The following is a 144,179-nucleotide window of genomic DNA, read 5'->3' on the forward strand; positions in this document are numbered from 1 at the left end:
TTATGGCTTTTAACGTAATTGGCTGGTGCTGGGAGTCATATAAGCTTCATTTCTGCTCTCCTCTGCATTGATGGTCATTAAGCAGGGAGTGGGTTTGTAACCTAAGGGTTCAGGTTTGTTGGGGAAAATTACCTGGAGATGCTGGTCTTGTTGAGGGTGTAACCTGGAGACGCTGGTCTCGTCGAGGATGAGCCTAGAGACTGGAGCTAGGCTCAGGTTTTGTTGGGGGCACAACTTGGAAACTAATGCTAGGTACAATGCTGTTGGTTTACCTGAGTTCAAACTTAGGTCAGGATCTCTAAAATGAAGTCTGAACTTAAAAGATTCGGCTCTCAATGGTTTACCTACCTTTTAAATTTGTCTCTCAGGAGGGAAATCCCAGAAGCCCCGGATTCTCAATGCTGAATAATTCTGGAGTTAGCAATGTCCCTTTCATCTGACTTTTGTATTTCAGCACTCCCATCCTCCTGTCTACATGCACACAAAGCACATAGAAACGCTGCACCAAGCTAGGAGAACCATTTATGAGTACATAAGTTTGGATAAATGAAGAACTTCTAGATAGTATTGCTTTGAGGGTCTAAATTTTTTTTAGAGTAGAAAATGTTGATTCTAATTCAAGTATCTTAGAAGTGAAGTTCCTGTTCAGAATGGATGGGAGTCTCAGAGAGGTGGCAGGAAGGTAAATTCTAAAGTTGTTTGAGTGGTCTAGGGCTGTGTAAAAAGAACAAAGAATGAAGGAAAGAAAACATTTGCTTGTCATGTTTTGCTAATAACTCCTCATAGACTGCACTCATAAAGCTAGTTGTTAATACAGTAGTTAAAATTCAAGATCCCAGTAGCCTGCTCTGCTTTTTTTAAAGCAGTTAAACCACCGACGTGCTATTAGATTTTAATTCATTTCAGTGGTGGTTAAATTTGTATCGCATGTTAGGTTTTATTCAATGTCTTACTTACTTTCCTATCGTTGTGGTAAGATACTGTGACCATGGAAACTTACCGAAAAATTCATTTGGAACTTACAGTTTCAGGGAGTTAGAGTCCATGAGTGTCATGGTGGGAGCATGACAGTAGGGCATGGGCTGGAACAGTATCTGAGAGCTTGGTTACGTCTTCATCCACAAGCACGAGGCAGGGAGAGCTAATTGAGAATGGTGTGGGGTTTTAAAACCTAACCCTGACCCTCCAAAGAAACCAAACCTCTGAAACCTATCAAAGTGTTTTACCAACTGGGGATCAAGCATTCGAATATAGGAACCTATCGTGGCCATTTTCATTCAAACCTCCACATTTAGGAACTAGGTAAACTAGACTGACTATAAAACAAATTTCCCCATCTTTTAGAAATATTTAGCTCAATCTGATCATCTGTGTATAAGATTTCAAAGGACAAACGAACTATCCTTAGTATTCTCAGCTGGCATTCTAAAACAGGTCTACAAATGCTTGCTTGGTGTACGGCTGGTTTTTGCCACTTTGTTCTCTGAACAATTTCCTTTTCTTGTACTTTAATGAAGAATCAAATTTGTGACTTTTCCAAATTTAATGTTCAACCTCAAAAAACAGAGCCGAGCTTTTATAGTTACGTATTTACTTCACCTTTCTTTTACATGAAAAAACAAAGAATTTAAATTAACGATCCTTTGAATAAATCTGATCCTGCTCAATAATGAATATCTCTTGACAACCGGTGGGATAATTTGTGCATCAAGGATACCTCTTTATTTCTACAAGCGTTTTTGTGTTTTTTTTTTTTGTATTTTTTTACAGCTAATTTCCTTTAATGACAAGATCAAATAACTTTAAACTAAACGATTACATGAATAGATTAAATGAACTCCAGAATTCCTTTTTCACCCAAATATCCATTATTCCTACTTTAAAATTTTAAAGATGATGCATTTCTAAGTAACTTGATTGAAACTCGAATCAGAAGACTGAAAAGTGGTCTTATTTGAAACTACGGTCTCAAGCGAATTCTGCAGAACTCTAGAACTCTAGTCATTTACAAAATCATGAAGGAGTTACATTTGTAATACTCTGAAGTCAAATACCATCCAGATTCAAAGTCAAACAACCTGAGGCTCATTTTCCAGAGAGGACTCTCACATTTGTGAGTGTCTCCCCCCCCCCCCCCCCCAGTAATTTGTCTCACTCTCCAGAGACATTGTTTATGAATTGCATTTGCAATGCGAGAAATCGGATTAACTTAAATACTAGGATTACTGATCAGTGATGAAAGGAATTTTCTTTCTTAGTGTAAGGTAAGCACAGTTTATCCTCAGTGAAACCTCAGGAGGTTAACTACTAATTTTAGGATGCACAGACAACAGGACTTCTTGAATTTAAAATGACACAAAGTGTTGGAGATCTCATTAAATGTCAACTGAGATTTTTGAGATCTAGGATGGATCTATAATTTTGTGTTTTTAACAATTTGATTTTACTTCAGAGAGCTCATGGAATCACACTGCACTCCACTCTAATACTTAGGACTGGGTATGGATAATATCCTTGATTGAAATCATGAGAGATCACTTTCTCTATGGACCTTTTGTTTGTTTTGTTTTTTTTGAGATGGTTTCTCAGTGTAGCCTTGGCTGTTCTAAAATTCACTTTTTGTAGACCAGGTAGGCTTTGAACTCACAGAGATCTGCCTGCTTCTGCCTTCAAGTGCTGGGATTTGGCTCCCGAAAGATCTTTTATAGATTAAAACACTGACGGCAAAGCTAGTGTGTGCTCAGCTTGTGTGTATCTATGCAACTGACTCATCATGTGCTTTAAAATCTTTTTATTAGTTCTTTGAGCAATTTGTACAAATTGGTTTTTTCTCCTTCCTCCAACTCTTTCTATATCTACCCCACCTTCTTTTCCCTCCCAATTTTATGTGCCCACCTCCACCCCTGCCAAGGCAGTCTTTGCTGCTCGAGTATTCATAGATGTGTGGTCTTCCAGTGGAGCATAGCTGATGTATTAGCAGTTACACTGTGGAGAAAACTGGCCCTTTTCCCAGCAGCTAACAATTGCTGATAGTCCCTCAGGTAAGTGTGGGGCTTCACGCCCAGCTCCTCTCTTTGTGCTGCAGATTTTTCCAGCTTGGCCTTGACAGGTGTTGTTCATGCTGCCACTGCTGTGAGTTTGTGTGCACTGCCCTTCTGTGACTGAATGCATTGTTGCCACCTACCTGCCTCTGGGTCGTACTGATTTTCTGCGTTCTTTTCTACAGTGATCCCTGCCCTTTAAGGAAAGGGGATGTGGTATACATGCTCCAGTTAGGCCTGTCTGCAGATTCTGAGTCTCAGCCTCTTGGCCAGTTGTGAGTCTCTATGTTGATCATCATTTGGTGTAAATGGAGGCTTCTCTAATGAGATTCAAGAGATGTCTTTATCTATGAGTATCTTGGTGTTATTAGGAGTTGGTTTACTATTATGTCCATTTGGCAAAGTAGTAGCAGTGTGTTCTCATTTAGGGGCTCTGACCTGCCCAGCCCTCTTGAATGATAATAGTTCCAAGTATGCATTAAATCCAATCAGAAAGTGGTTGATTACTCCCACGATGTTCACGTTACTCTTGTACCAATGGTATGTCTTTCTATCCAGTAATTACTGTTATTCTCGGACCTCACAGCTGTGCATGGATAATGCTTTCTACTCTCTTCCAATAGCAGACAAAGCACCTTCTAGCACTCATAAAGCTAAGCAGTAAGGATGAAGTATCCAGGTCAATACCAGCTTGATTTGTCCATATTCTACAACTCAACTCTATAGTCAACTATATACCAAGTTCTGGAGGGATGCCAAGAGGGAATGTTGGCAATGGCTTTTAATGATTGGGGTTCTTTGGGACCTCACTGGCTAACAGCTTCAGACGATGTTACTAATTCCCGAGAGTGGCCTTTTTACTTGCTAGTCTGTGGTGTCTACGAGGGACACTGTTGTCTCCTTACAGTACTACATTTTGTATTCTTTATATGTGTACAGATATATTTTGGGAAGAGTAGAAAAGAAAAACTAAGAGGGCTAAGTAATACTAAATACTTTCCAAAAAGTCATAAGAACATCTACCACTGTAGAATGTTCTCGAAATATATTTTCAGGTGGTTATTATAGTTAATTCCTTCCATTACAAATGTTTCTTTCCTTTCTTTACCCCTACATAACTGGGAGAAATGACTTATCTTATACATATCTATTAATTGACTTATTAACAGTTCTGAGGTATTTGGAACATTAAATGTAATATAATATAAATAAAACTCTGAGGGAAGAAACTTCGCAGAGTGATGTAGATCTTTGGAATAGTGACCTGTCATTAGAAACAGAAGCATCAATCTAAACCCTACCTTGTGTCCCTGCCTTGAAACCCTTAATATCTACTCATATACTCATGGGTGTCATTTTTGGTGAATTTTGTGTCTATGTGGATACCTTACTCCCCATTTGTTTGGCCATTGCCATGGTCAGCCAGTCTTACTCACTGCTTCTCCATAAATTATGCCATCATTATTCTGTGAAAACTTCTAAAAATAGCATCCTATTTTTGTAGTCAACCTTTGTCTTCTTGTCTGTATAATTCAATTGTGAAATGTTCTTGGCTACTTAGAGAAGATCCAAGATTTGTATTTGTGTGTGTGTGTGTGTGTGTGTGTGTGTGTGTGTGTGTGTGTGTGTAGCAACTGCCACTGGACAGAACTCACTGTATATCCAATGAAATACTTCAAATTGAAGGTAAGACTAACTTCCCACGGTTGCGTTAAATTGTGTTAGACAACAATTTAAGATGGTGAAAAGACAAGCGGGAAGCTTAAATGTGAGCTCTTGGAGTAGATGAAGGAGAGGGAGATGAAGCAAATTCAAGACAAGATAAAAAAGATGAGAGATCAGAAAGAAGAGAAGAGCTTCTTAGAGGCAAAGCTTTGTTCAAGGGCGCAAGTCGTAGGGACTTGAAGCATTTTCTCCTTGGAACCAGTCTAACCCTGGAGGACCTTTTAGTATTGAGGAACACTACCACCATCTGTATAAATCCTTTACTAGAACTTCCTTCTTCTTCTGGATTTCAGTTTCTTCTTTCAGCTTCCTTGGCTATTCTTGCACGCCCTGCTGCTCTCTAGTATTGAACTGTGAGCTACCTCTCACCTCTCACCTCTCACCTTTCACCCACTTAGATTCTCCCTCCCCGGGTGTGCACATGTGTACTTTCTTCCGTGACTCTGGAGTCTTCCTTCAATTCCAGACCTTTCCTGTACATTCATGAACATCTTCTGCACCGTGATCTGATCGTATACTCACAGGCATCATTGTTGGTGGATTTGGTGTCTGTGTGGATACCTTACTCCCCATTTGTTTGGCCATTGCCATGGTCAGCCAGTCTTACTCACTGCTTCTCCATAAATTATGCCATCATTATTCTGCGAAAACTTCTATAAATGGCATCCTATTTTCATATTCAACCTTTGTCTTCTTGTCTGTGTAACTTGATTAAGATTGAAATGCTGTATTTTCTCTTCTTTCTGAACTTTCATCTGTTTTATATTGTCCTGAGTTTGCTTCATCTCCCTCTCCTTCATCTACTCTAAGAGCTCACATTTAAGGGTCCTGCCTGTCTTTCCACCATCTTTCTATCATGTCCTGATAGAACATTGAAGCCGATTTGAGCTTTCTGTATTTAAAGATACCATCTAACACAATTTAATGTAACCATGGGAAGCTACTGTTACCTTCAACTCCTGGACTTGAAATATTTCATTGGATACACAGTGAGTCCTTTCCAGTGGCAGTTGCTGCAGACCTTCGAGCTGGCCACATGGTGGCATTGACTTTATTTAGACATGAGAGAACACACACACACAAAATCTTTGGTCTTCTCAGAGTAGCAAAGAACATTCCACAAATAGGTTTTCTTAAGTCGCTATACATAAAAACAAGCATAAAGAAGTCAATTCATTAATTTTAAAACTACTCATTTGGTAAAGACATTTACTACACGAAACCTGATAATCTGTTCAGGGACCAGCATAATAGAAGGAGAGAACCAAGTCCCCAAAAATTGTCCTCTGACTGCTACACATGTGTTGTGGCACTGCGTTTCTTATGTAAATAAGTGAGTAAATAAATAAATCACGAAGTACAGAATTAAAAAAAATCTTCTCTCTTAGCATCTGTTTCTGTGGCTACCTTAGCTACTGAGGACATAATCTTGTGACACTTACCTTCTAATGGTTCAGGTGATTTTAAAGTATACAGTACTTTAAAGACACATCCATAAGGCCTAGTTTTAAAAATAAAAATTGTACCTAAATGCAGGGCTGTTTTATGTTGTTATGTTCAAAAAAATTGTGAGCATACCTACTACAGTTGCACATTCATAAAACTTTTGCCACTGTTATATAATAGCTCATATGTCAAAGGTTTCACTCCCACCCCCATCATAAATACCTAATGGGCACTAGCTTTAGAATAACTACGGAACACAACTATTACACTATGGACTAATATTGAACTTGGAACTGTGCCAAATAATAGGTTTCCAAGATATGCTAAAGTCAGAAGTAATGTTTGATCTCTTTCATGGATACATTGTGACTACATAACTGTTCTGTGGTGGGTGGGGGGATATGCACAACATCCCAAGGTTTAGAGAACTCTCCATATTACCAGCATGCAATTTAAACATGTTATCAATTCTGAAGGACAGAAAGACATGCGTCTTAAAAATCAGCTTGGTGAAAGAATGAGATTAACTTCTAGTTTATGCTTAAGTGTGTTTTCCCTGCAAGTATATTTAGTATCACACAAAGCAGTATCTGTGGAGACCAGAAGAGGGTGACAAAACCTTTAGAACTGGAACTTCATCCAGTTGCCACAGGCAACCTTTGTGCTGGGAACACAGTCGCTCTCTGTGAGAGCAGTAAGAACTCTGTACCATGGAGCCATCGCCTTAGTCCTCCCTTAAATTTTTAAATCAAACATGCACATGTGTACTGGTGAATACACATATGTGCATGAGGCATGTGTATAATTAGAGCACAGTTTATGGGAGCCGGTTTTCACTTTCCACCATCCAGGTACTGGAAATCAAACCTAGGTCATCAAGTTTGGCAGTAAGCACTTTAACCCTCTGGGACATCTCACAGGCCGGGGTTTGGATTTTCCTGTTTCACCTTATGCAAATGACCTAACTTTATTGACTTTCAGTCTATTACCTGTAAGTAGAGAATTATTACCATAAGGTGGTATATCCATGGTGGTTACAGATATTCAATAACTTAAGGAGTCTAACCATCATACACCTTGTAGACATTTCAGATGAGGATCTTTTTCTTTACTTAATTATATTTCAATATGTCAGTCTTTCTATAAGCAGGCTATTTTGTAGTCGTCAGTGGGGAAGTGGTATCCAGTGAATTCCTGGAAGCCAGATGCAGGATAATAAAGCATCTCATAGCTGAGAAGACTTGGAATTCTGGTGACTGTCAGGGCATCAGAGGCCACTGGGACTTCCACCAGAAGCCACCTCCTCCAGAATCAGAAAGGGCCTCTTTAGTTTTGTTAGCAGCAACAACTTCCATTTTCTACATCTTTTAAATGACACAAGGATAGCTTAACAGTAAGAACTTTGTTTTCCTTAGTGAGAGTCTAAAACCGAAGCCTGATATGTCTGCTTTTCATTGCACACACACAAAAAAGTGTTCGTCACAGCGTGAGACTCCAATGTGCTAAAAGAATCAGTGAATAAACGCGAACACCCAGATTCCAGGTTAAGGCAGAGCTAGTTTCTCCAAACATCCCTGGCTAGATAAAGTGCAACCTCCTGATACCAGGAGTCCAAGTACGGGAACGCACACTCAAGGGAGGGAAGGATAACAGCACCCAGACAGAAGGACGGCAGCAGAGGTGCATATTCCTAGGAGGTGCTCATTCCTAGGGGAAGTGCCTCAGGTCCTCCAAGTATGTGCACAGAGAGCTGTGTCACAGAGAGCTTTCCTCTTAGGACACCTGGAGCAGGAACCACTGTTGCGTTTGTCCCCTGGGGCGGTGGCGGGTTCTGCTAACTGGGCAGGTCTTGTGAAGCCTAGCTCAGCTCGCGGGGGCGGGACCGAGCGGCTCCCTCCGCCCCACACCTCGCAGCCACCGGCTCAGCCCAGCCGCATCTCAGAGAAGAGGCGGCAGCGAGCTCCCGCCGCGTCGCAGCTCGGTGCCGCAGAGAGGCCGGTGGCAGGCGGCACCGCGAGGGACCTGGCCCGGCGCCGCAAGCGTCTCTAGCGCGCAGCTGGTAAGTACCGGGCGGACTGAGAGCAGGTGTCACTAGAGAGAGGATGGAGGGAAAGGACTCGGGGAGTTGAGGAGACCAAGCGAGGGAAAATGTAAGCTCAACTTTATATTTTCTGCCTGGTCTGCACACGCCCGGGGGGAATTCAGAGTCGATCCCATCCTTGTACCCGGAGATTGGGGACTGTTGGATTGAAAGCAGGTGATCCCAGGAGGTCTGCTCGTTGGCTTTTCCTCGTTGGCCACTGAAAGTGGACTCCGGGAGACCTCTGGCTATAAGTTGCCGAGCCTTTCTCTGCTCGCGCCATCAACGCCACATCATTTTCTTCCGGCCTCGTTTTTCCTATGAGTAGAGGTCCGAGTTCCAACCCTCTTCAAGCATCCAGAACTGTGTCATTTACCAAGAGACCTCACCTTACCGGTTTTCCTCCATTCCTTGGTAAAGTATGCTGGATAGGAAACCAGTGACCTCACTGCCTGTGGCCTGCAGCTATACCTGACTCTTCCTGCTCCTAGGACCCTCACTGATAAAGGAAGAGGGACTGAAGTGGCAGTTGGTTCCAGAGACTGAGAAGCAGAAGGCATCCTAGCCCAGATTGGACTTGGCTACAGTGACTGCAGCCTTTTGGGGACTCCTGAAGGGTTGGGGGTTTTGTAAAGGGTGACCCGGTCTCATGGACCTCCCGGAACCCACAACTCAATTCCCTTCTTTAGTCAAGCTGAGATGATAGTGGCATTTCATCTTCTCAAAAATGGTATCAGAATGCATTCCTGATTCAGGAAAGCTCCCTGAAGAGCAAATGCTGAGCCCAAGGGAAGCCATTAAAGCAAACAATGGATTAGCAGCTGGACTCCACCGGGCCAGCAGGTGGATACTGGACACTGACAACCGCTTAGAGGCATGTTCAGCTGTTAGGAAAGATAAACCAGAATGAATCACTGTAACCAGTGATTGGATACGAAAAAAAGTAATGGGTTCGACTTGTTCTTGTGGCTTGCTTTTCTCTCTGTAAACGGTAGTAACCTTTAAACAGCCATCTATCCACTTCCCAAGATGTTTTTTTTTCCCTTATTGACTCGTTTTTTTTGTTTTTTTTTTTTTAACTTCCTTGAATTTAGTATTCAGAGGCTCAGAGTTTGGCTTACTAAAATGGAAATTAAAATGTGGTGACCGCAACTTTTCGATGCCAGAGATGGCACCTCTGAGATACTGTATCCTGTGACTGCCAGATGCTAGTCGGAGCCAGTCAACTGACACTGTCTCTAGGGAGCTTGTCCCCCCTCCCCCCTCCACAAAGTTCAACGGACTCAATTTTTAAAAATCCAAATGACGGGGCTGGGGATTTAGCTCAGTGGTAGAGCGCTTACCTAGGAAGCGCAAGGCCCTGGGTTCGGTCCCCAGCTCCGAAAAAAGAACCAAAAAAAAAAAAAAAAAAAAATCCAAATGACAAGGAAAGAAAGAAGAAAAGTAAGAGTTTTAGTAATTTGTTAGTATTGTGTTTATGAGTTTCTTCAGCAAAATATTGCAGGCAGGAGATTACTTGACTAGAATATTTTAATAAGTGCCAAATTCCTCTCTCGTTAAAGTTTTCCCTCCTCTCTAGTCAACTTAAGTGTATATTTAAGTTAATGATAGATCAGTTTATTTTTTCTGACAGTCTGACAATTATTTAAATCCCCATCCAGTTTGCATTATAGAGATTATTAAAAATAAACGTGCTGAGATATAGATTATAAATTTATACATCATAAAATTTACCTTCCTCAAAGGCAGATGATCTTTAGAAAGCCATCCCCTATCAAATGTTTTAGAACTTTCGCCAGGATGTGTAATAATTATTATGATCTCTTTTAATCTCCAGCAGTTTATAAGACCCAGCAGGCCTATTTGGAGCCTTCTAGTCCCATCCTAAGTCCAGGGAATTGTGTGTCTACTTTTCAGTTTCTATGGGTTTACTTTTTCTAAACATGGCAGACAAACATATACTATATGGATTCATTCATAGCATGCTTCTGTACACTGTGTATATAGTACATCTGCATTATAGTATGTATCTGTATTTTGTTCCTTTTTAGCTGCTGAATTATTTCTCTTTGTGTTGACATACCACAGTCTGTGCATTTTTCAGTAGATGTGCACATCTACTTGGACTCTTTATTTCGAATTATACAGCTGTATATTATTTGAGCACTTTATGAATGTATACACTGGTTTGATCAAGTCCAGCTCCTTGTTACATCACCTCTAATTTCTTCCCATCCACCCACTATTAACTTAAAATTTCAAGCGTTTTTCAAACTGAGCGTTTTTTCAAACTGATGCCTGTACACGCATAACTGTGAGACCGTGCACTGGAGCATGGGTAGCCTTCACAGCTCATATCGCATAAGAAAATGGAATCCCCTCTCCCGTCATCACTTGTCAGTGGTGGCGTATCTAGGAGGAAGACTTCATGAGTCCACCCCATTCATGCTGGGATTTCATCAGGTTTGATCTTGTAAAGATCTTGTGCATGCAGTCACAGCCACTATGAGTTTCTATACAGTTATCCTGTTTTTTTTCTCCAGAAAACACTGCTTCAACAGAGTCATCGCTGCTTCTAGCTCTTACAACCTTTCCAATCCTCTTAGTGATTATCTCTGAGCCTTGAGAGGAGAGGTTATGATATATATATTCCGTTAAGTGCTAGGATCTCAAAGTCTATTCTCTGCCTGTGGATGACTTGTGGGGGTTAATCACCTGTACTGCAAAACAAAGCTTCTCTGATGGGCGTTGAGGGATGCATGAGTCTCAGGGTGTAAGTCTTTAGGCATGGCTTTAATATTATGCCCTTTCAGCAGAGTAATAGTAGGGCCCAAGACCTACTCAGTTGTTTGGTTCTTGGCCCTAAGTGTGCCATAGCATGCATTTGGAGGGTAGAGAGCAATTTTGGGGAGTAAATACATTTCTTCTACCATTTGGGTCCAAGGACCAAACTCCCATCTTTAGGCTTGGTGACAAATGCTTCTTCCTCACTCTGTATTCCTGTCAATTTGTGCTATTGTGAACTCCAATGCTAAGGATATTCACATGTATGTCTTTGTGAGATCATATATTAATTTCTTTTCTGTAGATATTAAACCATGAAATATCTTGATTATATATTAAAATTGATTATATATTAAAATTATGGCTCCCTTTAAAAACACATAATAGAATCAGTTTTATATGTAAAAATGTAGAAAGTTGTAGAGAATTAAGAGTGTGTGTATGAATGAGATAGACTGATAGATAATAGGTGGACAGAGAGAGAGAAATGATAGAGTTACACAGAGGAAGCTTTCTACGGACAGCAAACTACTCTGAGAAACTGTTAAACATGTTTTCACTAATATTTCTTGCTTAATGGTTTGTTGTAGGCAAATGAAAGTGAACCAGGCTCAATCAAGACTAAATTCGCATTTAAAACGAGAGAGAAATACATTCGAAATTTGTGCTTTCAGATATTGCTAAAACTCAGTTTTGTGTGGCTTGAGAGTAAATTTGGTCATGTTCCATTCCTTTAGTGCAAAAATATTGGCTAAGAAAAAAAAAGATTCCTCTCTGAATATCAAAACAATTGATAGAGTCTATAATAAAAGAAGCCTCCTTAGTTAAAATACCACACAGATACTAATTAATCCTCTCAATGCAGGTGAGGAAATCTAAGACCCTTGGTTCAGTAATTACATCTACCAAAATCAAATATTAGGAATAAATTCAAGACGGAAGTCTTCCTTCTAGAACCTCTCCTATTGGCACATGCTTTTCTATAGCCTGTTGGTTTCACACGTTGTCACATACTTTGCATATAGCTTTTCTGTGTCATTGTGAGATAATGATATTTCACAAGGCAAGTTCTAGGTCACACTCCTGTGCATACCTGAGGAAACGAAAATGGTTATTTTTCTTGCTACGAGAATTAGAACTGATTTTGAGAAATGAAACAGAGTTTCTACTTTTCTCTCAAACGAAGCACCCCCTCCACCCCCAGCAGGCAATGGCTACTGGCAGTTCTGTGCATCTGTCTAGGTATGTGCCTGCTGTGGACTTCATAGAAAATGAGGATGTGTGTCCGTCAGTCACTCAGAGTCTCAATATCTAGGAGCTGAGTTTGTGTGTTTGTGTGTTCGTTTGTTTGCTTGATGGAGAAGGTTCTAAGATGTTGAGATAATAAGGAGGTGGACTCAGATTTGTGTCTGTTGCTGAAAGTGAGGTAGCAATCTAAAGGAGAATCCTGGATGAATTCGAAACAAGATTTTTCGGGCAGGAAAGAGGGCCCGGGGGACAGGGATTCTTCAAACAGTGTGGAGTCAGGACGTAGTTGACACTTAAATGCTGGAGCAACAGCTGAAGCCTTTGAGCACAGGATAGACAGACAGGAAGCTCTCCTAGGATCCTCTATCCACAGATCTCTCTTCCTTACAAGTACTGACATAGTTCTGCTGATAAGCGGAAGCATCGTCTGGGCCGGGTGTTCAGAATGGGCCACCACAGAAAGTGCTCACTTGGGAAATGAAATAAAAGGAGAAACCGAAGCTCCGTGTGACAACTTCAAAAGTAAAACCACCGAAAAGAAGTCCCGTGGCCTTCCTCCATATGCCTGTGTTTTAACCACCAGAAAAATTTTTATTTCAATTTAATTTCTATGCCCTGAGGTTACATGTTTCAAAGAAAATAATTTGGCTCTCTCAATCTCTCTAACTGGCTTCAAGAATTTTCTGTATTCCATGTTTTCATCTTTCTAAATCTCGTGTTTTGGGCTATCTATAATTTAACCTGCGGGAAAGGGAAAATTACGTTTCTCTATCTGTCTCTGTTTCCCTGCACACACATGTGTAAACAGGAATCGTTTATAGTTCAAGCAATTACATTGCTTTATTATGTTGATTTTTTTAAATGAAAATAACCATTGTTATTGCGGAAGCTCTGGAGCGAAGTATAATACCAAACTCAAAAGCAATGAAATAAGACCTCTTTGCCTGACTTTCCCAGAGAGGTCTTTCGAATCTAATAAAACAGCCATATTACAGACACGATGAATTTTTGTTACACTCTGAAGGTTTTTAAGACATCTATCAAACACAAAGAAGAAGTTACAAAAGGCAGCACTTCCTCAGAAACTGCTTTGCCTCCCAGTTCCTCTGTCCTTGACAACGCGGACATCTGTCACCGCTCTGTGTGTGTGGAGGGACAGAAGCAGGACTGCTCATGGGAGTGAAAAGTTAGAAAGAAAATAAAGACCAACTCACGTAAGCCTTTCACACATTCTAGGAAGTTACAGATGTTCCCCACTCCTACAGTTCTTAGGTGAGTAGGTGGATTGCGTGCAAGCGAATATTTCTAAGCCTTCATTAAGACATCCACATGAGGACGAGTAGGTAATATTCTAGTTCCAGCATTATTAGAGCCTGAAAGGGACTGGGCCTGATGACAGCTGAGTTGTGTAAGGACGGGCTGCCAAATGCATCTCGGGTGTGAGGTTGCGAGTTGGCACAATTTATGGGCGTGGCGATTTGAGAATGGGGGCGGACTTGATAGGTATTCTGAATTACGTATCCTCCATTTTTTGTCTTTCTCAGAACCTCAGAATGTGACCACATACGGAGATAAAAGCCCTACCTTATGTGTAAATGTTAAATCAGAGGTTCAACATTTAAGAGGCCACTTGTATAGAAGAAGCTCAAGAGATAATGTCAGTTTTGGGATATAGCAGGGAGTATGGTAAGACCCCTAACGGTAAGAATGCAGAAGCAGAAGAGTGCAGGTAGTGCCCCAGGAAGCCCAGGAAGAAGCTGGAAAGAGACTTTTAGAGCAACGAGTGCAGGCAGAACTTCCGAATGTGTATATAGCCGCGGACCATAGTGGTAAGAGTACTAGCAGGAGGATGGTTAATAGAGCTTTTGACTTGACAAGATGAAAGGCCAGGCTTTGTGATTGTGAGGAGGAGCAAACAGGTAAGGAGACGCGTCCCTGTTCCATACTCGAGCGAAGGTGACGGTGGAGAAGTTGGTGTCTTGGGACACTGAGTCTAATTGATTTTTGTTCAATGATTAAAGAAACACTCCCAATGGTGGGAGAGGCTGTGAGTGTAGAAAAGATAAGTTACCGGACTGTTTTCCAAAGGAAGGGGGTTATATTAAGTGCAAAAGTAGGAGTCACAAACATATTGTATGCTCTTTGACCTGTAATGGAGTTTAAGGGAGAACATTTCTTATACATTTTCTGTGGGAAGGTTAAGGAAATGGGAGTGATCTGTTGCCAGGCCGGCTCAGACTAGGTATGTTCCAATCCCCCGCCCCACTTCTCTCTCTCCCTTTCTCTCTTGATGTACGGAACTGGTATTATGGCTGCATTTTCTAGGTATTCATTTAGGATCTAAACTTAGGCCCTTGTGCTTGCTTGCTCTGCAAGCATTTTGCCCACTGAGGCATCTCCCTATGATTGAGGTTAGGACCGTTGCTGTGTATCATAATGCTAAATTCTGTACCCAAAGGTCTAGGCTTACAAGTGATTTCTCACCTTTACAAACTTCTGTTGTGTGAACCTTGTTCCTTAACTTAAAACTACTGGTTAAACAAAAATGACTACAGCCAATTACTGGATGGATTAGAAGTAGGTGGGGTTTGAGTGACCTGGTTGGGGGTTGCAGAAGGAGGAGGAGGAAGAGGAACCAGGGAGAGAGGAAGAAGCTGCTATGAGCTGAAACAGAGCATGAACACAGGGCCAGGAGAAACAGCAAGTATTTGGGGTACCCTGTTGAGGAAGCAGCCAGGGCAACAATTAGAAAAGTAGATTAGGGGTGATCCCCAGTGTTAGGTTTTCGAGTCTTGGCCCATGCCTGGACAGAAGATACCCAAACACTATGGTTCCTCGTGGAGAGGTTTAATGAGAGAAGAGTAGAAGAAGAGAGGAAAGGCAGCCGGCATGGGCACATGGAGAGGGTGATGGGGGCAAGAACAGAGACAAACAAAGAGCAAGAGGGATAAGAAAGGGTAAGAGAGGATAAGTGGAAGAGAAGGGGGCAAGCAGCCCCTTATATAGTCAGGCACAGCTGGCCGTTGCCAGGCAACTGTGGGGCGGAGCATACCTGGCTGTTCCCAGGTAGCTGTGAGGGTGGAGCTTAGAGAGAATACAACACCCAGTAATTGTCAAAGCCAAATAATTTAATGGTAGCCGGTAGTCTAGTCTCATTTATTTATAAACTAGACAGGGATAAGATGAAACTGGTTCTACTATACGCTAGCCCCTCTGTCCATTTAGTGAAACAGAAAGCGTCAGAGCCTATTTTGATTAGTACATAAATCTAAATCCTCGGCACACTGGATATTGACTGAATTGAAAAGGACAACTCACCTGCCATCTTGGACATATAATTATTATTATTATTATTGTTATTGTTGTTGTTATTATTATTATTATTCGTATTTTTATTGGATATTTTATGTATTTACATTTCAAATGTTATCCCCTTTCTTCGTTTCCTGTCCAGATCCCCCATCGCCCATCCCCCTTCCCCCTGCTTCCATGAAGTTGCTCTACCTCTCACCCACGCACCCACTCCCACCTCAATGCCCTGGCATTCCCCTACACTGGAGCATTGAGCCTTCCCAGGGCCCAGGGCTCCTTCTCCTATTGATGCCAGACAAGGCCAGCCTCTGCTACATATGTGCCCGGAGCCATGGGTTCCTCCATGTATATTCTTTGGTTGGTGGTTTAGTTCCTGGGAGCTCTAGGGTGCCTGGTTGGTCGATAGTGTTCTTCTGCTTCTGGGATTGCAGACCCCCTACAGCTTCTTCAGTCCTTTCTCTAACTCCTTCATTGGGGTCTGAGTGCTCAGTCCAATGGTTGGCTGTGAGTCTCTGACTCTGTATTTGTCATGCTCTGGCAGAGCCTCTCAGAAGACAGCTATAACAGGCTCCTGTCAGCAAGCGCTCCTTGGCATCCCCAATAGTGTCTGGGTTTCCTGGGTTTGCTGTTTGTAGATGGGATAAATTCCCATGTGTGGCAGTCTCTGGATGGTCTTTCCTTCAGAGTCTGCTCCACACTTGGTCCCTGTATTTCCTTTAGACAGAAGCACTTCAGGGTTAAGAATTTGGGGATGAGTGGGTGGTCTCATTCCCCAACCAGGGACCTTGCTTAATCTCTGGATATGGTCTCTACAGGTTCTCCCTCCCCTTTGTTGGGCATTTTAGCTAATCCTGGGAGCCTCTTGCTTTCCTGGCATCTGGGACTTGCTGGTGGCTACCCTAAGTTCCCCACCCCCCATTGCTACACACCTCTGTTCAAATTCCTGACCTTCTGTGTATGATCTCTATCTCCTCCCGTACCTGATCCTGTCCTCCTTTTCCTTCTTTCCTTCCTTTCTTCCTCCCAAGTCCCTCCTACCCTCTACTTCCTGTGAGTATTTTGTTTCCTCTTCTAAGAAGGACTGAAGCATCCTGGACATTTTAAAAAGTCTAGGTGTGGTACACACCAAGCTTTCGTTCTTAGTGTCAGATGTAAAGATGGCCGCAAAAAGGCAGTGTTGTAAAGTGGGTAGTGATTTACTGCAGCCTTTCCCGGCCACTGTTCTTTACCATTGATGGAACCAATCGTCTCAGAGTCCATATGGAATCAACAATAGAGAAATTAGATATATCCTTATGAATCTGAGGGCGAACCTTGACTTTCATTCATTTACATTGGGAATAATGGGAAAAGGTTTCAGAGGAAGTGAGGAAGAGTTTCCCCTCAGAGTGGACCCCGGCCAGTCTCTGAGAGAGGGTAAATATTAGCGAAAAGATGGTAAACTTCTACTAAATCCGAGAACTTATTTCACCTTTATAAACCTATGTTTGGGCTTCTAGTTTGATTTAAAAACTCCTGGTTTTGAGAGTAGAAATTAGAGAGATGGCTCAGTGGTTACTGACTGCTCTTCCAGAGGTCCTGAGTTCAAATCCCAGCACCACATGGTGGGTCACAACCATCTGTAATGAGATCTGATGCCCTCTTCTGGTGTGTCTGAGGACAGCTACAGTGTACTTATATATAATAAGATAAATCTTTGAAAGTAGAAATGTATTTTTTTTTTACCACTGCTTGCCTTCATTTTCCCTTTAAAGCTGTGCACTGACTCTTAAGACAATTCTCTTCCATCTCTTAACCTTTTCCATCTGTTATGAATGGAGTCGCTTAAGAAATTAACCATATTTTAAGGATTATCACAATTTTCCATAAGAGAAAATATATGTCAAGGGACAAGAGGTGTTTATGAGATTTGTGAAACTTGGTTTTTAGCCACAGCTTGATGCAGAACTAAAATTATTTTGAAAGAAACCAGCTTCTTTCTCTCTCTTGATTTTACTTCATTGTCAAGCTTTACTCTGAAAAAAAAAAAAAAGCTGCCAGCAGTTCTCTATCTAATTTCTAAAGTATACATTCAAAGAGAACAATGTATCTCCACCCAGGCTTTAGTAACAGTCCTACGTTCCAGTCTGTTTGTACCATAAACCCACATTGGAAGCTAAGGCTGTGGTCAGGGAAATGTAACAAGCTTTCTGGGCAGCTCTGAGTCATGCTGGGACTGAACAAACAGCTGTGATTAGGGGCATGTGAAATTTTGGTTAATCTGGCCTTGGTCTCAGTGTCATTCTTGGGAATAAGTGAATCTGGGAGAGCATGAAAAGAGAAGGAAGACTCCTTAACAGAGGTAAAGAGCAGGGAAAATATGTACTTCCACCCTGAAGATGGATGATTTAAAACGAAACCTTCAGAAGTGTAGCAAAACCAGGCTGAGGTCTGGTTCCAAAGTCTGTTTTATGTGTGGAAACCATGAATTTTATTGGCATGTAGGTTGTTGGTGACATTTTTATTTATTATTTTCTATTTTCATCACATATATCACCATTGTTATATATTTTAATATCTTGATTTTTGCCATATTCTTTGTATTTTCAAGTGAAAAGTAAGTAGACTTTGTAGAAATAAACCTTGTTCAGTATAATCCTCTTTAGTTATCATTAATGAACTTTATTATGTATATTCTGTATCCAAATAATAATTTGAAAAGAAATAAGTATGAAAGAAACTCTTTCTTTTATTTTTTTTAATTCCATTCATTACATCTCAAATGTTATCCTCTTTCTAGTTACCCCTCCACAACACCCCATCCCATCTGCTTTCTTCCCAACCCCTTTGTCTCTATGAGGGTGCTCCCCAACCAATCCAGACCCACTGCTCCAGCATCACCCTATTCTGGAGCATCAAGCCTCCACAGGACAAAGGGACCCCCTTCCTTTGATGTCAGACAAGGCAGTCCTTTGCTATGATGTATCTGGAGCCATGGATCCCTTACACTCCTTGGTTGGTGGTTTAATTCCTGGGAGCTCTGGGTGATCTGGCCTCTGAGGTTTCAATCTTTTTCCCATCCTTCAGACCTCCCACCAGCTTCCTCATAAGCATGTATCTGTGGCTAACACTTGACAAAATATGGACAAAGATTATGGAGATAACAACTCAAAAATCATCAAGTTACAAATTAAAAACCTTGTTACATGGCTACCTCCACTTTTAATTAGTCAATGTGCTAACAAACAAATATTTTTTTTGTAATTTCAGTTTTTTCTCAACATAATTATACTAATATGAAAAACTGAGTTCACTTTTCATCATCAAATCAGTATATAAAACTACCTATTATAAAAAGAGCCCGTAATTCCATGTTTTAATGTTGCATTTTCATGCTCATTTTTGAGAGTGATCATAAACACTTATGTACTGCTGGAGCAATGACTCCATGGTTAAGAGCACTTGCTGCTCCTCCAGAGGACCCAAGTTTTAATCCTGGTGTCCATATGTCAGCTTAGAACCATCTTGAACCCCAGTTTCATCTTCTGGCTCCTGTGGTCACTAGTCACGCACATGGGACACAACATACATGCTGGCAAAACATTTAGATATATAAAATAAAACTAAAGAACATTTAAAAATGTTTATTGAAAGTTTTAATGAACTTTGGAATTTCGTAAGCCTGTTTCTGAGGTGAAAGGCTAACTGCCTCTTGGATGCAGGCGTTTCTGGGTGTTTCTTGGTGATGTAGGTCAGCAGGAATGTGTGAAACTCATCTTTGTTAGGTGCTTAGAATCCTGTCTGCTCATAGCAGGTGATGGAAGATAATCAGCCTAACTGCCCATCTCTTAAAGAAACAAAGTGTTGAAGTACTTCAGAGAATTGTCCAGAAGAGGTAGAAACTGAGGTGGTCCTTTAAGCACTGAAGAAAAATTCTATGAATGGAAAAAAAAATCCTGGAATTAGAAGGTAGTAAAAACAAAAGCTCAAATGCAGAAAAGAATAAGACAGAGCTGTGAAGGCTATTCAGGATCCAGAGACTGAATGGGCAGAAGTAGAGATTGAAGCTGTTGTGAAGGGCTTTAAATATCTTACTGAAGACTTTGCATTTAAATCTGTGGCCAATGTTAATGACTACTGTATTTTGTGAGCCCTGATCCATTTTAACTGATTGTTTATATGTGAACAAATCTAGGAGTGAAGCATGTATATATGCTTCACACACATGTTATATACATGTTATATACATGTGTGTGTATTATCACTAGTAAAATGTAGTATTTATTAACATTAGCCACAAATTTAAACACAAAGTCTTTCCTCAGTCTAAATATATCTGAGATATATATACATATATATATATATATGTATGTGTGTGTCTGTTATGTGTTGTAGAAGGGGCATTTTATATATATATGTATATAATAAATACAATATATGAATATATAAAATACATAAGTATATGAATATATAATTTGTGTATAATATATATATGAACATATATTGAAATACATGGAAGAGAGATGGTCACTGACAGAACCTGTAAAATAATAGAGGTGTTGGTTTGTTATCGATCAGCTAGTGATTAGTAATATCAAGTGGCTGTCCAACAAAGGAAGTCAGTATACAAACTGTAAGATTTAGCTAGATCTGGATTCAGAACTTACCTCTATGACTTATTTGTCTTTTTATTTTCCAGAGTTTTCTCACTTTTGCTCTTTCACTGTCTTCACATCATCAAGATGACAGCATTTCTTTCTCTCCCCTTTACCTAGCACCTAACACATCTCCACTGTTTGTGCCTGGTATTTGAGTGTGAAAGCTGCACATAAGGGTTAGACTGGGTCAATGAGGTGCCTGTGCATTGAGACCTAATGGTGGAGAAAGAAAAATGTATTTATACACAAGACACACAGCCTTAGCAGGGCAGGTAGCAGGTCAACTCACTAGGTTAGGAATTCTTTCCATACGTGTAAACACAGGCAGGTTAGGAATTAAGATTTCCAGTCTTCAGAATTTGTGTTCAAGTTAGATACTCACACTACTCATGTAGTACTCATGTAAGCATGCTCAAGAGTTGCTCATGGACAGGTATGGACCTAAGATTCTTTGGTAATATACAAACCTGTGAGAAACAGGCTTATATGTATCTCTATCTCCAGGGAGTGGTAGAGAAGAAGGGCTGTGTGATATTGGGATGGATTGCCGGATTCATAAGCTTATGTGTATTATTTTTCCATGGTCCTATTTAACTTTTCAACTAGTACTTTGAAAGAGGCAGCTATTGAATGAATGCTGACTTGAGACTATTTTGGAAAATTTACAGTTAGGGTAACTTGGGTTCAGTCCAGAGTACTTCCACATAAGCCTGACATGGTGATATAAGGCAGTAATCAGAAACTTAAGGTCATTCTTTGGCCATATACCAAGTTTGAAGCCAGCTTGGGCTACATGAGAGCCCATTTCAAAAGAAAGATGAGGGGGCTGGGGATTTAGCTCAGTGGTAGAGCGCTTACCTAGGAAGCGCAAGGCCCTGGGTTCGGTCCCCAGCTACGAAAAAAAAGAACCAAAAAAAAAAAAAAAGAACAAAAGAAAGATGAGCAAAAACCAATTACCCATTAGTGTGGAAAATTATTTTTCTGAGATGGGATCCAGATAAGTATCACCAATTGGCTCCTGGATGTATATCTTGAGTGTTCTGTTATCGTGTGATTACAGTAAGAGAGACACAGAGTGGGGATTCAGGAGAATCAATGGAAGAATGCTTGTTTAATTTTCCAAAAGCAAAACAAAACAAAATAACCTGAATTAGTTTAAGAAAAAGAAAAAAATACAAACCACCAGATTATAAGGACTATGTCACTCAAGGGATATCTGAGAAGTTAGTGTAGGAGAATCCATTATAGTTTAAGAGGAGTCAGGAAATGGAGTTTTACTTTTTTGGCAAACTATATCATTTCCCATCCTATTCCCTTGAGGTATGTTGATGATCACTTGGGAGATAGAAAAAACAGCAGAAGACACCAAAATGTGCCCAGTATTTATGAATTTTGCAATTTTCCCCCAAAGCACTGTTCTCTAATCAACAATATATTAACCCATGGTCACCTCCTTAATCCTAAGGACTAGGCCAGGTTTCAACAATGTCAAGTTGGATGTAGTCTAGGTTCTCAAAGAGCACAGGACTAATGGGAAAGTAAACAACTTCAAAACAATGTGACTGAATGCACCATAGCAACTTCAATCAAGTGCGGACACGATCGACTGTCTTTATCAGTAATCTTGAAATTAGGTCAGCTACTCTGCAGAGGTTGACATAATTGCTAGATCTTAAAAGATAACCAGTCATTTCTCAGGTAAAGGGGAATGTGTTCTGGGAAAATACAAGAGACTTGAAGTGCAAGGTGTGTTTGAGGAACTGTGACTCATTCAACATAACGGAAGTATGCTGTATGGGACAACAGCAGACAAGGCTTGACATTGAGCAGGAAATAGATTCAGAAGTGTTTTTTGAGTCAGGATATACACGCTTAGCCTTTGTTGAAGGGTTTGAACTAGAATAATAATGGAATTCCATTTGGACTGTGGTGATATGACTAATGCCCATGTTCTTCTGTGTGAATTCTTCTTTTTCTCCTGAAGAGTTTGGGGACATTGGGAGAATGAGGACAGGGCAGAACTCATGGCTAGTTGGAAAAACTTTTCAGATTTATTTGCTACATGTTGCCTTCAAGGTGTGGATCAGACATAGAAAATATAACTGCCTTAGGTTTGTTGTTACTGCAACTTTCAGACAGAACATCTCAATGTGGGTTTAGAAATACATAAAAGACATAAAAAGTTTTGCCTGGAAATTGCTATGCCAAACTAGAGTTGTACAACTCAAATATTTTGTAGAGTTAATTTTTTCCTCCTCTTTCTCTCTTGCTCTTTTTCTCCCTTCCCTCCCCTTTGTCCTTAATGAGAGAGTCTCACTATATAGCCACAGATAGTCTCATACAATATGTCTTCCTCAGCCTCCCAAGTCCTGGAACCACAAGGGTGTTCAGCTCCAAATATGTGTGTTTTCCAGGAGCATTGTGGTTTAATTCTTGTGTTTCTCCACTTTTCTATGAACAGAAAGTAGGTAAACATTTAAGTTCTTTGAAACAGTGAAGACTTTGGAAGTCATACTTTAAATGTGACTTAATAAATATTGGCTCACTTATTGTTTATTTCAGTACTTAGACTTTTCTAGATTTTTGCCTCCCTGGCCTTAGCTTTCCTGGCAGATTCTGTAACTCTCCAAGGATAGAGTTCAAATCGAGGATGCATTCAAAGTATCCTTCATGCTGGAAAATAACTCTTACTGGAGTTTTATTTAGCAACAGTGGAGAGTTTCCTGAGAAGCATGTGTGTATATTATGTAACTAGTTATAGAATCAGGTACCTCTAGTGTCCTGTGAATCTGGCCCACTTGAGAACCACTGAGCTGGGCATGTTCTTGGGAACAGCTGGGGCGAATGAAGCACTATTACCTAGCAGTCCCTCTGGGGAAGTCATAAGGGATTGTTGCTAAGCAACCAGGGGCCTCTTGGTGCCACATCATCCTCCATGTCATGAGAGTCAAAGTGGTGGTGGGTCCACTCCCCTTGGGAGGAGCAGTACATCCTGGGAGTGTCCGAACTACCCTCAGAGGCATGGTGTTATCAGTAAGTGTCTGAACACATCATCAAATATGGTACCTTGTACACTGTGGCCATACATGTCTTTTATGGAATTGTAAATTGAATTAAACGTAAACTTGGGGAAAAACACATAGCAGTGGTGGCAGGAATTCTCACACAAATAATCTGCTTGTGGTTCTTTTGTCCTTCAGGCTTGATTGTAAGGTAGATTTCCTGGTCATTTTTCGTTGTGGTCCATGGAATATGTAATGTACCTTGTTAACATTATGTAGTCAAGCAAATATTTACATTTGAGAAAAACTAGCAAGCTAATTCTAATCTGGTAGAGAGACTCTGTTGAGTCAAGTACTTGAGTCAATAACAACTTAACTTACTGCTACATTGAGTTTTCCTTCTGTACAGAAAGGTCAGGAAATTGTCTTACTTATTTCTATTTCATTTTTAGTATTTACATAGTACATATGGTACACTTAAAAATTGATAAAAAATGTGGAAATGTGTTAGCTCTCCGAGGAGGGCTGACTTCTTGTGTTAGAAGTCAATGCTTCTCTGGCGAGCAAACACTTAGTAGGATTCAAGCAAATTCCCCAGAGACCAAGATTCAGCCCAGGATAGAGTGGGGAAATTCCAGCCTCTGTTTGAAATGGCATGTGCAGTCTCTGATCTGTTTTATTTTTTACAAATGCTAGAGCGAACTGTTCCTGACTCTATTGTCTGTTTTGGATTCCCTTTCCCTAGCTGGACTGCCTTGTCTGGCCTTAGTGGGAGAGGATGCCCTTAGTCCTGCTGTGACTTGATGTGCTAGGGTGGGTTGGTACCCGTAGGAAGTTTCCATTTCTCTGAGGAGAAGGGGAGGGGACAATGGAGGGAGGTATGTGCGGGTGGGCCTGGGAGGAGAGGAGGGAAGGGGCTGTAATCAGGATATAAAGTGAATAAAAAACGTAATGAAGAATTTAAAAATTCTTGCAAAGTCTTGCATTCAGAGATCTGTTAAACACACATTCTTTCACAGTGATGTGTGGAAGACGATAGAGTTAGCACATCACCGAGGTTCGTTACATAAGTAGCCACAGGAAAGTGGACGTCTCTGTAAGGTGCTTGATGCTGTAGAGAGCCTATGAGCATTCACAATGAGCAAGAACCATGATTTATCTCATATGAATGTTGATAATCTGAAACATATAGAATTCATTTTTGCTAGAAGTTGTTCTATGTGACTTAAAATAATAGAGTATTTAAACTTTAAAGTTATTTGTTTATTTTTAAATTAAATTTTAGGGTAGGACAGAAAAAGATTTTTATGGCATTTTCATATATATATATATATGCATATGTGCTCTGAAGCATATATATGTAAATACTTTGTTCTAATTCATTCCCTTCTCCTACTGCTCCCAACCTCCTACTTTCTCTTGCAGATTCTCTTCCTCTTCCCAAATATCCTTCTCTGCTTTCCTGTCACATGAATTCCATCACCCTCTCTTTTATCTCCTCCTACCTCCCTTAGATATGTTTCTTCAATGTACAGTGGTGGCCCATACCTTTATTCGCAGAACTTGAAAAGCAGAGGCAGGCAGATTTCTGACTAATGTGTGCGTGCACGCGAGCGCTCATGCGTGCGCACACACACACACACACACACACACACACACACACACACAAACACACCTAGTCAAATATATCTGTATATATTTGTGTGTGTGTATGTGTACGTATATATATTTGAATATCAGAGAAAACATGTTTGGATTTCTGATATAGCTTATTTCTGATCCATCCATTTTTCTTGCAAATGTCGTGATTTCAGTTTTCTTTGTGGCTAAACAAAATTCTATCTTGTATAAGCATGGCATTTTCTTTCTTTATACATTCATTTGTTGATAGGCAACTAGGCTAATTCTAAAAACTATATACACAACCCTTGACTCTTAAGGCTATTGTTTCATGGTGGCCTAGGCTGGTTCAGAGAACTTAGGAGCTTGGCCAAAGACAGTGTAGATAGAAGGTCAGAAAGATCAGTCTTTAAAACCCATGCTCTTAATTTTCTGCCATAGCACTATATCATTTTAGAAGGGCAACCACGTCAGTGTTTACAGTGAACTTGTCCTTTAAACTGTGCAAGCAACCAAAGTCATGATCACTTGAGTTACTAAACTGCTTGACTTATGACTTGACTCCCTTCTTAGTAAGACCCTTTTGATCTAGAGTCTTTGTATCTATCAAAGCCTCGGAACAGTAGAATATATTCATCTGGCATTAACAGTCTTGTTCTGTTTGTTGTTTACCTTGTTCTGTTTTGTAAAACAAGAAAGCGTATTTTCTTTAAGTGAATGAAGGAAAAGTGGTTAGAAAATAATTTGTAGAAATAAGTAACATTTGAAATAGGTTTGGAGTCAATCCACTAGAATGATTTTAGGGCTTTAAAAATCATAAGATAAAAAAAGCATTTGTTCTCAAGAGAAAAAGATGATCTAGGTGAGAAGACATATAAAGGCAGAATCAAAAGTCCAAGAATATCACAGGGTCTCATGTTGTCCAAATCTGGAGTTGGACAGAGCTAAGCTTAAGTCCTGGTTCTGGGATTTATTAGCGGTGTGACCTTGGGGAGGGACATATCATATTAAAATTTGAAAAGCATTCATTCTGGTATGGTTAAATGGAATGCAGTGTGGAGTGTTCTGCACGGTTCATGACACAAAATGTAGAAGCAACTCATGTTCACTATATAGATAATAGATACTATGTAGATTGTGGCATTATCCAGCCTTTTAAAAGGAAGGGAATTTTGATGTGTGCTATCACATGGGAAACCTGGAGAATGACGTGCTAGAAAAAAAAGAAAAGAAAACCTAGCCAGTCACAAAATAACAAGTTTGTAAGAAATACATAGTCTAAAGCAGAAAAGTGAATGGTGACGGCTAGGGGTTCCAGGAGGGAGGGATGCGGGTGATTGCTTAATGGGCATAGAGTTTTTGTTTTGGAAGATAACATTTCAGAGATAAATTACACAACTATATAAATATAGTTATATATAAACTATATAAATAGAATACTCAACTGTTTTCTTAAGGTGATGGAGATGGTAATTTTATGTATATTATTCTATAATAAAGAACAGTTAGAGGGGAGTAACAATCGAAATGTAAATAAGAAATACTCAAGTTAATAAAGATAAAAAAGAACAGTTAGTATTAAAGTAATGATTTTTATCCATTAGTCTGATAAAAATCAATTATGACATGAATATATTTGCCTATTCCATTTGGTTTATGATTCCCAGCAACCTTGTTTGAGGATAAATTGTATAAAGCAGTAGGGACATCAAAGCAAGATGACACTTATTTATTAATTCCAACCAGCATTTATTTCATTCGGTGTCAGCTATACTCCCATACAGATTTTACCTGGAACCCAGCAGGATGGATGGTTCATGCAAGGTCATATATCAAAGGGCAGAGAAAAGTGGGTTAGTGGTGGGATTGTGAGCTTTTCGTACAAACAGAAAATTTCTTTGAGCAGAAGCCATCATACTGACCACATAGAAGCTGAACTGATATCTTTTATTTGGAAGCACAGCAAATGTCTTGCTGTGCACACATCTTTAGTTAACCTGCTATTCAACGATCAAGATAAGGACTGTTTTTAAAATAATGCTTTTAGTGAGTGTGTGTGTGTGTATGTGTGTGTATGTGTGTATCTGTGTGTGTGTTTGTGTGTGTGTGTTTCTGTGTGTGTGTTTCTCTGTGTGTGTTTCTGTGTGTATGTGTGCGGTACCTGCTGAGGTCAGAAAAAGGCATCAGATCCCCAGGAGCCGAAGTCGCAGGCAGTTGTGATGAGGGTGCTAGGACTGAGCCCTTTATGAGAACAACAAATTTTCTTAATGGATGAGAAAGGTTTCCAGCTATTTCTTTATTAAAAGTATCTATTAAGTTCTGTTGTTATCAATGTATTAAAGAAAATGGTTGATACTTGTATTCTAAATGATATTTTTTTACTTTAGGTAAATGCCAAGTTCGTTAAATTGAGACTTCATGTTTTTTCCAGTCCTATTTCTTCTTATTTTATTTCTAATCAACATGAAACATGATGTGTTGATATATTTAATGTTATAAACTCAGGTAATCATCATAGGCATTTCCTTAAACATTTTCCTTTCTAAAAGTATTGGAAACATTTTATTAACTATGGTTATCCTACTGTACCACAGAATGTCTGTTTTTTTTTTTTTCCCTACTGGTGACTTTGTACTTCATCATCTGTCATTGCCATCCTCCTTGCCCATCTCCCATTCCCTTGTCCCCTGTCCTCTTGTAACCCCTATCCTTGTCTAATGCTAGAAGAAGTTGATTTTTCCTTTAGTGATTTCTTACTCTTCAGGGATGTTAGCAGCGGCACATTGGCTACTTCATTGCCTGGGACAATCCTTGAATCCCAGGGCAATCTAGAGAGACAGCCAGGATTGCCAATGCCCTGTCACTTACCTAAGACAAAAGATGAGCCTCCAAGTCAGGACCTGATAAATGGATGATTTAGAGCTAGAACTTGGATCAGTCCTCATGTTCCTGTAATCCCCTTGAGATGCTCTTAATGCCCACTCAGAAGCTCTAGAACCTGGGGAAGGAAATGGAGAAAGAATCAGCGAGTTGCTTGAAAACCAACATAAAAGAGTGGCCAGTGCAATGTTTACGTTGTAAGAAACAGATACCTTGTCTGAGAACCGTAGAAAAATCTCACCACTTTGTAAATCGCACATAACCAGTTAAAAGTTTGATTGCTTCATTTAACATGAAGGGTCTATGGAGGACGGGTTAGAAGAAAAGTCTCAGAGTAGAGAGATTGGCAAGGGCTGCCATAGCCTCTGCAGAGGATGGAGTGGCAAGGGAGTGATGTGAGAAGGGTGTAGCCAGACTGTGTGATGTGTAAAGAGTGAAGGCAGTTGGAGATGTGACCTACAGACCATGACATTAGGACTCGATACTTGATTAATGAAGCAGGGAAGAGAAGAGAGTAGATGGCACTAGTCTCCAAATACATAGCATTAAGCTGGATTCTCTCCTGCAATGATAACTCCACCAAAATCGGACAACACAGATGAATAGAAGAACATTGACAGTACTAGCCCTAGGATTAGGAAAACAGTGATTAGATAATCTCAATAAAATGTGAACAAAACAAAGTATTGTATTTGTTGTCTTATTTTGTTTTCTTTTTCCATCTTGGACAAGAAGTATTTATCTTACGTCTGTTCACATATGTAGATTAAATTAAGAGGACCTTATTTTCTCAGAGGTTGGTTGTAACCATGTCTATTACATATCTATGGAAATGAAAATAACAAGGTTTTTTTGTGTTATTAGCTTTAAAATGGTAACATTTTATGTAGAAAACCTAAAAGAATACAAACAGAAAAATTGTCCAAGTAGGTTAGCTGCTTGTTCACAGGAAACCTTCAGGGTAACTCTAGACATCGAGGCATTATGTGTAAGCTGGACTTTATTGGATTTTTTTCTCTAAGAGTTCCAATATTGTGGGATATGACTGAGGGAAAACAATGGTCTTGCTCCTTGGCATTAGGATTTAGAGACAACTGCTACAGGGATAAGTCACCTTTTCAGGCACAGGGTTGAGAAAGGCTGCCACTCCCATAGAGAATCCATTTGAAATGGAAATTGAAAAATGTGAAGAAAAACGGGTTTTCGTTTTAACTGTTTGGGCAGCTCTTCTTACACAGTTTGACAGAAAAAGAACCAAGAAAGGTTGCTCAAGAATCAGAAGATTATATATATATATATATATATATATATATACTCATATTTCTTGTTATTTACATATATATGAAAGCAGGCAGCTGTTTGCTTAAGAAATCTGACCACCTAATCTTAAAGAAACTGAAAAAGTATGAGATTATTTTATCCTTTTAGGTGACATGGTCTTGCTCAAGAAGGCACTTGTTTATTTTAGTGATGAACAAAGAACTAGAAGCACTTATCTTTATAATTTTTCCTCCTGTTTGTTTCCTTCAGGGGTCATGATATACTGGAAACCACACAAGATTAGTCTGGGGAGGCAGAAACCATAAAGCCCCTGAGACTAGGTTCGGAGAGGAAAGATAAAGGTAAGTAAAGTTTTGGTCCCGTCGATCCTTGGACTGAGAGTATCACTGAATATATCTTTATTACTATGAAGTCAGGGGACAGCAAAGAATAGCTAGGGAGCGATGACCTCAGTTTGGACAGTTACTCAATACTGTTCTGTCAACTATTTCTAGTGGTAAATAGCAATCACCACACGCATTTCCATCTGGTGACTCCTCAGGACCTGGCATGAGTAGAGAAAGAGCATATTTTAATATTTCTATTCTTCTTAGCTGTGTCTCTTTAAATTTCTCTCAGTGAAAGCCAATGGTTCATTAATTATTACTCTCCGTGGAAATGTTTTTCTGAGAGACCACAGTAAGCAATGTCTGTAAATTGTTTTGTTTCCGTGAGACAGTCAGGGTCTTGGTATATAGCCTGAACTGCTCTTGAACACGTAGTGCAGGCCTCTGCCTCAGCCTTGCAAATATTAAGATTGTATAACTGTTTACAAGGGAATACTCTTGGTGGTTTGACTGGTAGACATACAAGTCAAATTAATATATTTTGAGGAATGGGAAAACAATAAAAAAGTCTTTAAGCCTTGAGGCCACTCTAACCCTTAGCTCTGTGTTTTGCCGTCTGGAGTGAGGAATTCACTGCTGCACCATAGAGTGATGGAGGCAAACATTTCCTCTTGGGGGAACTGTTCCCTTGCTCCTGGTTCCCCAAGAGAAACAACATGAGGCAGCAGCAACAAGGAGATACTAGAGGGGCTCAGGCTCTTTCCCTGTGTTCTGGAGACTGGTGTGCATTTTCTTTGCAGCAACTAAAATTTAGACAGTGGTAATGAGTTCTATGTTGTATTGAAATGTTTTAATTTCAATGTCAACTTTCAAACGAAGCAGAGTGTCTTCATTTGACATTTACTTTCTATAAGCAAAGGATTTTAGTAAAATAATTTTGTGAAAAGCCTATTTCTACAGGAGACATTCTAATCTCTATATTCGTGAAAATGATAAGCAAACTTATAAATTCTTGCTTCATACTTGAAGACAATTTAAACTGATGTATAAAATAATTACAGGTTCACTATGGTAGCCCGAATGCTCAGGATTTCTAAACAGAAGCCTTTTAACTTAATCCTCATGGCAGCTCTGGCAGGAGGTGAAGAGGGCTGTTCCCTTCTGTCATGAAGGCTGACTGGCTGGCCAACTGCACATATTTAGCCAGTGGGTGGTGAAGTTGGATATGAGTCTAATTCTGTCTGCTGTCAAACCTATGTCCTTGACCAGTGTGTAGAGCAGAAGCTAAAATACTGACTCTAAAGAGCAAGACATCTCATGTTCGTCAGACATTTATCCTCCATTGCTGGAATATACACTCTTAAGGAACACATTATATGATGTATATGAAGAAATAATTGATCATACACATTCATTTTATAGTGAAACACTAAACTTCTACAACCCTCTCAAAAAGTAACAAAAGAAGAAGAACAACAACAACAAAAAAGAAAACTACAAAATATTAGCTAAAGAAATTACAAGTCAACAAAAGAGAAAAGCACAAGAGTGCATATGTAATCAGAATGTGATGGTGGTCAAAGTTGGAAATTGTAACTAAATAATTTTATAGTTATAGACCAAAAAAATCCCAGAAATCAGAAAAAGAAACGTCTCAGGGTTAACCGTATGACAAGTCTGATTCACCTGAACTTAACCTTACTTTATAAGTTCTGGTGGATATAATAGAAAAAAGATATAATAGAAATTATCTGTGTTAAAAATGGTTTTAAGTTTCTTACAATACACATTTTTTTTCAAATTTTAAGTTCTAGGAAGTACTAGTTGCTATCATTCCATTTTACAGACTTAGAAACTGAGAAGCAAAGAAGCTAAAGAACTTGGCTAAGTTCACAGACATTAAGTAGCAAAACTGAATTAGTAGTCAGGTGGTTTAATCTGAGTCTTTAGTCTTAAACACTGTACATACATTGTTGTCTTTTTAAAAGTTGATATTTCGAAAAGTTATCATTATTAGGAACAATATGACAAACTAAAGAGTATCAGAATAGAAGGGTACAGTTACTTAGGCATAGAAAAGAGATGGCTCAGCTGTTAAGAGCACTGACTGCTCTTCCAGAGGTCCTGCGTTCATTGCCCAGCAACCACACAACCACGTTCATAACCATCTATAAGGGGCTTCAATGCCCTCTTGTGGTGTATCTAAAGACAGATACTGTATACTCATACATTTAAAAAAAGATAACTGTGTAAATCAGTTTACTTGTCCACAATAAATAGACACTATTATAAAGCAATCTCATAACAGTCATGCATACCTATGGCTAGGAACTATATAAGAATTATGTGAAGAGGGTAAAAAGAGAATGAGAAACACAAAACAAAATCAGCAGTGAGCTATGTCTTCATTGCATTCCTATCTAAGAATAATAATGTTGTACAAAAGTTACCCACCACATATTCACTTATGAATTTAATATAATTAGATTCGCAACCTCAAAAAGAATTTGGGAGAAAGCTTGCCATTAAAATGGAAGAATGGTCTGGGGAAAACCTTTTGTTTTTTAAAGAGGATAATTTAAGAACTTGCTTTTTCTGAGTATCGAAACATGTTAAGACAGTGAGTTCAAACTTAAAGGATCAGTAGTGATTTGAAGAGGAATGTCCCCCATAGGCTCCTTTATTTGAACTCTTGGTCTCCAGATGGTGGCACTGTTTGGGGAGGTTATGGAATCTGTAGGAGGTGCACCCTTGCTGTAGGAAGTGTATCACTGGGGATTGGGCTTTGAGGATTTATAGCCACAGCCCCATTTTACTCTCTGCTTCCTGTGTGTGGTTGAGATGTGACCAGTCAGCTTCTTACTTCTGCTGCCAGACCTGCCTGTTACCCCTGCTCTTCCAGTCTCTATGGACTCTATCCTTGTCAAATAAACAATTGTTCCCTCAGTTTCTCTGTTCATGGTCTTGTATCACAGCAGCATAAAAGTAATTAATATAGGAGGAATTAAATTAGTTTGAAAACCCCACAAAGAGCATAGTGTGTAAAAGGAATGTAATGCACACATTTCATGTTGATAAATTCTTGACTGCTCAATGACCATAGTAGCAATAATTGGTTCACATTTGGAAAAATGTAAATACATAAGTATTGAATGTATTAAAGAAGACTCCATGGCTGAATTGAATGAAAGCTTCCTTATCTGTGAATGAACAAGAGACATAAGTAGCATAACCCTAAGAATGAATTTGTTTTATTTTGAGACTAAAATGAATGAATCTGACAAGTTCTGACTAACATTCCAAAAATATGACTATTTAAAGGTTTAGAAAAGCTGAGGCCTATGGGTATGTTAGTTTTCCAAAGGATGGATATTTTGTCATTACATAGCAAATATCTCATTCTGTCTGTCTGTCTATCTACTTGTGTATCCATCTATCCAGTTATATATCAGTATATATAGATATATAAATATATAGATACAGAGACATAGATCTATAGATACAGCAATCTATATATAGATAAATTATATAGATACAGATCATATGTATCTTGATGTCATAATGTTTATATATCAGTTAAGTTTAATGACAGCATTCCAAGCAACAACCTGGAAAAGTGGCAGTTTTCTATCAAAAGGCCAACTAAATTTTAGCTACGGTATTTACAGGGGAATTTTTAGCAGACATTTTTATAATTCTTTCACATCTGTGCATATTTTAGAAGTTATTTGCAACATCTTTGAATAATTAACATTTTGCACATGTGAAAATGTATCATCAGTAGTAAAAATGAAATAATTCTACTTTTGCAAATGCAGTAGATAATAGCAGTGGAGTGGTCCGATGATAAAATTTGAAGAAAAATGTGCCCTGTCTTATTATTGTCACGAATGATGCAAGAAAGATGGCTATTTCACCTCCATCTAGAGGAACTCTCATTTTAAAGGCTGGAGTCCCAAAGCTAATGTGAAACAGAAATCTACCATCATTACTGTACACTGATGAATTTAATATTGAAAATAATAAAAGTTTTAGAGCTTAGTGGGCAATAGCATTTGCCATAAAAGCTTGCCAACATGAGTTCAATCTCCTGAAACCACAGGGGAAAGAGAAAGGTGACTCCTGAACATAGTCTTCTGACCTCCATGCACATGTGTACATGTGTGCATATACAGAACAATATTTAAATTTAATAATAATGATAAAAGGATGAAGCTTTAACTTATGTGCTCAGTTTATGAACAACTGTAATTTATTTATAGTTCATCCTGTAGATTATGGATTATGCCCAGGGATCTAGATAGTCAACTCTGGTTTGTTACTTCAAAAGACATCTTGATTGGACTGAATGTGTTACAACCCTTTCAAAGGCAGGTTGCTAGTGCATGTTGAGTGACTTTGGGTTTGCCAGAATTAGGATGTTGTACTGCAATCAATTCCTGTTTACCCACCATACTGTGGTGATCAACATTTGAACAAGTTACATTAATCGTTGAGAAATGCAAAAGGACTCAGTGGTTGAGCTATTCCCAGATCATTGTAACAGAAGGCAAATAAAGCAGTTAGAAACAGTCTGTTGCCATGTAAACTCAATGAGCTGTTTGGTGTTAAAACATGCTTACCAGTTACAGTAAATGAGCCATTCCAGGCTTAATGCTCCCCTTTCCAGTTTGCCTTTGATGAGCTCACCTTGCTTTTGTGTATAACAATCTTTGTTGTTGTTATTTACCTTGTGTCTAACTCAAGATAGTTTGATTGCAAATTTTCAACTTTCTTATGTGAAGGTGATCCCCATTCAGTACCAGCTATATCCTGAATTTTGAATGTTAGTGTTTTCTGGAATGGCACTATATATTACAATACTCAGGCTATGTAAGCTGCAGCTTCCAGTCAACCATGCAACCGTGAAAGAAACAATAAAGGCTCTACAGTGGCATTTTAAGCCTACTGTTTCATAGGTTAAATTTTTGACCTACAAGATTTTCAAGTTAATTTTGTTGTTTTGTTCTTCCTTCCTTCCTTCCTTCCTTCCTTCCTTCCTTCCTTCCTTCCTTTCTTTCTTTCTTTCTCTCTTCCTTCTTTTCTTCCTTTCTTTCTCTCTTCCTTTCTTCCTTTCTTTTTTTTTTTTTCTTCGGAGCTGAGGACCGAACCCAGGGCCTTGCACTTGCTAGGCAAGAGCTCTACCACTGAGCTAAATCCCCAACCCGGTTAATTTTGTTGTAACATTAGCCTACTTTGCGAATTGTATCTTGCAATATTTATGCAATACTGAGAGTAAAAAATAAAATCACCCCAGAGCTCTCAGGGACTAAACCACCGACCAAATTGTACACATGGTCAGACCCATGGCTCCAGCTGCATATGTAGCAGAGGATGGCCTTGTCAGGCATCAATGGGAGGAGAGGCCCTTGGTTCTGTAAAGTCTCAATGCCCCACTATAGGGGAATGCCAGGGTGGAGAGGCAGAAGGGAGTGGGTGGGTGTGTGGGTGAGCACCCTCATAAAAGCAGGAGGAAGGGGGATTGGACAGGGGGTTTCCAGAGGAGAAACTGGGAAAGGGGATAACATTTGAAATGTAAATGCATAAAATATCCAATAAAAGAAAAGAAAAAAAGAAACAGCGAATAAAGAGATGTGTAAAGATGTTTTCATACTTTATTCTACGTAACTGTTTGATTATGAGATTTGGGCTGTGAGTTAGAGGGCCACCATTAACCTTTCTACATAACCTAAAGGAGAGCTCTAGACAAAAAAATTAAGAACAACCAGTTCCATTAAGATCAAACACTGCTGCAGACATGTTGGCTGATTAAATATCAGAGCCATTTGTAAGTAAATCAGTTTGGGGATTGAGAACCATTTTCGTTAGCTAGCTTTTGTTTAACAGAAAATGTTTGTAGTCCCTCCAGTGAGCCCCCGAACGATGAGTCAGGTCTTACATGAAACACAGTGCTCTGTCCTGGAACCGGAATATGAAAGCAAACCAGTGTGTTGATTGGCAACAGCTGGTTCGATTCACGTCGGTATCGTTTGCTGGTGTGTTTCTGCGTATGTAACAAATCAATTGACTAGGTGGAGGCCTGTGATAAGTTGACATTTGATTTACAATTAAGCAGTGACACGACAAGCATGTTGGTTTCATTTGGCCTGTGTAAAGGTTATGGATGCAGATAAACCTCAGGCCCAAGAACTTGTGTTTATTTTGAGAAAGTCGATTCACCTGTTGTGGTTTCACTTCCTTAACAGACAGTCTGACTCTCCGTATGACCTGTCTGGCCTCATCTTAATATATTCATGTGTTCCAGGTTCCTCCAACTTTAACTTTTATCATCTTCAGTATTCACCGTATAGAGACCCATAAATTTAGGGTGCTGTGGAGGCTAATAGTCACTGTCAAGTGGATTTAAAGTCACAGTAGAAACACACCTTCTGGTTCCTAATTCACTGGTCATGAGAGTCCAACGCCTACTTAGGGACTTCTAGGCAATGTTCTGACCCATGGTGTATTGATTTGGACATGACATTAATTAATTAATGGACATGACATGTCCATTTCTAGAAAGGTTTGGGGCATATCCACATTCTTCTGGAGACAAAACCAACTCTGTCAGCTTGAAAAACAGGAGTTTGTACCTGCACTCCAAGGCCTGCAGTTTTCTATAGTTGTGGCAACCTCAGCATTACTGGGCACTAAGTAAATCTTAATCTTATCTTGTTTAAACTTTGACACCAGTGTATCTCCTGAGATTAAAAGGAATGTAACTAACTTTTAAATTAAATTCACTTCAAATTTGTTCGTATTTTAAGGTGTTTTACATAGTTATAAAATAAATAAAATCAGTGTTCTTGACCAGCGTGTTGGCTACAGAATTTTGAAACACTAGTGTATTTGGCATAAGTTATATAGCATGTTACAAGTAATATCTGTCACGTGTAATAACATGCCACTGTAATAACTGCTGTCACGGATTAAGTGTCAGGTTTCATTTATATTCTCTTCAGATAAATTTGATAAAATTCTAACTTATAGATACTCAAGAACACAACATAAGTCAATAAACTGTCAGTTATCTTACCTTGCAAACATCATATATATTTGGTAATTACTAAAAACTCCACTGGTAGAAAACTGTATATGTAAATACACAGGTCAAGGCAGTAACTAAAATGATGACATCATTGTCCCAGAGTGACAGCATTATCCTAGAGTTGCCCATGAGGCGGTTGTTTTAATTTGTCTCAGATGGCATATTTTCTGACCTTTGGAAGGCATTGTAGATATTTTGGCTGCTAATTATTATCAACAGTTTCAGCACATAAAGATTCTCTGTATGGCTATGATTGCTGAAAGTGCGAAGGACAAGGTCGCATTCACATTGCAAGTACGTGAAGGATCTCTCTTGTTGAATTTGGTATGTTGGTCCTTTATTATTGGTATGGAACGGAGAACTCGGTTTAACTCTATGAGCTTATTCCAGGGGGGTCTCCCGCCTGAACCTCTCTAGAAGTGTGTGGAGTCTGTTGTTAGAACTTAATGCATATCCATAGCTTAAGCCTATCACATGAAGTTATGATTACAGCAGCAGTTTATAACCCACTGTTGTCTTTGCTTATTATCAATTAGTCTGCTGCATGGCATCTTATAGTATTTCTAACATATGGTGCACGTTTAAACTTCGTGAAGATTTTTGGGAAAGAGCCTGAGAACTGGAAATTAAATCTCTTTCCTAACATCCTTTGGCCCTCTCTGGCTACAGTAGTCTCTGGAATCACTCAGATATGAAGCACAGTTCAGTAAGCTAAGTCACGCCAGTCCTGAGTGTCCCTTGCTCCCTTTTGAGCTACATGGACTCAGGCAAGTCATTTAAACTTTATGGGCCCCAGGGGTATTATCTGTAAAATGGAACTGATAATAGTATTTCTCTCCTGAGGTCATTAAAGTGAAAGCCATTGTTGTGTGGCTAGTATATAGAATGTTTCCTTACATGAGTATTTAATTATTGTTATTTAATGTTATTTTGCTATGAGATTTATGAAGTTTTTCCAGTTTGAAGGTCATATCACTTTAAAGCTGCTTGTGTTTTTAATGCATCTTTGACTTATTAAACTTATGTTGATCAATACATAGCAATAGAGTCTAACACTGATCGATGATTGTACTTTTCATTTTTTTTTGTAACCCGAAGACTATTTGCTGAACCAAAGAATTGTTTTAAAAGCATGATAAAATATTTACATATTCATAGCTTAATGTGTGTTGACAAAAATTATAACTACTTTGAACATGGTTTCCTAATTGTGCCAACGTTTCGTTTCCATGCTAAGGGGCTAACGTCATGTATATATAATTTGGTCAGTAGGCTGTTTGTGATGCTAACTCCATGATTGATTTCTCACCCCTGTTTATCTGTGGGAACTTTCCACTTTTTATCAGATCTCCTTTAGCACAGGTTGGCACATGTCTTATCGTTTACTTGAAACTAGTAAACAACCATCTGTTTCCATTATGCTTGAAACCTGTTCAATTGGAGTGTTCTCTGATTTAGAAACAGGACGGAAAGAAGTACATTATCACTTAAGAGTTTGGTGGTAGAGGGCTATGTCTGTTCGTTTAAAGACTCTCCATCAGCCTCAGAGTACAAGAAGTGCCTGGAATTGTGATTTACTTTAACTGATGGGAGAGTATCAAAGTTAAGTCAGCGTGCTCCTTAAGAGGAAGGAGATGATCTGACAGTCAAGAGGTGGGAGACCATGAGGACCAGGAAGACTCAGCAGATGGTATCCCAGCATGTGGGTTGGCCATGAAGGCACAGAGTCTGGAGGAAGGTGATTTCTGGGCAGATAACCAAAGAAGTCTGGTCATAGGTGCTGAGGCCCCAGGGTTGAGCTTGGGAGGAGAGGATATTGAGCCATCCAGGGTGCTAAAGCAGAGGCTACATTCTGTGAAGTCATTGGCTCATAATAGCTGTGCTATTTCAGGTTTGCCAGTTATGAAGAGTGAGGGTTGTTGGAGCAAGAATACCAGTCCGTATTATAGATACTCACTTTGAAATTCGTCAACTAGAAATGATGTGACTCTTCTCCAAGACGTATAAGACACAAGTTTGTTAGTCAGTATGTGCCCTGCATTACTAACGAGGAGAGTAAGAAGCCAAATTGGGACCAACCTGGCCAGTTTCATCATGGATAGCTTTAGTTGTTTGCAAAACGGTCAGAATTCCTAACAGTTAGAACTGCTCACACACAGCCAAGGTCAAGTGACCTTGAAACATGGATGTGCTATTCCTGTGCTTTATGGCTTTATCCTTGGGGAGAGGTCATCTGTCAGAGACGAAGAATGGTGGCAGGTTTACTGTTGAAGCCTGCTTGTAGAGGAAGAGAAACCGTGGAAGCTGCTGAGTTCATTTACCTATATTGACATGAGTGTCATTAGCCCTTTTCCTGGCAGGGACTGTCACACCCAATTCTTTTACTCCAAGGAGCAGAAGGACACTGGACACTGAATCATTCCAGTTTTGGTTTAAACATCCTTCTTGTTGGGCTCAGACCTTACCTATACAGATGTATCCGTGATCAATGTAAAATACTCTCCTCCCTCAAAACAAGATCCAAGCACTCTCATGCTTTATGTTTTTTAACAATATTTGTTTTTATATTATGTGCCTATGTTGGGTATCTCCATGTATGCATGTGCATAGTGTGCATGTTTGATGCTGTGGAAGTGAGAAAGGAGCAACAGATACTCTAAAACTAAAGTTGTAAGTGATCATATGCTTCCTGACATGGGTGATTAACTAACCCCAGTACCTCTATGAGAACAGCAAGTTCTTTAAGGATGGAGTCATCACTCTGGTGCTATATGTATATTAAAGAAAAATTTGTTCTAGTAGGTTGCTATGAAGTTTTGAAACTTAGAAAATCAGTATCTTAGGCATTGTTTATAATGGTGAATGTGGCCTAGTGACAGCATTTACTTAAAAAATGGCAGTTCATTTAAGTGATTATTTAATTACTTGCATCTCATGGAATCTCTTGTTTTGAATTCTGACCTTCTGTACATCTTTGGGGCAGGTTATTTACCATATAGGTATATACGAGGCTTTACTTTCTCAGTTTTTCTCTTTATACTGTAATTTTGATATTCCTCAGAAAATCAAGATTAGACAGCTTTAATATTTTTATTGAAAAATCTCATATTTTAAGCATTTGCATATGCTCTACTCTTACCTATCCTCACAATATGAACATAATTGTATCTGTCCAGGCACACAAGAGAATTTGATCTAGAAGGGAAAAAATTACAAGGAATTTTGTGACTGGTTACAAAATAAGTGACTTTGTGAGATGGCAGAAGGACTAGACAGAAACTCTGGAGTAATAGTTGAAATGTCTCTCCACAGATCAATAGAATTTCATTTTAGTAAACCTGCCTTCTGCTCTCAAGCCTTTCAAGTGATTGTTTCTGACTCACCCTGATTATTAAACGTAAACTTCTTAGAGTTGGTTGACTGCAGGTGCTATGACGTCGACAGCATACTTCACAGCAATACTTGAGTCAGTCTGTGATAACTGAGGACAGTGACCTCAACAAGCTAACTCATGGATTTGTCATCAAAGTCCAACCTTTGTCCCTTAGCACCCATATGCATATTAGATGACGTAAATCTTCTGTAATATGATACAACCCTTTTGAAGCATGTTTTATTATCAACACTATACTAGCCATTTCTGGGAAGAGAATATGCCATTGGTTGATACTTACTGTTCGTTACGTCATGTTACTTTAACACTGTGACACAGCTATAATAGCTGTTTGTAATAAAGGTTAGAGGATAAATGCTGAAAGAGAAGATGAAATCGAAACTACACACACATAATAAAATAAGTGCTCATTTTTGTAGGTCTTTTCTCTAGAACTGGGTACATTGCCAGAGCTGGTATTCTTTAATATAAACCTCTGTGCCAACCATTCATTATTGTTTTTGCTCTCAAGGAGCCGCATGTCTTTGTCTGATAAAGTGACCCACACCATCCTCAGGGATGCCTTAGAAAGCAGCTCTATTACAATAGCTGTTCACCTGCCTATAGCAATTACAATGTTTGTAAGGCAGACTAAAGTTTCTCTTCCTGTTAGTGTGTTATAGCAAACTCCTGTTGGAAGTAGTAAGAAGACAGTAAGACACGTGGCCTAGCTCCGGATGTAAATTATTTGTGCCATTGGGATTTGCTTGAGTTCAGTCTTATTCACATGGCTTCTGTTTAGTATTGAAGTTCTTTTGTACTGGTTGGTCCAACAATTGGTTCATAATGCTTATGGTGGCCCATGGTAGACCATACTACTAAGACTTAATACAAAACTAAACAAATGCTATTTCTCAAAGGGAGAGTAGTTATCTGTAGAAGAGTCCTGAGGGTTCACTATAAACCTTATATGGTCTGCTGTGGCTTCCAGCCAGGATCCTTGTTAGCTACGAGGACTTAAAGCTCCATCAGCTCTGATGAGTCTTAAGTCCCAAATGACAGAAGACAGTAGCCTGGCCTTTTTGTGGTGTCTGCCCTTAGTCACAGACATGTTCTAAACTGGCAGCTTTTGTGATCACCCAGTAAGTGGGCCAGAGCAGCACACACAAGTTAACAATCTGTTGCTTTCCAAATCTATGGACTCATTAGACATTGCAGTTCCTTGGAGAAGGCATAAGGGAAAAGTGTGACTTCCTTTTTACCTTTAAGGGAATTTGTTAAAATGCTTTACACTATTAGACCTCTGGAGACTCAGCATGTATGGAAAAGCCCACATAATCGTATAGGTGAACTAACTGGAAAGGGAGGTGGGAATTTACCATGATACCTTTCAATTCCTCCATGACGTCATGAATCTCTCCAGAGCATCAAGAAGTCTGGTTTCATTTTTTGTTTTGCCAAGTACAAACAGTGATAGGATTTTCCACTTGAATAATCTTACCTCACCATACAGGCTCTTAGGCTAGGCAGCTTTAATCTCCTCAGATAGTAGAGAAAGTCTTCTAGTAGCAAAGAAAATCCACCAGCAACGAGGAGGTTGCTGTTCCAAGCTTCAGTGGTCTATTCATTGTATCCCCATCCTGAGTTCCTTGACCCTATTCCTTCCCACCAATGAACCACTTTCAGAGAAGGAATTTTGTAAGGCAGAGCATTATTTCATGTTCCAAATAAGCAACGTAGAAGGATGAGAGTTCGTTTGAAAAGCAGGTGCTGTGATTTTAGGAGACAAGGACTTATTTGGGAAAATACATATATTTCAAGTCATTTATTCCCATTTATGAGTTGGGAATCTCAAGCACCAAGTTAATCTTTTCTTCCCCTGTATTCAGAAGTTAGCTAAAATACTCTTTCATTTGATGAATGCATTGTAATATATTAGGTAATCAAAAATATCCCATATAAAATGCATTTAATACATATGACCTACCTAGTACAGCATCTCAGCAATTCCACAGTGTAGAGTACAGGCTGTGTTTTCCCAACTCTGGCTGATTGGAAGCCACTCATGTTACTGTTCAGGGTTTCCAGATAGTATCCTATTATGTATCAGGAAAGGATCAAAATTTTAAGTATAGTTTCTACTGAATGTGGACTGTTTTCCTTTGCAGCAAAAATTTCAGTTAATTTTAGGCTGGGAACTTTTGCAGTTTAGGATAGAAGATAGACATAATCAAACGTAGAAATATGTGCTTACTAATTATGGTGACTTGTATAGAAAAGATAGATTGCTACAGTGAGTAATCTTTACTATTTACTTACTATTTATTTAAAATTGAATAACCCTTATAAAATATTTCATAGGTAAATATTAATTTTAGGCTTTATACGTCTACCTATAAATTACTGACAAAAAAACCAGTTGTGTTTTGTAGATGTACAGAGCTGTGAAACTTAAAGACTTAAAAAATGTATGGAATTAGCAATTTTGTGTTCAAAGACAAAAGCATTAGTTTGGTGTTTTCTCTTACTTGACAGTAATCTTACATTTTGTAGTAGTGTAAGTTTTGCTTATATTATATATATAATATTTTAGATTTTTCTTTATTATTATTGTAACTTCTGATGTAATTTTACTTGGTTATGGGGCTAATATATGCACATGTAGAATCTGGCTAATAAAACTTTTGCCTCTAAGAAATAAGAGATCTGGTAAATCTGCAAAAGAATATATAGATATTATTAATATTTAAGTGGTTTTAAAAAACAGGGCAGTTGTATGAATATCACTTGATTAACACAACTGTACTAAGACTTTTCAGCACATTTTTTTTCTTTTTTTTTCCCCCATCTTTATTAACTTGAGTATTTCTTATTTACATTTTGATAGTTATTCCCCTTCCCGGTTTCCAGGCCAACATCCCCCTAACCCTTCCCCCTTCCCTTCTATATGGGTGTTCCCCTTCCCATCCTCCCCCCATTACCGCCCTCCCCCCCAACAATCACATTCACTGGGGGTTCAGTCTTGGCAGGACCAAGGGCTTCCCCTTCCACTGGTGCTCCACTAGGATATTCATTGCTACCTATGAGGTCAGAGTCCAGGGTCAGTCCATGTATAGTCTTTGGGTAGTGGCTTAGTCCCTGGAAGCTCTGGTTGCTTGGCGTTGTTGTTCATATGGGGTCTCGAGCCCCTTCAAGCTCTTCCAGTTCTTTCTCTGATTCCTTCAACGGGGGTCCCATCCTCAGTTCAATGGTTTGCTGCTGGCATTCGCCTATGTATTTGCTTTTTTAGCACATTTTACCTCAGTTGAAAAAAATCAAATCCTAAGTTTTTAGTGAATTTATCTATGCATTCAATCAATTCACTATTTTAATCTGAGGAAAGCCAGTGTGTCTTTGCCCTCATTTATCCACTGTCAGAGCTGATTCTCACTGACCTCAGTGCAGAGAACCAAGTGTGGCTCTAGACTATGTAGCCAGTCAGGGACTCAGCAGAGAAGAGTAAGTGGTCAAGAGGACTCTGGGGGGATTGGAAGCCCTAAGGAGAGGGCCAGAAGAGCAGCAACATCCTTAAATTGTAGGTATGGCACCAAGACATAAAAACAGATGTGCAATGCGGAGAAATTGAATCATTTTCTTGAAGGTAAGGCCACCAGTGGCCATGTTTGCTCTGCATACACACTGTAGATTTACCAGGTCTCTCTACCTTCCTTAGAGGCTTCTCTGACCTCCCTATTTAATTAAAGTTCATCTTGACTCCTTGTGTTTAAACAGCATAACTTCCCCCTTCGTGTCTCTTAGCAAAACACACAAAAGTTGTTCTGTGTTCTCTTTTGCTTATTACAGGATTATCCCAGCTAGCTCCTAGTTAAATGGAGGCACAGTTATCCAAGCTTTTGATTGATTACTTTATCATAATAGCTATGTTTTTCCTCAAGATGACAAAATACTACCTAGAAGCAATTTAAGGGGGGTCAGGTTTATGGTTTAGCTTGGCTTGTGGTTTCAGTGTCTTAGTCCAGCACAGTGGGGAAGGCATAGAGGACGCCTGGATGTTGGAAGTCTGTGGCCGTATTAGTTCTCTTGGGCACATAAAGAGACAGAGCGAGGCCTCTAGAGGCAGGTATTTTCCGCAAAGTCCAGACCCTAGTGGCTCACCTCAACCATCTGGGTCCCAGTTCCTGAAGGATTCACAGATTTTAAAATAAGCTGGGGGCTGAGCATCGAAAACATGAGCCTGTTCGTGGATGACATTTTAGACTCAAACCACAACAGTTAGCCTCGGTGTCTGCCTTTACCCAGTAAAACTTGCATTTGAAATCGTTGCTGGTGGCTATATGTTCACTGGGAGCACTCACCCACTATCACCACAATGCAATAAATGTGTTATGTTTAGCTGGGCAGCTTCACCATACATGGGGGATGATTTGCCTCTAAACTGTATCTATTCATTCAGAAGTAGAATTGTAGTTTGTGGTAGTGTCTTTAATTGCTTTTAATTATATAAATGATTGATGATAGGATAATATCTTAGAACTGATGTGGCTCTAGTTTTTAGTGTAACCTGTGGCATTTTGTAGGGGGTCTAATGTGTGAATGGATGCATTTGAACTTGGAGCCTCTCATTTTGAGTTTGTTTGAAATGACGCCTCGGGTGTCTCCATAATTTAGTAAGAATTTCTTGGAATCTTGTTTGCAACGACACCCCCTGCAGCAAATTATCTTTGTATTTATCTATTTTTCAGTTGTGCATTCCTAATTTGTAAAGGACTAGAGTGTACACTATCCTAAACACCAACTTTCACCCACACCTAAAGTATATTCATTAAGCCAATAGATTTCTCTCAAATTAGTTTTGCAGACACAGGAATCATGTGACTCATGCTGAAGTCATTGAAAAAACACAACTAAAGATATGGGCTCTGACTAATGTCAGCTATGTTGTAATGCACGTGCTAACACTAGGAAATTCTACTTGTACTTTTACACTCTGTACTTCCTCCCAAACACAGTAGCGATATCTTCTATTACCTTATGGTAATAGAAGGTGTGGATATTACCAAAGCCTGTATGTACTATTTGTTTTCCTAGACAGGTTGAGTACCAGTGATTGATACATTTGTATTGATTTTATGATCTAAGTTTGAATCTTGGCACTGTCAATTCTGAGCCTGTGCATTTGGAAGGCCTTTTTATTTATCCCCCCCCACCCCCGAAGTGCTTTTCATTGGTGAACTGGGGATGGTCATACCTATTTTGAAAATGCAATCAGGCCTATTTGGTAGCATCTTTTAGTTGTTTAAAACAACAACATAAAAAAAAACTACTTGTATTATATTTTATGAAAAGTTTAGAGGGTGAGGCACAGCTGGAGAAAGTAGGTCAGTAGGACAAGTACTTTGGGGTGTCTTATTCTTGTCCCTTTCCTGAATTACTCTATGCTTTCTGGCCACCGTAAAGCAAACAACTCTTCCCTGCCCACAATTCCTACTGCTATGATGTTCTGCCTGTGCAGTGATGTCAAGAAAGTATGGGCTAAAAAAAAGTCTTTACAACCCCAAACTAAGAACACTTCCCCTCAAGTGGATACAGTCAGGTGATTGATTCATGACTTATGCAAAAGAACTGACAGTGCTCATGCAAATTACAGATAATATGGTCTAATCCGTGGAATTATTATGAAGATTAGTCAGATTAGCATTTATATGCATGCTTAAAACTTTAAGTTACACAATTGCTAGATGATATTATCAGTGACAATCGTTTTAGCATTATTATGGCTACCTTAGAGTGGGGGATTTGTTTGAGGCCCCTAAACATTCTACATGAGAAAGTTTGGATATTTTCCTTAAAGTGTTAGAGTTTGGTGCTTGTTTATAAAGTAGAAATGTCAGTTATTGCTGTCCATTAATGGTTAATACTGAAAAACATTGAAATCCACAAAGATATTCTTGTGGTTCCTGTATATTCAAAGCACCTGGTGACATTATGCTATCAATGTCATTTCTTTGAGTAACCCTAATTTAACAAATGGGTTGAGTGCTGCTTTACCCAGAATTCTGGATGCTCTTTAGATAGTGAGGGTATACTCTGGCCAAAGAGAATCGTGTGCTGATTAATGGAGCTAATATTTTACACAAGTATTAAGGAAGGCAGTGAGGTTATTTTAAAATTATGATATTTTTATGAGAAATAAAAACTAGACTTTGTCAAAGAGAAGTCATTGTGGACTTTTTGAGTGAATAATGTTTTATTCTCATGTTAGCTACAGGAAATGGATGGTTCTAAACATTGAAAAATTACTTCTGGTATAGATCTGCATTTCCCTTAATAATTAATATTCATCAGCTGTTTAGTGAAGATCATAAAGACTCATGAAAACGTAAAATAAACTTATACTTGCTTTTTAAAATCAAGAACCTTTCGTGTATTATTACTTTTCTTATCACCTCTGCCAAATACCCAGCAAAAAACAACAAACAGCTGAAGGGAGGAATGTGATTTAAACGAATCCAGTCCATCATGGTAGAAAAGACATGGAGGGGTTCAATAGCAAGAGGATTGTTAATAGATTCCTGTGAATCTCTGTGGATCAAAAATATGAAAGCATTCTTTTCCCCTTCACCTTTTTCTTTCAGTCCCAGACCCCCGAGATGACACAACTTACAGTACCTGTTTAAAACATGGTGGGTTTATTATATACACATTCCGTTCTATGGGCAGACAATAGAGTCAAGAACAGAGAACTAAATGGGTTGCTTTGTGCCTTGTGGTAGGAAGAACAGTGCACCTGGTCTCAGAAGACCTGGTCTGATTCTGTCTTTATTCATCACAGCAATTCACTGAGACAAAGGCATGCTTGGAGCTCAGGGTTGGAAATGGACAAATGAGATCAAAGTGTTAAGTTTTTACTTTTCTGAAGGCTATTTCTATTCAAAGAGTTCATGGTCCTGGGACCCCTACTCCATTCTCCTTGTCTTGGACTCTGGGCTGAGAGCTGTCAGGCTTTAAGGTGTGTAAGCAATGTGTCAGACAGAAATTTATTACTCTAGCACATACCTGAAATAATCAATAGTGAAGGAGGGATGAATAGTTTTATAAGTTCTAATCCAGGATTGATTGGCTCCATTGCCTTTAGGCTTATGAAGCCATCTTGTGATGGGGACCATAGGGCAGGGAAAAGCTCAATACTTTATCTTTGGGACAGCCAGGAAGATGAAGAGTAGAGTCCCACTGTTTCCTTCAAAGACCTATCTCAATGACCAGGAACCCACACATTACATCCCACTCATAAGATTTCCACCTCCCTTTATCATGCCGTTCTGAGAATAAGAAGTGCTAGGGTACATTTAAGGTCCAAACCCCAGCAATGATATCAGAATTAATTAAGAGGACACGACTCACTTTCTGTGGCTTTGAACAGATTAACGGATGATGGAGTTTATCATTAAGCAGCTAAAAGGAGCATTTATCATCCAGAAATGTGCAGTTCATTCAGAAAAATAGATTTGGAACTGAGTTTTAAATGGAAAAGAAAAATCTCATGAATTGACTTGTTCTTGTAATTAATATTACTATTTATCTAAAAATCCACTCATTTCATAATCTGCTTTATATACAAGACACTTATATGTGAGGATTGAGTCTTCCTCCAGTATTCTTACCCCTGTCAACTCAATAGGCAGAATATATAGTACATGTTAAGTGTGTCCTTGGTATAATAATTCTGTGGTCACAGAAAACATTCATCTCCTGACTAGTTACCTCAGTAAATTGTGTTTCAAGATATATTTATTGGCATATAATTCATATAAATTTATATCAAGCACACAGTTTATTGGTATATAGTATAATCAAACAGCATCACCACAATTCTAGATTATACCACATCCCAAAGAGAAACCTTTGACCCTTAGCTTTGATTGCTCTCAAATGCTCTCAACTCTGTCCAAGGCATTCAAACCTTAGTCTTAACGTGCATATGTTGGAAATTTTATGCTAATGTGGTTTGGTTCATGTGGCATATTCCTTTGGATGTCGTTCTGTGTAAAATCATGAGTCACTTATCTCTTCATACTGCCAAAAATACTGTATTCTGTCGTTACACTCCAGTTTATTTTACTGGTGGATGTTTGTCTTTCCACAGCTTGGTTGTTATGCTTGCCAGTGCTATGAGCATTGTTGAGTATGTTTTTGTGAGCATCTGGTTGGTTATATATTCACAAGTGGAGAGGTTGAGTCACAAGACAAATGTGCTGAACATTAAAAGGAACTGCCAACCTCCTATCTAGAGAGATTGTACTTTTTCACATTCTAACCAGCAATGAATAAAGTTTTCAGTTTTTTGTCATGCCTGATAGGACCCGCCATTGTGTTTTGTAAATTATAGCTGTGTGTAAAGTGTTGTTTCATCCTGGTTTTTCTTTATATATTGTTCATAGTTAATAATGCCGAATACCATTTCATGTGCACTTGGATTTCTTCAAGACTGTCCATTCAGATATGTTGTCAGTACTCTTTTTGTTAGTTGTGTTAATTCTGTACTCAAGATGCATCTATTGCATGCACCTTGATTGGCAGGTGTATCGATGGACCTTTTGATTGGCGCTGTGCACGTCTGTGATTGACAAGTAGTTTCTTCATGCCAGGGGAGGCCCTTTCGCTTTCTGATGTTGTCCTTTTATGCACAGAATTTTTCACTTCCATGAAGATTAATTTATCTCTACTTTCTCTTACCTATTATGTCTTGGTGCTATAACCAAGAAAGGGTTGACATGAGGCATTGACCTATGGGTATAACAGTATGTTACTAGGAATCATTTTTATTGCTATGGTCCTTTAGTAGGGTTATAATAATTTTTCTCTTAGACCCATGGCCTACCTAGTCTCAAGTTCTTGGACACTTCAGCAGTGTCAGGTAAGAGTTCTACTAGGCTATCACTTCACTGAGTAACAAATGGATGGTGACTCCCATCCCATTTGTCTCACTATTGAGCTTGCAATGGTTACTGTTATAGGTTGAAGGATGTGGATCTGGGAGATATGGATGTTTACTTTTCCTTTTTGGTAGTACGCTGAGTACTTTCTAGTATAGATGAAATCTTTAGCTACACACTGGGTTTTCTTCTATTTTTCATGACATAAGTAAATGTTGCATTTGGAAATATGGCTGTACCACCAGATATTGGAGAGCATCCAGTAGCTTGTGATGTTTAGGGCACTTCTGTGGGGCCAATTTGGCTAATGTCTTAAAAAGATGTAACCCATTCTCGACCCTGGACATTTTATTAATGGCATAAGAAGTCTAATTGGGTTATTCTCCCCCCTATTGTTTGGTGACTCCATTTAGAATCCTTTCCTATATGGAAACTTCTATAGTAGTAGATTTCCATGTTTTCTCAGAAGGCCTCTAGTGTTAGCTTTCCCTCCTTATATTCCCTTGCTTACCCTTCTCTTCCATCCCCTCCTTATTTATTCCTCCAATTGGAATTTCACCATTGTTCCTCTATAACATTATATTCTATTTCTCTTTACTTAGGGCAACCCCTCCACCCCACCTGGTCCTTCCTGAGGTACCCAATCTCTGTGACTATTTAGCCTCGAGCATGCAGACTGAATGCTTAAAAGCTAGCATTCAAATATAAGCAAAAACATATGATATTTGTCTTTTGGGGTCTGAGTTACCTGACTTAGGATGCTATTTTTTTCTAACACCAACCATTTACCTGTAAATTTTATAATTTCATTTTTTTTAACAGCTGGGTAATCCCCTCAGCAAATGTTTGACAAACAAAGCAAATCAAACGACAAAAATATGGAGTTCAATTTGTGATGGCCAAGTTTTCTTGAGTATGCCCTGAGGTTTGGTTGAATAATTAGTATCACTTCATAGAAGTGGACCAGTCTTTCTTCTTCTATGGGATCTATTGCAAAAAAGCATCTTGGCTTGAGTTGGGATTTTCTGTTTGCTTGCCTTCATCTGTGCTGGGAGTTTGTCTGGTTTGAGCATATGCAGTTCTGATCCAAACTGTCTAGTAACCACTGTTCTAGGGAGAATTCACCATTGTAAAAATCATATTAAAGCATGTTAAGTTCTAAATTTGGACTCTAATGACATCTATAGTTTTTAAATTGAGCAGAGAATACTCTTTGGACATGGTGAATGACAGCTGTGATGGCAGTCTGTAAAGCTAGTGACAATTGTGGTGGCAGTCTGTGCAGCTGTAGACAGTGACAGCTGTGATGGCAGTCTGTATAGCTAAAGTGACAGCTGTGATGGCAGTCTGTGCAGCCGTAGTGAGTGACAGCTGTGATGGCAGTCTGTGCAGTTGTATTGAGTGACAGCTGTGATGGCAGTCTGTGCAGCTGTATTGAGTGACAGCTGTGATGACAGTCTGTGCAGCTGTAGACAGTGACAGGAAAATCAAGGCAATAACACTTTCCTGCCTCCTTCCTTCCCAGAAAGTCAAGGTGTTCAATTTTGTATTTGAGACACTTGTTTTTGGGGGTTGGGGATTTAGCTCAATGGTAGAGCGCTTGCCTGGCAAGAGCAAGGCCCTGGGTTTAGTCCCCAGCTCCGAAAAAAGAAAAAAGAAAAAAAAAGACACTTGTTTTTTCTTTCCTTTATGAATACGAATCATCAGGTACAAAGGGTACATCTGCTAGGTTGGTTATAACAATATTGGGGGTATATCTAATTAAAATATTACATTTATAATTATCAATTAAGATATATATATATATATTTAAGCTCAATTAACTTTATAATTATCCATGATAATATTTTGTTAACTATAATGGCCAATAGTTATCCAAATCTATTTGTCTTTTTTTTTCTTTCTGGGTAAAAAGATTCCAGAAGTTACTTCATTTTTGTTTTATTTCACTTTATTTTTACTTGTGAAGGTTATCTGGTAATAGATCACTTGATTTGTTGACGTTTGAAAGCAGAATAAAATTCTATCATAAAAAGATACTGTAAGCTATCCAAGCAGACATGAGGCATTTCCAAACTGACTGGGCTATACTGGAGGAAACTTAAAATTTCTACTTTCACTGAAGCTTTGCAGGCAAACATTAAGAAACACAGGCTGAGCAACCATAACAAATGTGAGCCCGCTACTCTGCTCGGTGCTCTGTTTATTATGTGGTACCTCATGGGGTCAGGAGAGGGACTTTTCTGTTTGAGCTGAGTGGCTTGAAGGTCACGGTGTATATACTCTAAGGACGGAAGAATCACAGTGTCCACACTTGCCACAGACTCATCTCCCATCCACGCATGCTCTTTCTTTATGCAGCTCCACATAAGAAGAAAGCTCTCTCGCTCCCCCCTAGCTAACGTAATGCTTTATAGCAGCTGCTGTGTTCTGCATGTGCTTCCATTGGAAAGGCCATTTTAGGTTGGGCCTTCACTTGGAAGAATGGTAGGTAATGTCCAATCATTATATTGAAAAAGACAAACAAAACAAACACCCACCACAGTGAAGGGGTGAAGGGTTCTAAACAAGATCCAGTATTGAGAACTTATGAAACTCAAGTAGAACATTGAACCCTAAAACTACATAAAAACCGCACCCCTGCCACTCAAGACAGAAAGACCATGTTATCCACTGTCACTATGCAGTCACTATGCAAGGAGGAAGAGATTACCACCAGATTTCTCTTCAAAGGAAAGGAAAGGAGGATCAGTTTCTAAGACAAAGAGATTTAGCCTGAGAGATTTCAACAGAAGTGCAATGGTTCTGTTAGAAAATCATAGACTCTTCCTGAATGTTTCATGAGGAGCTATAGTTTGTGTTTATAGCATGCGTTTTGCAAGAAAGGAAGCAATCTTTACAAATTTGATCATGGTATTAAGAGAAACAGAAATCTTTGCTCTGATTCCTCCCTGAAGTATTCTGTCTTTGTTGGATGGCATAGTTGAGGTGGAGAAAGAAGATACGTGGAGCGTACACGGTGTAATATCCCTGATTATCCTGGAACCGTGGTGACTGTCCAGCAACTGGAATATAAATTCCCAAACTGTTGCCTATTTCTTCTAGGCGGCAGCTTATTTCCTTCTTGTAAACTGTTATTTTTTTTTTTAACTTTGAGGCTGAAATGTAAAATGTAAGAAACAGTGATCAAGGAAGATTTTGTTATTTCTGGGGTGAGCAGTATCCTAGAGGTAGCATCTGTCAGAGCTAAGATGTCTCTGTCTGCTGCCTTTGCCTCTATTCTCTCTCCTCTTCTCCCTTTTTCTCTACTGTGAGGGGTTCTTTCAAAAGAAGATGCTATCGTCCTTGTTCTGTCTATCTTAAGATTTCTGAAATTGAACTTGGCTTGTTCGGAACATTGCTCTGTTTCAAGACATGATTGCTTAATTTTTCAACAGACCTCTACATGGATTTTAAATATCTAGAACATTAAAATCCTTCAAATGTCTTTGCCTGCTGGACTTGATTCTATTCTGTTTTTAATCATCTTGCATTCCTATGTAAGAAATGCTTTCATTTTTTTTCCTGTGCTGATCTTTTTGCCGCTTCCTACTGATTTGTGTGCAAATACTCCATTATTAAGTTTTGGACAGGCAGTACATGATATCTTATTCTGACATTTTCTTCTCATTTGTAAACTGTATATACTATAAAAAAATTGTTCATCTTCCAGTTTTCAATTTGCCCCTGTGTCTGAGTCCAGACTCCTAGTTCCAGTTCTTGGCTGAGTACTTCCCTTGTCTCATCTACTCTCATCTACAGGCTGATAAATCTCAATTTCCCTCTCGATTCCTTTTTTCTCCTGTCATTTTGTTGATTATACTATTGCCCTTGTCTAGACACTGAACCTACAACATGTTTCCATGTTTTAGGTCATGCTGGCCCTCACCCAGTATTTTGTAGGAATACTTTCCATGAATTTTTCCCATTTTAAAATGTTTTCCTTACCATATGTATTTGTTAGGAGATGGGTATGCTACTCACAATCAAGCCTCAGGATAACAGTGGCTTAACCACAGTATAAGCCTAGCTTTTCTTTCCAGACAGTTGGACCAAGTGATCAGGGACATACAGTCACAAACTCCTTCCATCTTGTGTCACCTGCAGTGATCCAAGAGTCCTTGTCCACCTCGTAATTAAGGGAAACCTCCACACATTCAGTTCATTCTGCAAACAGGGAAAAACTGCCTTTCTTTCAGAGTGTAGTCTAAAAGTAACTTAGAATCCTCACAACTCATGCTTCATGAAATAGTCCTTTGGGATGACCACACCTAACAACACAGGGGGCACCGTAATCATCTTGTGTTAAGCTCTCTTGTTCTCTAGAGGCCTGGAGAACTAGCGTGTCATTTCTTCATTACAATTTTACTATCGTCACCTTTTGATGGATTTTATTGCCCATTTCTGAGATTACGTCTAGAGACTTTCCCTGTATGTTTCTGTCTGCTCACTCTTAATCTACCCATTCCTTTTTCTTTTAAGGAAAAGCTCGTGTAACATTAAAACTCGTCAAACTATGCCAGTAGCTTAAAGCATACAATCTCTAAGACTCTTTAAGTATTAAGTTCATCTACCTGTCCTCGGCCCTTTAGAAAAGCCCATCTTTCATTACTGCATTCATTAATAAGTTCATTAGCAGGCATGTGTTGCATGCCTCCTGCGTGTCATGTGCAGTGTCTCACTTATCTTCCTTCCTAAGCTAATTCTCTGGATTGTGGGTAGAAGACAGAGTCCTGGATACCTATACTTCGTTTCCACCACAATTCTCTTCAGATGGTTGTTTCTACCATTGTCATGCTTGGGAGGTTAAATCCATTTTCAGAACACCCCTTTAAAGCTTGTTCATACAATCGGAGCAGTTAATTTGCCTTACAGAGATCAATAGTACTTATCTGACACATTCAACTTACATATGTTTGTACAGTACACAATTGTTTACTATAAATTATTTCATGGTGGAGCCATAATTAACCTTAGGACCTCATGGAAATTTTACAACAGTACAATGCAAGCTTAGACCAAATCTTATCCTGTGTCTAGTTGATTATTTGTTCCAAAACAACTTATTTCAATCCTCCATCCTACCACTTGATGCATATCTTTATAGTGGAACACACCTTTGATTAAGATTATCTTTCGAAATTTCCATAATACAGTTCTAAGTCTTGTGATATAGAAACTTACATAACCAACCTGTCATCATTTTAGCAGAGATGATGTTTATCATTTTGCTAACCCTAGAGGCGAAATTACCCTTAGTCTTATTTACTCATGATGCACACATTTATTAAATGATATTTAGATCTGCACTTGCCAAAAAAATAGAGAGATGTGGAGGAAGTATATGAAAGGAGAACTCCAAAGGGGAAGACAGACTCCCAGAACACGTGCTTAGAGCGATCTTATTGCATTCAGCTGTGAAGTGGCTGCTCAGACTCCATTTCTAGCCTAGTGAATCAGCTCTCAATAACAATGAGTGACTGTTTAGTTCTCTTAACCATAACCTTGGTCAGAAAGAGGAACAGTGGCAGGCGGAAAAGGAGGAGCCTCAGTCCTGGGAGCCTGTGGAGTCCGTAGCAGTTCTTCGCTTGTCTGTCTTTATGTTGGCCGTCCGTCTGCTTAGGTGAGATGACAGTCACGATCTGGTAGCTCACAATCCTGAAGGTGCTTTTATCTAACTGGGTGGATTTCTGCTGTTAAATTTACATTTTGAGCCATTTTTCTTACAAGGATAAGAATAAAGTCCATCTTGGTGAGGTCACTTGCTCTTTTGCCTTTTGTTTCTCTTAGCTGTCAAAGTCTGATCAAGTTTGGAAGTAAATATAACTCAAGCAGAGATAATGCAGAAAGGATTAGACTTTGTGTGTGGTATCCATGTTGTGAAAATTATTCCTTACGTATTAAGGTTCAGGAAAAGCATATTAGCACATCTTAACTGCTATTCTATTGCTATGAAGAGCCCCCATCACCAAGGCAACTTATGAAAGAAATCATTTAATTGAGGGTTTAATTACAATCTTAGAGGTGTAGGGGTCTCGGCAAACCTCACAGCCAGAAGAGTGATAATCCTATGTCAGACAAAAGGGAAGTTCTGTTCAATACAACTCAGTAGCTGATGTTGGTCCAAATATGGAGAGTCTTGACACCAGATTGTTTATTTCAGGCATATTTAAGCATATCATGACTTGGGAAAAAATTTTCCTGGTGATAATTAACTAAATCTCATGGGGTCTAATAGAGCTTAAGGCATGACAACATTAAAATACTCTTTGTAAAGTGCATGTAGCCTATTCCTTAAGATGGGTTCTATACATGGACTACATGTTACATCTTAAGGGTCTTGGGGAAGATCTAGTGTGGTCTTCATCATATGGAAAGTGGGAAAATCACCAGGCTACTAACCACCTCCATTCCCAACCTTCTGGGCAGAAAACAGGTTATACACCTTCTCCCTTTGAAGAGACCACCTTGGGTGTTTAACATTCCTGACTTTCCTAGTGCTTATCTGTGAGCACAAGGACAGTGTGCTTCCTCCAGCTGAGTTCATGATTAACAGAGTAGGGAGCATGATAGCAGGTAGGCAGACATGGTGTTGGAGCAGCAGCTAAGAGTTTACATCCTTATTCATAACTTGGAGACAGAAAGAGGGAGAGTTTTATGATCTTCCTCTTCCTCCAATAAGACCAAGCCTCGTAATCCTTCCCAAAACAGTTTTGATGACGAGAGACAATCATTCAGATGTATAAACTCACTCACTAACCACAAATACTCATATTTATTCCATTTTACATTTATCTTTAAGTGTTTAATAAATATTACAATTATAATTTAGCATGTTTTTATTATTTATAAAAATAAAAGTATGTAAGATATTATTCTAGTTTCTTTTTGTTGCATGACATGACATGTCCTGAATCAATTTAAGGGTGAAAATGGTTTATTTTGTTTATAGGCTACACTTCATTATTATAGGATGTCAGCACGTGGATTCTAATAGGAATTTGAGGCAGAAACCACAGGTGAACATTGGCTTTCATTCAAGGTCATGTTTGATAGCCTTCTTATATAGCCTAGGACCACCTGCCTGCTGCTGGGCTAGATAGTGGGCAGCCACAGAGAGCTGGACGGGTTCTCCCATATTAAGTAGCAATCAAAGCATCCCCTCACAGACAAATCCATGGTCCAATCTGATCTGGAAAATCCTTCAGTTGAGAGTCTGCTCTTGGATGACTCTAGGTTATCCCACTATTACAAAACTAGTAAGTACATCCCACTTTTCTTGAAACTTTTTCAGGAATATTTGAACTTTGCCTGAAACAATGTTTAATGATAAAGGATGAATAGAGACAAGTTTTCAACTTCCACTGACTTTATCATATTAGCTGTACATCTGATTTTTGATATATGAAGAGGCAAAATAATGGGTGTAAAACTATTTTCAAAGTCCATAGAAGAAGTATTTTAGATGTAACATTAGTCAAAAAGAAGTCAAGAGGAAAAACAATTTTTCTATTCATATTTCATGATTTCGTCCTGTCATGGACAGAGTAGGTGAAAATTTATAACATTAAAGTTCAATTTAATGTTCTGGATTCTGGAAAGCATGTAAAATTAATAGAAATTTAAACTACCATTTTAAAAACACAAATACCAATACATGGATTTATCTAACTGACTTAATAGTGAATTTCTGTTTTCGACTTCTGCTGAATCTTTGGCAATGACTATATGCAAATGGCTAAAGAAGGAAAGTGGAGTTATGAAGATTTTTTCATTTGGATTGTTAATGATGTATATAGGCAGTATAGTGTATAAATGTTTAAGTTTACAATTTTTTTTTTACCTTCTTGCTACTTCCCATATGACTGCTGCATGATTTAACTTTCTCTTCCTTGTTGTTGTAAAAGTATAAAAATAAAAAGATGTATTATTGTCTTTTACCTCGATGGGTCGGGTCCTCGGTGCCCCAAGATATCTTGGCTAGATATCTTGGCGGAAACACATCCCAACTCCGCTGCGGTGGCCCCGTGTCTCCAGCCACCGCACACTTTCCTACACTCAAACCCTCACATAAAAGAACACACAACCCAATAATCTTAGATCCAATTGATAAAATATAATTGCCCACTTAAACATACAAAGCCCGGTACCATCCATCCCTTAAGAACATTGATAACAACCTGTAAATACACTGAGCGAAATCTTTACGTCAGCCTCCAATGTCCTGCCACAGCTTTTCTCCCTCCTGTCTCCCTTCCTTTTCGTTCAAGTCTCCTCCTCTTCCTTCAAACTTCTCTGCCACCCATCCTTCCTTCTCCTCCAAAGAGAGGCCTCTTTCTATCTTGTACCTGCCCCTCACTTGTATTTTACAAATTCAATGGGGAGGTTTTAGTGAAGTCACTTGATTCCTGAGTACATGACTAGGCAGCTGTCCTTGGGGCAGTGGAATTAGCATCAAAGTACAGATAACTCCAGGGCAAACCACAACACTTCCTCTCTTCACTTCCTTATGTTTGGCTGGTAAGACTTGACTGAAGGGAAACTGTCCCTAAGTGATTGGAATAATACAAAACAGTATGCGAAGTTGTGTATAGGAACAAGGCTAAAAAATGTCCTCTTTCGATTTTTAAGATTCGCACAAGGTGGGGAAGTATTTAGTTGGACGACTGTAAGTCTGAAGGTACCTCGTGCACTTTGACACTCAACACGACATTTATTGCATTTTTCCCATCACCTGCCAAAAAAGTGTGCTAGGGGTAAGCCAAATGAGTCACCGTTTATACCCTTAAATGTTTAAAAAAAAAAAAAACTTTCATGAGAAGAAAGGCAGTCATTGTGAAGAATTTACAATGCATGGGGTAAGTACAATTAGATGTATTGCTCTACCTTGTCTGAATGAGATGTGAAAGGCTTCTGAGAAGGGGTCCTCGAGGTGACCCAGAATATATGGATAGATGCCAGCGAGAGGTGAGAGAAAATTGAGGATAAAGAGCCTCAGCCACAACAGCAGATAGAAACCCAATGCTTGTGTACAGTATTCAAGTTTTAGCATTGATGCAAACAGAATGGAGTTAATCCCTACAGGACAACCTGTACCAAATAATGGGTCTTGAGCTTGATTAAGCAGAGATAGGAAGCTTGGAAATGATCAGTAATAGGGAGAACGTGAGCGGAGTTCCTGAAGTAATTCTCACGAAGATTCAGAGTGAATCTTCAGGAAGGAAGCATGCATAGAAGGATACAATTTAGGAGATCGTTGAGATAAATGGAGCAATGAACTGGGACATAAGGATACTTTATTGCTTTGTAAGGATAATTACAGGCCTTTATTGCCTTGGAAACACTGGCCAGTCATATTCCTACTACTTCCAAGCCTCTTTGCACCTCATGCTTACGCCAAGCGCCAGGGGCCATTCTCTGAAGAGGAATTGAATGTATGTAGTTTATTCCCATAATCGGAAAGAAGACGGTTACATTCCTTATCTGCGGTTTCCGTGCTAGGCACCTGGATACAACACCTCAGTTTTTCTCACATTTCTGGAGGCTGTGGAAGGATGCCTGATAGAAAAACAACAGTTTAAGATTGGCAAGGCTTAGTCGGAGTCACCAGTTAGGTAGATAATAGAGTTTATCACACCAACAAACAAGGGGCAACTGGGACCATCACAGGTAGTGAGAGCTGATGATACAATTTCTTATGTGTTGAGAAAGAAGAAGAGATAGCTAGATGGACCTGGTGCCAGGCTATAATCTTCAAGCCCACCTAGGTCCTACTTACAGGTCACACAGCTAGGGGTCCATCTTCATCTGGTGGCCAAATGTTCAGAGGCACAAGCCTGTAGGAGACATTTCATATCCAATCCAAATAAGATACATGAGATCACATCCTAAACGTTTGATACGTATAGTTACAACTTCTCAAAAATATAGCAATGCCAAGTATTTTCTTAGGAGATCATTGATGTGATGTGTCGTGTCTATGAGATTTTTTTTTCTCAACTTGTCTTTAATCAGTGCTGAGGCAGTAATCATCCCCTAGATTTTGTAGCTGATAATCTTCTGTACAACTGGTATTGGGAGTGCATTCACTTTGAATTTTCAACACACAGTATCGCCATTTACTCAGAGTTTCTGGTTTCCCCAAGGAGGAAGAAAAATCCTAATGTTTATTACTTGGACCCTGTTTTAAAAAAGCATATCCAAAATATTCAGATTTGGTTATTAGTGTAATTATCTTTTTTTCTGGTTCTTCAAAAAGTTTTTCTTCTTTCTTTTTCATTTCCAGGAAAGACCCCCTCTCAGCTTCACCCTTTACCTGTCTCAGAAACAACAGCCCATTTTAACCACAGATTTGTAAGTATTCTTTTAATTTTTTTCCTACTTAAGAAATTAGATACAAATTTGGGGAAAAAATAGTTCCTTTGGCAAAATACAGCTACACAATATGAATGGACATGAAAATTTGAAAAACTTACCACTCTTCAAAAATAGCAACTGAATATTATGAAAGAAACCAACCACCAGTCAAAAAATCTTTTATTATGTGTATGAGCAAGTAGTGAATATTGCATTTATTCTTTGGCAAATTCCTCTTTCCTGACATCATTTTCATTGTGTTTTTCTCTTGTGTGTCCACATGTTTTATGAGGCTAGTGCGTTACCTATTATTGCATTGACATACCTTATATCCATATATTTTAGAATGGTTATGACACAAGTAAGAAGGAGAAAAAAATGATAGAACATGGATACAGGAAAGGGAATTTAAAAGTCATGCAATGTGTATCTTGTATGCTTAACGGTTTTAGTAAAAATTTAAAGGTTCACACTGCACTGAACATAGCTGAGGACTAATCAGTTTCAATACATTCAGTACATTTCTTCAATGCCTTTTACTGTGTATAATAATTAAGCTTAATCATTCAGTTCAGGATCTGGTGCAATCTGACCCATCCTATTCTATGTAATCAGGAGTTTAAGGATGAACATGCATTTTGACAGATGTCTTATTAGGTAAAGTTAGAAGAACCAGGGAGAAAAAGAAAAAAAAAAGCAAATAGAAACATGTCGTATAAGTGTTATCTGTGATGGTACCATTTTTACACCCTGTTATTGCAAGAAAACTGGATATACATCAAGTTCAAGAGTACGGTCCTAGGGGTCATGCTGTAGAGCCATGGTTCTCAGCCTTCCTAATGCTGCGACCATTTAATACACTGCCTCCTTGTGGTGATACTGGCCCCTCCCAACCATATAATCATTTCATTGCTATATCAATGAAATGAATATCAATGAATTTGCTATTGCAAATATCATTGATATTTGATATGCAGTGCCTGAAGAGGTCAAGAGCCACAAGTTGAGAAATGCCCCTGTAAAGAGAGATCAAGAAAGCAAGGCCACTAGCTAAGGCTCTCACTGGCTCGGAAATGTGTACAGCACATGCCTGGACCTCACAACTGTAAACATCTGTGTCTGTGGATGTATTGACCTGGAATAATAATAACTGCTTAAGATCTTTCTATGATTGAGGGAAATTCTCAAATCACTGTTACTTAATAGTTGTAGCTTTAACATTTTTGGAGTAGCCAATACAGCCAGCCAACAGGAATTTGATGTATTTTTAATTTGCCTCATCAGATAAGATCTAGCAAATTGCTTAGTTAACAGGGATATTCAACTCTTAAACGTTCCGTAGCAGTGCGATCTGTTTCCTAGCGGTGTGACATTACTTTTTTGGTTCTAATCCATCCACTTATTCATTTTCTGGTCTTGGGGGTAAGTACCTGAACGCTGGGTACTATACTGTTGACAGTACAGTGCAGGCTAAAAGGCTTCCTTCACAGCTTGCAGTAGGAACTGCAGGCTGACAGGAACCGGATGTAGATCTCTCCTAAGAGACACAGCCAGAATATGGCAAATACATAGGCGAATGCCAGTAGCAAACCACTGAACTGAGAACAGGACCCCCGTTGAAGGAATCAGAGAAAGAACTGAAAAAGCTTGAAGGGGCTTGAGACCCCATATGAACAACAATGCCAACCAACCACAGCTTCCAGGGACTAAGCCACTACCCAAAGACTATACATGGACTGACTCTGGGCTCTAACTGCATAGGAATAGCCTAGTAAGGGCACCAGTGGAAGGGAAAGCCCTTGGTCCTGCCAAGACTGAACCCCCAGTGAACATGACTGTTGGAGGGAGGGCGGTAATGGCGGGAGGATGGGGAGGGGAAGCCCATATAGAAGGGGAGGGGGAGGGGGAGGGGGAGGGGGAGGGGGGATGTTTGCATGGAAACCAGGAAAGGTAATAACAATTGAAATGTAAATAAGAAATACCAAATTTAATAAAGATGGAGAAAAAATACATTTAAAAAAAAAACGAAACTATCCTACATAGAAATGGAAGACATCTACATTACAATTTATTTCCCCATCTCTTCTATCTCATTTCATAAACCTTGCCCTTTCATCCAATGATGACTTTCTTCGTAAACATATATAACCTCTCTTATGAGTTAAGTTGGTCTTTATGGAATCACTTTGAAAACTGTTTCAGGATGGATTCTTGGCCGTGCTTGCTGTTGTTTTTGGCAACCATCTTAGATCCTTGACCTGCATATATGTTGTGGCCCAATTACTTGGTGTCACTGTGGAAATTCTAACAGTGGGAGCAGGGACTGTCTCTGACTCTTTTGCCTGCTTGTGGGACCTTTTAATTCTACTAGGTTGCCCTGTCTAGCATTGATGTGATGGTATGCACATGATCTTATTGTAGCTGGTTATGCTGTGATTGGTTGATGTCTTCAAGAGGCCTGCTCTTGTCTGAGGTGGGGCAGGATGAGGTGGATATGGAGGTGAGGGAAGGTGGTAGGGAGAGAGATTGGGGAGAGGAAGGAGGGGAAAATGTAATTGGGATATAATACATGAGAGGATATTTCTTTTTAAAGTCAGGTGTGAAATCATTAAATGGCTGACTTTCCCTACTTGAAAGGACTGTTGGAGACCATCTAGTTTGTCTCTTCTTTGTAGAGTAGTGCTTAGCGCTTCACCCACGGTCTTAGAAGAAGACAGGGATTACAAATCCTATTTTTTCTCCCAACTCCACTCTGCCCCTATCATACTAAGCTGACTTCTGCCTCTGCCATTTCAGGAACCAGTAACACTAGTGAATCTAGTTTCTCTGAGCAGTGGAGTAGTGAGCTATAAAACCTCTGACTTACCTGTCCATCTGCATTTGGAAAGCAAGAGTGTCATCCTTATAGAATCTCACTACGCAAGAAGGCATCCATGGGCAGGCTGTGTGTCCCCTGTCCACCCTTATTGTGGCCCTTCCGCCTCTTCTCAAGCTCCACTACTATGTTCTTTTCGAAGAAAAAAGCTCCAGAAGGAAAACCAGGTTTCAGAAGGGAGATGCACATCTCTCAGATGAGAGGAAGCCACCAGTTAACCTGTCCTCGGTTTCCTCAAAACGAATTGGTTGTTCACCCAAGTAGGTTGTTCTCCCAAACTTTGGGAGGTTTTGTTTTGTGAACTTCAGAGAAACGGAAGCAGCTTAGACGGACTATGAGCTTGCCCAAGGTATTATGTAAGAAGCAGGAGCATGGAGCTCAGATGACAAACCATTGCAAAGCCTGTGTGCCTCACCCTTCATTGCTGATTCTTTTTAGCTTTGCTGCATGTAATTCTGTGAAAACAGGTCAATTTTAAATGCAAATAACTTGAGAGTTTATAAATTGTTAAGTAGGGCATATGAGCTATCTTGCAAATTATTTTCACCTTTCAGACTTTGCAGTGCTCTCTAAACTCATATTTTACAAGTGTGTAGGTATGTATGTATGTAGAGGGAAGAGGACAACCTTGGGTGTTGCTTCTTGGTGACTATGCACATTTTATTTTGAGGCAGAGTCTCTCACTCTTTTGGAACTTGCCATCAAGCCCTAGGGTTCACCTGCCTCTGCCTGACCAGCTCTGGGATTATAAGTGTGTGCCACTATGCCTTGGCCCTTCTTTGTTTCATTTTTTTTTTTTTAAAAACATGGATTTGGGAAATCCAACCCAAATATTCATGCTGAGATAGTCACTCGTCAGACTAGCAAGTACTTCACTGATCAGTTCTCTTCCATCCCTGCAAACTCATTTCTTGACATGTGTTGATGTGTGTTCGTGTGGCTAAGAGTACATGTGTATGCGCTTGCCAGTGGAGACCAGAGCTTGGCGTCGGATGTCTACTTTCCATTGCTCTCCACCTTGAGACAGGGTCACTTTTTTAACCTTAGCATCATCTAGTCAGGTATCTGACTGGCCAGTTGACTCCAGGAATTCCTCCAGTGCTGGTTATATAGACTCACACCGAGCATTTCTGTTTTCTGAGGATCACACGTACGTGTGCTTATGTGCCAGTCATTTTACTGGCCAATCTATTTTTTCCAGTCCCTTACCTCACTTCTGAAACCCATTTTTGCTCTTTCTAATCTGTGCCATTTGTTGTAGCCAAACCAACCTGAAATGCAGGTTTGATTGTCCACTATTTCTTAAAATCCTTCAATAACTGCCTGTTGCTGTACCCACATAATTTTTAACATTTCCGGGTGGCATGGTTTCTACCAAAGTGCCCCTTTATCTTGTGCTGTTCGGTACCGTCTTTCCTATGAACTGACTATGTGCCCTTTCGTTGTTTTAAAATTAATTTTATTTTATGTGTCTTGCATGTTTTGCCTTGCATGTATGTATGCACACCATGTGCATTCCTTAAAGGTTCAAAGAAGAAATCTGGTGCCCTAGAACTAGAGGTAAGAGTGGTTGGGAACCCAGCACGTGGGTGCTAGGAACCAAAATTGGGTCTTCTTTAAGAATAACAGTGCTTTTAATAGCCATCTCTCCAGCACCTTGCATAGTCTTCTTATAGCCATGAAATGTGCCATGTTGTTCTCTTCCCATGAAATACTCTTTTTCTCTAACCTTCTTTTATTCGTTCATCTCAGACGACTGATGAGTCTGATGTTGATGCAGTGCTCCTGTGCTATATGTTTTCCTGAGACCTATTGTAGTTGTAAATCATATTAGACCTGGACTGGTGCTTATTTATGATTACGTATTCTATAAAGAGTTCTATATCAGGCATATAGTTGGCACCCATTAGATATTTTCAGGTGAGTTTCTAAGTGAATAACATATTTGATCATGTGTAAGGAAAAATATTCTTCAGAATTTCAAAGCAAATAAACAAAAAAAACAGAATTTCCTTTTGCTTTGGTAAAACAAAATGACTTTCAGCCACCTTGATTACTGTTTTTAATACCCGAGTGATATAAAATTCCCTTGTACTATAATGGTGTAATGGTGTTTCCATGTCTGAAGTCATTTTGCTCAAGCAAATTCAGACAGCAAAGGGGTGATTCCTAAACTGAGTTGTTTTTTTGTTTTTTTGTTTTTTGTTTTTTTTTAACAAAACCAATTAAACTAAGCAATTAAATCTTGGTAACAGCAATTGTAAAAGAAAAAAAATCACAATTAAGTGACCCAAAGAGATTTCAGAGATTCAGGATGGCCAGTCTCCCTTCAGTGCCAGTGACCCATGAGCAAGTCTTTTTGATGTTTCAGTATACCACTTTTGCTTGGGAAGACATCTGAGAATAGTCTGTAATAAGGCTAATTTGTAGGTTGTTAATTGTGATGGCTAGTGTTAAGTTGTTAACTTGACAGAATATGGGAGACGGGCCTCTCAGCATGCCTGTATTACCAGTATTATTTGAGACTGGAAGACCCTCTGTTGTTGACAGGAATGTTGGGCTGGATAAGAAGACAAAGGCGCTTGAGTAGGTGCAGGCTTTCATCATTTTTGGCTTTCTTACTGTAAGTGAATGCAGTATCATGAACTTCTTCCATATCCTGGCATCTCCATGGTCTTTGCTCTTGAACTACTAACAAATAAATAAATAAAATAAATACAAAAACATCTTTCTCCCTTAAGTTGCAACATGAGAAGAAAAACACTTGTAGACTTGTGTGGGTTTTTTTTTTCCTTTTTCTTTTTTTTACTTGCTTGTTCGGGTATTTTGTTTCTGTTTTGTTTTGTTATTTCTTCAGTTATTTTAATTCAGATTAGGAGAATTTTCCTACGCCAAAGTTCTTCATTATCCTTTACCAAATGCGTTAGCATATCAGTGCAGAATTTGAATGTAATCATAGTGGTGGAATAACTTAAAGTGTCTTTCTTGGTTCATGGAAGCTGAAGGCTTAAAATATAAACAGATGTTTTATTCTTGTGTCAAATTCACCCCAGACTTTCTGCCTATAAAGACGGGTTTTTCAAGTGATGAGAGCAACACAAGGTCAATGGTTATGAAATTCAGTTGGAGTGCTCCATTGAACCTCTGATGTCAATGGTCAATGCACAGGAAGTATTCATTCTTGCCTCGAACCAGAGTCTTTATCTCTCCAGGGGCATGGGGGATGCCCTACATAGTGTTTAGTGACATGATGGTAAATTGCTCTATCAGTGAAACCTCACGATTGCTTAGGAGAAATAAAAATGGAAGACGGCAGAGGAAGATATCAACATACATCCTGATGTAACAAGTGCAATGAACACTTAGTTTTCTTTTTAGTTCAGTTTTTAATTTACAATAAAGAAAAGTTTACTCAGGCCTGAAATTGAACGAGCAGGTCTCCGAGACTGAATATGGGCAGTGTCACACTGTTAAAGCTACCAATTATAACCTGCCAAGTGACTGACATCTTGTCGTAGTGTGAAAATAAAGGAATCAATGCATTCTAGAGAAGGGGTAGGAGAGTAGAAGATGTAGTGAGAAAGATGTAGCGAGTTAAGCTTTATTTTGATTCTGTTCTCAGATGTGTTAACCTCAATTGGCTACAGAATTAAGAATACATATGGTGTCAGACAGAAATGCTCTGGGGACTGCTCAGAACTTCATATTGATAACAACTGTCACCACTGAGAGTTATGCACGAATTTGGCAAACGCCGCCCTCATTCTTGTAGCATACGATTAAGTCTACCAAATAGGGCTAGTTTGGATTTTTCTTTCCTCTTTTTTGATTCATTCCCTCCTCCCATACTTACCCCTGGTTCTCACAGGAAGATTTTTAAAAAGATCTCAGGAAGAGCTAATTTGCTGAAAATTCAGTTTGTCAGGCTCCAGGCTGGCACAGGTGGGAAGCAACTTCCTGAGACCTTGTTTTCCACAATTTCATTAAGTACAAAGGTGAGAATCTAGTTTTTGGTGGAACAGTATAAAAGAACGAAGAGGAGCTAATTTATACTGCCTAACATCAGGAGGTAAAATGATGCTGTTAGCAAAGCTATAAAAGTATCTAAAGCCTTTACTGTTTGACAAGGTCACTGCTAGGGCAGACAGATGCAGTCCAGTGACTGATCATCCAGCAGCTGCTGAGCAGAAAGGCTCTTTAGGCGGACATATATGTAGCTTGGAGAAGGCCATTAAATCTTATGTTTCAAAGGCGAAATCTCAGAACTTTACAGTGTTTCATGTGAGTTTGCCTTAGTGTATGGAAATGACTCAAAGGACTGGCTAATAGCATTCAGTCACCAGCTGTCAGGTTGAGCATCCATCAAACGGTGGTGTGATTTCTTTATTCCATTATGTGTGTCTATTTTCTTTTTCAAGAAAAGAAAAATGTTTTTTATAAAATGTAAATAATTTTATATTCTAATAAAAACTATAAGGATAAAGAATATCTGAATAGCTTTAAAATAATATTTGAAAAAAGCTTAAGGTTATCAAAAACAAAAGTTTATATTGGCCTCACACTGTTTTCAACGAACGAGTTCTGGTACCTATTGTGAATGGAAAATAAGGTGGAAGGTTAAAATCAACTCACCTAGAAATTTGCAATGGTTATACTATAGAGAAGTTTATATGGTAAATATATTATTGTATAAACAGCAGTTCTCTTCCTATTTATTCTATGAAAGAATTTTAATGAATATGGAATTGTGTATTCCCATATATAAACTGTATAATAATTACAGTAGCATAAAGAATATATATTGTCTTAAAATTATGTGTATTTTCTTCAGTCTTGTGATTTACATTTTTAGGAGCAAATCAAAATCTTTTAAAGATTTTATTTATTTATTATATGTATGATGTGAGTACACTGTCACTGTCTTCAGACACACCAGAAGAGGGCATCGGATCCCTTTACAGATGGCTGTGAGCCACCATGTGGTTGCTGGGAATTGAACTCAGGCCCTCTGGAAGAGCAGTCAGTACTTTTAACCACTGAGCCATCTCTCCAGGCGGCAAGTCAAATTTTAAGAGCAAATTCAAATCAGTTTTGAATTAGATGAGTGGCTTAAGCAGTGTTTTGAGGGGAAAATATTATGGAGACAGGGCTGCAGAGATGGCTTAGTGGTTAAGAGTGCTTTCTGTTCTTGCAAAAGACCTGAATTTAATTCAGATGTGTCTCTTCTGCCCACACTGTGCAGTTTGCAACTACCTATAATTTTAACTCCAGGGTTCTAACTTCCTTTTTTTGGCTTCCATGACCACTGGTGTATGACACACACACACACACACACACACACACACACACACACACACACTCTCTCTCTCTCTCTCTCTCTCTCTCTCTCTCTCTCTCACACACACAGTACATACAGATACAAATACAGACAGAGATAAAATAAAGTAAAAACAATAAAGTAGAAATAGAAATACTATGGAGAATATCTGGGTCATAAAGAACAGTTTTGGTTGAGATTCATGTACGTGGCAAATGGCTGTAGTAGGTAACGTTTAGGTGGCTTATAATTTTAAATTAAGATACTTCTGTTTTATTCAAATCTTACCAAAATTTATAAAGGCCAGTGGAGGCTGGATAGAACCTAACGAATTCACTAAAAACCCATGTTCTAGAGTCACATATAAGAAATTTATATCCTAACATAGGGCAAGGTTCTCGATATCTGGAAAACTCAATTTTAGTCATCTCATGATTATGAGTTTTCTCAATTTCTCTCTCTCTCTCTCTCTCTCTCTCTCACACACACACACACACACACACACACACACACATGCGTGTGTGCAAGCGCATGCTGATACTTGTGGTAATGATTACATTAAATAATACAATAAAGTAATATACAGTTTATAAATGTATAGAAAGCAACTGCCTTGTTAAAGGCTCAGCCGAGAAGAGCTGCTAAATCTGTTTGGCTGATAACAATTTAATTATTAACTGAGATTTCTTAACCCATTAAACCTCCGTTAGTGTTTTGTGTAGACACAGTTAGCTGAAAATGACACACACTCACCTATTTTTCTATCATTGGTTACGTGGAAACAAAGAGTCATGTTCTTGAGAGCCAAGATTATTTCTGACAACAGGGTGGCTTAGAGGAGGAAAAAGCAAACAATGTCATCAGAGTTCGGTTTTCAAAGGGAGGAGAAGCCCTTGGTCCTGCCAAGGCCTGACTCCCCCCCCCCCCCCCCTAGTGTAGGGGAAGTCAGGACTGGGAAGGGAGAAGGGGTGGATGGTTGTTGGGTGGGAGAAAGGGGATAACATTTGAAATGTAAATAAAAAATATCCAATAAAAAAGAAAAGGATTAGGTTTTATGTTTCTGGGAAAGGAAATGAATCATTTACTAGCTGGTGGGAGAACTCGTGCTATGAGGAGGAGAACTTAGTTATGGTTAACTTATCTGAGGTCTCCAGATTTCCAGCCCTCTTGGTTGAGCAGCAAAGACATAGCAATGGAAATTTCAATGGGGTTAGCAAATCCAAGAGAAAAAATTACAACTTAGTTCCCAGGGAAAATCTGAGCACGATAGAGATGTTCCATAGGTGCTGTGGCCCTCAGAAGGCAGAGAAGTCATGGGGGACAGAAACGCCTAGGCAGATGAGTTTAAAGGTCACCTTGGATTTTTCAGGCTCTCAGGGGAGTATGGTTAAGACACCAAAGTGATTCAATAAGTTTCAAGCACCAAAGAGTCGTTGAAATAAACATTAGGCTCCAAGTATCCCAGGCTGGAGCAGAGGATGTAGCCGCAATTATTTCAACTCAGTGTTAGAATGAGACAGTTAAACAACAACTGGAGATTGCAGTGTGCAGACTAGAGTAAGTCGTACCCCACTGACGGCTGTTGTGGACCCAGGACATATACGAACCCAATGCCTTTTCCTCTTCTATCCTTCAGGTTCTTTTTCAAGGGAGAAAAGGGGTGTTGGTATTCTGGGGTGTCTTAACGTATTCACACTGCTGGTAAAAAACAGTCAAATGTCATCTGACACTAAAGACATAACTTTGAGGGCAATTCATTAGTCACACATAGTGAGAGCATGGGGATAGGGATGGGCATGGAAAGAACCCCGTATAGGGTCACACAGTAACCACACCTGGAAATCTAGAGGATAACTATGGGATGAAGTTTTTATATATAAAGATACCCAGGTGCCACTATAGACAAAAGGCTGTAATTTGTTTGCTTGATCAATTATGCAGACAGGGAGAGAATAGAAACCTGCTATGGCAGGGTTTTCAAAAGCTGCGGTATTTTGTCCTTTTGATAAGGACATGTGTCTGGCTCAGAAATTTAATCTACAGCAAGAATACTGAGAGAACTATGGCTGAGTCATTTGCAAGGTATTGTATCAAATGTTCAGCCTTGAATTCATGCCTGAATTCTTCCTGAATTCATGCCTGACATTGGGGGGTTTGTCAATTTGTTTTGTTTAAATTAGTTAGTTAATTAGTTAGTTGGTTAGTTAGTCAATTTTGTTGTTTGCTTGGTTGGTTGGTTGTTTTCATTTGTTTCATTTTGTCTTGAGATAAGACCTCACTATGTTACCTTGCATGCCCTATAACTTGGTTTATGGAGCAGGCAAGATTCAAGCTTGTGTCGATCCTTCTTCATCTGCCTCCTGAGTTAGGAGATTATAGACAACCATTTCTAAGTAGATGTTAAGCAAGACCTTTAGGAATAAGTGAAAGCATTGTCACTTGGATGAGAAGCACCTACTTGACAAAGAAAAGACAAAATATTTTGAGCTGGCAATTGAAAACATGAACTTTACTCCACTTCCTCTTGTCCAGCTAATAATGGTGATTTAAGGGACCTGTGTGACATTGATGTAGACCTCATCATCTTTAGACACATGATTATACCTGTGATGAAAAGGGCCTGTGCCAGGGATTTTGGGGTCATTTTTCAATTTGTTTTTAAAATAGGAATTCTTTGGAAAGATCATGGCTGCATATACTGGCTCCATCCTAGGTCTGATCACCTCTGGGTCTTTATGAAAGGTTGAATTCCCACTAAATGTCTTTGTCACAAGATTATTTCTCAGGTTGCTATTACTCTCTTGCACTCCTTGTCAGATAAGGAGTATCCTGATAGGTCTTAAATTGTGGTGTAACCCTACTAAGAGAAATGCATTATCCTGGTTCATGCTTTAACCCTGAATCTGTAATGCAAGAAATTCCTTTACCTAAAAGAGAAACTCTTGCCTAATGGTTGACAAGTATTCAGATGTGATCAGATGGGGCCAATGACCAGGGAATCCAATGCTAAGGCAAATGCTGGCAGTGTGCCCAGTGAACTTCCCCTTGGCTTTATCCTTTGTTAGAAATGTTTTTGGTAAAAGAAAAAAGGAAATAACTCTCCATGAAGACTCATTATGTGTAGTAGAAATGTTACTACTGTATTTACTTAGTTCATCCAAAGAAATTTGTCATATTGCAAAGAACATTGGGAAATGGAAGAATGTTCATAGACAAACCATGAACAACATGGTGTCTGACAAATGATAGAGCAAGAAGACCACTACTCCTGGGGAAAGAATTTGTTAAAATGTGTAGCTGTTACTTCATTGTGTTTCAGGAGATATGACAAGGTAATAATGTACTGCTTCAATGACCCAGAGCATATGGGTACTGGATGCTTGAGTACAGACTCAAGGTCTATGAGAACTTATTCTAATTTCACTGTCTGCCACTCTACTGGAATATACTATGATGTCAGAAAAAGCATGCTTTTTTTCCCCCATCAGAATCCCAAGGGCAATTTACAACCATCGTAGGCAACCCAGAGACAAAGGGTATGAGAGGAAGTGGTCAAAGTCTCTGTTGCTCATCCCTTGCAATTTGGACAGACTATCCAGTTTTGGACTGGAAGGATTCCTTTTCAACATGGACCAATGTTTTAGTAATATTAATGTTCCTAAATGAGTATGTTGCCTTCAGAACCTGAAGAAGAATGATATATATTGTCTTATTTTCTATTGCTGTGATGAAGTACCATGGCCAATGTCACTTATAAAAGAAAGCATTTAACTGTTCTGTGGTACCAGCAGTTTAAGGCCATGAGAGTAAGGCAAAGACATGGCATCAGGAAATGCTGAGGGGTCAAATCTTGATTTCAAAGCAAGAAGCAGAGAGTGCATACTGAAAATGCTACAAGTGTTTTGAGTCTCAAACACAGGCAAATCTCCCCAACAAAGGCGTCCCTCTTAGTTCTTCTCAAACAGGGTATGCAAACAGGAACCAGGTATGTAAACATATGAACCTCTGGGAGCCATTACCATTCAAGCCACCACAGATGTTGAACCTGTATTCAGTTGTGGGCACTGAGAACTCAGTGTCTATTCCTTCACAGTGTCAGGGATGGAATGGCTAACAAGTGACTTTCAAGTATTTGATGTCTGATGTACTGACCCACATGCTTTTGTAAGCTCTTTCTTACTATTTCTAGCATTAATACATAGATTTTAAGCACGTGCATGGAAGAAAGTGTGAAATAGCATTCGTGCTCATGAATCCCCAAAGTAGCCCAGTTAAGATGTGCTGTGACTCTTTGTAGGTAAAAAGCAACTATGACCAAGAGACTGTTGAAATGTGTGGCAAATCCATCATATTAGTCAAATTAATAGTAATAAAATATTTGTAAGTTATTGGTCAGCACTTTTAGTCATCAGGTTGTTAGCTATATGGGGCTTTATGGAAAGGGACTTTATGTTCAGATGCAGAAATCCACTGTAGAATATCATGTCCTTCTCCCCAAGATGTAAAGCAGAAAAAAAAAGTCCAAGTGAACTAAAATGGAGAATCAGGATAATCACTCCCTCACCCATCACCTCTTATATAAGAAGTTTTAATCCCTGAGGGTACTATTTTAAATTAAGTGAGCCCTCTTAATTAACATGGGGCTAGGGGTGGGAGAATGCTGGGGCCAGCCCTGAAGGAGGTCTTCTTTCTTGTTGGGTCTTCTTGAGGCAGTGGAGGGGTTAGAGCATTGGTGGAGGGTAAGACTTTGTCTTACCAGTTATTTAGGGTTGCTGTCTAATAATAAGTTTACTTAAATAAGTCTAAGTTACTATGTTACTGTAGCTGATTTACTTTTCTATGTCTAAGTCACTATGCTCTGCTACTGTAACTGACCAGTCTTCTGTGTTCCTCTGAGGCAAGAGACTGCAGTCTCTGGCACTTAGCACTTCTTCCTAAAAATAACAAAGGGTTAAGTAAATAGCCCTTGCACTATCTCAGCAGGAACTTCTGGGCTCTAACTTTCAGCCTGCTAGTTAGAAGTTGCAGGAAGAAAGGGGGACACTTAGAAAAGTGATTATAATGTTTATTACTAAGTTGTAAAAGGTTTTCTTATGAAAGCTAGCTAAGAGGAAAGATCCTAAGAAGAAGGAAAATTGGTTCTTAACGGGGGTGGGGGTGGGGGAGACTCTCTCTCTTTGTCCTCAGTACTTATACATCTTTCAGAATACATGATCACATGTTACAAAGTCTATGGCAAGTTCATACAAGAGTTCAAAGCATAAATTGAAATAGAAGTTTATAACAGAGAATGATTACATGCATATCCATCAGGAGTAATTATCTGGCAAAACATTCATCACCAGTGTCAGCTCTACAGGTTCACTGAAGGTCTAAAACCATACCTAAGTTGTTATTGAAGTTTTGTGTAGATAAACCCAGGTGATACCGTATCCTCTGTCCTTGCACCTGTAACAAATCGCTTGTTCTCCTTTTATGACTCTTAATACAACCTCTTCTAATGTGTTCTGAGTAGGAGAAAGCCTGGTTACTATTAAGAGCAATTAACTGGTGACACCTGGGAGACTGGCAGAGTTCTCACTGCAGTTTTAATTATCAGAGAAAGACTTAATAGCGGTCCCAGTATAAAAGAGGTTAATAATCATGCTATAATTTTAGGAATTCTTATAGGATCATAATAAGACTTAAGAAGTCATCTATTTGTCTATATAGCATCACTATAAGGCAGTATATCTTCATAGATTTTCAGAGATCTGCACCAAAGGGGTGTGCTGTTACTTAATGATTGTTATATGTGTTTAATAATAACAGGAAAAGCCTTTTAATAGCAGGAATCTTTCCTAAAATGAATCCCTTATAGCCTTGCTTAATAAGGGCAAACCAGTCCCAGACTATATGATAATCTGAGGCTGGCCATCTCAGGATGATCACCCCCTAGTTATTAGCTCGTCCTGTTATGGCTCCTGGCAGGAGAATTAGGATTTCTCATTTTGCAGACAAATTTGTGTCTAAGAGCTAATTTGCAGTGGGTTAGAATGTTTATGTCTACCATGTGATATTTTAAGGCAATATGTGTTATATTATAATAGGAATTTGGGTAAGATATTAGTTCTAATAAATAAAGCAATAAGAAGTTGTTCTGCTTTTAACCTTACTTATTCTCCCTAAGATTATGGGAAATGATATGTTCAAGTTTAGTAAGGACTTCAGATTTACCTACTAGTGCGCCATTTATTTATTTATTTATTATTTATCTTTTTTTCCAGGTGGGGTTTTTATATGTAGCCCTGCCTGTCTCAGAACTTGCTTTGTAGACCAGGCTGCCTCAAATTTAGAGATCTGCCTGCCTCCGCCTCCTGAGTGCTGGGATTAAAGATATGGCCCAGTGCCACCTGGCTAAAAAGATTTATTTCCTTTATTTTATGTTCATTGGTGTTTTACCTAAATATATTTCTCATTTGATGATATCAGATCCCCTGGAACTGGAGTTACAGACAGTTGTGAGCTGCCATATAGGTATTGGGAATTGAATCCAGGTCCTATAAAAGAGCAGTCTGCTGAGATATTTTTTCAGGCCCACTTAAAAGTATTTAAAGCCATGGTAATTTGCCAGTTGGTTCATTTCAGCAGACATTGTAAATTATTAACCTATATTGGAGAGACACAAAAGTAGATCAGAGCCCTTTTACCTTTGACCTACAAATTCTTTCAGTTCAATTTTGGATTTCCATCTAGGTTAACTCACACACAGGTTTGTTTCAGGTAGTTTTGCTGTTTTCCTCTCTCTGTATTTGCATTTTCAGTCGTTATCTTTTTCTTTTTTCTTTTTTCTTTTTTTTGTGTGTGTGGTGATTGTGAGGACAGGATATATTTGGGAGGGGTCCCCTTCACCTTTATCATATTTATACGTTTCTTTCTAAAATCAGTATCTTCAAGTTTACAAGTCTGCCTCATGGTAATAGTTGACTTGCATGTTTAAAGATATTGAGTTTGGATTGATGTCTACAACAGGTGCCACAAGGTTGCCAACGTGTGACCTACAGGATGCCGTGGATATTATCCTCCAACCCCATGGATTAGGGTTTCTGTATCAACAGAAGCACAGTCAAAAATATGGTGCAGGGAAAGGATGCTTGATCTGCAAGTCAAACTTGATTAAGACCACCCTGCAGAACAGCTCCACATTCTCTATTATATGGGTAAACACTCCTGTTTTCCCTTTTACCAACTTTTATGGAAAAATAACTCTCTAGGAATATTTTGGATTTCTATACAGATATAAATTCATACTTCAATTTCTGTGTCTACATAACTGTCTGTTGCACAGACTTCTGGTACAGTTACGGGAAAAGGTCCAGAAACTTGTTGACCTACATTCTAAGTGTCTACCTCTTCCTCCTGGGAATCCTAATTCATCACCCTGGGGTAGACGTCCACGTCCAGCAAAGTTATCTCTCTATGACTTGCATGTGGTCTTGGGTTTGGGATTGCAAAATTAGATTTTTGGTGTGCTTTTAGGCAACAGTGCTGAGCCCAGGGCATGTTGGCAATGGGTTTTGCATCCCAAGACTGGTTGAGTGCCAAATGCTCCTTCCTCTCCCTATCCCCTTTTTGTTTTCATCAGCACCTGGGCCACAGGACACCATGGATGTGCACCCTGATGCCCCTGGGGGTCAAAAGAAAACAGTGGAGAACGGCATGGGAGGCGGCAGCCCAGGAGCCCAGCAAGGTCACTACCCTGCATGAACAACAACTGGAATGCCTTAATTCTCTGCAGGACAGTGCTTTCTTTCCTTTCCACAGACCTTACAAAGAGTGCTGTCCCTTGGTCTGTCCCTTGTATGTACAACTACAATATCTGTATTGTTACCTCAATGAACCCAGGACAGTCACCAGGATAGATACAGCCAGCTCTTTCCTCAACCTTAGTAAGCAGGGCTGAAGTTCTGCTTGGTCAAGGAAATACCCTTAGAAGAAGAAGCCTCAGAGGAACACCTGTGAGAGAAACTCAACCTGTTATCATGTGACATCAGGGTGTGATTAACAATATTCATCTTAGAAACAAGGGCTTCATAGTGTGGAAAAAGACAGTACTGGACTGGTTGACCGAGACAACATACAGTCCACCCCTCAGAGTCTCCAGGAATGAGATGTTCTGTTTCAGCTTTTGCCATATCTCAGGACCAATTAACCAAAAGAAGTAAATTTATTCTGACAAGATATTCTTTAGCTGTGACTGTTTGGAAGGCTATGTAGTTCCTGACACCAGTAACTTACTTTCCTTCCTAACCATCCTCTTGTTGAGGCAAAGAATCCCTCTCTGGAGACCTGGCACTGGCTGAACATATCTAACACTGGACAGATGAGATCCACAAAAGATTGGGGTCACACATGCTCATAGCACAAGGCCAAGAACACTACAGTCCACCCAAAGACTTGGAGAAGGTTGAGTGAATGACCAGGATCTGTGAACAGCAATGAGAATATGCTGTCCATGTGTTACCAAAGAGGATAGGATTTGCCTTGTGCTAACTAGGAGCTAAAGTCTGTGGCCTCGGGATAAGGAGGAGGAGTGGCTGCTCCCTGCATTAATGATTTGACTAGGGTTTTACTGTGGCAGCCGAGTAGAGAGAAAATGTGGCATTAAGTAAATTGAAGCCCTTGCCATTTTATCAAGAGGTTGGGGCAGCATACCTTAATTTTAATGCTATGAGCCACATGAAGGAATGAATCCTGTAGATGGTCAAATTATCCTAAAATGTGCAGAAAGGATAAATTTTAATGTGAAAATGAATGATATTTTGGGTTAAAGACTCTCAAGACTATGAAGACCTGAGATTTAAAATAAGTACTGTCAAAGAACGATGCATTTACGTATTTGAACATCTGTATATGTGAAGATGTGTGACCAAATGAAAAGGAAACTTTGCTATTACATGGATTGGAAGAATTGAAATTTAAAGCCAGAACTAACTTTTCTAGAAGTATCGGATGACTTCATGACCAAATAAGCAAACCCCAAAATACAACAACCATGAAAACCCAGTACATTTTAATGTTAGGATCAAATATTTCTTAAACTCTCTTTTAAGTGATAGCTATCTTGGAAAATAAGTATGATAATTTTTTTCATAAGCTCAGAAGAATGAAAAATTACAAGGATCAAGGTGAGTGCTAAATGAGGCCCTTTCCCTTCTCTTTCTCTGTATCTCTCTGTCTCTGTCTCTCTGTTTCTCTCTCCTCAACTCTTGATAAATTGTTTATTCTAGTCTCATTTCCAAGTCCAAGGTCCGGGATGAAAGACTATTGCTCCAAACCAAGTCTGAGTTCAGTGCCAGAGGAAAAGTGAGGTCGTAAGTCAAGCACAGGCAGAGAATCCAGTTCTCCCTCACTCAATTTTTAGTGAGAAGGCTAATATGTTTGACTCGGGCCACTATGTTAGACATCAGCCTCATTTGAAGGCATTCTCCTAACCATATCCAGGCTAATACCCAGGAGGGCCTCTACCCTATTAGAGGAGAAGGTGATGGGTGATTGGGGAGGGATTTAGAGGTGATTAGGAGGGGGAGCAGCAATCTGGAAGTAAAGTGAATTAATTAATTAAGTTTTAAAAAGACAAGTTGAATGAACTGCAGTGTACACACCTCCATCCCATTGAACAATTCAAAGCTTGTGGTAATTCTTGTAATCACACTCATATAGCTCAAGTACATAAAATAAGGCCACTTATTTTGGCATTGTAATCTAAAGACATAATATATCTATTTATGAGCAGATCATTTATATCCATAAAATCATGGTATGTTTTTCGCAAAATTCTTTACTATATGTTATATCCCCTGAAATAGCTCAGTTTTCCATTATAGCATAAACTTTAAAAATTCATGGAGACTGCTGATCTTTGTACATTAAAAATATTTCAGGGCACGGTGGTATGAGACATTAGTTCCAGCACTTGGCAGGCAGATCTCTGTGACTTCGAGGCTAGCCTGGTCTATAAAGCAAGTCCAGGAGAGCTAGGACTTGTTACACAGAGAAACCCTGTCTTGAACACCCTCCCTCAAAGTCTATTTTTCCCTCATTCTAACAGGAATGACTCTTCTAATGACAAATAAGCAAGCACCTCACATAATCTCACATCATTCCACATTGGCCAGTAAGGAATTTGAGTATTGCAATGATTGGTTTCACATCAGCTTGACTCGGCTACAGACTAGGCCCTATCCTGGCATATCAAGTCTCTGCAGGGCTATCCTAGTGTCCTTTCCCACTGAGGCCAAACAAGGTAGCCCAGTTAAGAAAGCATTATTCCACAGACAGGCAACATCTTTAGGGATAGCCCCTGCTCCAGCTGTTGGAGGAACCACATGATTGTCAAGCTGCATATGTGCTATTTATGTTCACAGAGCCTAGGTCCAGTCTATGTATGCTCTTCGGTTGGTGGTTCAGTCTCTGAGAGCACCTAAAAGTCCAGGTTAGTAGGACTCTATTAGTGTTCCTGTTGAGGTCCTATTCCTTTCAGGGCCCACAATTCTTCCCTCAAGTCTTGCACAGGGCTCTCTGAGCTCCGTCCAGTGTTTGGTTGTGGCTCTCTGCATCTGTTTTAATCAGCTGCTGGGTGGAGCCTCTCAGAGGACAGCCATGCTAGACTCCTGTCTGCAAGCATAACAGATGATGCTTGCTCATGGGGTGTGTCTCAAGTTGGGCTAGTCATTGGTTGGTCATTCCCTCAGTCTATACTCTATCCCCTTCCTTGCATGTCTTGTAGACAGAATACATTTTGAGTGGAAGGTCGGTGTCTCTACTTCTCCACTGAGGTTCCTGCCTAGCTACAGGAGGTGGCCTTTTCAGGTTCCATGGCCTCACTGGTGTTTTTTTTTTAAACTATTGCTGTGTAGTTGCTGTGTAGTACAGCTTGAGGTCAGGGATGGTGCTACCTCCCTCCAGAAGTTCTTTTATTGTTCAGAATTGTTTTAGCTATCCTGTTTTTTGTTTGTTTGTTTGTTTGTTTGTTTCGTTTGGCTTGGTTTTGGTTTTTCTCTTCCCTATGAGGTTGAGAATTACTCTTTCAAGATCTGAAAAGAATTGTATTGGAATTTTGATGAATACATCAATGGATTGCATTGAATGTGTAGATTGCTTTTGGTAAGATGGCCATTTTCACTATGTTAATCCTATGAACCCATGAGCATGGGAGGGCTTTCCATCGTCTGAGATCTTCTTCAATGTCTTTCTTCAGTGATGTGGAGTTCTTATCATACAGATATTTCACTTGCTTATAGTCACACCAAGGTATTTTAGACTATTGGTGACTATTGTAAAGGATGTTATTCCACAAATTTCTTTCTTTGCCTATTATTCACTTGCATAAAGAAAGGCTATTGATTTTTTAAAGTTAATTTTGTATCCAGCCACTTTGCTGAAAGTGTTTTTCAGCTGTAGGAGTTCTCTGGTAGAATTTTGGGGTTGCTTATGTATACTATCTTATCATCTGCAAAGATTGATGCTCTGACTTCTTCCTTTCCAGTTTGTATCCCCTGATCTCTTTTAGTTGTCTCATTGCTCTAGCTAGGACTTCAAGTAGTATATTGTATAGATAGGGAGAACGTGGGCAGCCCTGTCAAAACACAAAACCTACAGAACAAAGAAAAAATATTTAAAGCAGCAAGGGAAAAAGGCCAGGTAACATTCGTCTTAATGAAAATACTTATACTGCAAAGTGCACTAGATGAAAACTATATTCCTAAACTATACTATCTGTAGCATTTTCATTGAATTTTTTGAGAAAGAGATTTTTCCAGTTTATTAAACATAGATTCTTTTCTCATACAATATAATCTGAATAATACCCCCCTCCCTCTACTATTCCAAATTCCTCCCCATCTCCTTTCCAGTCTAGATTTACTCTGTATTTGTCTCTCATTAAAAAAGAATAGACTCTTTTGGGTCTTTGGCCAAAGACTGGTAGATCTGGGTCTTTAGGTTACCAATCTTCTGAAGAAATTCCAGACTGATTTCCAGAATGGTTGTACCAGTTTGCAATCCCACAAGCTCTGAAGAAGTGTTCCTCTTTCTCCACCTAGTATGTGCTGTCACTTGCTTTTTTGATTTTAGCCATTCTAATTGGTTTAAGGTGGAATCTCAGGGTTGTTTTTATTTGCATTTCCCTGATCATCAAGGACTTTGAACATTGCTTTAAGTGCTTCTTGGTCATTCGAGATTCCTCTGTTGTGAATTCTGTTTAGTTCTACATCACGTTTTTTTTGAATGGGTTGTTTAGATTTTGGAATATTAGCTTTGTGAACTCTTTATTTACTTATTTTTATTTACATTTCAAATGTTATCCCCTTTCCCAGTTTCCCATCCATAAACCCCCTATCCCATCCCCCACCCCCCTTCTTCTATGAGGGTGTTCCCCCACCCAACCACCCACTCCTTTCCACCTACCTACCCTGACATTCCCCTACAGTGATGGCAGGGGAGTCCAGCCTTGGCAGGACCAAGGGCTTCTTCTCCCATTGGTGCCCAACAAGGCCATTCTCTGCTACATATACAGATGGAGCCATGGGTCTGTCTATGTGTACTCTTTAGATGATGGTTTGGTCCCTGGGAGCTCTGGTTGGTTGGTATTATTGTTCTTATGGGGTTGCAAGCTCCTTCAGCTCCTTCAGTCCTTTAACTCCTCCAATGGGGACCCCATTCTCAGTCAATGGTTGACAGCTAGCATTCACCTCTGTTTTTGTCAGGCTCTGGCAGAGCCTCTCAGGAGACAGCTATGTCAGGCTCCTGTCAGGTTGCACTTCTTGGCATCAGCAATATTGTCTGCGTTTGGTGGCTGTATGTATATGGGCTGGATAACCAGGTGGGGCAGGTTCTGAATGGCCATTCCTTCAGTCTCTGCTCCAAATTTTGTCTCCATATCTCCTATTATGAGTATTTTTGTTCCCCCTTCTAAGAAGGACTGAAGCATCCATACTGTAGTTGTCCTTCAAGGGCACCTACATTCACATGAGAAACCTTACTAAAGCACACATTGCATCTCATACAATAATAGTGGGAGACTTAAAAACCCCACTCTGAGCAGTGGACAAATCATGGAAACAGAAACTAAACAGAGACATAGAGAAACTAACAAAACCAAATGGATTTACCAGATATCTATAGAACATTTCATCCTAAAACAAACAAACAAACAAACAAACAAACAAACAAATACCTTCTTTTCAGCACCTCGTGGTACCTTCTTTAAAATTGACTATATAATCAGTCACAAAACAGGCCTCAACAGATACAAGAAGATTGAAATCATCCCATGTATCCTATCAGGCTGGCCTTCAATAACAACAAAAACATCAAAAAGCCCACCTACACATGGAAGCTGAACAATCCTCTGCTCAATGGTAACTTGGTCAAGAAAGAAATAAAGAAATTGAAGACTTTTTAGAATTTAATGACAACGAAGGCACAACTTACCCGAACTTATAGGACACAATGAAAGCAATGCTAAGCTATACTCATAGCTCTGAGTGCCTCCAAAAAGAAACTGGAAAGAGCATACATTAGCAGCTTGACAGCACACCTAAAAGCTCTAGAACAAAAAGAAGCAAATACACCTAAGAGGAGTAGCAGGCTGGAAATAATCAAACTGAGGGCTGAAATCAACCAAGTAGAAACAAAAAGGACTATACAAAGAATCAACAAAACCAGGAGCTGGTTCTTTGAGAAAATCAACAAGATAGATAAACCCTTAGCCAGACTAACCAGAGGGCACACAGAGAGTATCCATATTAACAAAATCAGAAATGAAAAGGGAGACATAAAAACAGAATCTGAGGAAATTGTAAAAATCATCTGATCCCACTACTTACAGAATTTTTGCATGAAGTTTACCTAGTAGTATTTATTGTTTACCTTCTATTTCTAATATGTCATCTGGACTGATAGTTTAAGGTCTTTATATTTGCCTTAATTTTAATATGAAGCTATTCTTGTTCTTGGTCATTGCATTTGTAAATGGTATGTATTATAGTAGGTTTACTTACAAAACTTTTTTTTCTAATAGCCTTCTAATGATTCTCCTTGACTCTGGTCTTTATTTCTACACAATACTTCTCATACTCATCTTTCCTATGTAACTGGCAGATTTTCAGGGTTCCCCAGTGCCCATGAGAAAAGATATACTCATGCATTTTAATGACATTTGTTTCTTTGTAATAAGAATTCCAGTAATGAGATGTCTCAACTCAGTACCAGTCTATGTTAGCTAGACTTTTCCCTCTTTAGTGGGAACTTAAATTTTACACTTGGGTGTCTACTGTGTATATTACAATTTTTAGTCTCATCGTCACTATTTCCTCAGAATCTGGCACTGAGCAAACTGTTCCACAGATTCCCAATAAGACAAGGGTAAAAGGAGACAAGCTGAACTGTTCCGGGAGCTGCAACTAAGGAATTAGTGAGGATGGCTGAGTAATGGTCTTTCTAGGCTGAAGCTAATTCATATCGAGGCTCCTCAGCTTCCTTTCCTTTAAAATAGACTTAGAAATAGCAACCCTACAACACAGGATCACACAAGAAAATTTTCACGGAAGACCTTAAGAACCGTGCATGTTCATCATGATTTCGTCAGTGTCCCTATAAAAGTTTATATGGATCTGTGTAACAGCAACTATAATGAAGCCATCCATTTGAGAGAGGGCAAGGGGGTGGGTGTATCTGGGAGGTTGGAGGTAGGAAAGGGAGGAGAGGGAGGATGGAATTTCGAAAACTAAGAGAAGAGTTATCATTTTAACAAATCGTCATTAACAGACAGTTTGTAAAACAATGACCCTGGAAGAGAGGACAAGAAATCGCAGCAACTCTACCCACACGAGACTACTGTTGTGGTTTCAATATAGGTCTATTACAATGATGTCTCCTCACACACTTAAAAGTCATAGATTTGTACAAGTTTAATTTTTTCGCTTGCTTGTCAAAGCATATTTTGGATATCATTTTTCATGAATTCATTATATTTATATAACAAAAATAATGATATTTTTATTTTGCAAAAGATTTTGTACAGGTCATTTAAATACATTTTCATCTACTCAGTTTGATTATAGGTTAATATACACATAATTTGAGAGAAATATTTTAAAGACTCAATTTTTCGTGTCATTTGCTATTTGTTTGAGTTTTTATTATTGTTGTTTTGTTTTGATTTTAGTATATGACCTAAAGAAGTCCTCTAAATACTTAAAATTTTGCTACTGTGATTTTGATTGTTTTTTGCTTGATCAAACATTAAAATGCTTTCTTCTCTTGTAATGAGATAACAAACCAGAACTCAAGAGGGTGCAATCCTTTTTTTTTTTTTTTCTCTTTTCACTGCAGCCAGGGAGAAATGATGGAACTTATATTCCTTCACAGAGGGAGTAAGATACATTCTGAGAAGTTTTTCATTAAATGGATAAAATGAGATTCATTACTAAGAATTAATATACCAAATAAATATAAATGTAATGTAACATATATAAATACACATATTTATATAAATATATTTATATAATATACACATATAAATATATGTGTGTATTATATATAATACATATATATTTACATTATATATTATATACAATATTAATAAGTTGATTATAGGTATGACATACAAGTTGACATAGATATGACAATTCAATATATTATACATATAAATTATATAAATATTATATATAATATATACATACAAATATACTATTTATTATAGTATATTTTATATATAATATATATGTGAATGTATACATTTAACGTATATTGTGTATGTTTTGAAATACCACATGGAAAACCATTTCAAATGAGGACTTCAATGCACACTTTGAGCATTGATGTGAGTTCTTAAGGACGCCAGTGCCCAGTAGTGACCCACATTAAGTCATACCTGCCTCCCATGTGGTCCTTTCATGTATGTAGTCCACACACAAAAGTTAAAACTCCAATTATCCAAAAAGGAACATCTCCAAAATTGACTCATGATTATTTTTATAATCTCTTGACTTTCAGCAAAACTTTGAAGTTCTCTACTGCCTAAATTCCTATTAATAACAAAATAGGTTGATATAACCCATTTTATCCTCTTGGACTCATGCAGCCAATGTCTTTAGTAACTACACAAATGAAATGTATAGTGAACACCAATGTTGTGTTAAACCATCCTGGGATTAAGTCTCTAAGGACAACCTATGACATGGGTTATACTATTGACTTTTGGTCAGTCAGTTTGTCCAGTTTAATCATTTTTTAAATAATTTTATTTGTCTTGGATATTTTATGTATTTACATTTCAAATGTTATTCCACTTCCCCCCTCTTCCATACCTACTCCCCCTGCCCCTGCATCTATGAGGATGCTCCCATTCCCACCCACCTACGCCAACCTCAATGCCCTGGCAGTACCCTACATTGAGGAAACAAAGCTTCACAGGATCAAGGGCTTTTCCTCCCTCTGTCAATGCCATCCTCTGCCACATATGTGGTTGGAGTCATGGGTTCCTCCATGTGTACTCATCGGTTTAGTTCCTAGGAGCTCTGTTTGGGTTTGGTTGGTTGATATTGTTCTTCCTATGGTGTTGCAAACCCTTCAGCTCCTTTAGTCTTTCTCTAACTCCTTCATTGGGGTCCCCTTGTTCAGTCCAATGGTTAGCTGCAACCAAGGGGTCCCTCATCTGTGTCAGTAGGTTCAATTAATCTTAATGAATCTCTTTTAGAGAAGGCTTGTGTTAGAGCATGGAATACTGAATGCCTGGCTAAGGATAACAGTTAATGCTGTAAGAGTTTTACATTAATTATTACTCTGCAAATGATAACTAATGTTACACACACACACACACACACACACACACACACACACCCCGTATTTTCCTAGCTTACGGTCTTCATGCAGAGATACTTGAATGTGGTAGTGTAACAAAATCTACTTTGTGGTTGATACCTTTACTTGCAGTCTTGTTTTTTATCTTGTTCTTTAGAAAGGTGAAAGTAAACGTTACTGCTGGCTGACTCACAGTTGACATAGGTATCAGCTTATGATTCACATTTGTTTAGTGAATTTCTTAAGCAGTTTTTCCCCTCCGGGCTTTACACAAATCAGAGAAACACAAAACACTTCTAGTGTGACCGTGATGGTTCTATCAACTTCTCCTTCTCACCTCTCTATTGATGTCATCAACTGTCATTTGACATTAAAGCTATGTCATTAGCAGAGAAGCCAATCCACCTGGGGTAAATGTAAGTCAGTTCTAAGAATTCTAAAAGTGTATTATTTCCCCCACAAGTTCAACATGTGATGTTGGGCATCTTTGTTCCTGTTTTGAGATATGAGGATACTTACTTTGTGTCTAGAAGCAATTAGAAAAGGAAACGGTTGAGTTGGGGCAGATAGCAGGTCAGTCTCTAACACCCATTAGCTTGCTCCCTGTGGAGTCACAACCACTTCTGGTGTTGGAATAAAGCTTGCCCTCTGCTCACCTGGTAGAGCTGAGATGCTCAGAATGTGGTTCTCGTGAGCCACCAGTCAAAATTGGGAATCCCGTCTTGTCTCCATGTCCCTGAACAGTAACTGGTGTGGTGCTCCTTTAGTTTTGATTTTTTCTTTTTCAATTTTCTTTCTTTCTGTCTTCTTTCTCTCATGCAAATGGTCTCTTCTAAGCCTTGCCATGTTTTCTTTTTTCAATTTGAATCTCTTAGAAAGGTGAGAAGAGGACAGTTAAAGTGATAGAAATTGTAAAACAGAAGAATGCCATGCTGTTGTTTATTCCTAGAAAAAAATGGCACTCATCTAAAAAGGAAGTGAACACATTTGTCTGTTTTTTAGATGTTACCCAGCACATACAACATACAGGGACACATAAATATGAAACATGCACGCACACACACACACACACACACACACACACACACACACTCAAGTGTATTGTGTATAGCTCTAGTTTTAATCTCTCTAGCACTGGGGGAGTAGGGAAAGATCATGTATTAAAAGGAAAGCATGCTTATTTTATAGGAGAACTTTTAGTGCATTGGAAGTTTTCTCCTTGTCAATGACTGCTTTCTTCTGCTAAGGAATAGAGCAGGAGGAAGCATGATAGTGATGAATGTAAGAATGCTATCTGGACTTGGGAAGAGGGTGACAAGTTGGCTTTATGTTGACTTAAGATGGAATTCGACTGTTCCTTTGGGAAGCTGCAATGGATTTGAGGAGGCCTTATAACAGATTGGCCTCTGGAATTATTTATAGAGGGGATCCCCTATTCCTTACACCAACACACATATAGCTAAACATCCTGTACATGTACTGAAGTACTTCCTCATACTCCATTTCATGTCATATTACTACCATAAGTAGTCCTGTTTTGAAAGAGTAATTATTACACTACAGAAAGGGTATTCAAATTTATGTATGACTTCATCTGGAAGATTACTGGAGACTAAAATTGTTTAGATTTGAGTACTAAATGCCTAATTGCTTAAATTTTTTGGTGTTAGAACAACTTTAATATGCATATGAATATTTGTTGATAATTTGTTACTGCAAGCAAGAATCTAAACATTAAAATGTAAAGGAAAATTTCATTTATTTTGTCCTATACTAGAGACATAGATATGCCATAAATGGAGGAATTTCAAAGAGGCATATCTCCAAGTAAGAATGTCATCCCCCCCCCCCCCCCCCCCCCGAGCTGGGGAAAAAACCCAGGGCCTTGTGCTTGCTAGGCAAGCACTCTACCACTGAGCTAAATCCCCAACCCTCAAGAATGTCATTTTATACATATGTAGATACTTCTAAGCTCTCTTTAGCCTGAAATGGAGTTGTCACGTGGGTTAACTCTTTTACTTAATTTTTTTTTAACAATAGGACAGGTGGCTGAAGGAAGCAGACTGTGTCTCATCTCAGTAAACTTTGCTTCCTCTTTGCGGCTTGTGGGATGGTACAGGGCTTGCATGTGATTGCATGGATAAATCCGATCTGTAGATATCCAGTGAAGCAACTCCCCCATGTCTTTCACCATGTTTGGAGGAAGTCTATGTATATAAAGCAGAGAACCACAGAATAAGGATCTCTACCAACAGAGAACTGGAGAAAAACTAGCATAAAGTATAAAGCTATTGAGAGCTGGAGAGAGATAGAGAAAACCTTGCCTTTCTTCTCCTCTCCCTTCCTCTCCCCTCTCCTTTTCTATGGAAAGTGTTCTTGCTGAAGCCTCACACATGCTAAGCCTTTATTCTATCCCCGAGTTAAGTCCTTAGTGTCTAAATGTCAGCTGAGACCAGTATCTTTTCCTTTCCACAGACAGTCTGACTCATACCACCCCTCTAAGAACTAAGTTAGCAGGTAAAAAGTATTTGAAGTGTTATGCACAGAATAAGTAGGGGTTTCACCGTGGGAAGTGAGGTAACAGGGAGGGATCAAGAGATGAGACAAGAAGGACACTATCAGCCTCCTTATATTCTCAGCTCCAAGTAAGGACGTCTGCAGAAAGGCTGATGTGAGAAAGAGGGTGCACTGTCCTAAGATCTGTTTATAGCTATGCTTTCAGCAAAGAAACACATCATGCTCTAGTCTTCTCCTAAGTCTCTTGGGATTTTACTGATTACTCATCTACACAGTTATGTATATACACGCATTCATTATGCATGTATTTATGCATGTATGTATGCATGCATGCATGTATGTATGTATAAATCTAGTACTCTATTTAGCTTGAACATCTTGCTGTCTCCATTTGTGTTTATGTTTTTCCCTCCATATTTTGGAGGCTGCAAAGCGACTGGAGTGCATGTGTGCATGACTGTATTATGATCTTTTGTTAAAAGCTATATTCCTGGGGCTGGGGATTTAGCTCAGTGGTAGAGCGCTTACCTAGGAAGTGCAAGGCCCTGGGTTCGGTCCCCAGCTCCGAAAAAAAAAAAAAAAGAACCAAAAAAAAAAAAAAAGCTATATTCCTAGTAAGATCCAGTATTCCCAGAGCTATACATGTTGGAATACATGGCTTCGGTAGGACCTTCTAATGTTCAAATGGTTCCAGCTCTTGCCAGCAGCACAGCTAAGAAAGCAGGACGTTTCAACTAGAATCCTCAGCTAACTCTGAAAATGAGAAAGAGGAAGCTTTGCCAGTGAGTCAGCCACCCTGGTTAGCAAACATTCGTGTAATTAGCTTTTTAAGCTCACAGAATTTAAAATGCCTAGAAGCTTCTCTCAGGATCACTTCCCTTGGTTCTATTACCTCATCTTCCTATCTGTGCTTTTTAAAACAAAATTTCACAAAGCATTAAGAGAGAGCAGTTGCCTTTCTATGTATACCATTCTTTAAAAAATATAAAAAGCACTGCTGCCTAGAAAAACATAATTAAATGGCTATTTAGGGAAGGGAGGAACATTCACTTTGTGATTTGCTCTTTATATGCTCAAAATAGCATTGTTAGGACCTTTCTGTGCTAGAATTGTCTGCTGACTCATAGTTTGTCTAGCCTCAATCTTTCTAACTATAAAAGTAATATATGTTGTTCGGTTTTTACACATTAAAAACTATCTAAGGAACTGAAAACTGGTTGGTATGGTTTTTGTTCTGTCTGCAGTTCCCAAGGTCTTGTTTTCCCCTTTGGACAAAATCAAGATGATTTTATATTTGTTATTTTCTCCTTTTTGTTCCTACAATACAAATATTACTTTCACATTTCAAAAACGTTTTATGGACATGCTCTGTCTGTAGCGCTGACACTTTCTCCTTAACCTAGCAGTATAAAATTAATAGCATCGTGTACACAATTTATTCACATTTTTATAACGGATTTTTCAATTATGTCCAAGGCCACAGGGAGCCTATTGCCAGGAATGCCAAGAACCCTAAACTAAAGCCAGAACCAAGGGCCCTGCTTCCTCTCTGTACACCACCACATGTTGGATCAGAAAGATAGAGAGCTTTTCATTATAAAATGCCCCATCTTCCCACAATTCTGAGGGCTGAGACGATGATCTCTCTGGTCTGTCAGTCATGGGTATCTTGATCAGCTTGTGTCCCAGGACCTGAGAGGAACTGGATGAAGATGTAAACTGAGAAACAGCAGAACAAAGCCCCAGAGGAAGGCAGCTGGTTTTCTGGTTCTCCATGACCTGCCAGTGCTGAGCTCTCATTCAGTATGATCCTCCTTACTGAATGTAGCTGGCACACTTTGAAATAGTTTTGAAACGTTCTTGTTTAGGAAATTGCATCAGGGTGTAATCATTGTATAGGTAAAAGGAGCAACTTCCCACATAGCAAAAACATTAACTCGGGGCCTGCTGTACTAATTATTTAATCTCAAATTGGAGGCTTCTACCGGACCTTTGATCATTCAGTTTCCGTACGAATGACACACAACCTTTGAATTTATAAGCCTTTATAGCACTAGACTTGGGTGGATATCTGCCCTCTAAGCTATTAGAATTTACTCTCCATCAGGAGTATTGCTATGTTCCATCGGGCAGCTCTTATGGTCAATTGGTGAGCCCTCATGGTCACGTGATTCCTACCCCATGTTGTCTTCTCTCTCCATCTTCCCTCTCCCTCCACCCCCACTCGGAGGTCTCCTGCTTAGGAACAGAAAACCCTGCCTACCTTTCTTCTTCCCAGCTATAGGCTGAAGGCATCTTTCTTCACCAATCAGGGATAACTGGGAGGCAAATTTACATAGCAACGTTAGGGTCCACAGGGGGATTCTCTTGTTACTGGGGCAACCAGGCCTTGGAGGCTTATCTTTAGCTTGCAGTACACAGCAAAACCAAACCATAGCAAAGGCCTAGAACTCTACTTCCACACTGATGGCTATATCCATCTTTTAGAAAGTCTCTTTTAATTTTCAAGTTGAGATTTGTGAAAAATTTCAAAATATAAACGTAATTAGAAGTTCTCTTTTGATAGATAAAAAAAACGTTTCAACTTTTCTAACCTTGTAAGAAATGTATCATTTTATATAACATGTAATATTTAAATATTTACAATATTATATCTCAATGTTATTTTATCTGTTGTTATCTTCAGCTTTAAGGCTATGGACAAGCAAACATGAAATCAGGGTCTGGGCCACCAAGCCAATCGTAGTGTTTCTAGTTACATGGAGAGGTGATTTTTGCAGAGAAGCATTTGAACATGGCCATCATGTCGGAGGCAATGTTAACTGATGGGGGATAGAGTTGGGGCCTGAGAACCGACTCTGTTTTCAAGATGTTATCATCCACTTCTTCACAAGCTATAGATAAGAAACCTAAACTGAAATCAATTCCTCATGGGTTGGGGTTCTTACAAACTACCAAATAATTAAGATAATGCCTGTGTTTGTCTCACACTATCTCTTTTTACACACACACACACACACACACACACACCACACACATCACACACACACACACCACACACACACCACACACATCACACACACACCACACACACACACACCACACACACACACCACACACACATCACACACACACCCCACACACACACCACACACACACCACACACACATCACACACACACACACACCACACACACACATCACACACACCACAGACCACACACATCACACACACACACCACACACACACATCACACACACACACACACACCACACATCACACACACATACACACCACACACACACACCACACACACATCACACACACACCCCCCACACACACCACACACACCACATACCACACACATCACACACACACACACCACACACACACCACACACATCACACACACACCACACACACACACCACACACACACACCACACACACATCACACACACACCCCACACACACACCACACACACATCACACACACACACACACCACACACACACATCACACACACCACAGACCACACACATCACACACGCACACCACACACACACACATCACACACACACACACACCACACATCACACACACATACACACCACACACACACACCACACACACATCACACACACACCCCACACACACACCACACACACATCACACACACACACACCACACACACACATCACACACACCACAGACCACACACATCACACACACACACACCACACACACACACATCACACACACATCACACACCACACACACACATCACACACACACACATCACACACACACACCACACACACACACATCACACACACATCACACACCACACACACACATCACACACACACACATCACACACACACCACACACACACATCACACACACACATCACACACACACATCACATACACACATCACACACACACATCACATACACACCACACACCACACACACACATCACACACACACACACCACACACACATCACACACACATCACACACACACACACCACACACACACATCACACACACCACAGACCACACACATCACACACACACACACCACACACACACACATCACACACACATCACACACCACACACACACATCACACACACACACATCACACACACACACCACACACACACACATCACACACACATCACACACCACACACACACATCACACACACACACATCACACACACACCACACACACACATCACACACACACATCACACACACACATCACATACACACATCACACACACACATCACATACACACCACACACCACACACACACATCACACACACACACACCACACACACATCACACACACACACCACACACCACACACATCACACACACACCACACACACACACATCACACACACACAGACCACACATACCACACACACACAGACACACACAGACACACACACACACACACACACACACACAAACGGTGCAAAACGGAGGGAGAATTTTAAACAGGGAAAATTCTCTGTTCAAAGTTAACAAAGAACAGAATCTAAAGGAAACATACGGGCAGCTAGCTGCATATATAACCAGGATTCTTCTTAATGATCCGTGTCATTTTTATTTCAGGGCTAACTGGACTGTGCTTCAGTTAGATTAGTGGTTATGTAACTATAAGTCAGTCATAGAATATCTCAGTCCCAATGACTATACTCATAAAATCTAGATCATACCCTATTACCTTATAGAGCTATAGCAAAGTTTAATGAGCTGATAGAAACAAAATATCTCTAGATATTATTGAAGAAATGCTGGTATCACTGTTAGGAAGTTCAAGAGAATGCTAGCAAGAAAGTGCTTCTCTTGAGAACAACGGATACACAGAAGGAAGGTCAGATAAACTATAGGGCGAGATGAACAATGATACATATAGTGACTTGTCAGTTGTTCTCACAGGAACAGAGAAATGTTTACCCATTATCTGTTGAGATAATCTTGTGAATCAGACAGGGTTATTTGATTTGTAGAAGTGAAACTATGACTTATAAAGTTAAATGAACTGCCCCAGTGTCACCTTGCAGCTCTGTAATCAAGTGGACTCTTTTGAACTAATAGTCCAGAGTTCGTTGCACTTCTCCAAGCCATCAATGCCAGACACTTGACAGTATCAAATAGCTGAAAGTCTAATTCCAGATTGTGTCTGTAAACCTTATATGATGCTCACAAAAGGAGACTAGCTAGCACAGTAAGAGAAGGCCTCTTTTAGGGCACTTTAGACTACGACAACACTCCTGAGAACACACAGGGCACCACACGAATTCTTACACGTGATGAACAAGAGCTGTGTTCCTAATTCCTGATGCATCATATGTTCACACTCTCATATTGTTGTTAGCATTTTCTTAATGGAAATCGATTGTGAAAAGCTGTCCTCCCAACTACTGAGAGAAGACTGGCTTGATTTCTTCAGGTCACAGTTTGCTACATCATAAACACCAAAGAGGATTAAAACCATCCTTTGCTAGGCACCGGGAACATTTTGTGTTCTGAGGCAATTTGTCAGAAAGGATAACCCTGCGCTTTCCCTCTGAGTACAAAAACCTGCAAGGGGGTCTGTTACCACCAAAGGCCAGGAGAACTTCCCTGGTCTGGGATTGAACCCAGGGACATGTCTAAGGGCTGTGCAGAGCTGGCTCCAGCCCTTGCCTGAGCATCCATGGGGGAGCTAGCCCTGGAGGCATGGGAGTGGGAGGGATGTCTCTGCAGCTCGGAGCTACACTAGGGAGAGTGGGCCTTGTTCCTCACCTGAGCTGCACAGGAGGGTGCATGGGGTGCCAGTGAGCTGGCCACAAGGGTGTGAGTAGGGGAGAGCTAGACCATTTTTTTTTGCCTTACAGCAATGTGAGCTAGAGAGAGATTCTCTCTCTCTCTCTCTCTCTCTCTCTCTCTCTCTCTCTATATATATATATATATATATATATATATATATATGCATTCTCAAGGCCTTTCTAAGATTTCACACGTGATACCTACTCAGCAAATTCAACAAATACCTTCATAGCTTCTGAGTTGCAGCTCAAAATCAATTCTTAGGAAAACTTAAGAAAAAAAATCCTATTTGAAAGACAGTCAGCTTAGTTTTTCAGAACATGTACTAATTGCTACCTCATATACAACGAATGGTTTCTTAGGAATTGTCAGAGAAGGATCATTACCAGGAGGGTTACTAGGAGTCATTGCTAGGTGGTATGTCCACTATGTCCACTATGTCAAGCAAAACTGCCTAGCATAAACTTGAGCCTACTGAAACCTATCTGAATCAGTACAAATGACGTCACAGCTGTGGAGGGAAAAAACCTCAGATATAAAACAGAATTTCTAAAGAGTAAGAAACGTGCTTTGTTTATTCCCCACAATTACAGTGATTTGGTTTCAGCCCAAATAAGTACCACAAACAAATTCTACGGGAGTGGCCACTCCAGTCTGTCTTCATTGGTTGTCAAGTCCTGGGTCGGCTGATTCTTCCGTAAAAAAGCAGAACAAAAGTCCAGGCTTTCTACACCCTCAAGCGTTCGAGTGGTGCCTTGGGATCCGGATTTATTTATAGCAATCTGGTTCACAGAAGTACTTCCTGCCCTATTCAGCAAATGCTCACGTGGGCATCCTGGAGCCAAGGCGCAGATACCCTGACTGTGCCACCTAAGATGAGCTTTTCTAGCCTGTAGCGATTTTGATATAGCCATTGGTCTCTAAGGTGTCCCTCTATACCTCTGAACAGGCTCCTTTTTTAATGTACACATTCTATCTGTAGACTCTGTGATGAGGACAGATTCATCGGAGATGACTGATGTGGAATCTGTAATCAGCAGCTTCGCGTCTTCAGCAAGGGCGGGCCGCCGCAATGCCTTACCCGACATCCAGAGTTCACTGGCTACAGGTGGATCCCCTGATCTTGCACTGAAGCTGGAGGCATTGGCTGTGAAGGAAGGTAAAACTCCCAATCCTTGGAACTAAAACTCTGGTCATGCCTCTCTTTTTAATCATTTTTTGTAGAGCAGCCTTTTAACTAGTTATAAGTGACCTCTTTTCTTCTTGACTAAGGTTTTAAGGCTAAGTGGATTTCTGTGCCTTTCATTGTTATGGCCTAAGGGTGAACATAGAAACTGGAGTTCTGACTATTGGATGTGCATGATCGGGTGCTAGGATTCTAGGTTCAACCTCCAATACAAAAGTAATTAAGTAATCATGAATATTAATCATTTAACTGGATTTGAATTCTAGTTCATTGGCTGTCTTAATCTGCCACTTCCAATTTGAAAGCCTAATTCAGAAGCCAATGACTGCTGTATCTTCTAACATAACCAGAGGCAATAGGAGATGATCCTAGTCATAAGGTGTCTTTCTTACTTCTATCATTACTATGTCGTCTACTGTTCAATTTTACAACTGCTAAATGCTAGGAACCCCAGTGTTGAATAGGGCAGATGTAAACTCTGACAATAATTTAGTCCAATGAGAATGCTAGGTTTTTTAATGAATAAATATATAACCTAACAATGATAGGCTTTATCAGAAAGCTGGAATTTGTGCTTTGTAGAGAGTTCCTCAGTGATTACAAAAGAAATCAGAGCATCCATCACTGAAATCAGAATAACTTATGAGGCTGAGGCAGAAGGATTGCTATTAGATTGTTGCTATCCAGGAATTACACAGTATAATGTCCCTTTTATTCTATTGTATAATTGTCATTCGGGTGGCTTACTATCTCAGTCTGCTAGCCTAGGCCTAGTCCTAGAAGCTTCTAGCCTCTGTACAATCTTATCCAGACCTAAAATGTTTTCAGCCTCTGAGACTGACTGCTGAAGAGGCTCACCCTTTCTAGTTCTTTCTGAGCTTTGGCTGGTTCAACTCAGCTGTTCTGCCTCAAACCCCTTTCCCAATCTGGCTTCTCTCGGTTTCTCCAAATTTGTTGTTTGGCCTCAAACTAACTCTAGCAGTCTTTTCTAGTCTTCGGTCTACTCATTTTTTTTAAATTCATTCTGTCTTAATGTGAGTCTAGCTTATTCTCTCTTCAATCTGTCTCTGTAAAACTCTCCTGGTAAAAATGGCCTTCTCCCTCTCTGTGCTACTCTACTCTCCTTCTCAACTCTGCTGCACTGCTCTCCAAGAACTCTACTTTATACTGGACTGTTCTCTCTTACTCCTGAACTGTCTGTCTCTCCCTTAAGTAGCTTTCCTTTCCTCTCTCTTCTTGTGAGAGTTGGGCATATCCCATTCTACTAAATCTTTCTCCGGTTTGTCACTTTTGTCTGCTACTCAATTAGACATCACTTTCAAACATGAGTGCTTCCTTTACAAAGTAACTTTACCTTCATTGTTTGGGATTAAAGGCATACTAAGGGCATGCCTGTATTTCAGCCAGGAGGGTTAAAGGTATGGCTAAGGACTGAGCCATAGTCTAACTAGAAACAAGTTCAAATATCTTATAACAGTAGGTTCCAGGACAGCCTGTGCTAGCTACAATGTAATATTTTCTCAAACAAAATCAACATAATAACAATATCAGTTTGCACACCAAGGCAGAGGTGAAATTCCATGTGGTCCTACCATTAAGTAGATCCTTGGAAGGTCAGTGCCCACTGAGAAAGAGTCAGTTAACTTCCAGAGAGGAATTCCCACTAAGTTTGCCCAAGCCCTAATGGTAAGCCCTGAACACGTACACACACACACACACACACACACACACACACACACACACACACTCACACACACACTCACACTCACACACACACACGCCAGATAGACTCAGTAGGTTATACATACAAGTGCATATACATATATGATTGTATGTTAATATGTATGTATATGTGTATATACATGTGACACTAAATAAAAGAGGTTGTGAATTTGTGTGGGAAAGGAAGGATCTTAGAGAAAGGAGTGACTACAGATGCAGTGCTCATGAATGAAGTTCTCAGATGCAGTGCTCATGAATGAAGTTCTCAGATGCAGTGCTCATGAATGAAGTTCTCAGATGCAGTGCTCATGAATGAAGTTCTCAGATGCAGTGCTCATGAATGAAGTTCTCAGATGCAGTGCTCATGAATGAAGTTCTCAGATGCAGTGCTCATGAATGAAGTTCTCAGATGCAGTGCTCATGAATGAAGTTCTCAGATGCAGTGCTCATGAATGAAGTTCTCAGATGCAGTGCTCATGAATGAAGTTCTCAGATGCAGTGCTTATGAATGAAGTTCTCAGATGCAGTGCTTATGAATGAAGTTCTCAGATGCAGTGCTTATGAATGAAGTTCTCAGATGCAGTGCTTATGAATGAAGTTCTCAGATGCAGTGCTTATGAATGAAGTTCTCAGATGCAGTGCTTATGAATGAAGTCCTCAAAGAAACTCACAACTTCTAAAATACTTAAAAACAAATAAAAATGTAGTGATTCCTCTGTGCATACAATAATAATCCAGCTCTAAGGGGATGGATAGAGGAGAAGGAAGAATAAGAATGCAGAATGAACTGTTGATGCAGTCTAGAAATGAAAACTGGCCACTGTGGGTTGAGGGTGAGTGAGAGAACAAGTTCCTCAAGATAGCTTTGGGCACAGATGCAAAGGCCAGATCTTGTGAAACTTTAGAAATGTGGGTGGAGCAAAGGATTTTCATTTCCAAGGAGAGGAGGTCTATCGATCAGTTGGCGTCTGATTTATGTTTAAAGTCTTTTTCTTTAAATATGAAGTGGAAATGGGTGGTAGGGAGGCATTTATGTTAGATTATGGATGTAAAATTCCCACTGGAAAAAAATCTTTTTAGGCCAAATTAAACTTTTGTATTCACAAGGAAACATGCAATCCCAGACTATTCTGTGGTGTACAGTTAACAGAAAGTCAGCAGACAGCCTGGGAGCACAGTCTTCTTTCATGGGACTCTTTCTCAGGGTGGTAAAACAGACTTGGGGTCAGTTCTCTGTGCCTCCCTTTCACCAGGGGACTTCGGGGAGACAAGGTCAATGGAGCTACAGAAGCCCTGTGTGCCACATGAGCTACTATGGTGTCACAAGCCTTTATCCACTGCTTCCCTGCAAGAGTCATGCCCACTCAACAGGATCATGGTTTGTAGGGCAGTTCAGTGTTATGGTTCTCTTCAGGGTATTTACTAATCTATCCATTTACTTACTTTTATATATTCTTTTGTGAAGAGTTAAGCCCTAACAGGCTATGTGCAAAACAAGGACATCACAGTGTCTACCTTTAAGACCATTAAACTAAGGACCAGCTTTCTCAACATACTGTCATGGAAAGTCTCCTGAATTTAATGTATTTACATAATATATATGTACTGGTTAGTTTTGTGTGTCAACTTGACACAAGCTAGAGTTATCACAGGAAAAGGAGCCACAGTTGTGGAAATGCCTTCATGAGACCCAGCTGTAAGGCATTTTCTGAATTAGTGATCAAAGGGGAAGGACCCAGTCCCTTGTGGGTTGGTGCAGTCCCTGGGCTGGTAGTCTTGGGTTTTATAAGAGAGCAAGCTGAGCAAGCCCGGGGAGCAGACCAGTAAGAAACATCCCTCGATGACCTGTACATCAGCTCCTGCTTCCTGACCTGTTAATGACTTCCTTTGGTAATGAACAGCAATGTGGAAGTGTAAACTGAATAAACCCTTTCCTCCCCAACTTGCTTCTTGGTCATGATGTTTTGGGCAAGAATAGAAACCCTGACTAAGACAATATATGTATAGGTATAGGTATAGATATAGGTATACATGTATATATTTGATATATATATAATAAATATATTTAAAATTTGAGAATTTCATACATGCATATATTTTGATTATGCTTGTATTTCTTCCCCTTCAGCTCCTCCCCTGTCTTCCTTACACTCTTCCTCACAACTTTTTGTGCTCTTAAAAAGCAAAAAACAGAACAAAAACAAGAATTCATTGAGTCCTCCTCATGCTACCTTTGTGTGCATGGGTGAAGGATATCTGCTGGACTTTGGGACGCATCCCTGAGGAAAACTGACTCTTGCCATCCCAGCAGCCATCCATTGCAAATAGCTCCTCAGATGGCGTAGACACTGTTCATAGTCTCATCAGTAATTCTCAATAGGTGCTACCCTGTTTGTCTCTTCTGTTGGGAGTTTCTAGTTGGGTTTTAAGAAGAATAATTAGGAAGCCTTCACACCACTACCTCATTTGACCAACCATGACTAAGAATATAATTTGCAGAATAATTTGCTTCTTCGGCTTATAGAAGAAGCCAATATGGTCTAGGATTATCAGTTCTAATAGCGTTTCCCAGAAGGATGTTTTGTGGGTGGTTGCTTCAGAATCAGTGATGACAAAATGATAGCAGGATTAGCTTAGTGCCTTGTATTTCATAATGCTGCACGACATCATGTATACTCTTTTCCTCCAAACATCCTTTCTGAAGTTCTTTCCATGAACATTCATGAAATGCCTACCATGTTCTTTTAGAAAAAAAACTGGCTGTGACCATGACCCAGATGTTTTCATAGCCCAAGTCTTCTTATAACGGATATTTGCATCTCTGTTTTTGTTTCATAGAAAAGTACCATGAGAATGTGTTGCTTTCTTAATTTTCTTTTCTCCATTCTTCCTCTAATCCTAGTAAGATGTCATCCTATCACACATACATTTATGACATTGCCTTTGCTATATTTGTTGGTCAACTCTTAGCTCTTCTCTTGTGTAATCTTTCAGAGCATTTAGCATGACTGGTTATTACTTCTTCCCTTAAACAGTTTTCCTCCTTTGGTTCCCTGGACACTTTGCTTTTGTGTTTTTTCCCCCACTCATTGATTTTTTTCACTTTGGGTTTCTGCTCATCTCATTAATTACTTAAAAGAATAGAAGGCAAAAAGTAGAGTTTTTGGACAACTTGTTCAATGCTTTTTTGCTTCTAATGCTATCTGATTTCCTTGGATAATTTCTATCCTACTGATTCTAAGATTTATGAGTTACTGAGTAACTTGTATGAGTTACTGTTCTCGTTGCAATGACTAACAGACTGACAAAATCATAATAAGAAAGGAATGTTTTTTTGAAAGCAGATTTTTTTTCTCCCATATTATATCCTCATTACACTTTCCTCCTGCTGCTACTTCTGGTTCCTCTCCACCTCCCCTCTCATCTGGACCCACTCTCTTTCTGTCTTTCACTAGAAAACAAACAGGCTTCTAAGGGATAATAATAAAATAAAATACAATAAGATAAAACAAAGTTAACACATTGGAGTAGGACAGAATAAACAGGAAAATAGCCCAAGAAAAAGCACAAGAAACAGACATAGAAGTATAAACCCACACATGTATACCCTTGGAAATCTCATAAAAACACTAAACTGGAAACTGTAATATGTACGCAAAGGACTTTTAGGGTAAAAGATCAGGAAAAAATACATATGTATAAAATAAAATTTTTAAAAATAAGATAAAAATTTTAAAAAAATGTCCTGACACGGAACCTCCAAAAATATCTTTGAGTTCATTTCTCATTGACCATCCCCTGCCGGGCCTGCAGCCTACCATTGAGAACTTTGTTTCTACATTGGGACTCCCTTGGAGTGGCTATCCTTTGGCAGTTGCTTCTGGCCTAAGGGTAGGGGCATGAGTCTACTTCTCCCTTCAGCTCTGTGACGGCATTTGGTGCAGACCCATGTAGTCCCTGTGTGTATTGCCTCAGTCTCTGTAACTGCCTCCATTCTGCTGACTCAGAGAGCAGTGGTAGTGTGTGTGTGTGTGTGGTGTGTGTGGTGTGCGTGTGTGCATGTGCGTGCGTATGTGTGTGTGTGTGTGTGTGTGTGTGTGTGTGTGTGTGTGTGCGCGCGCACGGGCACACATGTGTGTCCTATATTCCCTTTGGCTCGAACACTTTTTCTGTCTCTTCTTATGCCGAGTTCCTAGATCTTGAGGGAAGGGATTTGATGGAGATATCCCAATTAAGGCTTAGTATTCCAAGATTTCTCACTTGTTGCATGTCTAGCTCTGGGTTGCTGTGTTTATTCCCATCTGCGACAGGAGTAAGCTTCCCTGATGATGGCTGAGCAGGGCATTGAACTATGAGTATAGCAGAGTGTCATTGGGAGTCATTTTATGCTCCCCCCCCCTTTTTTTTAAAGAACAGTAGCATTTGGTTTTATGCTATGTCCCTGGGCTATCTAGTCTCAGGTTCCATGTTACCAAGGCACCCATGTCATAGAGTGGACCTTTCAGTAAATCACTTGTTGGTTGGTGACTTTTAGTTTTGTTTTTTTTTCCCAGTCTGGAGCTCAAAACTTCCTCCTCAAAGTTGTGAAGCACATAGCCAGGTTAATCACAGTAGCTCTGTTCTTAGCAGTAGTATTCTGAAGTTCTTGTTGCTATAACCAAATGTGTTAGACAGTCAAATTAAGGAGGGAAGATGTACTTTGGCTCACTGTTTGAAGGGATCTACAGTTGAACATAGCAGGAAGGATGGCGAGGTGCATATTCCTGTTGTCTTTGCAGGCATGAATCAGGGAGATATAAATGTTGACGCTCAGCTGGCTTTTTCCTCTTTCCTTTTTTATTCAGTCTGGGATCCTGTGGAGGGATGCTGTGTGTCTTCAGGATAAGTCTCATTGAGTTCAGCCTCTCTCGAGCTACTCCCACATATATGTTCAGATGCGTATCTCCTGGGTAATTCTAGATCCATTTAAGTTGATAGGGAAGATTAACTGTCATTAATTAATGACATGGATGTCAGGCTGGAGGCCCCTGAAGTTTGCTTTCATAGAGTGAATTACCTGCATGACTTCACTGCTAGGGTACAGAACAGGATTATCAACTTTAGTGGGCATAAAAGCAATCTTTGGATTTTCCTTCGGAACTCCATTCTTCCTGCATTTTCCCAATCACTGCGAGCAGCTATTTGATAGCTCCAGTTGCCCAGAAGTGTTGGTTCATCCGTGTTTCCCTCTGACTTTGCACATTCTGTCTCTCATCATTTAATGGATACTCTTAGCTACGCTTTCAGAACTGGTCCATATATCTGCCATTTTTCTACCTGTTACCTGGTGCTCCGTCTCATGCTTTTTCATTTCTTTCTGTTGTGTCTCTCACAAATCACTGACTTGGACTTTACTGTTGCCTTATTAAAATTCCTTTCTTCCTGTGATACAAACTGTGTATACTACCCTCCCTTTGCAGATTTTCACTAAAATCCCTCCATTTTTAGATGTTATTTCCAGCTTACTCTGTATCAGGCCTGGAGACAGCTTAACCATTCCTATTTTCTACTCCTGATTTAATAACCTCATTTCTTAAAAATGATACAGTCCACATATTTTGTTTATTGTCATTCTCACGTGGCTAACTGAATGTTACCTGAGAACTGCTACATGTGCTTAGCTTGGTACAATTTTATTTTTAGATGGAAGTCTCACATTATAGTCCAAGCTGGCTTGCAGTCATTATATAGCCAAGGTTGCTATAATTTGCTGGCAAACGAAAACTCCTAAATATCAGACTTATATTCAAAATACTAAAGATGGTTTTGTTAGGAGAAAGTTTGAGGGAATGGTTGAGACTTAAATAATTTCATTTAAATGAAGAGAGCCAAATATGGGACATTTCAAAGGATGAAAGAGAAAAACAGCATTGCAACTGAGCTGTATATTTCCGTCCCATCACGGGGAAAGCTGAGGCAGATAAATCTCAGTGAGTTTGAGGCTACCCTGATCTACACAGTGAGATCCTCTCTGGGGGTGGGCGGGGAGGAATGGCTCAAGATAGTAGTGATTTAAAATGAATCTATAAAATAAAGGGGAAGTTCAGTCAAATAAAGAGTAGGGAAGTTTGGCTGGAATTGTCAGCTTCTTAATGAGTTTGAAACTGACAGGACTTGGAGCCATGAGGGCATTAGGCTTTGGAAGTAAGAGCATTACTAGGACCAACAGCAAACGTGTCCTCGGCAATGAACAGGGTCCTGTAGTCACAAAGGGTTGCATTTGCTTAGCCCTCTTCTCTTTCTTCACAGCTTACCAGTACAGTCGCTACATTTTCATTTTCCTATGAGTGCCAACAAGTTCCGTAATGATTCCTGAGAGGCACATTTTCCATTGTTATGGGAGGGGGCAGAAATAAGTCTGGGTAACAGAAGAGCTTAGGCATTTGGTCATAGGAAGGTGAGATGGCGTTTATTTTATTTTTCACAAAGGGCAGAATGTAAGGGTATTTCCAAGAAACAAAGGAAATAGAAAATATAAAGAATACAGAGAAAGTATGTCCCAGGAAAAGGGGATGATTGAGGGCCCAAGTAGCCATTTGATCAAGGTTCAAGTTGTGATTTTCCACAAGTCATTTAATCTGATTCTACTTTAGTTTGCCACCCTCTAGTTCAGTGACTCTCAACCTTTTTTAATGCTGTGACCTCTTAGTAGAGCTCTCATGTTGTGGTGACTGCCCCAACCGTAAAATTATTTTATTGCTATTTTGTGACTGTAATTTTGCTGTTATGAATTGTAATATAAATATCTGATATGCAGTTATCTGATATCGACCCATAGGTTGAGAAACACTGCTGTTGGTGGAGGGTATAATGACATCTTAAGAGGTGGCCTGGCATGGAGTAACTATAGACCCTGAAGTTGACTAGGAGAAAGACCTATAAAGGACTCAAGTATTTCCTCTCTATGCAGATTCTTATCCATATTGAAGGCAAAATATGATCTAGTCAGGATGGAAACTACATGAGGAGGCAAAGGACAAAAGAACTTTCATTCTAAACATAGAATGTATTTCAACATATTTTGCATATGATTGAGAAATCTTTTATTTTTTGCAGATGCAAAAATGAAGAATGAAGAGAAAGACCAAGGCCAACCGAAGAAGCCCCTAGACGAAGACAAATAAAGGCTTAGAATTTATCAAGGGTGTTGATTTTATGCACATTGAGAGACATAGCTATGCATTCCTGGGGTGTTTGATCTGGTAGTAACCATGGTAACCCATGGTAACCTCTGTGTGTGTGTGTGTGTGTTTTCAGTAATTTTGTTATGATGCTATCCTTAAACTGCAGCTATGATACTGAAATAGAATATTAAAAGTTATTACCTTCAAATTGCACCCAAGGAAGGACACACTGTTTATATCCCAACAATATCCTATCTGTCTATCGGGATTTACTTAGTCAGATATATGTTTAATTCTGTCTTAGCAAGTTAGAACCTTTTTCTTGGTATGTATAAATGGATACCTATTAATTTAATACTTTGTAGAATTTGTAGGAAATTATATTTTTGGTGAGATAGAATTAGTAGTAAAAAAATCACTCTTATAAAATGTGTTTATTTTTCATTAAAATTGCACCATATTTCCTGCAAAATATTAGGAGAGATCTGGAAATATTGTAAAAGTTGTAACAACTTAAACATCTCTATGATGTTTTTGTCTAATGTATTTTGCATCTAGTCTCGATGTATTGTGATTTTTAATATGGACTCACATAACATAAAATTTGTGACAAACTTGCTTAAAAGAAACATGTATATTGAATAAATCTCACTATATTCCTTAACTTGGTTATATGTGTGCTTCTCATTTTAATATGGATTGTACAAGATATTGTGCTCTTTTTCTTAGACTGTTTGTCTCTAGGTTTTTGTGTGTGTACGCAAATTGTTGCTAGAGTAATTTCATCAGGAATGCTGGTCTTAGTTTTTATATTTTTCCAAAGTATAATACTATAAGTTAAAATAGCAAAATAAATGCTTTTAATATATGTTTAAATATAAGTTTCTTTCCTTTTTTTAATTGAAAATAGATTCTCCTTTCATACAAGACATTCCAACCACAGTTTTCTCTCCCTTCCTAGTTCCTCCCCACAGATTCTTCCACTCAGATCCACACTCCCTCATTTTCCCTTCAGAAAAAGAGCAGGCCTCCAAGAGACAACAGGAAACACACACACACAAAGGAAATACATTCAGACAAGGCAAAAGCCCTCAGATCTAGTCTGGACAGGGCAACCCAGTAGGATGAGAAGAGTCCCAAGAGTAGGCAAAAGAATCAGAGTCACCCACTCCCATTGTTAGGAGTTCCACAAAAACATGAAGCTAACAGCCACAACATACATGCAGAAGATCTGCTTCAGACCCCTGCAGACCCTGTGCTTGCTGCTTCTATGAGCCCATAGGAGTCCTGCTTTGCTGGTTCTGTAGGCCATGTTCTGGTATCCTCAATCTTTCCTCCTCATCTTCCACAGAATAGTTTTCTTTTCAAAAGAGAACAGAAACTGAATAATATTCCACAGTAGAAATTCATAACTGATAGAAATTTCCCTCATTTTGTCTTCTGAAGTGGGCTGGGTAAAAAGTGACCATTACACAGGAAAGAACTGAGGAGGTCTTGTATCTTAAGTTCCCTGCTGCTGGTACCTGTATGGATAAAGGTCTGAAATGTTGTTCAAAAACTCGTCCCATCGCCTACCCACTCAAGGCCTGAACCTGGCTTTCAGCCTGTACAAGTTAACTCTTACATGACCCATGTACTGGGAAGTTTGTGTTCCAGGAACTCGGAGGCATCATGAGATCAGAGAGCTGTGCTCCAAGGGTGTAAACGACCTCCTCCACCCTGTACCCAGAGTTCCGAGAAAAGCCACAAAGAACATCTGGGGGACCCCAGATATCCCTTTTGCCTGCTCAAAACTTGCTTAAGTTTGAATAAGCGCGAGGACCAATCATGTATTGCCCCGCCATCCTTTTCCCGCTCCTTATCCAAAACCCTGTATAAACTCTGTGCTTTTGTGGTTCGGGGCCAATCCCTCTGCCTCCCGTACGTATTGGTCCAGAGCTCTGCCCAAATATAGCTTGTTGCTTTTGCATCGAACTTGGTTTCTTGTGGTTCTTGGGCACCGCTCCTTCCCGAATTGAGCGAGGCTGAGGAATTCGGACTTAACAGGTCAACTTTGTAGCAAACAGAGGCAGATTTCCAAGAGCTTCATTGTTTATCTTTTTTGATAAAATTATCAACCCTAGTATGAGGTGTGCATTAAGTTAATATTCAACAAAATATATTAGTTTTAAAAGTTTTTTTTTTAAATTTTAGGAACTTGTCTAACGGGGTTATGGTGAATGATCAGCGTGACAAGGAGAACAGTTGTTTCCAAATGGGCTGGGATTACAACTCAGCCTCCTAGAGGACTTTGACACAGTCTGGAGACCAGTGGAGAAAGGAAGTGGGGACGAAGTTGCTTCTGGAATGGAGAGGGCAGAGCTAAGATGCTGCTATTAACAGGTAGTAGCCTTTATGAAGCCTCCACAGCAAGGTTGTATAGCCTTTGCTGTCAGTGATACTGAGGTGGAGAGATTGGAGAAAGAACTCCTTGGGGTTGAGTTTCATTCCTATGCACTAGTGATGTGATCTTGAGCAAAGAAGATACTGTCTGTTAAATTATCCTCTGCGGAAAGGCACTGATAACAATCTCCATTTTATAGTGAGTGTGATGGTTTGTTTTGATCAGCAACTTGACACAGCTAGGATCACCTGGGGGAGGAGGAGTCTCTTTGAGGAATATTCTAGATTAGCTTACCTCTGGGAAACTGTCTTGATTATATTAATATGGGAACACCCCATCTGTTGTGGATGGTACTATTCCCTAGGTTTAGGCTCCTAGATTTCATGAGTGGAGAAAATGGGCAGAGTACCTGTAAGGTATGCCTACATTGATTTCTGCTTTGCTCTGGACTATTGGATGTGACCGGACAGCTGCCTTGAACTGGTACTGTGCCTTCTTCTCAGAGATGGACTGTAACCTGGAATTGTTACCTACAATAAACCCTGTCTCTCCCAACTTGCTTTTGTCAGGGTATTTTATCACAACTGTATTGGTAAACTAAAGCAGTGGGTGTAACCAGTAATGAGACTGTACATGTAAAGCACTTGAATAATGCCTGGAAGAAATGCTTTGATAAATATTAGCTGTTATTAGCATCATGCTTCACTCTATTGCACTTGGTCTTACTGATTGGTCAGGAGGTAAGTAGGAAGCTTAATTGGTCAGTTGACTCTAATTTTACAAGTGTCCCTAATTCATAGTGTTGGGAGAATAGATACTGTTAGAAATGGACAGTTGGAAGTATTTACCACATCCGTGAAAATTCAGTCATATTAATAAGTTTCTGACAGGTGACGAGTATACATGTGTCTTGTATTTGCCTGATAGAATAGTCATATCCTTGGTTTACTGCCCTGGCTGCTAACCAAGGGCTACCAGTAATGTCAGCCAGGCACTGCTTTTTAACATTCTAGGGCTTTTTTTTTTCCAGCCTGGAGCTCAAAACTCTTCCTCCTCAAAGCTGGTTTTAAAGGCTGGTGAAGCACATAACCAGGCTTATCATGGCAACTCTGTTCTTGGTAGCAGAAGTTTCTGGTTGCATTAGATAATCAAGTTAAGGAGGAAGGATGTACTTTTTCACTGTTGAAAGGGATATACAGTTGAACATAGCAGGAAGGCAGGAAGGTCTATGAGGTACACTGGTCTCTTAAGTAGCTTCCCTTTCCTCTCATTTCCTGAGAATTGGGCATTTCTTATTTTGTCAAATCTTCCTCGGATTTATCACTTTGTCTGCCACTCAATTAGATATCACTCTTAAACAAGGTTGCTTCCTTTAACAAACTAAATTGCCCGTCATTGTTTGGAACTATGGGCATGTACTAAGGGTGTGTCTGTATTCCTGCCAGAGGGATTAAAGGTGAATGCAATGGAATGAACCACACCACAACTAAAAACAGGGTTTTTCAGTAAATAACAAAATCTCAGGGTTCACAATGTGATCAAATATTTGAATATTGCTTTTTTTATGGTTGCCACTAGGGTTTTATGACAGTTGCTCAACAAAATAATTGTTAGTCTTTAAATGAGTAATTTTTTTCTAGGAAAATAAGCATTTTATCATCATTATCATAATAATGGCATTTTCTTTCACTTACACCCGAAATGTCTTTCCTCATTATTTCTAGCAGTGATAAATATTGTGTATTGTGTATCTCCTGCAGCACAATATAACATAGTGCGCACACACATACAATCCCCCATTATATGTGTGTATATTGTATATTATATGTATATATTATGTGTATGTTTGTCTTATAAAGATATCAGACATGCTGATAAAAAATATTTTAGAGAAAAAGAATGCATTTGTTATTTCACTGAGGAGCCAAGACAAAGGAGAATTTGAGGTTAGAAGTTATTTAAAGACAAAATTGAAATTTCTCATGATCAGTTTGTTTTTAGTGTAAAGACTATTATGTTTTAGGGAAGTAGACACTTTCAACAGAAATTGGTTGGCTGGGCAGTTGTAGCTTATTGATGAAAGTCTTCAGCCAAATTTTGCATTGTCTTTGTGTAAGCTTCCTGCTTGAGTTAATTATTAGACAGCCTTAATTAACCCTGTCAGATAAGAAGGCTAAAGTGGAACAATAAAGCTATCAAGTGGCTGCCCACAAACTTAACTCTCTGCAGACGAAGAGAAAGAATGAAAGTGATCCATTATGTGTCATGTGCCGGAGATATTTTTGTGATCTGGGTTGGGGCGGGGGGAGTCTTATCGGGATGTGACGAAGGTTCGAGCATCTTACTGCAAAAAGAAATGCATTATCTTCAGGGGTTCGGGCATGTTGGATGGATTACAGGGGGTGAGGGAGAGCATGGGAAAGGGGGAGGGGAGAGGTTGATTGGGGAGGAAAGAAGAGGAGGAAAGAGAGCAGAGGAAGGAGGAGTAAGAAAAAGGGGAGGAGAGGAAAGAAGAGGGAAGAGAAGTGAGGAAGGAGGGAGAGAAGAAGGGGGAAAGAAGACAGACAGGGAGAGGCAAAGGGTGAGGAGGAGAGGAGAGGGAGAAGAGGAGAGAAAGAAAGGAACCAAGAGAGGAAAGACAGAAAGAAAGATGACAGAATGAAGGGCGATGGAGGAGAGGAGAAAGGACAGGGAGATGGGAGAGTAGATAAGAAGAGAAGGTGGGAGAGGGGCGGGACAAAGGTGTGCTGAGAATGTAACAAGCGTACCAGCCTGTCTCTGCATACCTGGCATCTTCCAAGCCCTGCACTGTGCTTGCTTTCATGGCCCTGGTTAATTATTTTATGCTGTTTGTTTCAATTTATTAATTTATAAACTGGCAAATTGTTATAAAAGTGAAGGAATCAAATATTGGCAAAATTCTGAGCACAGTGCCATACAACAGAAATTGCTCTTTGCCAGAGCATTGAGGCTTACCGCAGCTTTAAGGTTCTCAATTTATTTCCAGGTTATTTATCAAGACGTCCCTTCTCCCTCCTTAGTCTTTTCTCCACTTTCACAGCATTTTGTCTGAAACTACGACAGCTTCATTAGCGCCTTCCTTTTCTCTGCCCAATTACTAATGACAGAACATTACTCGATACTATTGAAGGATCAGATCCCTGGCTCAAAGGAAAGGTTGAAGCTTGAGTTGTTAACACCTGTTTGAATCCAGAAAACAACTTCTCACTGAGCACAAATCAGTAGAGACCGTGAACTCACGCTTCTGGAGAACTGGTGTTTGCTAAGCACATAATAGAGCTATTTGAAGCTTCAGGGAAATAACCATACATAAGTGTTGCGGCTGACTTGCACAAGTGAGTAAAGTGAATTCGGAGGGTGTCCTTGAGAATTCACACAGTAGCCAGGCAGAGAACTCTTTGAGCCAGGGTGTGCACTGCCTCTCTTAAACCAAAAGGCCACTCTGTCCACATTCATTCAGTCTGCCCCAATCCTAGCAAAAAGTTGTATACAGGGAGAATCGCTCAAGAGTTATTGTTTGCCTGTCCTTCCTTCCTTCCTTCCTTCCTTTCTTCCTTCCTTCCTTCCTTCCTTCCTTCCTTCCACCTTCCTCCCTCTCCCTCCCTCCCTCCCTCTCTCTCTCTCTCTCTCTCTCTCTCTCTCTCTCTCTCTCTTTTTCTTTCTTCTCCCTCTCTCTTTCTTCTTCCCCTCCAACACATGGAAGATTTTAGATGACAAACACAAGAATCATTTAACTTATCTTTAATCTTCAGAACAGGAAACCCACAGATTGCGTAGATGACAGCACTTGCAGGAAGCAAGGGTGAGATGTTGAGAAGTGAGGGAGAAGAAGCGCTGCTCCCAAGCTTAACCCTTTCTGTGTGTCCTGGGGCAGACATCCTGAAATGGTATTAGGCACCTTTGGAGTACTACAGCAAAAGTACCTGTGATCACTGAGAAACTGAACAGGTGTGTTTGCGATTTCACAGGTTTCTGTGCAAGGTCGTGGTGGGAGCCTGTGTTTAGGAGACCTGTTCGTCTCACAGTAGCTGGGAAGCAAAAAGATCAAGGTCACAAGCTTCCTTCAGAGTTCTATCCTTCTGTCATAGGTCCTGCCTCCCACTGCTTTGAGTAGTTCCACGGCTCCAATGAAGGAACCCCTTGCGGTACAGTCAAGATGCAGACTGTAGCAGGGGAAGCATAAAAACAATCTGATATCCACTGACGAATATTTTAAAAACAGAGCACATTGAGCACATGAGCTGGTCTCATGTGTGCTCTTCCCTGTGCCTTGGAGGGCACGTGTTTGCAGCGGTGACTTCAAGCTTCTCTGAGGTGCGGGCTAGTCAAGTCGTTGAGGCCTTAGGGAGCCGTTCTTCAGAGAGGAAGAAATTAAGAACAAAGGATTTGCTACTCCTTAGACTCCACGGACTTGACTTTGGCAGTTCTATGAGAGCTCTCAGTGCATCAAATAGATGTTCAGATATCCCTGTTTTATTAAAAAAGAAAAAAATAGCCGGATTTGGATTTGCAGTCACAATAAGGGATGTGGAGTTGCAATCACTTTTCCCCTCCATTTTTCGGTGTCGCAAAGTGATGGCTACTAAGAGAGACAGAGCAAGGTGGCCAAGTTTATGTGGATTTGGGTTGATTTTTACCTAAAATTGAGTAAATTATATTGCTTCTTGGGTAAATTATTTTGCTTACATGTTCACGAATTGAATGCTTATGTATGAAAATTCCTAAAACTGACACGAGGTGGCGATGTCACTACATTGTTAACCCATCAAAGCTACCCTTTGCCCAATTGCCCTAGGTTTCAGGGTGTTTTGTTGTTGCTTTGTTTTTACTGATTCTGCTCTGCGTTGGTGGGGATTATCTTAAGCGGGGAGGTGTGGAATCACAAAACTACAGTTTTTCAAACACATTTCTCCCCCAAAGATGGCTTACTGGACTATAATAAAGTACTCTAATCTGGCTACTGGTGTCGTTTCAATTTTAGGAAACACGGTTGTCCTTAGGTGCCAGAAGAGGGGGCTATAATGCACCTTTAAAATGTACTTAGGGGTGTGTAAAGGTTACAGATTTTTCTATTCAACAAAGAGTGTCTTTTTTATATGCAACACAAATGGCTGGATTTTTTTTTTATTAATTTAATATGGTTGTGCACAAATGCTTTTTTCATTAAAATCAAATTGCAATTCTGAATTGTCTAAAACCTTAACATTCAAATAGGCCTTTGAGGCCTTTCAAGTTAGCAGCGCTATTTCCAATTAAGACTTATTTGGAGCTCTCAAAGCAGCTTGAGCCCAAGTGAATAACATGTGAATGGGTGGATTTATTCTTGCCTTGATTCAGACTGTCTTCTATCAGAGCACAACCCCGCAGTGAGAAAATGGGACTCCTAAAGGAAAGGACATGAGGTTGACTAAGTGATTTGCCTGGTCTTTCCAGGATGAGGGATAGGAGAGATGGATTTTTTTTTCTCACTGTGTGTTGTGTGGGAACATTGAGTGCACAAAGAGGATGCTGGCCAAGATGTCTTGGCAAGGAACTGTTGAAGGATAAAGGCCATGAGTATATCTGCTGGTACCATGCGAGTTCTATTCCTAGACAGAACACATACAAGTGGGTAGCATGAGAAGAAGCAGAATGTAATGTCTAACACTAAGCATTAACTATTATCCTGAGTGCTTTATATATAATTTCATTCTGATTATAGCCTTATGCATGAAAGTGGTGGCTACCCACGATGACCCAAGTAAGGGGCAAAGCCAGGTTTTAAAGCAAGGCAGGCTTGCTTTAGAAACTAAGCTTTCAAACTGGATTTCTATCATCTCTGTTCTTTTCTTGGCCCCTATTAGCTAGGATTTAAGTATACACAGCACAGGCAACACACACACAGAGTCACTAAACATGCAGAACAAGCAAGGCACGACTTAGTTCACTTCCTCTGCACTGTAGGCCACACCCTGTAGTAATTCTGTTTTTACTAGTTTTACAAAAGGTTGCAGGACCATGACACAAATGTCTGCTTGCTTCCTGTCATCAGCCTGTCTTTGCTAGTATTTCCTGTTGACACAGTCAGGCTGTCTGTAGGTCTCTGGATCATGCGTTCATCTCCCAGTGATAATTAACAAACGAACAGTCTCTCTCCTCAGATCAGAACATCTCTGTACCAAGAAAATGGAAGTTTAGGAAATGGACCAGGAGGCAATGAGGCAATGATTACTCCCTGATGAACAGAGAACTGGTCAGTTAACTTTGCAGAAAATGAGGCTCAGCGGGTGGGTAATTCTGTCACCAAATCCAAAAGAGGAATAAAGAGTGGTTTGATTCTTTGCAGACACTCTTTTATTGCACATTCTTAGAGTTTCAGTTTTCTTAAACTGAAGTCATAGGAAAACCATCTAACAACATAGACTTGATTATCTGAGTTTTGGGATTCATTTTGGAAGATAGTTGAGAAAATAAAACATTGACAATGATATGTGCACTCTTGCAAACAAATTTATATTTTATTTTTATCCTGCACTATTTGATTTTTTTTTCTAGTTTGAGAAGAGACACATGGGGCATATTGATCTCTACTAAAGTACACTCAAACTTGGTGGCTTTGCTTCTCAACATTGAAGGTATTATCGACAAGTTCTTCAATGCTACATGTCAGTTTAGTTCTACATGTGTCTGCTGAGCCCTCCTCAGTCCTCACTGCCTCTCCAAGATATAGAAACACTTAGTTTCATTCTGACACCTGCCTCACTTTCCTAGGTTGCGTGCATATTACATGGTGCTGCCTTGGTAATGAGCCCTCCCACGTCAGTGAACTGAACTCAAAGAATTTCCTTCCTTGTGGAAACAGCTTCCCATTTCCCTTCACTGCAGCCCATTCTGGTTCTGGATGGCTCTGGAGCTCTCATTGAACTCTGAGGTCTTCAGTGGCCAGAGAGCAAGAAGAGGGCCTCCCCTGTGGCTGCATCTCTGGATGCTTTTGAAGAGCCTCTGCTGTCTCCTCAGTTCAGGATCAGCCAGATGATGAGCGGCAGCATCATTGAGGGTCACATGACAGAGTAAGTTGTGATAACTGAAGGGTACAAAAGAAGCAATGGAATGAACTCACAGAGGAAGGCTGAACACAGCTGGAATGGCAGATAATTCCCACGAGAGGTGCTGAGTGGATACAGAATCACATAGTTGGATTATTGAAGTACACACAGAAACAATGAGAAACAAGGTTCAATGTCAAAAATGAGGTTCTGCAAAGATCCTGAAGACCCAGGAAGACCAGGCTAAGACATCTGGATTTTTTTTTTCCCTTGTAAACAAATGCACTCAAAAGCCAATCCTACCTTTTCGTCAGTAAATGTGAAGTGATTGACAATTAGCAAAAAGTGACTTGCAGTTTCCTTCTTGTTAAGGTGATAAAAATATTCTGACAAAAATGATTTATGGGAGGAAAGAATTGGGCTTAAACTCCTAGGTCACAGTTCACCATTGAGGATAGTACAGGAAATCTCCTAAGCTGAGGCTTATGCACAGGCTCAAGCTGAACCAGCTTTCTCATATAGCTCATGATCACATGTCTAAGGAAGGGCCACCCTAACAGTGGGCTGGGCCCTCTTTCATCAAGTAACAAAAGACAATTCCACCCATAGACATGTTCATGGGCCAATCTGATCTAGAAAATTTCTCAACTGAGACTTTTCTATCAGATGACTGTAGGCTGGGTGAAGTTGACAAAGATACCTACCTGACTACAAAAAAAGATAGTCCCATCAGAAAATGAAGATCTGGAAAGTATTAGTAAATCTGACAACAAAATTAAAACCCACAATCCTTTGATACACAGACTTCTCTGCTCATTATTCACACGTACCTCTTTGATGACATGTGATACATTTATTGCATATCTATATTTGTTTAGTTGATGGTCTCTTGACAAAAGCAGTCTCTCCTTAGATGAAAAATTTCTTCTCTGTTTTGGAATTGCCTGAAAAAAATAGCATTGGAAATAATAGGCAAACAAAACTGGATTCTGAACTATTGTTGGCGCTAACACTAACACAAAACCAGGCTCACTCAGGTAGCATAAGTCAGTAGAATTTCTATGCTCAAGGAGAATTTGAGGAGTAAAGCAGTAACTGTTAACCCCACAGACACAAGGAAAAAGACAATCAACCCAAATCAAGGCCAAATTAAACCAAGCTTTACTTGTGTACTCACCCAAACTGAATCTGTGGGTGTCTTCCTCTAAGGCAAGGGCTATTGAGATCAACGCAAACCAAATTTTCAACTCTTTTTATTGGGCAAAAACCAGAAAGTAGTGAATATTGCATGTAATCCTGGTTATAGAACCAAAATGGGAGCTTAATAAGCTGCTCACAACAAGCTTTTGGATAAAAAGGACATGGTTGCTGTTTCCTGGGAAAGGCAATGTAGTAGGATCATTTGTAGTTAAGGTCTCAGTCCTAAAGACACTGATTTAGGGGGCTGGAGAGATGGCTCAGCAGTTAAGAGCACTGATTGCTCTTCAGAGGTCCTGAGTTCAAATACCAGCAACCACATGGTGACTCACAACCATCTGTAATGGGATCTGATGATGCCCTCTTCTGGTGTGTTTGAAGACAACTTCAGTGTACTTGTTCTCAATGGGAAAAGGAAAAGTACTAGATCACTATTGACAGATCAAAGGATTGGGGAGGACAACATAGGAGAAGAAATACTAAGTAGTAAAGAAAAATATGTATGGAGAAAATGAAACAGTTCTAGAAAAACAGAAAATGAGCTACATAAACTTCCCAAGATGGTTACTCAGGGAATATAACTGGGAGAGGTTCTCTTACTCCTGAATGTTTGTTGAGGGATACAGTGATTTTCCTTCTTGGCTCTACTAGTAGTAACTAGAAAATAAACACATTACAGGCACTGACATATTGAACATTGAATTTCCCATGACAAACTTCTAAGCAGAAGTGGTCATATTTTTCAAAATAAAAGGTAAAGAAATAATAAGGTGGAAGCCCAGAAATGTAGTAAAAGTGAGACTTCATTCTCCATCCTTTTCACCTTTGGAAATACCTCAAAGCTCATCCCCAGCCCTGTAGCAGACCACCTAAAGGGGCCTGTCTCACCTCTCTTACTTCACTCCCTGGGGATTTCTCAGATCTTCATGGCAGACCTACATTTCCTCTTCTCTGTGGATCTTTTCAGGAACACCCTTACCCCAACCCCATTTCTTCATAATAGACCCTAATGCCTAGAAACACATTCTTTCCCTAAACGCCACTCCTGGCATGGATACAGAAGCACTCTCTATCATTGAACTCTCACCCACAACTCTCTCCTAAGAACTAGAGAGGGCAACAAAGACTAAGGAATGGAACACCCATCCAAGAAAGGACAAGACCATATATTAACCCCTAGATTAAAGATCATCACAAACTCAGACATCTATACACCAGCATAAAAACACAAAGATCCAGGAAAATATATATCCACCAGAATCCAGCAATCTTACTGCACTAGCCTCTGAGAAATGCAACCTATTTGGTACACACGACAGGGCCTTCAAAATAGCTATGATGAATGTGTTTAAAGACCTTGAAAGTGATATGAACAAACCCATTTAGTGAATTCTATAAAATACAAAAAATAGAATTAAATGAAGAAAGTAGTTCAAGTCCTGAAAATAGTACTAGGATCACTAAAGAAAACCCAACCTGAAGGAATTCTGAAAATGAAAAATTTAGGAACTCCAACAGGAACTTCAGTGATAAGCATCACCAAGAGAAACCAAGAGATAGAGAGTCCCAGGCAGTGAAGACAAAATGAAAAAGAGATGGATACCTCGGTCAAAGAAAATGTCTTAAAAAATCCAGCCAGACACAAAACATCTGAGAAATATGGGACATTCTGAAAAGATTAAGTTTATAAAAAAAATGGGAGAAGAAAAAGCAGGAGAAGGAGGAGGAGGAGAAAGAAGAGGAGGAGGAACCAAGATCAAAGGCATAGAAACTATTTTGAGCAAAAACACAGAAGAAAAAACCCCTAATCTGAAAAAGGAGATATCTACAAGAGGTGTACAGAGCACCATATAAAATATAAACTGTATCAGAAGAGAAAGACCCCCTCAAATATAATAAAATACTTAATGTTCAGAACAAAGAAAGAATATTAAAAGCTTCAGGTAATATATAAAGACAGACATATTAGAGTAACACCTGACTTTTCAATAAAAGTCTCTGTGGAGATTCTAAAAGCCAGAAGGGCCTGAGCAGATACTCTAAAGACTAAGACTAGACTCATATACCCAGCAAAACTTACATCACAATAGATGGAGCCTTTCCATGATGAAAACCAAATTTTGTCACTATCTCCATATCTATCTTTACAGATGGTGATAGAAGGAAAACTTCAAGAATGTATTACTTATAATTCCAGACCAGAAAATCAAGAGCAGGAAAGACACACATGCACGTGCACACAAACACACACACACACACACACACACACACACACACACACACACACACACACACACACCAAAATAGGAATTAACAAATACTCATTGATAACTCTCAGCATCAGTGGTCTTAGTTCCTCAATAAAAAGGCACTGATTAGATTTGTGATAGAATGAATGCAAAGAGGGAATCCAGCATGCTGCATTGAAGAAACACACCTTAATATCACCTCAGGGTAAAAGAATGGGAAAAGATATTCCAAACAAACAAACAAAAGAATCAACCTGGTGTACCCATTTCAATGTCTGAAAAAAGAAAATTCACACCAAAATTAATGGTATGAATGGTCCAAAATGATAATGAAAGAGATAAGGAAGAACACTACATACTCATCAAAGGGAAAAAATTCACCAAGAGGATTTTACAATTCTAAATATTTATGCACCAAACACAGGAGCACGATTATTTCCATTAATTTATTCACTTTACATCCCAATATCGGACCCCTCATCCCAGTTCCCTTTTCACACAATTCCCCTCATTCCACCCTCTCCTTCTCTCCTGAGGCCCTACTACCTGGGTATCACTCCACTCTAGGACATCAAGTCACTGCAGGACTAGGCACATCTTTTCCCACTGAGGTAAGACATGGCAACCCAGTTATGAGAACAGGATCCACAGGCAAGCAGGCAGGCAACAGATTCAGGAACATTCCCTGCTACAGTTGTTGGGGGACTTGCCCAAGCTGCACACCTGCTACATATATTCACAAGGCCTAGGTCAAGCCTGTGCTCCCTCTTTAGTTGGTGGTTCAGTCTCTGGAGCCACCAAGGATTCAGGTTAGTTGACACTGATGGTCTTTCTGTAGAGTCCCTATCTTCTTTGGTTCTCTTAGTCAGTGCCTCAACTCTTCTACAAGACTCCCTGAGCTCCTTCTAATGTTTGGCTGTGGGTCTTTTCATCTATTTCCATTGCTGGATGGAGCCTTTCAATGATAATTATGCTAGGATTCTGTCTGCAAACATAACTGAGTATCCTTAATAATGCCAGAGATTGGTTCTGGCCTGTGGGATGAATCTCAGTCTAGGTTAGTCATTAATTGGTCATTCCTTCTGTCTCTGCTCCATCTTTTTTCCTTGTGAATCTTCTAGACAGGACACATTTTAAGTAGAAGGTGTTTATGGGTGGGTCTCTGTCCTCATCCTTCCACTGGGAGTCTTGCCTGGCTACAGAAGGTAGCCACTTCAAGTCCTACATCTACTACCACTAGGAAAGTCACCTTCATAGACTCCCTGGGGCCTCCCCCCATCCCAGGTCTCTGCCATGTCCTAGAGATACTCCTCACCTCTAAATCCCCCATCTCCAGATTTCTGTTCTCTCTCCCTATACCTGATCTTCCTCCTACCCTGATCTCTCCCTCCATCCACCTCTGATACCTATTTTATTTTCCCCTCTGAGAAGGATCTAGAGCAAAGAGAACACTCCTCCATTGCTGATGGGAGTTAAAATTTGTACAACAACTCTGGAAATTAATTTGGCAGTTTCTCAGAAAATTGGAATAGTTCTACCTCTAGATCCAATTATACCTGGGTATATACCTAAAAGATTCCCCACCATCCCACAGGGACATTTACTCAACTTTATTCATGGCAGCTTTATTCATAATAGCTAGAAACTAGAAACAACCGAGATGCACCTCAACTGAAGAATGGATAAAGAAACTGTGGTTCTGCTCTCTGCCTCTTTTCTTTCTGATTCTCTTTCTCCCTCTCTCCCCTTCTCCTCTCCCCTTCCTTCTTTCTTTCCATGTGTTCCCAGATGACCTCTCTCTCTCTCTCTCTCTCTCTCTATCTCTCTTTCTCTCCTCCCTCCTCTCTCCCCTCTCTCTATCTCTGCTCCCTTCTTAACTCCCCTTCCCATGCCCCCAAATAAACTCTATTCTCTACTTACACTCGTCCTATAGCTGTTACCTGGGGGCATGGGGTCCCTCATCATGGTTATGACTTCCTTCCACCATACCATACTGCACTCTGTCAAACATCCTTGGCTTTTTATAAAACACAACAACTGGGTGTCACTCCATTGAAGAAAACTGACTTTCTTCCAGGAGGAATTCAGTGCACAAGCATCCAAGCTAGGAGAGAGACTGCATGCTTACCTTCCCTCCTCCACATTGAGATTTTGTGTAGCTGGAGCTTCTGTAGATCTTGTGTGTGAGGTCACAGTCCCTGGGAGTCCATAGGTGCACCTGGAGTGTTGTATCTGGAAAGCACTGCTTCTTTGAAGTCATCCATCATCTCTGCCTCTAACAATCTCTGTGCTCCCTATTTAAAAATTCTAACATAAAAGAGAAAGAAAAAGAAAAACAAGGAACTGTGGTTCATTTATACAATGGAATACTACTCAGCTATTAAAACAAAAATATCATGAATTTTGCAGGCAAATTTATGGAACTTGAAAATATTATCCTGAGTGAGACAAACCAGATCCAAAAGGACATGCATGGCATGTACTCATTTATAAGAGGATATTAGCCATAAATTGCAGAACAACCATGCTACAATCTACAGACCCCCAAAGACCAAATAACAAGGAAGGCCCAAGGAAGGATGCTTGAAACTTTCTTAGAAGAGCACACACGATTTTAAAAGAAACACTACTATAGCTAAATCACATATTGACTCTCACACGATGAGAGTGAGTGACTTCAATGGCCCATTCTTACCAATATACAGGTCACCCAGATCAAAACTCAACAGAGAAATGCTTGAGCTAAATGACATCCTAAAGTCGTTGGTCAAAGGAGCCTGACCCTTTCAGATAGAATATCAGAGACATAGAGGAAATAGACAGAAGACACTTTCACTAACCCAGAAGCTTTGTCCAGTTGATAACCATTCACAAAGGAAAAATCAGTTTCTCCAATGGATTCTCAATAGATATTCTAACTACACTGAAGCACAGGTCCTATACTCAGTAGTAGATGGTCAATACAATGTAAACTCAATGACATTTGTAAATGATTTTCATCTGACAGTGCTTTGTCTGGGCATTATTTTATTTTAATATCCTCTCTTTCCCAGGGGCAGTGATTTTTTAACCTTAAAATTTTTTTTGCATGTATATTCTGGTTTTCAGTTTTGTTTTTATGTTTCTTCTGTGTGTTTAATGTGAGTAATCTCTGTGTCTGTATTTTTTCTTTAGCTGTTTTGTTTTTTTCTTCAGTGTGTCTTGCCCTATTCTGGTTTATTTTTATTTTGTCTTGTTCTGTTTTATTATCGTCATCATCATCATCATCATCATAATCATCATCATTATTATTATTACATTTGTCTGTATTATAAATGAGAAAAAGGGTATGATTTGGATGTGTTGGAAAGTTGGGAGGATCTTGGAAGAATTGGGGAAGAGGAAACTAATCAGAATATACCATATGAAAACGTTCTATTTTTAAGGAAAACACTAAGGTGAACAACGGTAAATATAATATTGGAAATAATTTTAGAAATACTAATAATTGGAAGATGAAATCTTTGGTATGCTTTATGTGATGCCCCTACCCTTAGCTTTACTCAAAGACCAGAATTTAGGGGAATCTGTGACTTTCCCGCTTTTCAACAATTACCTGAGGAAATTGGTCTGGATCATCTATTAAAATGTTCTGATAAAGTTATTTTCCTATTTAAGTTCTTTTTCTGTTTAAGCATTACTTACCTAAAAAACAAAGAGGAGGCTTTTTTAAATGGGGAAGTATTTCTTAGTTACATAGATAATAGTAAAATAAAATGATAAAAATTTAAACATTCAAATCCTAAAATAAGTGACCAACAAAAAGATACCCAATGTTTGAAAAATAATAAAAGGAACTAGCAAGAAAGCCCAGGAACTAAAAGCACTTGCCACCCAGAGATGACTATCTGTGCTATGTTCTGGAACACATCCCTGTGAAAACCTGGTGTGCACCCGTAATCCCAGCAATCTGGTGGAGGAGGGAGAGAGGGCAGTAGGTGCTGGAACTTAGTAGGCCTACAAGACCATGCAATGCAGAACCAAAAGACTCAGCCTCAAAAACACAGTAGAGAGAAATAACTGAGTCATGACCTATACAAAACATCATGGCACATGCAGACACATCTACATTTACATCACACAGACACACACACACACACACACACACACACACACTCACACACACACAATCAAATTTAAAAAGTTAAAACAATACAGTCCCATCTTTTTTAAAAAAAATTTATTTACCAACATTAAAGATATGGTTTAGTGGTTCAAACCATGAGCCAAAGAGGAAGACGTATCAGATAGAAATGGTCATGTAACACACACACACACACACACACACACACACACACACACACACACACACGTGAGGCAAATCTATATCCCTTACTTCCAACTGGAAATATAAATAGTTCCCACATCATAGAATGGTTAATAGTGAATTGGCTGAATTATTAATTAGCACAGTAACTGATATTTTATTCAAATAGATCTTTGTTATTCAAGTGAATATAAATGTAGAGGAGTACAGATGTTTTAATTAAAAAATAGGTGATATTGATGTCATATTTAATAGTATTTGACATACATTGAGTAGGTTTTGTTTGTTTGTTTAATACAAGAGTGAACCTAGATATTCCAGTCTTGAGCAAAGGCTAGTTAGTTCTAAGCTGTTTTGACTCAGTATGTCATTTCATGAGATAAGTTGTGCATGTATACACACACACACACACACACACACACACACACACACACACACACACACACACACACACATGAAAGAACAAAGGCTAAAGTGGTTTTTAAAAACCCTCATAAATAGTAAAGGAGAAGTTTTATCTGTTTTGTAATGAAATCTAGATTTAATTTTAAATAATTAACCATGACATTCTGTATACAAAAATTAAATTTGCTGGTATGTTGATTATTTAAAATTATTTGTAATAATCATTGATACAATCCTCAAGTGCCTACCTCAAAAACAACAAAGAGCCAAAATATAGTCTAGACTCAGTCAACTATTTGATTGGTAAGTGCACTGGTATTACTACTTATCACATAAAACAAGCCAGAAATTTAACCACATTTCTTATTTCTTTATGCGATGTAAGGATTTTATTAGTAGGGACCTTTTAGAATGAAAATAACGTTAAAAGTATAGAAGTTCTGGCCCGGGTGGGGCCACATTCCAATTGATCTAGGTTTATTACTTTGACTCAGGGGCCACCCCTAGAAAGGAAGTCCTACTTTAAACCATGCTAAAAGGTGGAATAACTACCCCTTTAATGATATGCTATACATTTCCTGAACAGAATTCTTGCTCCTCATATAGTAGCTTGCAAGGATTCATGGTAATATCTCCATGGCTTGTAAGTTAGCTGGCTTTTCTGCATTATTTAAAAGCATAGAACGTTTGTTGTTGTTGTTTTCTATTTTCTAAGTAAGTTTTCTTTTTTTCCACCTAATCTCCCCCCTCCTCTCCTCTTCTCTTATATTACACCCTGACTCCAATCCTGCTCTCTCCTCTCCTCCTAGACTCTTCCTTCCTTCTCTCCTCTTCCCCAGATCTACTCCTCTCTTTTCTTCAGAAATGGGCAGGCCTCCAAGGAACGTCAACCGAACATGGGATACCACGTTGCATAAGACTAGGCAGCTTCCTTCATTCCTCTTTCCTCATATTAAGGGTGGAAGAGTCACCCCAGTAGGAGGAAAGTCTCTTAAAAGCAGACAAAAAAGTCAGAGACAGCACCTCCACACACTGCTAAGAGTCCCACAGGAAGATCAAGCAACACACCCATAACGTATACACAAAGAGGGCCTCAGTCAAACTCATGCAAGTTCTGTGAGCTGCTATGAACCCTGGCCTGTTGATTCTGTGGGGTTTCTTGTAGTATTTTAGACTTCTCTGGTTTCTACAATCCTTTGTCTCCCTCTTCAGCAGGATTCCTGAACTCCATCTAATGGTTGGCTGTGGGTCTCTACTGCATCTGTTTCTGTCAGTTGCTGGTTGAAACCTGTCTGATGAAGATTATGCTGGGTTCCATTCTATAATATAGCAGAGTATCATTAGGAACCATTTCACTGACTTTTGTTGTCTTTTTGTTGCCAGTCATGTTTGGTTTTACCCTACGTTGCTAGTCTAGCCGACCTCTGGTTTCTGCTCTTCCAACTGTGTCACACATGGGCTTCCTCTCATGACATGGGTCTCAAGGTGGACTAGTCATGTCACCCTCCTAGATTCCTGGAAATTTTTATTGTACTAGGTTTCTACCTTGCCCCTGAAATGTCCCCTCCCAATTCCAGTAGTCTTTCTAAGTACTCTCTCCCCTCAACTCTCTTACCTGTTCCGATCCCCAACAGTTCTCAGTCCATCTTCTAAATCTATTCTCATTCCCCTTCCCAGAGAGATCCATGTGTTCCCTTTGGAGCCATCCTTGTTACTTAGCCTCTCTGGATTTGTGGTTTATCGCATGATTACCCTTTACTTTACAACTATTATCTACTTATAAATGAGTACAGAAAAACACATTTGCCTTTCTAGGTCTGGGTTACCTCACTCAGCTTGATTTTTTTTTCCTAGTCTTATCCATTTGCCTGTAATTTTTTTTTACTAACTCCACATTTCACAGAGGGATAATATTCAAAACATAGAAAGAGCTCAAGAAACTTTGCATCAGCAAACTGAAGAATCCATTTAAACATGGAGTACAGATAAAAACAGAGAATCATCAACAGAGCAAATCCCCAAGAAACATTTACAGAGAAATTCAATATGCAAATCAGAATGACTCTGAGATTCTATCTTACACCTGTCAGAGTGACTAAGATCAAAACCACAAGTGACAGCTCATATTGGTGAGAATGTGGAACAAAGGAACACTCCTCCATTGCTGGTGGGAGTGCAAACTTGTACAGCAACTTTGGAAATCAATCTGGCAGATTCTCAGAAAATTAGGAATTGATTTATGGTAATACCCAGCTATACCACTCCTGGGCATATACCTAAAAGATGCCGCATTCTACCATAAGGACACTTGCTCAACTATGTTCATAGCAGATTTTCATCAGAGCCAGAACTGAAAACAACCTATATGTCCCTCAGTTGAAGAATTGATAAAGAAATGGTGGTACATTTATACAGTGGAGTATTATTCAGATGACAACTATGTTTTCTTAACACTCTGATCCTTTCCTTTGGGCTTCCTTACTCTTTAGAGCATCTCTTCCTTTCAGGTGTCTGTTTGTCTGCCATGTTGTCTGAACTAGATGTCAGCACAAGTGATATGTTTTTTTCCTTTTGTCCCCCATACTTCTCCTTAAGATAGCTTTTGGGATTCATATGCTTGCCCTGAGATTTTTCTACTCAAATCTAGTAGTAGATGTATCTATAAAATAAACTGTGGTGATGGTATCATTGTTGGAGTCCAGAAATCACCTCACAAACCACATGAACACTCAGTCAGACAGATATGTCCCAAGATTGATTGACCAAGGACAAAGTTCAGATTAGGGAACTGGCCTGTGATTTGAGTTAAGATCCATTAGCATTTTTAAGCCTAAAATCCACAAACACCTGTGCCAAGTTATTCCACTAATCAGGATTTAGGAGTAGAAATTCCCTTAGAAATATGTCTTTGTTATATATTTATCCTGTTTCCATTGGTTGCGGTATTCAACTGTGGTAGGAGACTTGCCCTTCCTAATATTTAGGTCTTAACTTTTATACCAGGATGGGACTTGTCTAATATTCATGTCTTAACTTGCCAACTAAGATATCAGTTACCCACGTACATGTCTCTTTTGTCAAGTAGAATGTCAGTTCCCAGAAACGTCTACGAACTTAAAGCTCATTGGACTTCTACTCAAAATAGAGGTCTTATTTTAAATAGATGCAGTTGTCTCTCTTATGTTGGAGTCCATCCCAGAGGCAGCTTATAAGGACAGATATTATAAAAGCTTCTACATAGATGCAGAAGAGCTGCTGGGTGGTTGGTTCAGGCTTATTGTGGATAAGTAGACAAAGCAGTTCTACTGACTTCTATTGGGACTGGTTTCCAAGGGCACCAAACATAACAGCATATGTAGTCAACTTGGGCATGGAGCAATTTCCTAGTAATGGAAGAAACAACGTATGTGAAAGCTTCCTTAGAGTATTAGTCATGAACAAAATGTTAGGCTGGCAAGGTAAGTTACCTAGGACTCGACATTTTACCTAGGCCTCAACATTTCATCTAGCTCTTGGTATTTCACATATGCCTTAATAGTCATTATGCATTTTTAGCTCCCAACTTATGCTAAATATGCACAGCTTTCTTTATGTCACCGATGCTTCAATACAGTGGTGATTAAAACCAAGTGAATTTTCACAAATACCTCATTTTCTATTATTTTTCTCGAACGTTGCTGCCTTCTTATTTCTTTGTCATGTTAAAAAAACATTTCTCAGACTAAAACAGTTTCAATAATTAAGCTGCCCTACCCTTTCTGGGCCCTTGTATTCTCTTTTTTTCTTTTTTTTTTCTTTTTCTTTTTCAGAGCTGGGGATCGAACCCAGGGCCTTGTGCTTGCTAGGCAAGCGCTCTACCACTGAATTAAGTCCCCAATCCTCGGGCCTTGCATTCTCTAGAAGGGGTACATCATTAATAAGTACAGGTAGTACAGATGGAAGGCCCAACAGTGACTTTCTTCTCGGTGGTGAGCCCATCCTCTTCAGAGTATGTAACCAGTCATTATTTTAACCTTGTCCCCTTAAGTCAAGTTTCTTGGGTTTGTTGGCCCTAATTTAGTTAAGCAGCTCCAAGGTCTCTTAGTTTTTCTAGCCTGGCTGAGGACCTGCACATCCCCTGAGAATGTGACCATTTACCATCTTCTAACTCTAACTGCAGTTTCTAGATAGTGTCCGTCATCTTGAGCTACATTTTTTTTTTTTTAGAAACCTAATATGTCGTGGAGAATTTGAAGCATTTATCTGTACCTTTGATAGCAAGACAAACTCAAATCACACTGCATTTAAGTAAAGGGGGAGAGAAAAGCATTGATTTGTGTATCTGACTGTCATTGCATTTTCTGAAGAGGAGTTGCATGGGCATTCATAATGCTGCTCAGCTCTGAATATATGCAGTCTCTGTATCTGGCTTGGTTGTATTCAAGTCAGTGTTCAGTTTAGCTGTCAACAGGCCTCACATTCTTTTGTTTTGCTTGTCTCAGCTGGGTTTGACTTTTCAAACTAGGACAAGTCATGTGATATGGAGATGCCTATCAACATAACACTCTTTTTATTGTATTTTTTTTTATTAACTTGAGTATTTCTTATATACATTTCGAGTGTTATTCCCTTTCCCGGTTTCCGGGCAAACATCCCCCTCCCCCCTCCCCTTCCTTATGGGTGTTCCCCTCCCAACCCTCCCCCCATTGCCGTCCTCCCCCCATAGATTAGTTCACTGGGGGTTCAGTCTTAGCAGGACCCAGGGCTTCCCCTTCCACTGGTGCTCTTACTAGGATATTCATTGCTACCTATGGGGTCAGAGTCCAGGGTCAGTCCATGTATATAGTCTTTAGGTAGTGGCTTAGTCCCTGGAAGCTCTGGTTGCTTGGCATTGTTGTACTTTTGGGGTCTCGAGCCCCTTTAAGCTCTTCCAGTTCTTTCTCTGATTCCTTCAATAGGGGACCTATTCTCAGTTCAGATAACACTCTTTTTAAATACTATAAGAGGTTATTTTCTGCTTTACCCACCAGAGTTACAGCAAATCATGTCTGGGACAATTTGATCCTTTTGGTTGAGATCTGTTCTTATCATGAATCATCTTGGATCATCTGGAGGCCAATCATTCATTGACCTATACTGGCTTTCCTTACTGCTGTAAAAACAAACAGAGGGCTCATCTGGAACTAGGGTTGGCACAGGAAGATAGGACAGGAGCTTCCTGACTTATGGGTCTTCCTCTGAAACAATGTTAAAGGCAGTTAATCAGAGCAAGAAACCTGTTCTAGATTTAATCATGAGAGGATCTGAGATGCCCATAGTAGCAGCATTGGAAGTCTTTTGTCTAGAACAAAGGCTGTGCTGAAAGAAAAAGGGAAGCAAGAGTTAACTGATGAATGCAACCTTGTGGAAATATTAGGTTAGGAGCAAAGTTTTTGACTGTATTTCTGGACTGTTGTGTTATTCTGACTCACCCTGGGCTCTTTTGCTTAACATCTTGTTAATCTGATCATTACCTGATGGATATCTATGACACACACCTAAAAGTTCATCACAAGCAACTTTTCCATGAGTTCAAGTTTCTTTATGAAAATTCAGATATAATAAACAAGCAAATACTTTGAATTTTAATTTTGGAGCTCTTTAGAAGAAACTTTAGCCAAGCAAGTGAAAGATCTCTATGACAAGAACTTCAAGTCTCTGAAGAATGAAATTGAAGAAGATCTTAGAAGATGGAAAGACCTCCCATGATCATGGATTGGCAGGATTAATACAGTAAAAATGGCCATTTTGCCAAAAGCAATCTACAGATTTAAAGCAATCCCTATCAAAATTCCAACTCAATTCTTCATAGAGATAGAAAGAGCAATTTGCAAATTCATCTGGAATAACAAAAAACCCAGGATAGCAAAAACTATACTCAACAACAAAAGAACTTTTGGAGGAATCACCATCCCTGACCTCAAGCTGTATTATAGAACAATAGTAATAAACATTGTATGGTATTGTTACAGAGACAGGCAGACAGATCAGTGGAATAGAATTGAAGACCCAGAAATGAACCCACACACCTATGGTCATTAGATCTTTCATAAAGGAGCTAAAACTATCCAATGGAAAAAAGATAGCATTTTTAACAAATGGTGCTGGTTCAACTGGAGGTCAACGTGTAGAAGAATGCAAATCAGTTCATTCTTTTCACCCTGTACAAAGCTTCAGTCCAAGTGGATCAAGGACCTCCACATCAAACCAGCTACAGTAAAACTAATAGAAGAAAAACTGGGGAAGAGTCTCAAATACATGGGCACTGGGGAAATTTTCTTGAACAAATTACCAATGGCTTATGCACTAAGATCAAAAATTGACAAATGGGACCTCATAAAACTGCAAAGCTTCTGTAAAGCAAAGGACACTGTCATTAGGACAAAATGGCAACCAACAGATTGGGAAAAGATCTTTACCAATCCTACATCTGATAGAGGGCTAATATCCAAAATAAACAAAGAACTCAAGAAGTTAGAATTCAGAGGGCCACATGACTTTATTTAAAAATGGGGTACAGAGCTAAACAAAGAATTCTCAGCTGAGGAATATTGAATGGCTGAGAAGCACCTAAAGAAATGTTCAACATCCTTAGTCATCAGAGAAATGTAACCCAAAACAACCCTGAGATTCCACCTTATAGCAGTCAGTATGGCTAAAATAAAAATCTCAGGTGACAGCAGATGCTGGCAAGGATGTGGAGAAAGAGGAGCACTCCTCCATTGTTGGTGGGATTGCAAACTGGTACAACCAGACTGGAACTCAGACTGGAGATTCCTCAGAAAATTGGACATTGCACTACCTGAGGACCCAGCTATACCTCTCTTGGACATATACCCAAAAAATGTTCCAACATTCAACAAAGAAACATGCTCTACTATGTTCATAGAAGCCTTATTTTTAATAGACAGAAGCTGGAAAGAACCCAGACGCTCTTCAACATAGGAATGGATTCAGAAAATGTGGTACATCTACACAATGGAGTACTACTTAAAAACAATGACTTCATGAAATTCATAGACAAATGGATGGAACTAGAAAATATCATCCTGAGTGAGGTAACCCAATCACAGAAAATCACACATGGTATGCACTCATTAATAAATGAATATTAGCCCCAAAGCTTGAATTACTCAAGATGTAATCCACAGACCACATGATGCTCAAGAAGAAGGATTACCAAAATGTGGAGGCTTCACTCCTTATTAAAAGGGGGAACAAAAATACCCATAGGAGAGTTTATGGAGGCAAAGTTTAGAGCAGAGACTGAAGGAACGGCCATGCAGAGCCTGCCCCACAAGTGGCCCATATATATACAGCCACTCAAACTAGATAAGATTGATGAAGCTAAGAAGTGCATGCTGACAGGAACCGGATATAGATCTCTCCTGAGAGACACAACCAGAGTATGTCAAATATAGAGGCGAATGCTAGCAGCAACTACTGAACTGAGAACGGGACCCCAGTTGGGGGAATTAGAGAGAGCTAAAGTGGCTTGCAACCCCATAAGAACAACAATGCCAACCAACCAGAGCTTCCAGAGACTAAACCACTACCCAAAGACTATATGGACTGACCCAGGGCTCCAACTACATAAACTGCATAAGTCTTGTTAGGTACCAGTGGAAGGGGAAGCTCTTGGTCGTGCCAAGGTTGGAACCGCAGTGCAGGGGAATGTGGGGGAGTGGTGGTAAGGGGAGGTGGATGGGGTGGGGCAGCTTTATGGGGGAGAGGGAGGGGATAGAGGGCTTATGGGCAGGAATCCAGGAAAGGGAATAACATTTGAAATGTAAATAAAGAAATATATCCAATAAAAGAAAAAGAAGAAGAAGAAGAAGAAGAAGAAGAAGAAGAAGAAGAAGAAGAAGAAGAAGAAGAAGAAGAAGAAGAAGAAGAAGAAGAAGAAGAAGAAGAAAAGACTATCACAATGATGATATCAGTCTGGTCACTCTGCTCTACATGAATTCAGCACTTTCAGCTGTCTCCTTGCTCATCTGCAAACTAATTGTTCTGTGGCCTATGTACTAAAGCATGTGAATTAAATACATAATCATATGTAAACTGAATAGTGTCTGGACCTTGAAAAAGGCTTTTGTAGACTGGATCCATCCACTCTGTTGTCCCTCATTTACATGTATGTTAGAGTGCTAACAGTCCAGGGGCAGGGTGCTGTGGGGTGTATCTGGCCCCTCTTTTGCAAGGTCTGCATATTAAGGCATTTACTTTGAGAGGCCATCTTTCTTTAAAGTTTGTAGAGTTGTTAATGACCACATCTTGCCCAGAGTTTTTTGGTTTCGCTTTACCCCGAGCTGTTTCTACACAGCCACATTGTCACAGGAGAGACACATAGCCTTAATTAGCATTTATCTGATTGCTAAGTATGGTGAGCACTTATAGCCATTTAGCCACAGAGCCATTTTTATTTCTTAGCCATTTTTATTTCCATAGCCTATTGTTTTTGGTTGGCTTCCTTCCTTCTTTCTTTCCTTCCTCTTTCCTTCTTTCTTCTTCACTCTTTATTCTTTGAGTTTCTACACTAAATATATATATACATATATATACATATATATATGTATATATATACAGTTTCTATATATACTCAGTAGATTACATTCTTTGTTGTATAGACACTCCCTTCCACCTCAAGGACTCATAGACTATCAAAAACCCTAGTGTCAGACAAGGGGAACCTTCCTGTGATTTGTTGACCAGGGGCCAGAGAGACTCTTAAAACAATATAAGCTATCAAGACTGCCCTTGGTCGCTTCCCATAAATTACAGGTTGTTGAAAACACCGCACACTTCAGACATAGGGGGTGGAGGAATTGAGCTAAAACTGACATGGAAGCCTCTTCTTTGAGGTTAACTCCTAAAGTATGAAAAGATACCGGGTACAAGTTGCCAATGGAGAAAACTAAACTGTAGTCTCACCCAGCTGTAAGGACTCTAAATCATGATTGGCCCAATGAGGCATCCTCAATGTGCAATTAATAGGCTTGGATCTTATGGGCAAACAAAGCTGTCTAATTTGACTTAAGATCTCATCAGAAGGTCACCATAGTGGTAGGGGTTATGGTGCTGATGTGTCATTTAGGGTTGGGCACTCCATGGCCACTTATTCTCAGCATTTTGCCCAACTGTGGATCTCTGTTGCAAAAAGCAACTTTGTTGATGAGATATGATATGCTTATCAGAGAATATGAGGAAGAATATGTAGAATATCGTTAGAAGCTAGATTGATTTAGGAAAATGTCAGGAATGGGTTCTACTCTAAGATCTATCACCATACTTTTGCAGGTTTATGAAAGAAAATTTCAGAATCTGTGGATTGGGTTGTATTGTGCCTATCCTGCTAAAACCACTTACAAATCACTTGTGACATACACAAGCTGCCCTTGATGAGTGTGGGGATAACCTTCCTGTGTTGGACCTGACCTCCTTTGATATTGCTGCAGCGTTCCTACTCTCTATGCCTGGATGGGTGGTGGGGATGTTGAAGGAGTTAGGGAAAGTGGCAGGTGCCTTCGGCAGAACTACAACATTACCAACACTATACTGGTGGAGAGAAATCAGGAATGGGATAAAAATATAAGCGTCAGTCTGTGAATTGCTGTCTATATGTAGGTGAGGGTAGGCTCAAGATTAGGTGAGGACCTGCGATTGGGCAGTAGAAAAGGAAGGCGGGTTGAGAGTTTTAGAGATGAGCACAGAGAGACAAAGGAAGAGATGGAGAGGACACAAGATGGAACATATAGGAGAGGAAGAGGAGCCAGAACCACACAGTCCTAGGAGCCATAAGTATTGAGGGTTTCTTAGATAGATGGTAAAATAATGAGTAGGGTGTATTTGCCCCATTTAGGTGTGTAGCTTGTGTTTATATCAATTGAGTTTTTAGTTCATTGTGTGGGTGTTTTGTGGGTTGAGAATTTACTAATGTACATCTGACTGATAAATTACAAGCCTCTAGAGTTTTGAGTGGCGATTGATTGTGTACTGCTGAAAAGGACACATTGGCTGTAAACAATTTCTGGGCATGGGCTGCTTAGTCGTTCAGACTTCTGACATAATGTACAAGGTTGGTTAGGCGCAGAAGGAACATTCTTGACTCTTTCCACATTAACAACGATGATAAGACGTAAGACCTCTTTGAACTTGATTTTGTTTCAGCTAATTATAAACATCACCTCATGTTTTTCTTGCTTTAATAATAAAATTGAGAAGTGCTTTGTTTGTACTACTCTTGAGCTCAAATGCTTGGGGTCCCCTGGAAATTAAGTAAGGTCTTTGGGATATTCTGCAATCAATGGAGACTATTCTTGATGGCCACAGGTCAGATGAGGGGCAGAGAGGAAGAGAAACTGAAAGTGTTTACTTTTAAAATGTGTTGATATTTCTGACAGCTACTCCATGTTACATCTTTTCACCTTCAGTGACCTTGGTGTGACTGGTTACTGGCTAGTACTGTATTAACGTTGTGGTAATATTTGTCAAAAGTGGCTTCTTCCAACCTGTTCACTGCTGAATAACTATTCACTTTGAAATCCCAATTCTGCTGCAGTCTTACCAGACACTACTGTATGTGAATGGTTATTCAACAGCAAAGTGCTATTTGTGAAAAATAGACAACTAAATGGACTCAAGATATCATGTGTGCACATGGGTGTGTAACAAAAAAATTTAGAAGAACTCAAGAGGGAGGAAGAGACATGACCTGAGTCTGTGGAGGAGACGAGAGAGTAGAGATGACATAAATATGGTACTCATGTATAAACCTCTCAAAAAATAAAAAGTTTAAATAAAAAGTTGACAGAGACACTTAGCTCAGGAAATTGTACCTTAGACACAGCTACCTATAATGAAAATGGTTACCTCTACTCCAACACTCTAAGAGCTGCTGCCTCAGCAGGAAGCTAAGGAAAGTTTATTACCATCTCTCATTCCACTTGGTGGCTAACCTCCTGAATGTTTCAGAGACTATTAGCTGAAAAGCTCTCTGTAGTCTCCACTCATCTCCCTTCCTTTCTTTCCTGTTCCATGCCTGTCTGGTAGCTGTGATTTCTCATGGATAACAAATATGAAATATCCTTGTATCATCATTTAGATCCCTGGTCTCTCTAATGGAAGTTTGTGGATTACAAGTGTTTAAAGTATGCCTTCTGATTCTCTGGATAGCTACTGTTATGTCCTTCCTTTTCATCTCTAGTTATATTCATTTGGATCCTTTCTCTCTATCTTTTAGTAAATTTGGTTAAAAGTTTGCCAATCTTATTGATTTCCTTAAAGAATCAACTCTTTGTTTCATTGATTTTTTGTATTGTTTGTTTGTGTATATTTTATGAATTTCAACGAGTTCTTGCTATCTACTTCCTTTGGATAGAATTCTTTTTGCTCTAGAAATTTCGGGAGGGATATTGAGTTACTAGTATTCGATCTCTCCATTTTTTTTCTTTTAAATACAGGCATTCATTGCTGCGAACTTAGGACTATCATCATTGGGCTCCATAAGTTTGAGTATGTTTATTCATTTGCATTCATAGAAAGTTTTTAATGTCTTTCTTAATTTCTGTGTTGAGTCATTATTCATTCAGTAGTGAGTTTTTCAGTTCCTATGTGTTTATAATCTTTCTATTGTTGATACCCACCTTTAATCTATGGTGGTCAGATAGGATGCAGAGGATTCTTGTACCTATTGAGACTTGCTTTGTTTCTAAGTATGTGGTCAATTTTGGAGAAAGTCCCATGAATTGCTGAGAAGATGGTACATTTCTTTGTGTTTGGGTGAAATATTATATAAACAATTATCTGTTAGGTCCATTTGACTTATGATTCCATTTAGCTCCAGCAGTTCTGTGTTTAGTTTTGGTCTGGATCCCCTGCCTATTGGTGAAAGTTGATTATTGAAGTAACCCATTATCAGTATGTGAGAGCTAATACATGATTTTAGCTGTAGTAGTATTTCTTTTACAAACTTGGGTGCCCTTTTATTTGATGCATAAATGTTTAGAATTGCAATATCATCTTGGTAGGCTTTCCTTTGATGACTATGTAATGCCTGATGACTAGTTTTGGTTTAAAGGGTATTTTGACAGAAATTGACACAGCTTGTTGCCTTTGTCGAGTTGCTTGTAATATCTTTTCCATGCTTTTATTTTGAGGTGATTTCTGTCCTTGGTGATAAGGTGTGTTTCTTGGATGCAGAAGAAGGATGGATCCTTTCTTTGCATTCATTCTGTCAGTGCCTTTTTATTGAAGGATTAAGATCACTGATTCTGAGAGTTATCCAGGAGAAGAATTTGTTGATTCCTGTTATTTTGTTGTTGTGTTGGTGTGTGATATGTGTGTGTATGTGTTTGTCTGTCTCTATGTCTGTTTCCTACTTTTTTGATTTTCTGCTCTTACAGTATAAATTAGTTGTGCGTTTGTAAAGTTTTCCTTTCAGCATCTTCTGTAAAGATGAATATGTAGATACTGATTAAATTTTATTTTCAGCATGGAATGTCTTTCCTCATCTATTGTAATTGAAAGTTTTGATGGGTATAAGCATCTGGGCCAGCATCTGTGGTCTCAGATTTTGTTGGATAACTATTCAGGCTCTTTTAGTTCTTTTTTTTTTTTATTAATTGAGTATTTCTTATTTACATTTCAAGTGTTATTCCCTTTCCCAGTTTTCCGGGCCCCCTATCCCCTCCCCCTCCCCTTCTTTATAGGTGTTCCCCTCCCCATCCTCCCCCCATCGACACCCTTCCCCCAACAATCACGTTCACTGGGGGTTCAGTCTTAGCAGGACCAAGGGCTTCCCCTTCCACTGGTGATCTTACTAGGATATTCATTGCTACCTATGAGGTCAGAGTCCAGGGTCAGTCCATGTACAGTCTTTGGGTAGAGGCTTAGTCCCTGGAAGCTCTGGTGGCTTGGCATTGTTGTTCATATGGGGTATCAAGCCCCTTCAAGCTTTCCAGTTCTTTCTCTGATTCCTTCAACGGGGGTCCTGTTCTCAGTTCAGTGGTTTGCTGCTGGCATTCGCCTCTGTGTTTGCTGTATTCTGGCTGTGTCTCTCAGGAGAGATCTACATCCATCTCCTGTTGGCCTGAACTTCTTTGCTTCATCCATCTTGTCTATTTGGGTGGCTGTATATGTATGGGCCACATGTGGGGCAGGCTCTGAATGGGTTTCCTTCTGTCTCTGTTTTAATCTTTGCCTCTCTATTCCCTGCCAAGGGTATTCTTGTTCCCCTTTTAAAGAAGGAGTGAAGCATTCACATTTTGACCATCCTTCTTGAGTTTCATGTGTTCTATGCATCTAGGGTAATTCAAGCATTTGGGCTAATAGCCACTTATCAATGGGTGCATACCATGTGTGTTTTTCTGTGATTGGGTTAGCTCACTCAGGATGATATTTTCCAGTTCCAACCATTTGTCTACGAATTTCATAAAGTCATTGTTTTTGATAGCTGAGTAATATTCCATTGTGTAGATGTACCACATTTTCTGTATCCATTCCTCTGTTGAAGGGCATCTGGGTTCTTTCCAGCTTCTGGCTATTATAAATAAGGCTGCGATGAACATAGTGGAGCACGTGTCTCTTTTATATGTTGGGGCATCTTTTGGGTATATGCCCAAGAGAGGTATAGCTGGATCCTCAAGTAGTTCAATGTCCAATTTTCTGAGGAACCTCCAGACTGATTTCCAGAATGGTTTTACCAGTCTGCAATCCCACCAACAATGGAGGAGTGTTCCTCTTTCTCCACATCCTCGCCAGCATTTGCTGTCACCTGAGTTTTTGATCTTAGCCATTCTCACTGGTGTGAGGTGAAATCTCAGGGTTGTTTTGATTTGCACTTCCCTTATGACTAAAGATGTTCAACATTTCTTTAGGTGTTTCTCAGTTATTGGCATTCCTCAGCTGTGAATTCTTTGTTTAGCTCTGAACTCCGTTTTTTTAATAGGGTTATTTGTCTCTCTGCGGTCTAACTTCTTGAGTTCTTTGTATATTTTGGATATAAGGCCTCTATCTGTTGTAGGATTGGTAAAGATCTTTTCCCAATCTGTTGGTTGCCGTTTTGTCCTAACCACAGTGTCCTATGCCTTACAGAAGCTTTGCAGTTTTATGAGATCCCATTTGTTGATTCTTGATCTTAGAGCATAAGCCATTGGTGTTTTGTTCAGGAAATTTTTTTCAGTGCCCATGTGTTCGAGATGCTTCCCTAGTTTTTCTTCTATTAGTTTGAGTGTATCTGGTTTGATGTGGAGGTCCTTGATCCACTTGGACTTAAGCTTTGTACAGGGTGATAAGTATGGATCGATTTGCATTCTTCTACATGTTGACCTCCAGTTGAACCAGCACCATTTGCTGAAAATGCTATCTTTTTTCCATTGGATGGTTTTGGCTTCTTAAAGTCTCCAATGAAAAGTCAGATGTCATTCTAATATGTTAACTTACTCCTTTGCCTTTCAGCCTTTAATATTCTTTCTTTGTTCTGTACACCTAGTGTTTTGATTATTGCACACCTTAATTAGGGCTTTATTGCTGTGAAGAGACACCATGATCATGGAAACTCTTATAAAGGAAAACATTTAATTGGGACTGGCTTACACTTTGAGAGGTTTAGTTCATTATCATCATTGTGTTGGTATGGCAACCAACAGACAAAAATGGTTCTGAAGAAGGAGCTGAAAGTTCTACATCTTGATCTGAAGGAGGCCAGAAGAAGGCTCTCTTCCTCACTTCCATATTTCATTTGCCTTCATATTGGGTTTTCTTTATTGATTCTATTTGATTTTGTTGATTTTTATTGATTCATGTCTTGGACTGTTTTATTCATTTCCTTCCACAACATGTTAACATGTTTGTGTTTTTATATATTTCTTTAAGGGAGTTATTGTTTCATCTTTAAGTACCTCTATCATAATCATAAAGAATATTTTAAGGTCCTCCAGTTTCAGCTAGATTGTATTTTTAAGGGCTTAATCTAGCAGGATTGCTGGGTTGTAGTGGAGACATATTGTCTTGACTGTTATAGCACCTAGCATCTGTGTTTGTGTTTGGGAAAATTGTAATTCAGATAATGATACCTGGTCTTTAATATCTTTCATTGTTTTGTGGGTGTCTTGTTCCTTGGTTTCTATTGTCCTCTTTGTTTCTTAGGAGGGTGTGGTGACAGATTGTTACCTGGAAGGGAATGTTTCTAAGATCCTTCCAGGTGTGGCCACTACGTGTTCCAAGTATAATGTGTTTCTAGGTAGGGAGCTGACACTTTGAAATTGAGATGGGCCAGAAGTGGGACAATGAGAAGGTCTACAGGAGGGAGGAAAACAGGATGTTTCACTAGGATCTTCTTGGTCCCTTAAGAATGTGAACAGAGGATGAGGAAGCCACAGTAGATAGTCTGTTACTGAGCTGGAATGAGGCTGGAGGATTGGAGTTGGTTAAAAGGAAGGAAAGTTAAGATCTGACGTTTACCTGCCTGTTTCATTGGCCTGTGTGCTTGTCTGGCAAGCTTGGCCTGTGGATTTCCAGGGAATGCCTGCTAGTGTTGGGGGCTGGGATACAGGAATGAATATGGGTAAAGAAGGTTGGAAGAGAAGATAAGGGTGATATGCTGTAGGTTGGGAAGAACAGGAGGGAAGATCACAGCAGGTTGTCTGCTACAGGACTAGTGATGAGGTTGGGTTGGGAAAGAAGAGGGAGAGTCTCTTTGTGGCCTTTACATGTTACCATCTGTCTTCAGTGTGTACTGAGACTACTGTTAAGTGTGGCAGGCTCAAAGGGGTAAGTAAGACTGCCCTGCTATGGATTTTATAGATATTCACTCCCAACCTTTAAAGAAATACATCCAGAGCTTAAAGAAAATGGGATTAGGTAGACAGCTCAGTCACTATAGTTCTTCCATTCCAAGCATGAGAACCTTAGCTGATCCTTGACATTCTTGTATAAAAGCTGAGTTCTATAACATGTCTATGTAATTCCTCTGGCAAAGTGAAGACAGAAGGACCCTTGGGGGCTTCTGGAAAGCTTATGGGGCTTATGGGAGCTATTTATTCTAGATGAATGAAGAAGCTCCAGGTTTCAACATACTCTCTCAAAACATGAGGGGAAGAATGCTTGAGAAAGAAAGATACTGACTTTGACTTCTAGCTTCCACTCACAACACACTTGCATGTGCAGTTGCACATACATGCACGCACAGATTTGTTCACAGACAGACATGAAGATATGCACAAAAAATATGGATGCTAAATATATAGTATTGACTTTTCCTTAGGTGTTACCATTGCCTTGCTAAGGCAATTCACAAGGCTGCTAATAACAAAATACCCCAAACCTTATAAACTTTAACAAAATTTATTTTCATATCTCATAGTTCAGGAGCTTTTTTGACTAATATCTTTCCTTATGTAGACTCGTGTGTATCTTCACAGCAAACTTGAAGCATTCAGCAATTTGCTAAGTCTCATTAGTGGCTTTTGTTGTTGTTTATCCTTTTTTAACTTTAACTGCTATTGATTATAGAGTTAGACACAAACCCATGTGCTTGTTTTCCCTTGTAGTCTGTTATTACAAGATGACATATTCTCTGATGTACATGTTTGCCATAGACATATGTAACAGGGCAAGACAATGCAAAACTTCCTCCATCATGTATTCTTGTAGAGGCCATATCAAGTTTAACTAGAATTTGATCTCTTTGATGAAGAATCCCATGATAATTACCCAACTCTATTCTAGGAATCAAGGGTCAGAATTTCCTAGCTAACTCATGTTAGCTTGTTTGTCTAGAACCCCCTATACCTAGCTGGTCTTATCTTCTGTTAAACTGTCAATTTCTGTGGAATTCCCTCAAGATCCTAAGTCATAGTTTTGTCTTCAAAACTCCTGTGCACTGGACACTTGGAGTTATAGCTAGGTATCCTAATAACTGGGTGTGGTCCCAGCTGACTGGAATAAAGACTTTCAGTTGGCTATGGACTGTGTCTGAGTGGGAATGTCTAATGGAGTACTAATAACACAAACACATGTTGGGTATGACTGTCATCTTCAAACCTCAGTTACATAAGACTATGACTTGTGGAGTCAGCAAGATGGCTCCGCATGTTAGACACTTGTCACCAAGCCTGACAACCTGAGTTTAATCCCTTAGCTCTATATGGTAGGAGAAGAGAACTCGTTCCTATGAGTTGTCCTCTGTCCACCACACATGCCATGGCATGCATGCCATCATTCCCAAATAATAAATCAATTTAATTGTTTTTTAAAAATCTTTTATTTTCTCCAAACTTTCTCTCAAATAGGGAATACACTGAATAGTTTCTTCATTAATGCTAGATAATCTGTTCACTGATGGTTGATAAACATGTCATATTTCATTTGAAAATCAAGTAAGTCTCCATCCTTCTTCCATAGAATCTGCTAGCTTCTTGGCCTTGGTGCCCACAAGACTTCCTTTTCTACTTCAGACAAACCACACTATGGCTTTCACATCCTTCTACTTCTTTCTCTCCCAAATTTAACCCCTCCGCCACTCTTCATTTGCCCTAAAATTTCACAGGTCTAGACTTTCGTAGTTCAGACGATTCAATCATTTTCACCTCAAAAGCTTCACTGCGAGCTCTCCACTCTCCACTCCATAGGCTGTGGAGACCATCTTGGCTCCCAGGGTTACACTCACAGGATCAGTGGAGCTATCTCTATGAAAACAGTAATGGGGACCAGTCACTCACTTCCCCTAGGATATGATCATCAGCGCCTGACTGTTTCTCAACTCAAGTTCTATCTTATGGCCCTGATGCAGCATTTCTGGCTTTCAATTGTTAGTAACAAAATACTCAAGATGTTGCAATCTTCAAAGGGAAGAATTTATTTTCTTGTCATCTAGAAGACTTAAGAGTCCAAGATCAAGATTTCAGCAAACTCCATGTTTGGTGTGGACCTATTTTTTAAGACAATGCCAATAATTTATAACACTTCCACCCTTCTGATTTCATTCCCTCCAAAGACTTCATTTCTTTTCATTTTTAAGCCTCCCATTCCCTTTTCTTTATCATCTCTTATGTAATGCATCCCATCTGCAGTCTCCCTTCCTTCCCTCTTTCTCTATATCTCCCCCAGATCTACTTTTCCTCTGTTTCCCTTCAGAAATGAGCAGGCCTCCCTGGGATATCACCAAACACAACATAAAAAGATATAATAAAACTAGTCACAAACCCTTACTTCTGTCAGGTCTACATGAGGCAACATAGCAGGAAAAGTGTACCAAGAGCAAATAAAATGGTGAGAAACACCCCCTCTTCTATGGTTAGTCTCACAAACCCACCAGGCTAATAGCTATAACATATACACAGAGGACCTATCACAGACCCAGGCAGGCTCTGTGATTGATGCTTCCCAGTTTAGGAACCCCTGTAGGCCCTGCTTAGTCAGTTCTGTGGGCCGTGTTCTCCCAGGGCAGACTCCATTTCTTTCTTTTTCTTTTTTTTTTTTAATTATTAACTTGAGTATATCTTATATACATTTTGAGTGTTATTCCCTTTCCCGGTTTCCGGGCAAACATTCCCCTCCCCCCTCCCCTTCCTTATGGGTGTTCCCCTCCCCACCACCCCCCCTTGCCGCCCTCCCCCCAACAGTCTAGTTCACTGGGGGTTCAGTCTTAGCAGGACCCAGGGCTTCCCCTTCCACTGGTGCTCTTACTAGGATATTCATTGTTACCTATGAGGTCAGAGTCCAGGGTCAGTCCATGTATAGTCTTTAGGTAGTGGCTTAGTCCCTGGAAGCTCTGGTTGCTTGGCATTGTTGTACATATGGGGTCTCGAGCCCCTTCAAGCTCTTCCAGTTCTTTCTCTGATTCCTTCAACGGGGGTCCTATTCTCAGTTCAGTGGTTTGCTGCTGGCATTCGCCTCTGTATTTGCTGTATACTGGCTGTGTCTCTCAGGAGCGATCTACATCCGGCTCCTGTCGGTCTGCATTCTTTGCTTCATCCATCTTGTCAAATTGGGTGGCTGTATATGTATGGGCCACATGTGGGGCAGGCTCTGAATGGGTGTTCCTTCAGTCTCTGTTTTAATCTTTGCCTCTCTATTCCCTGCCAAGGGTATTCTTGTTCCCCTTTTAAAGAAGGAGTGAAGCATTCACGTTTTGATCATTTGTCTTGAGTTTCATTTGTTCTAGGCAACTAGGGTAATTCAAGCATTTGGGCTAATAGCCACTTATCAATGAGTGCATACCATGTATGTCTTTCTGTGATTGGGTTAGCTCACTCAGGATGATATTTTCCAGTTCCAACCATTTGTCTACGAATTTCATAAAGTCATTGTTTTTGATAGCTGAGTAATATTCCATTGTGTAGATGTACCACATTTTCTGTATCCATTCCTCTGTTGAAGGGCATCTGGGTTCTTTCCAGCTTCTGGCTATTATAAAGAAGGCTGTAATGAACATAGTGGAGCACATGCCTTTTTTATATGTTGGGGCATCTTTTGGGTATATGCCCAAGAGAGGTATAGCTGGATCCTCAGGCAGTTCAATGTCCAATTTTCTGAGGAACCTCCAGACTGATTTCCAGAATGGTTGTACCTGTCTGCAATCCCACCAACAATGGAGGAGTGTTCCTCTTTCTCCGCATCCTTGCCAGCATCTGCTGTCACCTGAGTTTTTGATCTTAGCCATTCTCACTGGTGTGAGGTGAAATCTCAGGGTTGTTTTGATTTGCATTTCCCTTATGACTAAAGATGTTGAACATTTCTTTAGGTGTTTCTCAACCATTTGGCATTCCTCAGCTGTGAATTCTTTGTTTAGCTCTGAACCCCATTTTTTAATAGGGTTATTTGTTTCCCTGCGGTCTAACTTCTTGAGTTCTTTGTATATTTTGGATATAAGGCCTCTATCTGTTGTAGGATTGGTAAAGATCTTTTCCCAATCTGTTGGTTGCCGTTTTGTCCTAACCACAGTGTCCTTTGCCTTACAGAAGCTTTGCAGTTTTATGAGATCCCATTTGTCGATTCTTGATCTTAGAGCGTAAGCCATTGGTGTTTTGTTCAGGAAATTTTTTCCAGTGTCCATGTGTTCGAGATGCTTCCCTAGTTTTTCTTCTATTAGTTTGAGTGTGTCTGGTTTGATGTGGAGGTCCTTGATCCACTTGGACTTAAGCTTTGTACAGGGTGATAAGCATGGATCGATCTGCATTCTTCTACATGTTGAACCAGCACCATTTGCTGAAAATGCTATCTTTTTTCCATTGGATGGTTTTGGCTCCTTTGTCAAAAATCAAGTGACCATAGGTGTGTGGGTTCATTTCTGGGTCTTCAATTCTATTCCATTGGTCTATCTGTCTGTCTCTGTACCAATACCATGCAGTTTTTTATCACTATTGCACTGTAATACTGCTTGAGTTCAGGGATAGTGATTCCCCCTGAAGTCCTTTTATTGTTGAGGATAGCTTTAGCTATCCTGGGTTTTTTGTTATTCCATATGAATTTGCAAATTGTTCTGTCTAACTCTTTGAAGAATTGGATTGGTATTTTGATGGGGATTGCATTGAATCTGTAGATCGCTTTTGGTAAAATGGCCATTTTTACTATATTAACCCTGCCAATCCATGAGCATGGGAGATCTTTCCATCTTCTGAGGTCTTCTTCAATTTCTTTCCTCAGTGTCTTGAAGTTCTTATTGTACAGATCTTTTACTTGCTTGGTTAAAGTCACACCGAGGTACTTTATATTATTTGGGTCTATTATGAAGGGTGTCGTTTCCCTAATTTCTTTCTCGGCTTGTTTTGCTTTTGTGTAGACGAAGGCTACTGATTTATTTGAGTTAATTTTATACCCAGCCACTTTGCTGAAGTTGTTTATCAGCTTTAGCAGTTTTCTGGTGGAACTTTTGGGATCACTTAAATATACTATCATATCATCTGCAAATAGTGATATTTTGACTTCTTCTTTTCCGATCTGTTTCCCCTTGACCTCCTTTTGTTGTCTGATTGCTCTGGCTAGAACTTCAAGAACTATATTGAATAAGTAGGGAGAGAGTGGGCAGCCTTGTCTAGTCCCTGATTTTAGTGGGATTGCTTCAAGTTTCTCTCCATTTAGTTTAATGTTAGCAACTAGTTTGCTGTATATGGCTTTTACTATGTTTAGGTATGGGCCTTGAATTCCTATTCTTTCCAGGACTTTTATCATGAAGGGGTGTTGAATTTTGTCAAATGTTTTCTCAGCATCTAATGAAATGATCATGTGGTTTTGTTCTTTCAGTTTGTTTATATAATGGATCACGTTGATGGTTTTCCGTATATTAAATCATCCCTGCATGCCTGGGATGAAGCCTACTTGATCATGGTGGATGATTGTTTTGATGTGCTCTTGGATTCGGTTTGCCAGAATTTTATTGAGTATTTTTGCGTCGATATTCATAAGGGAAATTGGTCTGAAGTTCTCTTTCTTTGTTGGGTCTTTGTGTGGTTTAGGTATAAGAGTAATTGTGGCTGCATAGAAGGAATTCGGTAGTGATCCATCTGTTTCAATTTTGTCGAATAGTTTGGATAATATTGGTATGACGTCTTCTATAAAGGTCTGATAGAATTCTGCACTAAACCGGTCTGGACCTGGGCTCTTTTTGGTTGGGACACCTTTAATGACTGCTTCTATTTCCTTAGGAGTTATGGGGTTGTTTAACTGGTTTATCTGTTCCTGATTCATCTTTGGTACCTGGTATCTGTCTAGGAAATTGTCCATTTCCTGTAGATTTTCAAGTTTTGTTGAATATAGGCTTTTATAGTAAGATCTGATGATGTTTTGAATTTCCTCTGAATCTGTAGTTATGTCTCCCTTTTCATTTCTGATTTTGTCAATTTGGCCACACTCTCTGTGTCCTCTCGTTAGTCTGGCTAAGGGTTTATCTATCTTGTTGATTTTCTCAACTTTTGGTTCTGTTGATTCTTTCTATGGTCCTTTTTGTTTCTACTTGGTTGATTTCAGCTCTGAGTCTGATTATTTCCTGCCTTCTACTCCTCCTGGGTGTATTTGCTTCTTTTTGCTCTAGAGCTTTTAGGTGTGCTGTCAAGCTGGTGACATATGCTCTTTCCTGTTTCTTTCTGCAGGCACTCAGCACTATGAGTTTTCCTCTTAGCACAGCTTTCATTGTGTCCCATAAGTTTGGGTATGTTGTACCTGCATTTTCATTAAATTCTAAAAAGTTTTTAATTTCTTTCTTTATTTCTTCCTTGACCAGGTTATCATTGAGTAGAGCATTGTTCAATTTCCACGTGCATGTGGGCATTCTTCCCTTATTGTTATTCAAGACCAGTTTTAGGCCGTGGTGGTCTGATAGCACACATGGGATTATTTCTATCTTTCTGTACCTGTTGAGGCCCGTTTTCTGACCAACTATATGGTCAATTTTGGAGAAAGTACCATGAGGAGCTGAGAAGAAGGTATATCCTTTTGCTTTAGGATAGAATGTTCTATAAATATCCGTTAAGTCCATTTGGCTCATGACTTCTCTTAGTCTGTCTACGTCTCTGTTTAATTACTGTTTCCATGATCTGTCCATTGATGAGAGTGGGGTGTTGAAATCTCCTACTATTATTGTGTGAGGTGCAATGTGTGTTTTGAGCTTTAGTAAGGTTTCTTTTACGTATGTAGGTGCCCTTGTATTTGGGGCATAGATATTTAGGATTGAGAGTTCATCTTGGTGGATTTTTCCTTCGATGAATATGAAGTGTCCTTCCTTATCTTTTTTGATGACTTTTAGGTGAAAATTGATTTTATTTGATATTAGAATGGCTACTCCAGCTTGCTTCTTCTGACCATTTGCTTGGAAAGTTCTTTTCCAGCCTTTCACTCTGAGGTAGTGTCTGTCTTTGTCTCTGAGGTGTGTTTCCTGTAGGCAGCAGAATGCAGGGTCCTGGTTGCATATCCAGTTTGTTAATCTATTTCTTTTTATTGGGGAGTTGAGGCCATTGATGTTGAGAGATATTAAGGAATAGTGAGTATTGCTTCCTGTTATATTCATATTTGGATGTGAGGTTATGTTTGTGTGCTTTCATTCTCTTTGTTTTGTTGTCAAGACGATTAGTTTCTTGCTTCTTCTAGGGTATAGCTTGCCTCCTTATGTTGGGCTTTACCATTTCTTATCCTTTGTAGTGCTGGATTTGTAGAAAGATATTGTGTAAATTTGGTTTGTCATGGAATATCTTCGTTTTTCCATCTATGTTAATTGAGAGTTTTGCAGGATACTGTAACCTGGGCTGGCATTTGTGTTCTCTTATGGTCTGTATGACATCAGTCCAGGATCTTCTGGCCTTCATAGTTTCTGGCGAAAAGTCTGGTGTGATTCTGATAGGTCTGCCTTTATATGTTACTTGACCTTTTTCCCTTACTGCTTTTAATATTCTTTATTTTGTGTGTTTGGTGTTTTGACTATTATGTGACGGGAGGTGTTTCTTTTCTGGTCCAATCTATTTGGAGTTCTGTAGGCTTCTTGTATGCCTATGGGTATCTCTTTTTTTAGGTTAGGGAAGTTTTCTTCTATGATTTTGTTGAAGATATTTACTGGTCCTTTGAGCTGGGAGTCTTCACTCTCTTCTATACCTATTATCCTTAGGTTTGATCTTCTCATTGAGTCCTGGATTTCCTGTATGTTTTGGACCAGTAGCTTTTTCCACTTTACATTATCTTTGACATTTGAATCAATGATTTCTATGGAATCTTCTGCTCCTGAGATTCTCTCTTCCATCTCTTGTATACTGTTGGTGAAACTTGTATCTACAGCTCCTTGTCTCTTCTTTTGGTGTTCTATATCCAGGGCTGTTTCCATGTGTTCTTTCTTGATTGCTTCTATTTCCATTTTTAATTCCTTCAACTGTTTGATTGTGTTTTCCTGGATTTCTTTCAGGCATTTTTTTGTCTCCTCTCTATGGGCTTCTACTTGTTTATTTATGTTTTCCTGGAATTCTTTCAGGCAT

General features: G+C 39.5%; 1 protein-coding gene and 1 long non-coding RNA gene across 10 annotated transcripts; one reads left to right on the forward strand and one right to left on the reverse strand.

Moving 5' to 3' along the window:
• Nucleotides 1-6,896: 6,896 nt before the first annotated feature.
• On the forward strand, nucleotides 6,897-103,500 carry Pkib (cAMP-dependent protein kinase inhibitor beta). Of its 9 annotated transcripts, none has more exons than XM_087596835.1 (6): nucleotides 6,898-7,063; nucleotides 29,306-29,397; nucleotides 59,100-59,167; nucleotides 74,987-75,091; nucleotides 93,536-93,712; nucleotides 102,557-102,638. In XM_087596835.1, the coding sequence occupies exons 4-6, from the start codon at nucleotides 75,007-75,009 to the stop codon at nucleotides 102,622-102,624; spliced, it is 330 nt and encodes a 109-aa protein (XP_087452961.1). In that variant the 5' UTR covers nucleotides 6,898-7,063; nucleotides 29,306-29,397; nucleotides 59,100-59,167; nucleotides 74,987-75,006; the 3' UTR covers nucleotides 102,625-102,638.
• Nucleotides 58,093-89,079, reverse strand: LOC147998663 (uncharacterized). The gene is made up of 3 exons (XR_015645233.1): nucleotides 88,988-89,079; nucleotides 84,864-85,077; nucleotides 58,093-58,372 (listed from the first exon to the last, which is right to left on the reverse strand). It is a non-coding gene; the product is annotated as an uncharacterized LOC147998663 (long non-coding RNA).
• Nucleotides 103,501-144,179: the final 40,679 nt, after the last annotated feature.

This window comes from Rattus norvegicus, chromosome 20 (genome assembly GCF_021556685.1).
Source record: "Rattus norvegicus strain SHRSP/BbbUtx chromosome 20, alternate assembly SHRSP_T2T, whole genome shotgun sequence".
Taxonomy (NCBI): domain Eukaryota; kingdom Metazoa; phylum Chordata; class Mammalia; order Rodentia; family Muridae; genus Rattus; species Rattus norvegicus.

What these genes read in the sequence shown, in the direction of transcription:
- Pkib (XM_087596835.1), top strand. Translation starts at nt 75,007, where the DNA reads ATGGATGTGCACCCTGATGCCCCTGGGGGTCAAAAGAAAACAGTGGAG. An exon ending in CAGCCCAGGAGCCCAGCAAG is followed by an intron (nt 75,092 to 93,535) that starts GTCACTACCCTG and finishes TTCTATCTGTAG; the next exon opens with ACTCTGTGATGAGGACAGAT. An exon ending in GGCATTGGCTGTGAAGGAAG is followed by an intron (nt 93,713 to 102,556) that starts GTAAAACTCCCA and finishes TATTTTTTGCAG; the next exon opens with ATGCAAAAATGAAGAATGAA.